A 144,179-nucleotide genomic window follows, 5' to 3' on the forward strand; every position below is an offset into this window, starting at 1 on the left:
ACACCATCATCATCTAAGGTTACTTTCTTGGCACCTCCACACTGCACCGTGTCTCTCAAGACACACAAATGGAGATCCTCAAACTACCGCTCGCGAATACGCTTTAATAGTGAGGAATGAGCAACCGTGCAAACTAACACTCTGCTAGGCTCAGAAATATCCAACCTCACAAGATAATTGGCCAAGGCCTGAACATCCAAAGCAAGCGATCTCTGGCTGACTGGAATATAAGGAAGACCCATGCTGGCGGACTTCCTGCTTAATGCATCGGCCACCACGTTGGCCTTCCCCAGGTGGTATAAGATAGTAACATCATAATCTTTTAGCAACTCTAACCACCTCCTCTGCCTCAAATTCAACTATTTCTGCTTGAACAGATACTGAAGACTCTTGTGATCAGTGTAAACCTCACACGTCACGCCATATAAGTAATGCCTCCAGATCTTCAGGGCATGAACAATGGCTGCCAACTCGAGATCATGAACCGGACAATTCTTCTCGTGGATCTTCAACTGCCTCGAAGCATAACCAATGACTTTGCCTTCCTGCATCAACACTGCACCAAGCCCAATACGAGACGCATCACAATAGACCGTATATGGCCCTGAACCTGCGGGCAAAACCAATACTGGTGTCGTAGTCAGAGCCGTCTTGAGCTTCTGAAAGCTCGCCTCACACTCGTCCGACCACCTGAACTGGACACCCTTCTAGGTCAATCTGGTCATAGGGGCGGCTATGGGTGAAAACCCCTCCACGAACCGACGGTAGTAACCTGCTAACCCCAGGAAACTCTGAATATCCGTAGCTGAAGCTGGTCGAGGACAGTTCTTGACTGCCTCTATATTCTTCGGGTCTACCTGAATACCTGCTGCTGATACGACATGACCCAGGAATGCAACCGAACTCAACCAAAACTCACACTTTGAGAACTTAGCATACAACTGACTATCCTTTAGGGTCTAAAGGACCACTTTGAGGTACTGCTCATGCTCCTCATGACTGCAGGAGTATATAAGAATATCGTCAATGAATACTATCACGAACAAGTCCAAATAAGGTCTGAACACTAGGTTCATCAACTCCATGAACGCTGCTGGGGCATTAGTCAATCCAAATGACATGACCAAAAACTCATAGTGCCCATACCGAGTGCGAAATGCTGTCTTAGGGACATCAAACGCCCTAATCCTCAACTGGTGGTAGCCCGATCTCAAACCTATCTTTGAAAATAACTTCGCACCCTAAAGCTGGTCGAATAAATCGTCGATCCTCGGTAGTGGATACTTATTCTTAATTGTAACCTTGTTCAATTGCCGGTAATCGATGCACATTCTCATCGAACCATCCTTTTTCTTAACAAACAACACCGGCGCACCCCAAGGCGAAACACTGGGTCTAATGAAACCTTTCTCAAGCAAATCATGCAGCTGTTCCTTTAACTCTTCAACTCCGGCGGGGCCATACGATATGGCAGGATAGAAATGGGTTGAGTGCCCGGAGCCAAATCAATACAAAAGTCGATATCCCTATCGGGCGACATACCCGGCAAATCTGAAGGGAAAACCTCAGGAAACTCCCGAACAACGGGCACAGAATCAATAGAAGGGGCATCCGCGCTAGAATCGCGAACATACGCCAAGTAGGCCAAACATCCCTTCTCGACCATACGACGAGCTTTCACATATGAGATAACACTGCAGGTACAATGACCAGAAGTCCCTCTCCACTCTAAGCGGGGTAAATCCGGTAAGGCTAAGGTTACGGTCTTGGCATGGTAATCCAAGATAGCATGCTATGGGGATAACCAATCCATCCCCAATATAACATCGAAGTCAACCATGTCCAAGAGCAACAAGTCAACACGGGTCTCAAGACCCCTGAATACCACAACACATGAATGATGAACCCGGTCCACCACTATAGAATTCCCCACTGGCGTAGACATATATACAGGAATACTCAAGGCCTCACTAGGCATAACCAAATAGGGTGCAAAATAGGACGACACATATGAATATGCAGATCCGGGATCAAATAGCACAGAAGCATCCCTATCACAGACTAGAATAGTACCTGTAATCACAACATCTGATGACTCAGCCTCTGGCCTGGCTGGTAAGGCATAACAACGGGGCTGGGACCCACCTCCCTGAATTATATCCCTGGGACGATCTGCTCCTGGCTGACCCCTACCTCTAGCGGTCTGAGCTGCACCTCTAAGACCTCTACCTCTACCTCTATGTCCTCTACCCCCGCCTCTAGCTGGATGGGCAGGTTGTGGGGCAACTAGTGCCTGGATCATTGGGCGAGGACCCTGCTGCTGCGAGCTGCTGGAAGCTCGAGGGCAATATCTGGCAATGTGACTCACATCGTCGCAAGTATAACAAGCCCTCGGTTGCTGAGAATAACGAAGTGGTGGTGCACTGATAGGTGCTGATGGTAAACTAAAGAGCTGCTGGTCAGAATACTGCGGCTGAGAACCACGACCACCTGGTGTACCATGAGAAGCCTGGAGAGCTGACTGAAAGGGCCTCGAAGGATGGCCTCTACCATAAGAATCCCTACCTCCAGACGAGGTACCACTGAATCTACCAGAATGATGGGGCCTCTTATCAGACCCATGACCACCTCCCTGAGCAAGTGCCATCTCTATCCGGCGGGCACCATCTGCCGCCTCCTGAAATGAAATCTCACTACCGGCACTCATGGCCATCTGAACACGGATCGGCTGGGCCAACCCATCAATAAACATCCGCACCCTCTCTCTCTCGGTGGGGAGTATCACAATGGCATGACGAGCAAGATCAATGAACCGGGTCTCATACTGGGTGACCGTCATAGGACCCTGCTAGAGACGCTCAAACTGCCTGCGAAGAGCATCTCGCTGAGTAACTGGAAGGAACTTCCCCAGAAATAACTCTGAAAACTGATCCCAGGTCAATGATGGTGACCTTGCTGTCCTGGCTAAACAGAAATCCCTCCACCAAGTCTTGGCGGATCCTACCAGGCGAAAAGTGGCGAAGTCGACCCCATTGGTCTCTACAATGCCCATAGTCCGTAGAACCTCATGACAGCTAAATATGAAATCCTGAGCATCCTCTGAGGGAGTGCCACTATATGTAGTAGTGAAGAGCTTGGTAAAACGATCAAGCCTCCACAAAGCATCTGCAGACATAGTCGCACCATAACTGGACTGAGCCGCAATACCTGGCTGGGCTGCCACGGTTGGCTGAACTACCACGGCTGGCTGAACTGCTGGAACCTGAGCCTGAGGAGCTACCGACTCTGGAGTACGAGTATCGGGAGTCTGAACTCCTCCTCCATCATGAGATGTGGCTGGAGCTACGGGAAGCAAACCTGCTCTAGAAATGCCCTCCATAAAGCCTACCAGTCAGACCAAAGCGTCATGTAGCACTGGAGTGGCTATGAAACCCTCTGGGACCTGAGCTGGGCCCACTAGAACAGCTGAGGCCGGAACCTCCTCCTCAAAATCGACCTGAGGCTTCGTCGCTGGAAATGTTGCTCGGGGCTGAGCTCTACCCCGGCCTCGCCCTATGCCCCTAATAGGGGTTGCTGCTAGGGGCTCAGGCTGTTGCACGGTGGAAGAGGAAGCACGTGTCCTCGCCATCTGCGAAAGAACAGAGTGGAAAGACAATCAATACTCGAGAAACAGAATCGCACGACAAGAATGAACAAGGTGAAGTTTTCCTAACTCAGTAGCCTCTACGAGATAAATACAGACGTCTCCGAATCGATCCCTTAGACTACTGAGCTTGTCCGTGAGTTGTGAGACCTAAGTAACCTAGTGCTCTGATACCAACTTGTCACGACCCGGATTTCCCACCATCGGGTGTCGTGATGGCGCCTACTATTGGAGCTAGGCAAGCCAAATATTTAAAACACCTTTCCTGCTTTCTTTCAAACAATATAATAAACGAGACAAAATCTAAGCGGAAGACTTTAAATCTAAAGCAACTGAAAACCAAAAGTGTGGAAGTTTGAACCATAATGCTACCCAGAGTCTGGTGTCACTAGCTCACGGACTACTACAAAATACTACAATCAATGTCTAAAGGGAAAATACATCATGTTTGTCTGATACAAGATAAACAAACAAAAAAAACATGGAAAGGGACTTCGGCCTGCGAACGCCAGCTAGGCTACCTCGAGAGTCCCTGGACTGAAGATAGCTCCCAGAAGTCCTACTGCTGCGGTCCGTAAGCTGCTCCCTGATCTGTGCACCAAAAATGCACAGAGTGTAGCATCAGCACAACCGACCCCATGTGCTGGTAAGTGCCTGGCCTAACCCCGGCGAAGTAGTGACGAGGCTAGACAGTACCTACCACAATTAACCTGTACAGATATATATACAACAAGTGCAAGAAAACAATAACAAGATAATACAAAGTAAAACTGAGAGGGGACATGTTATCGGGGAGTAACAGATAAAAATGAAATATCGGAAATAAACAGAAGAAATTCCGATTTCGATGATATATATATATATATATATACATAGTGGACGGCGTGCCACACAATCCCATAATATCATACATAAGTGGACGGCGTGCCACATGATCCCATAGTATAGGATATGTGTGGACGGCGTGCCACACGATCCCATAATATTATATATAAGTGGACGGTGTGCCACACGATCCCATAATATCATATATAAGTGGACGGCGTGCCACATGATCCCATAGTATAGTATATAAGTGGACGGCATGCCACACGATCCCATAGTATAGGATATGTGTTGACGGCGTGCCACACGATCCCATAATATTATATATAAGTGGACGGCGTGCCACACGATCCCATAATATCATATATAAGTGGACGGCGTGCCACATGATCCCATAATATCATATATAAGTGGACGGCGTGCCACACGATCCCATAATATCATATATAAGTGGACGACGTGCCACACGATCCCATAATATCATATATAAGTGGTCGGCATGCCACACGATCCCATACTATTATATATAAGTGGACGGCATGCCACACGATCCCATAATATCATATATAAGTGGACGACATGCCACACGATCCCATAATATCATATATAAGTGGACGGCGTGCCACACGATCCCATAGTATAGTATATAAAGGTACGACATGCCACACGATCCCAAAATATTATATATAAGTGGACGGCATTCCACACGATCCCATAATATCATATATAAGTGGACGGCGTGCCACATGATCCCATAGTATAGTATATATGTGGTCGGCGTGCCACACAATCCCATACTATTATATATAAGTGGACGGCGTGCCACACGATCCCATAATATCATATATAAGTGGACGGCGTGCCACACGATCCCATAATATCATATATAAGTGGACGGCGTGCCACACGATCCCATAATATCATATATAAGTGGACGGCGTGCCACATGATCCCATAATATCATATATAAGTGGACGGCGTGCCACACGATCCCATAATATCATATATAAGTGGTCGGCATGCCACACGATCCCATACTATTATATATAAGTGGACGACGTGCCACACGATCCCATAATATCATATATAAGTGGACGACATGCCACACGATCCCATAATATCATATATAAGTGGACGACGTGCCACACGATCCCATAGTATAGTATATAAGTGGACGACATGCCACACGATCCCATAATATCATATATAAGTGGACGGCATGCCACACGATCCCATAATATCATATATAAGTGGACGGCGTGCCACACGATCCCATAATATCATATATAAGTGGACGGCGTGCCACACGATCCCATAATATCATATATAAGTGGACGGCGTGCCACACGATCCCATAATATCATATATAAGTGGACGACGTGCCACACGATCCCATAATATCATATATAAGTGGACGACGTGCCACACGATCCCATAATATCATATATAAGTGGACGGCGTGCCACACGATCCCATAATATCATATATAAGTGGACGGCGTGCCACACGATCCCATAATATCATATATAAGTGGACGGCGTGCCACACGATCCCATAATATCATATATAAGTGGACGGCGTGCCACACGATCCCATAATATCATATATAAGTGGACGGCGTGCCACACGATCCCATAATATAGTATATAAGTGGACGGCGTGCCACACGATCCCATAATATCATATATAAGTGGACGGCATGCCACACGATCCCATAATATCATATATAAGTGGACGACGTGCCACACGATCCCATAATATCATATATAAGTGGACGGCGTGCCACACGATCCCATAATATCATATATAAGTGGACGGCATGCCACACGATCCCATAATATCATATATAAGTGGACGGCGTGCCACAGGATCCCATAATATCATATATAAGTGGACGGCGTGCCACACGATCCCATAATATCATATATAAGTGGACGGCGTGCCACACGATCCTATAATATCATATATAAGTGGACGACGTGCCACACGATCCCATAATATCATATATAAGTGGACGGCATGCCACACGATCCCATAATATCATATATAAGTGGACGACATGCCACACGATCCCATAATATCATATATAAGTGGACGGCGTGCCACACGATCCCATAGTATAGTATATAAAGGGACGGCGTGCCACACGATCCCATAATATCATATATAAGTGGACGGTGTGCCACACGATCCCATAATATCATATATAAGTGGACAGCGTGCCACACGATCCCATAATATCATATATAAGTGGACGGCGTGCCACACGATCCCATAATATCATATATAAGTGGACGGCATGCCACACGATCCCATAATATCATATATAAGTGGACGGCGTGCCACACGATCCCATAATATCATATATAAGTGGACGGCGTGCCACACGATCCCATAATATCATATATAAGTGGACGGCGTGCCACACGATCCCATAATATCATATATAAGTGGACGGCGTGCCACACGATCCCATAATATAGTTCATAATATCTGACTTCATATAGTAGACCCCTTCAGGGGAGAATAACAACTCAATACCACACGATCCCATAATATCATATATAAGTGGACGGCGTGCCACACGATCCCATAATATCATATATAAGTGGACGGCGTGCCACACGATCCCATAATATCATATATAAGTGGACGGCGTGCCACACGATCCCATAATATCATATATAAGTGGACGGCGTGCCACACGATCCCATAATATCATATATAAGTGGACGGCGTGCCACACGATCCCATAATATTATATATAAGTGGACGGCGTGCCACACGATCCCATAATATCATATATAAGTGGACGGCGTGCCACACGATCCCATAATATCATATATAAGTGGACGGCGTGCCACACGATCCCATAATATCATATATAAGTGGACGGCGTGCCACACGATCCCATAATATCATATATAAGTGGACGACGTGCCACACGATCCCATAATATCATATATAAGTGGACGGCGTGCCACACGATCCCATAATATCATATATAAGTGGACGGCGTGCCACACGATCCCATAATATCATATATAAGTGGACGGCGTGCCACACGATCCCATAATATCATATATAAGTGGACGGCGTGCCACACGATCCCATAATATCATATATAAGTGGACGGCGTGCCACACGATCCCATAATATCATATATAAGTGGACGGCGTGCCACACGATCCCATAATATCATATATAAGTGGACGGCGTGCCACACGATCCCATAATATCATATATAAGTGGACGGCGTACCCCGGCGAAGTAGTGACGAGGCTAGACAGTACCTACCACAATTAACCTGTACAGATATATATACAACAAGTGCAAGAAAACAATAACAAGATAATACAAAGTAAAACTGGGAGGGGACATGCTATCGGGGAGTAACAGATAAAAATGAAATATCGGAAATAAGCAGAAGAGACTCCGGTTCCCATGATATATATAAGTGGACGGCGTGCCACACGATCCCATAATATTATATTTAAGTGGACGGCGTGCCACACGATCCCCTAATATCATATATAAGTGGACGGCGTGCCACACGATCCCATGATATCATATATAAGTAGACGACGTGCCACACGATCCCATAATATTATATATAAGTGGACGGCGTGCCACACGATCCCATAATATCATATATAAGTGGACGGCGTGCCACACGATCCCATAATATCATATATAAGTGGACGGCGTGCCACACGATCCCATAATATCATATATAAGTGGACGGCGTGCCACACGATCCCATAATATCATATATAAGTGGACGACGTGCCACACGATCCCATAATATCATATATAAGTGGACGGCGTGCCACACGATCCCATAATATCATATATAAGTGGACGGCGTGCCACACGATCCCATAATATCATATATAAGTGGACGGCGTGCCACACGATCCCATAATATCATATATAAGTGGACGGCGTGCCACACGATCCCATAATATCATATATAAGTGGACGGCGTGCCACACGATCCCATAATATCATATATAAGTGGACGGCGTGCCACACGATCCCATAATATCATATATAAGTGGACGGCGTGCCACACGATCCCATAATATCATATATAAGTGGACGGCGTGCCACACGATCCCATAATATCATATATAAGTGGACGGCGTGCCACACGATCCCATAATATCATATATAAGTGGACGGCGTGCCACACGATCCCATAATATCATATATAAGTGGACGGCGTGCCACACGATCCCATAATAGGAATCAAGACTCACGGTTATGCTAGACTCCGGTGCATAGATAACCGTCACCATGCCTATACACCGTACTCCACATTAGCAAGTAGCAAATATCATCCTAATCTTATTCCCTCAAGCCAATGTTAGAACAAACACTTACCTCGAATGCTCCAAACTCAACTCACGCTTCTAGTATAGCTTTACCTCTTGATTCCACCACCAATACGCTCGAATCTAGTCACAAGTTACTTAATCACATTAATAATTACTAAATGAATCATCCCCAATGCATGATAATAGATTTTCAAGGTTTTTCCCAAAAAGGTAAAAAATACCCCCGGACCCACGTGGTCGAAACTCGAGGTTCGGACCAAAACCCGGTTACTCATTCCCCCATGAATTCAAATATATGATTTGTTTTTAAATCGGACCCCAAATTGAGGTCCAACTTCTCAATTTGTAGAAAACCTAGGTTCTACCCAAAACACCCAATTTTTCCCATGAAAATCTTTGATTTGAAGTTGAAATTATGTTAAAAGATGTTAAGGAATAAAGAAATTAAGTTAGAAATCACTTACCAATCGTTTTGGAGAAGAAAAGTTGTTTGGCAAATCGTCTCTTAGGTTTAGGGTTTTTGAAAATTGAAAAATGAATGAGATTTTCCGAACTTGTATACCTTTCTGAGGACCTAGCGCGGACCGCACAAAAATGTGTTGCGGCCGCGCCGAGTGGGAGTAAAATTGGGGCTTCTCTGAACCCTTCCAGCGCAGACCGCACTGTTTTGGTGCGCGACCGCGCTTGTTGGCCTGAAAACCTACCCCTCAGACTCAGCCACGCGAACTGCACAGAAAGGCATCGCGGCCGCGCGGCTCCAACGCGGACCGCGCGGAAATGACCGCGGCCGCGCTGGTGTCTGCAACACCTGAACCTGCATTTTCTTAAGTCCAAGACCTCCCGGGCCCCATTCAAAACTCACCCGAGCCCTCGGGGCTCCAAACCAAACATGCACACAACCTTAAAAGCATCTTACGGACTTACTCGTGCGATCAAATTGCCAAAATAACATCATATACATAGGATCAAGCCTCAAACACATGATTTTTCTTTCTTCAACTTTCATAACTCAAATTCTCCATTTTTAGTCCGAAACACGTCATATGATGTCCGTTTTTAGCCAAACTTTACATATAGTGTTTAACACATATTTAAGACTTGTACCGGGCGTCGGAACCAAAATACGAGCCCGATACCTATATTTTCTAACCCCTTCTTCATTTCAAATTTTCATATCAAATTTCTGAAAAACAATTTCTTTCAAGAATTCATTTCTCGGGCTTGGGACCTCAGAATTTGATTCCGGGCACACGCCCAAGTCCCATATTTTTCTACGGACCCTCCGGGACCGTCGAATCACAGGTCCATGTCCGTTTACCCAAAATGTTGACCGAAGTCAACATTATGTATATTAATACCAAAATTCATCAAATGTTTCACATAATTCACATATTCTAACATAAAAACTTTCCGGCTACGCACCCGAACTTCGCACGCCAATCGAGGCAACTAAAAGTGAGGTTTGCAAGGCCTCGAAAGCGCAGAACAAGGAAGAACTACGGTGATGACCCTTCGGGTCGTCACAGTGAAACACACAGGTTCGTAAAGACATGTTTCTGAAAGTGTGCGGGAATAGGACATGTAAAGAGAGTGAAGTACTTAAGTTCATATATGCATGATTTCTAAGCGAGTAGAAGTATCATATAGGCAGGTTCTCTAATAGTTGGTATTTGAACACATATTCATCATGTTTATTCATATAGGCATGTTGTCTAGGTGGGCAGTGTGATAAGAAGCACAAACAACCAATTAATTAATCAATTAAGGCCCTATAGACATGGTATCTCGTTCTGTATTAGTGGAAACATATCTTAATTACTTAACACGAACCTATAGGCATTTTATCTAATAATCACACTGCAATTGCACAAGTTGAGAAATAATGAAGGGTGTTTCATTCCTATAGGCTTTCTATCATATAGTACATAGGAGTAAGCATGGGAAGAAGTGAAACACAGAGGTTCGTATAGACACGTTTCTGATAGTGCGCGGGAATAGAACATGAAAAGCGAGTGAAGTGCTTAAGATCCTATATGGCATGATTTCTAAGCGAATAGCAATATCATATAAGAAGGAATTGGAACACATATTCATCATGTTTATTCCCATAGGTATGTTTTCCAAGCGATCAGTGTGATAAGAACAACAAACAACCAATTAGTTAATCAATTATGGCGCTATAGACATGGTATATAGATGTGTATTGGTGGAAGCGTATCTTAATTACATAACACGATCCTGTAGGCATGTTATCTAATAATTACAGTGTAATTGCATAAGTTGAGAAAATAATGAAGGGTGTTTTATTCCTATATTTATGCTATCTAATATTGCATAGATGTAAGCATGTGAAGAACTGAAACACAATGGTTCGTATAGACACGTTTCTGATAGTGTGCGGGAATCGGACATGTAAAGCGAGTGAAGTGCTTAAGTTCCTATATGCATAATATCTAAGTGAGTAGCAGTATCATACAGACAGGTTCTCTAATAGTTGGTATTGGAACACATATTCATCATGTTTAGTCCTATAGGCGTATTGTGTAGATGGGTTGTGTGATAAGAACAACAAATAGCCAATTAGTTGAGAAAATATTGAAGGGTGTTTCATTATAATAGGCATGCTATCTAATAGTGCATAGAAGTAATCATGTGAAGAAGTGAAACACACAGGTTCGTATAGACATGTTTTTGATATTGTGCGGGAATAGGACATATAAAGCGAGTGAAGTGCTTAATTTCCTATATGCATAATTTTTATTAGTGTATAGAAATAAAGAACGTCAAACATATAGCAAACAATCTATTAAACCCTTTGGACAGGTTCTCTATCCATTCATGTGATATTTAGAACACCCCAGCCCCCTTTTTCACTAATTTCCTCGTCATTCAGTTTTACAAGTTGTTACAGACCACATTGAATAATTACAAGCCCTATTACAAATATAGAATAACCCAGTAACACATTTGGGACTTCAAGTAAGCTTAGAACTTCACGCGGACAGTAGGCCCAAACTCCAGGTGCAGACAGAGTACTTCAAACCTCCAGTACCAAAAAGAGGCCCAACATACCAGGCCTAACGAACTGCCTTACTTACCCGTTTGAATACCAAACTAGCCTTAATAATACGGTGACAAACCATATGCTAGATCAATTAATCAACTTTGAAATCTAAGAACCTAACCTTTAAGGCTGTAAGGAATAGAGGCTTCTAAACTAGAGGCATACAAAAAATATTACCCAAAAGTCTCAACAAGCATATGTAGCATACACATGTTATACTTCCTAGAAAACAGATTAAGAGATAGTGCACCAATGTCAAGTAGAGTTTCCAAATAAAAAATGGTCCAGAATTAATTGAAAGGTACTTTACACCCAGGAGTCTTAGTCATGGCGGTCCAATAGAGTCATAGTCAGGAGAACAACGATAACAAAAAGATAGCATGCATGATCCACAACGACTTAACATGTTGAGTATACGTAAGAATTCCATAATCTAAAGAAGTCATGATAGCAAGATATTTGACTTAAACTAATGGAAAATGTAGAATCTAGGGCTTATGCCAGTTGACAATGCACAATAGAAGAGGCTAAGTATATTGGAGTTCAATTAGATGTTTTAGGCCGATCCTAATGAATGCATGATTGAACAAACTTCCTAGTAAAGTTCTCAATAACATGTTAAGACATTAAGATAGTAATTGGCGCATAATGTTCATATAAGCATATAGTGGGAAAAAATACTGGAGTGTACCAATACGTGATTAAAACAACAAATCAACTATCTAAAGATACACAAGATCATCCAAGCTAGATATAACAAGCATGTATTGAAGTTAGAATCTAGACTGATTGTGACACTAGTGAATTCAGGATTGCAAAATAACTTCAAAGAAAGTAGCATTACAAACGAAAATAACACACTATTAAGGTCATATTGGTTCACAAAGATTAAACAACCAAGAACATATAGAGCACTGAACACAAGCAGAGAAGAAATAAGATTGCAAGAATTGAGGTACCATAATTATTCAAAACAAAGCGAAGATACAAACTAAAGCTAATCATCGAGTATCAGTAGAGACAGAGCAGAATAAACAGGTTTAAGAGAACTAGAAGCCATTTAAGCTAAACACATATGATAAACGTATATCATAATTAGAAACTAGGTAAATTGAGATGTTAAAAGTATTGATTCACAAGAATACTTCAGAACAAATAATGCCACAAAACAAGTTGAAGTAGTAGAATATGGATTCGCATAAGTCTCAGTGGTACAAAACATGAGTACCAACGAAATAGAATGAATTTTTTAAGTCCAAGAGACTTAACAATTGCAAATTAACGAGCAAAATAAGAAGAACGATCTCAGCAGTATCACAAATAATAGTAGCAAAAGAGCAACAAAACCCCAAAATCCTAGTACGTCAAAGTTCTCAAGAGTTTCAAGTGAATCCCGAGCAGTACTCACACTAGGGAGGTTGATAAAGCAAATTCTGGTGGCCTTGGCTTTCAGCCGGCCAAGGTCTCAAGTTTAGAATAGTAGAATGAGTAATAGTGAGATAGAATAGCAATAGTTAAGGTCTGTTAGGGGAAACAGGAAAGGGGGGTTTATATAGTGACAGATTAGGATAATCAAATATGGAAAACAATCAATTAAGCACAAATAAGGAAATAAAATATTACTTGCAATCAGTAACCGAGTCGGTAAAGGGATAAAGGGAATTCCAAACCCTATTTAGGGTTCAATATTTGAAATTAGTCTGCTTGTGTAAGAAATCAACTCTTTTTCCATGTATATGGATGGGATATTGTCCAGATCTTAGAGATCAAAATTGAACGGTCCCGATTCTGAGAGACGGTACTTGCCAACTTTAGGAAAATACTAAGTAACACCATTATTGCACAAATAATGTTGCAATAACACAAATAAAGAAGGTGAATCATAAGGAGATTCCATTGTCTAGCCGGAATAGGAGAATGATTAGAGATGATGCAGCTAGGCTTTTTTAGGGGGAGGGGATAGGGAGTTTTTGAGGGCGGCAGATATGGGAATCTCTAGGGTTTAATAGGGAAGGATATAAGGAGACGGGTAGGGCTGTTGTGGGCCATTGATCATTTAAGATCAATGGCCAGGATCGAAGAGGAAGCAGGGATGGTTATTAATGGGCAAGGACTGGGTTAAGTTGAAGGGGCATTTGGGTTGGGCTGCTGAGAGGTAATATGAGATGGGCTAGGTATTTGGGCCTAATCGTTTGACTGAAATTGATTCAAAATTGGGCTAAAAATTAACTACAGGAAATTCATAAAAAATAAATTATAGAAGATGACTAATAAATAATAAAAATATTATTTATTAAGTGAAATGGTTGAAAATAATAGCTTAACATTATAAAAATATAAAATACTATTTTAGCGTAAATAATATAATAAATGCAATTATTATAGAATATAGGCTATTATTATAACTAATGTAGATAGAATAGAGAAAATGCAAATATAATTATGTGAAAATGAGATGACATATTAAAAAATAAATGTGGGTATAAAATGATAAATTTGTATGATTAAATCATCCAAAAATAATTTAAAGGGATAATTAATCAAATTAAATGCAAGAAAATAAATTTTAAAGATTTAAAAATATAGAAAATTATACAAAAAACTTATATGACCCTTGTAAAATTATAGAGAGTGCAAAATGATATTCTAAAAGTATATAGAATACTTTATAAAGCATGAGGGCAAAATTAAGTATCAATACCTGCAACTTGGTAAGAGATGGAAAAGTCAGGACTTAGCACATTTTATATCATTTTTCAATCCTAAACTCCGTAAAGGCTATTTTGTGAGAGCTTTTTCTTCCCAAATTTATTGGTAAGGATATTTAACTAATTTTCAATGAATTTCAAGAACTTTTTATGAATTTTCCATATCAAATCTATGAATTTCAAGATAGAAATTAGGGATTTTGGGTAGAATTTAGGCTTTTGTAAAATTCAGATTGAGACATCAAATTGAGGCTGAATTTCGAAATAAATCATAAAACCGAGCTCGGGGTAAATGGATAATCGGGATTTAGTCTGAATCTCAGGTTTCGACCAAGTAGGCCCTACGTTGACACTTTTTTAGACTTTTTCAAATATGATCAAAATTCAATATTTTTCATTTGTGGGTAGTTTCTAATGCTTATTTTGCATTGCCTGAACAATATTTGGCTAAATTCGATTGATATGGAGTCTTATTCTAATGAAAAAAGGCTTGTTTAATTATTGATTTCATTCTGTAAGGAGTTAAGTGTCACGACCCCAAATACCTGGTCGTGATCGCGCCTATCACATTACTAGGCAAGCCAACTCAAATATTTATCACAACCCTTTTTCTTTTATAAAGCCATTTTTCTAACACGGGTTTAAATACCAATTTTTATAAGAAGTGTTTAAAACGATTAAAATTGTGCGGAAATCAATAAAACATAAGACAACACAGCCCAAACATATGGTGTCACGAGTCTAGAGCCTCTAACATATACAAATCTGATTGTCTGATACAAAACAAGTCTAAAATGCGGAAAAAACAAGGATAGAGGAAGAAACCAACGATGCGGATGCCATGCAGCTACCTTGCAATCTCCGACAAACTCTCGATAAGCTGAGGACCCTCACTCTGCCGCTAGGGCACCTGGATCTGCACACAAGGTGCAGGGAGTAATGTGAGTACGCTAGCTCAGTAAGTAACTAAAGTAAATAAGGTTTGAAAGCAGTGACGAGCAGTTAAAAAATCGTATAAATGAATAAACAAGAGGATAACAGATCAAACTCCACAGTTTGAAACCAGTTTCGTCGTAAAATCATCAATTTCAGTTTAAATACTTGAAATCGTATACTTAGCAATTTTTCCAACAGAGACTTATTTAAAGGAAGAGTGAAATAAGTAAAAATATCATAACTTGGCCCCTCGGGCAAGGCATCACTCAGAATATGGACTCTCGGGCAGCTTCTAAGTCACTCGTGACTCAGCTCTCATCACTCAGTACACAATCTCAGCACTTAGGCTTATGAATATCTCATCATAATAAAAATAATCATAGTAACTGTTGTGACGTGCAGCCCGATCCATAATGTATAATCGACTACGCTCACTGGGGGTGTACAGACTCCGGAGTGGCTCCTATAGCCCAAGCATCATATCGCTGCGGCGCGCAGCCCTATCCAATATATATCTTGGTGTGGCGTGCAGCCCGATCCATATAAGTATTGCTGCGGCGTGCAGCCTGATCCATATTCCATATATATATAAATATCCTCACCATTAGGTTCTGAACCTCCCTCAGTCATTAACCTCACAGCCTCTCGGGAACAATAGTAAAAGTTAGGGAACTCAGTCTAAACAGTCCTCACATTTAGAAGTAGAGTGATAAAACCAGTTTTAAACCATAAACAGATAAAACATGACTGAGGATATGCTTTCAACAAGTAGAGTGAGGAAAAATAGTAAAAATGCCCCTAAGGGTCTCAACATGTCGGCACAAAGTCCCAAACATGGAATACAACCCATAATATAGTATAAATGACTAAAATACAGAATATGTCACGTCCCAAACCGATGGGCCACGACGGGTGCCTGAGTCCTACCAGTCAAACACCCCAAATGGGCGTCTAGGATATGAACCTGTATAATGTCTACTGCATTACAAAATTGACATACGTGAAGGAAACCTGCGATCAAGGCATATGTACGTATACATACAGAATACAGTGGCGAGCCGGCAAGGCTGCTATAGACAATTATACATCAAAAACTGAAAGCCGACAAGGCCGCATACAACCCAACTAGACATACTGTCTACAGACCTCTAGCAGAAACATAACTGTACAAAGACGGGACTAAGCCATATCATTCCCATATACATATATATGTACAAACGTATTGTACCATTATCAAAAGCAGCTACGCATCAAATGGAGCATGCCAACTCTTGCTGATAAGGGATCCTAAGAAGGGGGACCGTCAGCTTGCCTGCCTGCACCTGTGGGCATGAAACGCAGGGCCCGTGAAATAGGGCATCAGTACGAAAAATGTACTGAGTATGTAAGTCATGAAAATAAGTACATAAAAGACAGATGAAGATAGAATACAGAAATACCTTTAAATCTGAATAACTTTTTAAATTTTGAAACGTTCAAAATATCATGCACATGCATATAAATGTCATGCCATGCATAGGTATAGGTATACATAATATCGTCAATCCACTTAGGGCATCTCATCATATCGTCTCGGCCACTGTGGGCAACATCATCGACATATACCAGCTTATCAGGTGGTGGTGCGTATATAACGCCATAACCTCTTCCCATATCACATAAAAATATACATACATATATATATATGCCTATATAACGCAGTTTGAATAATATTTATATATACGCATATATAACATCATATTTCAGCCACTGTGGGCAACATCATCATCATATACCAGCTAATCAGGTGATGGTGCGTATATAACACCGTAACCTTTTCCCATATCCCATATACACATATGTGTATATATACGCGTATATAACTCCATCTGGTCATGGGTCTATTCACATACATAAATGAGTGAAATGCATGAAAAATACATAATAATCTCGATATTCCTTCCGGATAAACTTTTCCAATGGTGTATTATTCTGAGACCTATGAACAGAAAATAATAATAATTCTCATAGGGAATTAAGAATATAGACACCTCTATTATTTCTATGAATAGAGTAATTTATAGAAAACTATGAATTTGCTCATTTCATCAGTATAGTTTTGACCATGCCAAAAGAAGGGGGGGGGGGGACTTAACATACCTATTCCCGAAATTATTTGAGCGGAATGAAGCTTCTACTTCCGTGAAATGTGTTGAACAAAATTTGTGGTGGCTTCTTTTGAAATTTCAGTCGAAATTCTTGAATTGGCTAAGTAATTGAATTGTTTGGACAAAATATTTATTGTTTTCCAAATGTTTGATTTCAAGCCAAGCTAATTTTGGCAAGAATGGATGGAAAGTTTTCTGTTTCTATGCTATTTGTTTCAAACTGAAAGCAGATTATTGCTTTAGGTTCTTTTGACAATAAATGACATTAAGCCTTCATGGATAATGGTTAAGGCTTACAAGATTCAAGTCTTATTTAAGGCTTTAAGTTATGGACTTTTTAAACTTGAGACACATATACATATATTCATTAGTCATTCTTTCCAATTAGTGGCCTTGTGCCACGTTTTTTTTTTCTGTAATTGATTAAATTTTGTCTGCTTATTAGTTAACTGGGTAATGTTCAGTTACCTAGTAATTTATCAATTACCCGCATAATTTAAAAATTTCCCCAAATTACTTAAAATTTAGATTATTTTTAAAATACTTCATATATATTTTATATATTATACTACCATGGTCATATGGTACCTTGCATGGTACTAGTTCATAAATATCAGGTATTATCGCTCGACCCGTATTTTATTCCAAATTGACCACTTTCAACGAAACTCGTTTTCTTTAATCCGTGTACCCCCTTTATCCTTCATAACACTTATTTATCTCTTGTGATAAATAGCATAAGTACATTAACATCAAGATGATCTCATCCCCGAGTCTACGTCGGTTAAGTAAGAAACTAAATTTTAACGTACGAAAATGCGGGATGTAACATTCTTCCCCCCTTAGAAACATTCGTCCTCGAATGTTCAACTCCCCGTGATCTGTAACAACACCACTACCAACTCTCCCTGTAAAAGCTTAATAACTCAACAAAAGAATTTATACATGTACATTATGATTATGGCGTCTCAGTCGGATCCTTCTCTTGAGGAGGAAATAAGTAGTAATATTTAGACTTCATGTCTTCCTTGGCCTCCTAATTCACATCTTCCATATTATTGTTTCTTCAATGTACTTTCACCGAAGCTACATCTTTAGTTTTCGATCTCTGAATCTATCCGTCTAATATAGCAATGGGAGTTTCTTCATACGATGAATGCTCTGTGACCTGAATGTTGTCAACTAACACAATTCTAGAAGGATCTCCAATACCTTTACGGAGCATTGACACATGAAATACTGCACGTACAGACTCCAAGTTTGAAGACAAGTCTAACTTATATGTTACCTTGCTTACTTACGTATGATCCTCCATGGTCCAATGTATCGAGGGATAAGTTTTCCTTCTTTCTGAACCTCGTGACAGCTTTCATTTATGATACCTTTTTGGAATATCCAGTCATCCACCTGAAATTCTGAGTCTCGCGGTCGATTATTCGCATAAGCCTTCTGATGGATTTGAGCTGCCAATAGCCTTTCTTGCATAAGCTTAATTCTCTCGATTGCCTACTATACCAATTTTGGTCCTACTAGCACAGATTCCCCAACATCGAACCACCCTATAGGTGACATACACTTCCGTCCATAAAGAGCTTCGTATGTAGCCATTTAAATACTGGAATGGTAACTATTATTATATGCGAACTCAATGAGCCGCAGATGATCATCCTAGCTACCTTTGAAGTCTATTACACAAGCTTATAACATATCTTCCAGTGTTTGAATAGTGCGCTCAGCCTGTCCATCTGTCTGGGGATGAAATGTTGTACTAAGACTTACTTGAGTCCCCAATCCTTTTTAGAAAAACCTCCAGAAGTTTAACTGTAAATTGAACTCCTTAATGCAAGATAATAAATACAGGGACACCATGCAGTCGTATTATTTCCTTAATATAAAGTCTTGCATAATCCTCTGAGGAATATCTAGTCCTAACGGGTAGAAAATAGGCTGACTTTGTAAGCCTATCAACAATCACCCATATAGAATCAAACTTATGCTGGGTACGAGGTAAGCCTACGATGAAGTTCATATTAATTATTTCCCATTTCCAATTCGGAATCTCCATAGCCTGCAATAATCCACCCGCTTTTTGATGCTCAATCTTAACCTGCTGATAGTTAGGGCATTGAGCAACAAATTCTGCTATATCCTTTTTTTTATTCTGTCCCACCAATATATTTTCCTGATGCCATGATACATCTTTGTTGCTCCTAGATGAATAGAATAATAGGAATAGTGAGTTTCTCCCATAACCTGTCGACGCAGCTCTGCAACATTAGGCACACATAATCGTCCTCGATATCTGAAGACCCCATCTTCTATAATTTAAAACGGCGTCTTCTCCCTCTAAAGGGTGGTATCCCTATAATAAATTAACACAGGATCCTCGTACTGCCGTTCCTTTACTTCAGTTACTAAAGAGGATGTTGCCGTATCTTGAAGAGTAATTCCAACATCACCTGAGTCCAGTAACAGAACTCCACGACTAGCTAGCTAATTAACATTATGGGCTATTCCCCTCTTTTCTGGCTGTAAATAGGATAAGGTACCCATAGATCTACGACTGAGGGCGTCAGCTACAATGTTCGCCATTCCTCAGATGGTATAATATATCAATGTCATAGTCTTTAAGTAGCTCCAACCATCTCCTTTGACGTAGATTCAATTCCTTTTTCTTGAAGATGTACTGGAGGCTCTTATGATCCATATAGATGTCAACATGAATGCCATACAAGTAGTGCCTCCACATCTTTAGTGCATGAATCATCGCAACTACCTCTAAATCGTAAGTCGGGTAGTTCTTCTCGTGTTTTCTTAGTTGTCTAGAATCATAAGCCACAACCTTACCATGCTACATCAGCTCACAACCCAATCTAATGCCTGAAGCGTCACAATAGATAACGTAACCATCGATCCCTTCTGGAAGCATTAGAACTTGTGCCGAAGTTAATCTGTCCTTTAAGGCATGGAAAAATCTGTTCGCAAGCATCTATCCATTGAAATCTAGTTCCCTTCTGAGTTAACATGCATGGTTATCATAATCTTGTTCAATTCAGGAAATTCTCCTCTTCGAAGGCCTAAACTTCATCTTTTATCCCCCACAATTGCGCCATTATCCCACTATTAGGGCGAAATTTCATCTATTCTAAACGTTATTAGTCTTAGACTTCTTTGAGTTTATTAGGGCTATAGTGAGCCTTCTATAACTTTGAGAAACTATAAGTTCTCTCATGAACTTATTCCCAAGGACTTATCCATCTGTGTTACCTTTTTACTCATCTTTTCTTATCCTTTCTCCTATCTTTCTAGAACCTTGTTGCTCTACCATACATTAGTTTGCGACCTACAAATATCTATTTATACTGATTCACAACCTTTATTCAACCTGCTTGTACCATAGATTTCCTTATGTTATTCCGGAACATCAAGCAAGACACCACATACCACTTTGGTCAAAGGTGCTTAGATGAGAAGAAAATCCCGTTACAAGTTTCCTTTAACAACCTGCCAAACGGAGAAGCTACGAACCTTCATTGGTGTTGTGAGTCTAGGAAAAGTCTTCACTATCTCAGTCTCTTGTGTATCCACTAGGATGTCATCACGCAAAATGATATGTTCAAGGAAAGCTACAAAGTTCAACTAGAATTCACATTTAGAGAATTATGCATACAACTTCCCTTTTTGAAGAACATTGAGCACAGTACGCAAGTGATCTGCACACTTAGCCTCTAAACGAGAATATACCAATATATATCATTGGTAAATACGATTATGAACAAATCTTAAAAGGGGCTTGAACACACGGTTCATCGAATCCATTAATACTGCTGGGGAATTAGTCAAACCAAACGACATAACATGAAATTCAAAGTGCCCGTATTTAGTCCTAAATGTTGTCTTCGGAATATCTTTTTCCTTAACCCTTACTTGATGATATACGAACCTCATGTCTATCTTTGAAAAACACTTGGCACCTTGCAACTGATCAGATAAATCATCAATTTTCGGGAGCGGGTACTTATTCTTGATCGTCACCTTATTCAACCTCCTATAATTAATACACATTCGTAAGAAACCATACTCTTTTCTCACAAACAACATAGGTGCTCCCCACGGTGACGTACTAGATCTGATAAAACCTTTTTCCAAGAAAGCCCCTTAGTTTTCCTTTTAACTCGTTCAGCTCTGCAGGGGCCATTTTACAGGGGAATAGATATTGGATGAATATCTGGTAGTAGTAGGTCAATGACAAACTCAATTTCTTGCTCTGGCGGAAGACCCGGAAGCTCATCGGGAAACTCATTGACTACAGGAAAGAACTGGATGGTTAATAACTCTACTTCCAAATCCCAAACCCGAACTCAGTGATAAAACATCCAAGCACATTTAGGACCCTGACTTGGTAATATTCCAAGAAGAGGTGGAACTCACCAACCAAAAACTGACACTTGGAGGAAGTCTATAGTAGTGGGTCCTTGCCTCATCCTATATAAGAACTTCGATCGGACAAACTTCGAAGTGGAATCTTCATGTCCTTATTAGTTACCTTCCTCCTCTTGGCCCGACTACTATCTTCTTCCTCTGCGTATCCCATAACATATACCGATGAACCTTTATTGATGGACTCCCAAGACAGTGGACTATCCGAAACCTCAGAAGAGCTAGTATCTACAAATATCTTTACATAGTTTTGAGCCTGAGGGAATACCTGTTGTGCCAATCCATGCACTACTCTACTCATACCCTCATCAACGGGTTGTGAAACTAAAGGCCTTGGTAAGGTCGGAACTCCTCTCACCCTATCTACTGCCGGAGTGGTCAAAACAACTCTATCGAATGACCATGTGGATCCTCGTATGGATCCTCCTCAATAGAACCCATGATCTTCGATGGGTTTGAATCCATAGTATAATGTATCTCTATTTCTAACACCTTCATAGCTTTCTGACCCGTGGTAATGGCTTAATCTTCGGAGGCATCGCTGAAAAATGTAAAACATCGTAAGGAACATGAATACTTATATCACACGATCTACGATAAGAAAAGAGGATAACATCCTATATGTCCTGTAGCCTCCTGTCTATAAGTGTGGTGCACAACACACCCATAAACAAGACACTACTAGACACACTCTGTTAGAAACCCTAGGATAGAACTGCTCTAATATCACTTTTGTCACGTCCTAAACTGATGGGCCGCGACGGGTGCATGAGTCCTACCTGTCAAACACCCCTAACATGCATCTAGGATATGAACCTGTATAACGTCTGTTGCATTACGAAATTGACATACGTGAGGGAAACCTACCATCAAGGCATATGTACGTATACATGCAGAATGCAGTGGGCGAGCTGGCAAGGCTGCTATAGAAAACTGTATATCAAAAATTGAAAGCCGACAAGGCCACATACAACCCAACTAGACATACTGTCTACAGATCTATAACAGAAATATAACCGTACAAAGACGGGACTAAGCCACATCATACCCATATACATATATAAGTACAAACGTATCGTACCATTATCAAAAGCAGCTTGGGATCAAATGGAGCACGCCAACTCTTGCTGATCAGCGATCCTAAGAAGGGAGACCGTCAACTTGCCTACCTGCACCAGCGGGCATGAAACGCAGGCCCAATGAAATAGGGCGTCAGTACGAAAAATGTACTGAGTATTTAAGGAATGAAAATAAGTACGTAAAAGACAGATGAAACATAGAATACATAAATACCTTTAAATCTGAATAACTCTGTAAACTTTGAATCGTTCATAATATAGTGCACATGCGTATAAATGTCGTGCCATGCATAGGTATAGGTTGCCCCGCCAAAGAGAGAGACCCAAGTCATAGTAGCCCTGCCAAATGGTAATTCTGGTAGTGAAAGAAAGCCCAAACATAATATCATCAAGCCACTGAAGGCATCCCATCATATCGTCTCGGCCACTATGGGCAACATCATCAACATATACCAGCTGATCAGGTGGTGGTGCGTATATAACGCCATAACCTCATCCCATATCTCATATACATATACATACATATATATCCCATATACATATATATACATACATATATACGCGTATAAAATGGTGTTTGAATCATATTTCAGCCACTGTGGGCAATATCATCATCATATACCAGCTGATCAGGTGATGGTGCGTATATAACGCCGTAACCTTTTCCCATATCCCATATACATATATTTATATATATACACGTATATAACACCATCTGGTCATGGGTCAATGCACATGTATAAATGAGTGAAATGCATGAAAAAGACATAAAAATCTCGATATTTCTTCCGGATAAACTTTTCCAACAATGTATTATTCTGATGCCCATGAACAGAAGATAATAATAATTCTCATGGGGAATCAAGAATATAGACACCCTACTATTTCTATGAATAGAGTAATTTATATAAAACTGTGTATTTGCTCGTCTCGTCAGTATAATTTGAACCATGACAAAAGAAAGAAGGGGGGGCCTTAACATACCTGTTCCCAGAATTCTTTCAACGGAATGAAGATTCTACTTCCGTAAAATGCGTTGAACGAAATTTGTGGTGGCTTCTTTTGAATTTCAGTCGAAATTCTTGAATTGGCTAAGTAATTGAATTGTTTGGACGAAATATTTGTTGTTTCCCAAATGTTTGATTTCAAGCCAAGCTAATTTTAGAAAGAATGGATGGAAAGTTTTATGTTTCTATGTTATTTGTATCAAACTGAAAGCAGATTATTGCTTTAGGTTCTTTTGCCATGAAACAACATTAAGCCTTTATGAATAATGGTGAAGGCTTATTAAGTTTTGGACTCTTTAAACTTGAGACACATATACATATATTCATTTGTCATTCTTTCCAATTAGTGGCCTTGTGCCATGTTTCTTTTATAATTGATTAAATTTTTTCAGTTTATTAGTTAATTAGGTAATATTTTTTACCCGGTAATTAACCAATTACCCGCATAATTTAAAAATTGTCCAAAATTACTTAAAATTTATTTATTTTTAAAATACTTCATATATACTTTATATATTATACTATCGTGGTCATATGGTACCTTGCATGGTAATAGTTCATAATTATCGGGTATTATCGCTCGGCCCGTATTTTATTCCAAATTGACCACTTTTAACGAAACTCGTCTTTAGTCCGTGTACACTCTTTATCCTTCATAACACTTATTTATCGCTTGTTATGAATAGCGTAAGTACGTTAACGTCAAGATGATCTTATCCCCGATTCTACGTCGGTTAACTACGAAACAAAATTTTAACGTACGAAAACGTGAAATGTAACATAATATCATAAGGTTCCAAATCAAACACGTGGCTTAACAGTTACTATGGGACGGACCAAGTCACAATCCCTACCGCTTCACACACACACGCTCGTCACCTAGCATGTGCTTCACCGTATTTATCAAAGCAATTCAAATACCGGGGTATTGTACCCTCAGTTCAAGATTTACAATGGTTACTTACCTCAAATCAGTGAAAATACTACTCCGCGATGCCTTTGCCCCTCGAATCAGCCTCCATTCGTTCGAATCTATCAAAAATCAGAATCACGACGTCGAAGCCCAAGCAAAAATAATCAATTTACAACATAAATCCCGAAATTACCAAAACCCGACCCCTGGGCCCACATCTCGGAATTTGATAATTTTTATATCAATAGATTCCTTATCTCCCCACGATTTCATACATACCAAGAACACTGAAATCGGAGTCCCAATGAACCTTCAAATTCCCATTTTAAAGTCTCTTAATCTCAAGCCCTAATCCCCAATTTTTCTTCCTTAATCTCCACTAATACCATGATTAAATAGTTGAAAATGATCATAAACCCAAATAATAAAGCTTAGGGAACTTACCCAACTGATATCCCTTTATTTCTCTTGAAATCCACTTCCTTAGCCTCTTTCCCGTCTTCAAAAATGGAGAACTTAGCCAAATTTCGCGAAGAAAACAATATATACCTTCTGGCTCAGGGATTCCGCACCTGCGGCCCAGATAGCACTTATGCGGTACCGCATTTGCGGTCAATTAGTCGCTTCTGCGACTTTCACTTAATGGTCCAAAACCGCATCTGCGACCAAGCAGCCGCACCTGCGATGCCGCAGGTGCGGTCCTTTCCTCGCATCTGCGGCATCGCACCTGCGGTCCCCAATCCGCAGGTGCGGAAATACCAGAATAGAAAAATCTGTAGCTTGTCCAATTTTCCAAACTCTCCGTCAACCATCCGAAACCACCCCAAGGTTACCGGGACCTCAACCAAAAGCACCAATATATCCCAAAACATTATTCAAATGTTTACCTATCTTCAAAACACCTCAAACAATATTGAATCAACCAAAACGCGTTGGATTAAAGCCTATGTTTCCAAAATCTTCAAAATTACGCTTTTGATTAAAAAAAACCCAAGTAAACCACGTCCGAATGACCTGAAATTTTGCACACACCTCCCAAATGACACAATAGAACTACTGCAACTCTCGGAATTCCATTCCGACCCCTATATCAAAATCTCACCTATCAACCGAAAATCGCCAAAAATCCAATTTCGCCAATTCAAGCCTAAACCTACTCCGGACCTCCAAAACTTATTCCGATCATAGTCCTACGTCCCAAATACCCTTCCGAAGCTATCCGAACCATCAGAATTCACATCCGAGCCCTCAAATACATAATTCAATATCCGGTTGACTTTTCCAACTTAAGCTTCCTCAAAAGAGACTAAGTGTCTCAAACCTTACCAAATCCTTTCCTAACCCGAACCAATCAACCCGATCACATATAGATCCATTAAACAAAGCAATAAGAAGAAGAAATAGGGGAAACAGAGCGGTAACTCATGAGACGACTGGTTGGGTCATCACATCCTCCCCAACTTAAACAAACGTTCGTCCTCAAACGAGTAAAGAAATATACCTGAAGCCTCAAACAGGTGAGGATATCTCCTTCGCATCACCCGATCGGTCTCCCAGTTAGCCTCCTCCAAGGGCCGACCTATCCACTGCACTTTCACTGAAGCTTTATCCTTTCACCTTAACTTTCAAACCTGATGACCCAAACTAGCTACTGGCTCCACATCATAAGTCAAATCACCATCCAATTAAATCGTGCTGAAATCCAAAACATGAGACATATCCCCAATATACTTAAGGATAATAGAAACATGAAATACCGGATGCACACTCGGCAAACTTAGTGGCAAAGAAAGCTCATAAGCCACCTCCCCCATCCTCCGAAGCACCTCAAAAGGCCCAATGAACCGAGGACACAATTTACCTTTCTTCCCAAACCTCATAACACCCTTCATGAGAGAAACCTTCAACAGAACCTTCTCGTCGACCATGTAGGACACATCTTGAACCTTTGTGTCAGCATAACTCTTCAACCTCGACTGCATTGTACGAAGACACTCCTGAATTACCTTTACCTTCAAGTCTATCCCCAATTGCCTAGCCTCACCTGGCTCAAACTAACCAACCGGAGATCTACATCGCCACCCATACAAAAGCCTCATATGGAGCCATTTGAATACTCGACTGGTAGCTGTTGTTATAAGAAAACTCTGCAAGCAGTACAAATTGATCCCATGACCCTCCGAAATCAATGACAGAAGCACACAATATGTCCTCCAGTATCTGAATAGTGCACTCGGACTGCCCATCCATCTGAGGGTGAAAAGAAGTGCTCAACTCAATTTGAGTACCCAGCACTCGCTGCACAGACCTCCAAAACTGCGAAGCAAACTGATTGCCCCTATCTGAAATGATGGAAACTAGGACACAATGCAAATGAACAATCTCTCGAATATAGATCTCTGCCAACCGCTCTGAAGAATAGGTGGTACACACAGAAATAAAGTGCACGGACTTGGTCAGCCAATCCACAATCACCCAAATAGCATCGAATTTCCTCAAAGCTCGTGAAAGTCCAACTACAAAGTAGTGATCCTCTCTGTTTACCGTGAAAAAATAACAACAATTAAATTTATAAATGGGATTCTAAAAATACGTGATCTATTCTCGAGCTAGTTGTTAGAGTAGATGATGAAAAGAATGTGAAGTTTAACGATAAAATGCAAGCTAAAACAAGGCAGTAATCAAACTGAGGGGCCTATTGCTAGGATGTATTACTGGTCGATGGGGACCTCGGGGTCAATGTCTAGGTCGAGCTCGAGCTATCAGGGCAATCGAGAATTGGATAACAGTTAGGTTATGATCAAGAAAAGCTCTATATAGCCAGTACCAAGCAATAAACAAAGAATAAGTAAGAAAGCAATAAATGCTAAATGGCCTTGAGCCAATGAGGGTAAACGAGTTAGAGAGGAAAGAGAGAGAGGAGATATTATTGCACTTGAGTAGAATAGTTGGAGCTCTGCCTTTACAAGGTGTTAGCAACTCCTCTTTTATAGAAAGAGGGAGCCTAAACTTAGAACAAGATATGCTGCTTGATAAAAGGAATGAGATGGGACAACCGACTATCTTTACGAGGTATGCGCTGGCTGATGTTGAGCCGCTTGAATAGACCCGATTAACCCCGGGTGCATTCTTCGGGAGATTTATGCATTCGTCGAGGCTTCGGTCGACATTATCCTTGGTAGCATACCAAACGATCTTGAGGGAAGTGACTGGCTTGAGATCCCAAGCTTCTGAGATCACCCTTTGAGGCATTTTGTCGAGGAGAAATCGGTCTCCCAGATTTCACCGTGCATAGATAGTCTCCGCGTTTCTTAGAGGAAAGTGATAAGAAATGATTTTGACATCCTACTTCCAGGTCTCCCATAACGATGACGTGTTGACAGTGCAACCCCCTTTTTTCAGGTGTCGAGGCGCTTCGTCTTTCTGCTTCTCCAGGATCACCCAAAATGTCACGACTCTTCGTTCTTCAGAGTTATGACGTTGCTATTGGTTCAGCTTGTACAAACGCATTGATTGCGCCTATTGTTATGCTTTTCGAAGGCGGTAATGGTGCAGTCAGTTACTTTTCCCTCCATATAAATGGGGCTTTTTGTTGTTGGCTTTTTATTCAAACTTCCATTGAAACCCATCTTTTCTTCCTTTCCTGCTGTCTTGAGTTTCTGCCATCTCGTCATGTTTGAGGCCCGTAGCCTTAAGATATTACGCCATGTGCACCTTGGCCCAACTCTCAATCCCTTTTTTGGTTGGCTGAAGTTTTGCTACTATGATGTTGTTGTTGTTGTTGTTGTTATTGCAATTGTTGCTGTCGTTGGCTCGAGGTGATGAGGTAGAGGGTCGATTTCCTCCGCCCCCGAGGGTACTTTGGATTATGCACCGGTTGCTCATGAGGGGGCTCAGATAATACACCGCTGCTCACCCTCCTCCCTCGGCTCGGTGTGTTACACCCGTTTTGGATTCTAGGGGGTGTGTCGGTTGTTTCTGTCGGTTGTTGCCTTCCGGGCCGAGGCAATGTCTCAGGAAGTGGCTTCAAAACGACAGTACTGGCGGAGCTCGTACTAGCCAAAATTTTCACCCAGACACTTCGTGCGTTCTTCCGGCTTCTCCTTCGTCATTTTGCTCTTCTCCCCCGCCTTCCTTTTCTATACCCTGCCTTTTGAAGATGTTATTCCGGGAGGATTAGGATGAGGTCCCCAAGTGGAGCGGACTTGAAAGATATTGTCTTTGAGGTCATATGCCTAAGAGGATGATGACGGAGACGCAACATGAATAGGCTAGATCCTTAGGCTCTTGTTGTATCCATACCATTTGTACTTCTTTATTTTTACGTAAGGATCCCCTGTGGGATTTTGTAATCACATGTAATTAAATCATATGTAATGACCCCCCGAGGGTTGTTGTAAGAGAACACTCGTATAAATATAAAGATATTTTCTTGCTTTCTTCCTTCGACACTTGCTGTATCTCTTTATATTTTTAGCAGCTTCGAATGTATGATCTTGTTTTGTCTCCTGTGATACTGACCTTGGGCACGAGTATTCTTCCCGTCCTTTGGTTGATGAAATGGATTCGCGTGGCGTCCTTCGTGACTTCTCAAACTGGACCCGAATTAGCCCAATAACCTCGGGCCGCTGGGACCCTTTCTCTGCGTGAAAGCATGGATAATATCTCCTGGCCTCATAATAGCCTTCTAGAAGAGACTTGCCTGAGGACTCGAGGTCCCAAGATGCTGGTAACTTCTTGGAGGCGATCTTTGAATGGAGGCCTGGCCGTGCTTCGGGCCACCCTGGTCATTACCCGGAGCCTATTTCGCACGAGTGTTTGTTAGAGACGCCCATTTCTTCGTCAACTAGCCTTCTTTGGAGGAGGCCCTTTGAAGATGTACGCCAATCTTGTGTTTATGAAGGCATTGTTGGCCTACTGGAGTGCTGTTTTTCTATGATGGGGGTCTTTGGGGTTGAGCATTACCTCGAAACTACATGAGGTGCCGATAGTTGGTGCCTTTGGCTAGTGTTGAATCATTCCCGCCCTTCTCACATATAATCGTAAGGTTTCTTCCGATTCCCGGGGGTCTTCGGGGTTTGTTGATTTCATGGTGTCGGTGGGTCAAGACCTTAGTGGCTATTTATTCGGGGAACGACATAGACCGAGCAAGGCAATAAATGAGATGTGCGCTTCATAATCATGAAGTAGCTTTTATCGAGGCGTGATGGACCCGTGCTTCTGAGGAGAGTGCATCATTCGAGCTTGGCGTTCCTGCAGTCCTTGGTTCCGGAGTAGCAGTTCCTTTGGGCTACCAGGAGGGTGCTCGGTCGTCGAGTAGGTTTGCCTGCTTCACTTCGTGGTAAGTTTCATCATGATTCCTCCGTATGTCGGATCTTCCCTTTCTTATTAGGTTTTCCCTCCGTGAGACTCCAACAGACCCAGGATTTAAGCTGCACTGTCAAAGAGCCATACTTTGGGGGGCCCTGGATGAGGGTAGGCCCCCTAGGCTTCTTGGTGAAGGGAAGGAGGGGTCGAGTCAGTGTAGTAGCGGTTCGGGACATATCAGAGCTCATATTACATAAACCTTTTGATGAGGCAAGAGCCTTCTTATGGTAAGCATTTCGCCTTTTCAACCTTTGAGTTTAGACTTTGCTTGTATTTTAGGTGTAGAAGAAAGGCGAAGGCTTAGGAGTACCTTAGGGGCGGAGCCGAACGAGCTAGGAATGCCTGAAGTATCAGGCTCGAGCTTCGATCTAAGTGGACATGATTATGAAGTTGTAGCTTGATTCCTCAAATGATTGGATTGAGAATAACTGATGTCCGGACTGGGATAGTACTAAGCCGGACCGAGGATGAAGAAAGAGTGGTGACCTGTCACCGATGATCGAGCCAGGTTGGAGCGGGCCTTCGAGGGATACGTTCGTCGTAGATCTTTGGGACATGCACTGGAAGAGACCCTTGCCAGGGGTTCCATCCTTCTAGAAGGATTTGCTATGAGCGAAGGTGGTCGAGCATGATACTCGGTTGCTTATTGCCAATGCCACGGAGAGCGAGGCTGAGGCTGGTAGGCCATAACCTTTTGGGGTAGAGCGTAGATTTTGCCACTTTGTATTTTTATTTTTATGGAGCATGCTTGTAGATGAAGAGACTACCTTTCGCGCATATATAAAATGAGAGAAATCTTGAAGTTTTACCTTATTTGTATCTCTTCTCGTATTGCCTTTGACCAAGCGGGCTGGTTTCCATGTTTTGGCGGGATCCTCATAGATCCGGAAGTGATCAGGCAGGCTCGAAGGCTTTTAAGTGCGATCCTTGATGCGAGCAGGCATTGGGGCTTCTATGTTCTTGCTCAACCGTTTAGGCTCAGTCTCTAAGTCAGGACTTTATTTTGATCTCGCCTGTCCTTCAGTCTTCTGTGCCCGTATGGGCGGATGGTGATTGTTCTCATTTATTGCCCTTGGGTATTTCGATGTTTCAGCTATTTTGGGTCCAGTCTTTGAGTCTTTCCGATTCGAGCTTTAATTGACCCTTAAGTTCTTTCCTGCCTGTATGGGCAGACAATGGTGGCCTTTATTTCTCGCCCTCGGGCGTTAGTCGTTTCAACTATTTCGGGTCCAGTCTCTGAGTCGCATTGCGATTCAAGCTTTAATTGACCCTTAGGTTCTTTCCTGCCTGCATGGGCGGTCGACGATGGCCTTTTGTGTTTTGGGTCGAGGTGACCTTTTAGGTGCGTGGCCCGGAGGCTCACTCGACTGGCTACAGTGGCATTTATGCCATGCCCTTAGGCATATTGCAGTTTAACTATCTTGGGTCCAGCCTCCGAGTCGCATTGCGACTCGAGCTTTAATTGACCCTTAAGTACTTTCGATTTTTAAGACCGGCGATAGTGCCTCTTACGCTTGTTTGGTCATTGAGACCTTTTAATATATGGCCTAGAGGCTTGCATAGTTAACTATTTTGGATTTGGTCTCCGAATTGGGCTACGATTCGAGCTCATTTTAATCCTCAAGTTGTCAATTTTCAAGATGGAGACAATGCCTCTTATGCTGTTTGGTCATAGAGACCTTTTAGTATGTGGCCCAGAGGCTTGCATAATTAACTATTTTGGATCCAGTCACCAAATCGGGTTATGATTCTAGCTCATTTTAATCCTCAAGTTGTCAATTTTCAAGCTGGCGACAATGACTCTTACGCTATTTGGTCGTAGACACCTTTTAGTGTGCGGCTAGGAGGCTCGTTTGGCTGGCAAGAATGGCTCTTACGCTGTTTTGCCCGTGGGCTTTTTGCAGGCTTTGTTTTTCGCTCATTAAGGTTTTTTGAAATAGTTTTGCCTGACCCATTGTCGGTTCTGGAAGAACCTCGATTTCAAGTCGTTATCGGTGATATTTTGAGCACCTCAGAAAGTTCATAGCTCATAGGCTGAGTAGGTCGAAGCCTTGTGATTTGGAGCTGATATGGTCGAAGCTCGTTTTTTCCTGTTGAGGGAAGCCTATTTTAACCGGTTCTTTATGAAGTATATTCAAAGTAGTGGCCTACGATTTTTGTTTACCGACGATCGGGCATCCCCGAGTTGCGTTAGTTTGGCTGTATCAGCCGTTTTGACCGTAGTCATATGTGTTCGGCCGGAGCCATTTTTGATCCCGAGTGATAGTTTAGGCGTCTACACCGAGGGTATACCCTTTCGGGACTCTTACAAATGCGACGTATAGCCTAAACTTCGGGATTTTGAATTTCATGCCTGTTAAGGTCTTAAAGTTTGTCATGCCTATTGAGGTCTTACATTTTGTCATGCCTGTTGAGATCTTACAGTTTGTCATGACAATTGAGGTCTTACAGTTTGTGTTTATTTGTAGAATAGATCTAGTTACACCGAGTCTGCCCACTCGGGGTCTTACAGTTTCGGGTTTCCAGTGCTTGGCGATTGGCGATAGTCTCCAAGTTATTGAGTTTGCTTGGGCTCAAAGGCCGTTATTTGTGAGCTCGAAGTTACCTTACTGGGGCTTCATGAGCTCGAAGTTCCGACCTTGGGGTAGTGCGGGTGCCAAATTGTTGACATTAATTCTCCGGGCATTTCGGGATGCATCCGGTGAAGGGTTTCTGCCAGGAATATGCTACGATTTCCTTGTTTGGAGAATGAGATGCTGAAAGATATTATTTGATCCATTGTTGTAATATATATTGTTGTGCTGAGTCGACCTATATCGGGTCAAAGTCGATCGCTAGGAGATTAGCCTTGCCTGAAGTTTTTTCTGACTTCAGAGCTTCGATTCGGAGGCCGCACGAGCGTTTGAACTGCTGGCGTCCGTTCTCAAGTTTTCGGGACATTTCTGGTGAAAGAATTTGTCACGCTACTCTGAGAAGGAGTTCCCTCCCCTCTTTTGACAAAAAATTTATCTTTTGATTGCTCGATACAATAGTGCATGCTTTTGCCAACGGGGCTTGACTATATCGGCCGTTCGGTCCGATACATTGTTTTTCGATAAGAAACCTCATTTGGCATTTTCCAAAACTCCTATGAGGGGGCAGCCTTCCGGGGGGAATGCCCCTCGCTTATTCAAAAGTCAGCCGTAGGGAAAGTCTTGAATGTTTTTGTAGATTCCCCCTTAGGCGGTTCACAGACGTTGCCTCGTTAAAAACCTTGCCGGTAAAAACCCTTCTTCTGTGATAAAAACTCGGTCAAAGGAAAAGAGTGCAACAGGTGTGCCTTTGGAGTGTTGAGGTCTTGCGATAGCACTAGCATTCTGGCAGCTCCGATTGGGTGCCTGCACGAAGGTTAATTCCAAATTTGACAAAATAAAAAAGGGGGGACATTCGTACCTTGAAACGAGATGTGCTGGCGATGCCTTGGGATCAGTCCATTATAATTGCTCGGGGGCGGAGATGCGGCATGGATCTCTACTTTGTTTTGTCAAGCTTGACCGGGGGAGAGACCCGATTTGCCCGTTGGTTTATTCGGGGACGGAGGCATGAGGGTTGGCACCATGCCGTGTACAACGAAAATTTCCCTTGCCGCGTGTTGTTCCCTGTAGACGATTTTGATCCCATCCTTTGTCGGTATTTTTATCACCTGATGGAGGGTAGATGGTACCGCTCTCATGCAGTGTATCCATGGTATCCTAAATAAGGTTTTATACCTCATATCTCCCTTGATGACATGGAATTTGGTGTCTTGGGTTGTGCCGGCCACGGTAACCGAAAGAACGATTTCTCCTTTCATCGTTTTGCTCGCCATGTTGAATCCATTATAGACCCGAGTGGAGGGCACGATTTGTTCGAGCAGTTCTATCATCCTCGACTTGATAATATTGGCCGAGCTACCTGGATCCACCAGTACACATTTTATCTGAAAAGAATTCACAATAAAGGAGATTAACAGGGCATCGTTGTGGGGTTGAGACTGGGCGTCGATGTCCTCTTCACTGAACGTGAGGGCATCTTCAGGGATATATCCTCGAGTCCTTTTTTCTCTGGTGATAGATATTTTTGTTCTTTTCATTACGGGTTCATGTGGGGCATTGGCGCCCCCCATGATCATGTGGATGACCTGTTTCAGCTCGTTTGCCTCGTTTTTCTTGGTTGCCTCCCTTTCTCGGAACTGATTTTTGGCCCAATCACTAAGTAATTCCCGAATGTGTCCTTTGTTGAGTAGTCGAGCCACTTCTTCTCGTAATTGGTGGAAATCCTCGGTCCTGTGACCGTGCGTGTTGTGGAATTTGCACACAAAGTTGTAATTTCTCCGTGAATGGTCCGACTGTAATAACTTGGGCCAATTGGCATCTTTGATCTTGCTGATAGCGTACACGATGTCTGATGCATCGATGCTGAAGTTGTATTCTAATAAGTGGGGCGCGCTTGTTGGTGCTAAGTTTCGATCAAACCTGGTTCTATTGATGAGCCCTCGAGGGTCCTATCTTCGATCTATCTTCCGATTATTGCGAGGTAGGTTGCGTCTTGGGGCGTTCCTTCTGTGTTCGAGGTGCACTTGGTACCTTCCTTTGTTTGGTTTCGATTCTTTTGCCAGTAGTCTATTTGGGTACACTGAGCTCGAAGGGGCTCCCAGTTGGTCATCCTCGGCCCTGATCTTTGACTGGTATCGGTTGTGGACGTCTAACCAGAGTTCTACTTCAGCTATTTCGAGACCACCGAACTTCATTCGTTCAGGACTTGGGTGAAGGCTTGCACTGCCCAATCGTCGGAGACTGGCGGTAGCTCTATCCATTCCATCTGGAAGCGGGACACGAATTCTCACAACATCTCATTCTCTCTTTGCTTGATTTTGAAAATGTCAGACTTCCTCGTTGCTATCTTGATGGCTCCAACATGTGCTTTTACGAAGGAGTCTGCTAACATGGCGAATGAATCTATGGAGTTGGGAGCCAAGTTGTGATACCACATCATGGCCCCTTTCAAAAGCATTTCTCCGAATTTTTTAGCAGTACAAACTCGATCTCGTCATTCTTTTTATCATTTCCTTTTACTGTGCAGGTATAGGCAGTAATGTGTTCGTTGTGGTCAGTGGTACCGTTGTATTTAAGGAGTTCTGGCATCCTGAATTTTTTATGAATGGGCTTCAGGGCCGCTTCCTCAGGGAACGGCCTCTGTATGAACTTCTTCGAATCCAAACCTTTTAGGACGGGGGTGCTCCCGGGATCTGATCCACCCTAGAGTTGTAGGTCTCGACCTTTTTATCGTTGGCTGCAATTATTTTCTCACCCGATTTGATCCTTTTGGTGAGGTCCTCGAGCACCTTCACTATGGCAGGGTCGTCCACTGACCCGTTATTGCTTGACCTCTCGAGTACTTTCTCGGCGGGTGGAGCTATCTCTGGTGCCGCTGTGCTGGGAGTCTTCAGATAGCTTTGCAACTAGGCAATGGATAGTTGCTGTGCCTGCAACATTTCAAAAATAACATGAACACTAACTTTTTGTTCTTCGCGAGTTGGGGTTTTTTGAGCTTCCTATCGGCCATCGTACCGTATGCTCATGTGAGTGTGAGAAGTTTCATCGATTTGTTGTGCATCCTATGAATTTGCGTCCGCTAGAATCGGTCTAGGCACGTTATCGGGATTCTGTGGTGGTGCTCTAGCGTCCGAGATAACTACACCATTTTCCTCGTGGTTTTCGAGGTTGTCGTTCTCGACTCTGTTTACTGAGCCAGACATTTTGCACTGAAATCAAAGGGGTCTCGGACAAGAAAACGTGTGAAAGATAATGTGTTTTTGTGCAATAAAACCAGCAAGAAAATAATCACTATTAATTTTTAGCCCCACGGTGGGCGCCAACCATTTACTGTGAAAATAATAACGACAATTAAATTTTTAAATGGGATTCCAAAAATACGTGATCTATTCTTGAGCTAGTTGTTTGAGTAGATGATGCAAAGAACATGAAGTTTAACGATGAAAGGCAAGCTAAAATGAGGCAGTAATCAAACCGAGGGGGCCTGTTGCTCGGATGTAGGACTGGTCGATGGGGAGCTCGAGGTCAATGACTAAGTCGAGCTTGAGCTATCAGGGGCAATCAGGAATGGGATAACATTTTGGTTATGATCAATAAAAGCTCTATATAGCCAGTACCAAGTGATAAACAAAGAACATGTAAGAAGGCAATAAATGCTAAATCCTTAAGCCAGTGAGGGCAAGCGAGTTAGAGATGAGAAAGAGAGATGAGATATTATTGCACTTGAGTAGAATAGTTGGAGCTCTGCCTTTAGAGGGTGTTAGTGACTCCCCTTTTATAGAAGGGGGGGGGGAGTCCAAACTTAGTAAATGATATGTTGCGTGATAAAAGGAATGGGATGGGACAACTGGCTAGCTTTACCATGTCTGCGCGGGCTGATGTCGAGTCGCTTGAATAGACCTGACCGATCCTGGGTGCATTCTTCGGGAGATTTCTGCATTCGTCGGGGCTTTGTTCGACATTATCCTTGGCAAGGTACCAGCCAATCTTGAGGGAAGTGACTGGCTCGAGATCCCGGGCTTCCGGGATCACCCTTCGAGGCATTTTGTCGAGGAGAAATTGGCCTCCGAGATTTCACCGTGCACACTCTCCCACTTCCACTCTGGAATATCCATCTGTTGAAGCAAACCACCCGATCTCTGGTGGGGTCATATTTCACCTGCTGACAATTGAGATACCGAGCTACAAATCCCACAATGTCTTTCTTTATTATTTTCCACCAATAATGTTGTCTCAGATCCTGATACATCTTCGCGGCACCAGGATGGATGGAATACCGCAAGTTGTGGGCCTCCTCCAGAATCAACTCCCGAAGCACATCCACATTGGGCAACAAATCCGGCCCTGCATCCTCAACACACCATCATCACCAATGGTCACATCTCTAGCATCATCATGTTGAACTCTGTCCTTAAGGAAAAGCAAATGCCGATCATCATACTGGCGCTCTCTGATGCGATCATATAAGGAAGACCGAGAAATCACGCAAGCCAATTCCCGACTGGGCTCTGAAACATCTAACCTCAAGAACCGATTGGCCAAGGCCTGAACATCAACTGCAAGAGGTTTCTCCCCAACTAGAATATATGCCAAACTCCCCATACTCACCGCCTTTCGGCTCAAAGCATCGGCCACCACATTGGCCTTCCCCGGATGGTACAATATAGTGATATCATAATACTTAAGCAACTCCAACCACCTCCGCTGCCTAAAATTGAGATCCTTCTATTTGAACAAGTGATGGAGGCTACGATGATCAGTAGACACCTCACAAGACACACCATACAAGTAATGCCTCCAAATCTTCAACACGTGGACAATGATCGCTAACTCCAAATCATGAACAGGGTAGTTCTTCTCATGGGGCTTCAACTGGCGAGAAGCATAAACAATAAATCTACCCTCCTGCATCAATAAACAACAAATACCAACCCTCGAAGCATCACAATACACGGTATATGAACCTGAAGCTGATGGCAAAACTAACACTAGAGTTGTGGTTAAGGCTGTTTTGGGCTTCTGAAAGCTCTCATCACACTCGTCTGACCATACAAATGAAGCACCCTTCTAAGTCAACTTGGTCAAGGGCGATGCAATAGATGAGAATCCCTGAACAAACCGGCGATAATAGCCCGCCAAACCAAGAAAGCTGCGAATCTTTGTGTCTGAGGACGGTCTGGGCCAACTCTGAACCGCCTCTATCTTCTTTGGATAAATCTGAATACCCTCACTACACACCACGTGCCCCAAGAAAGCCACTAAGCTGAGACAAAACTCACACTTGGAGAATTTTGCATAAAGCTTCTCCTCCTTCAATCACTGCAACATAACTCTCAAATGCTACGCATGCTCCTCCTAACTAAACGAATACACCAGAATATCATCAATGAATACTATGACAAACGAGTCAAGATAAGGCCGGAACATGCTGCTCATCAAATGCATGAACGTTGCTGGGGCATTGTTCAGCCCAAAAGACATTACCAAGAACTCATAATGACCATATCGGGCCCTAAAAGCTGTCTTAAGAATATCCGAGTCCCTGATCTTCAACGGTGATAACCTGAACGTAGATCAATCTTGGAGAACACCCCTGCTCCCTGAAGTTGGTCGAATAAATCATCAATGGGAGGCAAATGATACTTGTTCTTAACTGTTACTTTGTTCAATTGTCTATAATCAATTCACATCCTCATAGTGCCATCCTTCTTCTTCACAAATAGAACTAGCGCACTCCAAGGTGACACACTAGGACAACTGAACCCCTTATCAAGGAGTTCTTGAAGTTGCTCACTACTAGAAATTAAGCCCATGGAAAACCTTTCAAAATTGCACCTATAGATACCAAAACTGCCCCTGTAGGGCTAATGGGTCGATTTATAATACGTTCCGAGATTCAGCGTTACAATAGGTCAACTGGAACGGTTATTTGTAATGGTTTGCAAACCATCTCTGTATACGACTATTGTAATGGTTATAGCTGCAAGCATTGACCAGTCGATGGGAACGGTTTTCTATTGTATTGGAATGGTTATAAATTGTTGTGTTATAATTATACTAATGACTTTTTAAGTATATTACGATGGTTTGCATGATATATTGTAACGGTTTTTTATATATTGGAACAATTATCTGTATCATATTGTAACAGATATTGCAACATATTGCACGATTATTACAGGGGTGCTATTGCTGTTTGCTAGGTCTATTGGAATGGTTATATTGTCTATCGTAACAATTCATTATTATAATATGTAATATTTCTAGAAGCAAAATGAGAACTATTTTCCTATGCAATGAAATTTTATACACTATAACTTATAGAAACCACGAAATAAGATTAAAATATCTAACTCGCTTTATCCATATACAAAAACAAAATATGAATACATTGTTTGATCATCAATTAAAAAGTCAAAAATAGATGAGTTTTAATTTGCATACAAAAAGTTCTAAACTAAAATATCCTTGAACATGATGATAGAAAGTCTAACAATGATAAATAAAACTCAAGTAAGGTCTTCATCACTACTTTCATCCGCAATCGATGCACCTACAATATTCAATTAGAAATAATTAAACAAAGAAACTTTTAAGATAATTGAATAACAAATTGTTGAATGACCAATTTGAAAACTCAAAAAATTTCTAACTCTCTAAATTTTTAAAATTTTCGGCAGAGTTTCCTTTGTAAATACGACTATCCCAAATATTTTAACCCGCTCAAAACAATATTATGTTATACAAAAGTATAATTTTCAACTCTCCCGTCTGTTACAATGATATTTAACAACATATAACAAACCAAAATTAGCAACAGAAAAACCATATCAAATAGCTCTCCAAACCATATCAAACAACTCTCCAATCTGTTATCTTTGGGGCAACAATCTGCCTTAACATCTTCGAACACTATTACATCACAAAACAACATCACAACTAAATTATTCAACCTGCTCAAGTAACAGCCACTCCAGTCGCAACCTCATCAAAATAATTAAGTGTAGCACATGAAGTACCAACCTAAGATAGTATATCTCACAAAAATTATTAAATTCAATGAGTTAATACCTGGAATGAGTTGGCCTTCTTTGTTGGTACCGGTAGATAGATGACAGATTGGTTGCAATGCTGTTTGCTGAGCAGATGAAGCTTCTCCCAATGAATTATCATCCAATGCCACTAGAATAATGTTAGCATCAATATCAACTCCTGAACTCTGAAGTCATTCAAGGACATCTGCAACAACTTCTTGACGGATAGTTGCCTTTTTTTCCTCATTTTTTTCCTCCATTCATTGTATCTTCTCCTCCAATTTTTGTATAGAATTTTAAGTATTTAAAGAGGGTTCAAAACATCCTACTTTCCCTCTCAATGAAGTTCTATAACCCCCCGTCAATATAATCTCAGACGTCCTGGATGTTTAGGTCCCATGAGAGATGCAAATGCCTCTACGGACTCATTGCCATTTTCATTTAGTTGTGCTTCAATTTCCTTCATTTCAGCCTACAAAGCAAATACAAAAAATATAGTTCAAGTAAATAAAAAGTAAACAAATAGAAACAAATAATTTATCTCGATATAACATTAGTTAAATATAATTCGCACAATTTTACTAGTTGTATCATCATCCGAGGACTTGTGTGATCGACTGAAGCTACAAAAACTTACTTTGCTGATAAAGGATCCGAAGTTTCCTTGTCGTTTTCATAGTTACATGAAAGTGAGTTAGCATTCCTACTGATCTGCCATGAACAAAATAAAAGCTAAAACTGAAATTCTTTTGCCATGATTTGATAGTTACACACCAACTTAGAGCGAACTAAAGCAAAACTTCTTTTTTCCATCAGTGTGAGGATTCTTCAACTTTTTCCTATTCTCAATGTTAGTTTTAGACATTTTCTGCAATCAGAAAGAAACATCAAACAATAACTTACAAGTAGGACTCGAGAATTATATATTAAACACAATATAAGGGAAATGAAAGAACATTGAAAGAAAGAAAAAATAGTAGGAACGAGGAGATGGATTGTCATTGCTTGCAAAGAAAAATAGTAGCAGCATCTCATCATGTTACTGACATGGTCGAGGAAGATGTTCAACATGTCGAAAAATTACAAGATGATGCTACTTGCCAGGGACTTTTTGAATGCAAAGAAGAAATGGTTATTCTGGTTACTCTTTATTCTGGTGTCAACTATCAAGCAATGGTTATTTCATGTCTATCTGAATAATTAGATTATGGGATTCATATACATACTTGTGATATACTGATGGTTGCACTTTCGGACAACAAGCTGGTTGGCCCGTATAATGACTGAAAAATGGAAAATCTGTAAGTGTTGACCGTGAGTATATCTCGTAATGTTTATTTTAACAACCAATTCTTCTGCCTTTGCATACTTGATATATCATTACCTTTTAGGAGAGAATGGTATACTCCATGTGCTCACTGCTTTACTCTCTCTAGCCTCTAGGTAGCTCGGTAGTTACACATGGGAAGGTTCATCCATTATTTTGTCTACAAAATCAATTTGTTTTCAGCTAATATGTATTGTTTCTTATTATACATCCTTAGTTTCTATATTATAATAAACAATCTCCTACTTATATAAAAATCAAATCTGATCTCGTTTGTAAATAAATACCTTCATAAAGGAGAAGAATAAGGAGGCAGTGAAGAAGAAGAAGCAAAAGAACGGAAAAAACCCATTACCAAGATGTTATCAATGCACTGTATCTTCCTTAAATTTGTAACTTAATACTTTATTTGGGTATGTCCACTATCTAGAGAAGTATTTAAGCAGAATTCTCTATTTATCTCACTATGTTATTTTACCTGATAAGAGTTTTTTGTAAGAATACTACAATGTATGCACATAATTCTTTATGCTAGAGAAGAAGTCAAGTCTTGTGTGGATTGTACATTTGCGGATTTTCCTTGATAAGATCAGTTGGAGATTGGTGGTACGAGGTTTAAAGGCTCTTGATTGTGTGTCAAAGGTTTAACTATCCTTTTTGAAATTCTCTTTAATCTATGAATATTACCTTTAAAGTACCAGCACAAAAATTAGTTCTAAGTACCAACAATAACAAAGAAAAACGAGGCAGTGATGATTTTGTTAAGAATATTAGTGCTCGAAGGCAAGCTATTATGAACAAATTGGCAGAGGGGTTAACAGGCCGTCAAGCACTTAGAGCCAGCACTTCTAAACTACATTTTTCCAGTCCACATGTGGAAAAAATCATCAAGGATACTCAGTCTGTCCCTCTCACATTATTTAGACAATGCATATTACATAGTTTTAATTTTACTAAAGTACTAATACTGTCAGACTACAGTAGCATCAAAGAAGTAGACAACTAGAAGCAACTGAAAACATTTATAGTAGCATTCCTAAAGCAGATAAAGAAGGGAAAGACACCAGCAATGGCAAAAAAGAAGGAGAAAAGAAGAAGAAGAAGAAGAACAAGAAGAAGAAGAAGAACAAGAACTTTAAGAAGATGTTCAAGAAGATGAAGAAGAACAAGTAAAAAGTTACATACCTGGAGTTTTTCAGAGTTCCAGTACATAAAGAGTTCCTTAAACTGAGAAACTAGAACATCTTCAGGGATATGTTGCATTCAAGCTTCATCATTTTTATAGGCGTCAAAGTGATCTTTTTTCAATCCACTCTTGTACTTTCTCCAGGCAGCTTGAACAGATTCCAAAATATATTTTTTTCCAGCTTCGAGAATATCATATTTATCATACAATTGGTGTCAAATCTGTTAGTGCAGAAAATATTAAAGATTTTTAACTAAAACTTAATAATTAAGAAGTCCTAACCTTGGTATATTCCCATATATCCTCTTTTGTGTCCATCTTCCTCCAATCCAAAATATCAAGATAACATAGAGTTGCATTCATTCCCAATGTGCCGAGGAAGCTTCCAAGTTCTATCACAACGTCTTCACTAGGACCGATGGATTGATTAAAGTTGTTAAGTAAAATCAATTTACGCTCATGTCGTCCATGTACACTTTTCATCTTTGTTTTACCTTTTTTTTGTGTGATTAGAAGGGCATTCAACTATTTGAACCAAAGAAAACCACCAAATCACTATTGTTAATACATTTTTTTATGACTGAAATAGGATGTAAATATTTTTAGATAAAGTCTATATGTTCTTACCTTGTTCTTCACATTGTTCATCTTCGATAGCAGTTGTAGAATCCAACTAAACTTGTTCCTCTAACTGTTCCTTTATTACTTGCATTGTAGGAGTGGTTGATCTTGTTTGTACATGGACTACTACTCCTGAATATTGTGGCACTAGCAGATTCTCTTCGATGATATTCGAATGCTCTTTGTTTGATTGTCTAGCAGAAACAACATATTTTGCAGAGGTGGTTGATCTAGTTTGTACATGGACTACTTCCCCTAGATATTGTGGCAGATTCTCTTCGATAATATTCGGCCGCTCCTTGTTTTATTGTCTAGTGAGAACAACATATATTCTGCTAAATGAAGTCCTTATTTGGCTTGCCAAAGATGCCATTGTTCCGGATTTTGTGTATGTCGCGCTTGTCTTTCGTTTGGGCTTTGAAGGTCTTTATTGACTTATGTCTATCAAATCTGATGAACAATACAAATAAAAATAGCTTTATTATGTATTATATAAATGACAATAGTAGAATGACAATAGTAGAAATTCCAAATAAAGTGCAGCTTCATATGATATGTTAAGGATATGCATATGATAGTTTCAGAGTAAACTATGGCAATGCGCTGCATATTATAGTTTTAGAGTAAACTATGGCCTCACATGGTAAGTTGGAAAAGATGCATATATGATGGTTTCTAAGTAATGATTTCAGATTGCAAGACAAGGAAAAGCCAAGGGAAAAGTGAAAACAAAGGTCAAGAACAAAATTTAAAACAAAAGCAACAATGACGACAGAGAAAAAGTAGTGAAAGAAGATAAAATAGCAACAATAGCAAGCAGAATATATGCATCAACAACAAAGTGAAAGAAGAATAAAAGAAGCACCGGGACTATCATCTTGTCTTAAGTCTAATTTCTTGTCTTAAGTCTTGTCTATTCAAAGACCAATTCTGCTTGCTTAAGCACCAGAAGAACAAAAGAAGCGCCAGAATATTAGCAATTTGGCACAACACTATAGAGTTATACCAAAATTAATATCCATGTCCGGTGGCATGCCCGACAGGTCTGCGAGAAATACATCAGGAAAATCCCTCACAACAAGGACAGAATCAATACTGGGAGTCTCTGCACCGATATCCCTCACAAAGGAAGATACGAAAGACATCCCTTCCCAACCATACGCTGGGCCTTCAAGAATAAGGTCACTCTACTGAGAACATAATCAGTCAAACCTCGCCACTAGATATGTAAAACACCCGGTATAGCCAATATGACTGTCTTGGCATGATAGCCTAGAATATCACGACATGGAGATAGCTAATCCATACCCAAAATGACATCAAAATCCACCATACACAATAATAAGAGATCCACTCAGGTCTCCAAACCCCTAATAGTCACCACACACGACCGATACACACGGTCTACAACAACAGTATCGCCCACCAGAGTAGATACATGAATAGGTGAAACAAGAGACTCATGGGGCACATCCAAATAACGGGAAAAGTATGATGACACATAAGAAAAGGTGAAACCGATATCAAATAATACAGAGGCATCTCTGTGGTAGACTGAAACACTACTTGAAATCACAACATCTCGGGTAGCAGCATATGGTCTACCTATGAGGGCATAGAAGCAAGCCTGACCACCACCTGATCGATCTCCCCCTCTAGGGCGACCCCTAGCTGACTGACCTCCACCCCTAGCTGGGTGGGTGTGTGGTGAAGTAACTGGAGCTAAAGTCGAAAGCTGACCCCTCTACTGAGACGAACCATCATGAAGATGAGGACATTGCCTCTTCATATGCCCAAACTCTCCACACTCATAACAACTCCCCTGTGCTGGAGATAGGTACTGAAGGGAACCCCTAGCACCAAAATGACCAGTAGAAGGACCTGGTATGGAAGAACCTTGAACTGATGGAGCATGGGACAAACTCTAGAAAGGGCACTCAGTGATGAACGACCCTAATGAGAACTATGAGAACCATGACCCGACGATGCCCCACGATAACATGGGTGAGCTGAATGAGCCTGCCTGAATAGATGACCTCTATACTGCTGGAACTAACCCCTCGAAGGAGCACTACTAAAGCGACCAGATCCCCTGAAGCCTCTTGGACTCCCTATCCTCTTGCTCTTGGTGGAAAACCGACTCAATCTCACAGACGATGTCAACAACCTCCTCGAAAGTAGCACCTGTCACCCTATCCCTAGTCAGGAGAATCTGAAGCTGATATATGAGGCCATCAACAAACCTCCTAGTCCACTCTCGATCTGTGGGAACCACCCAGACCATATGATGAGCTAACTCAGAGACCCGCATCTCATACAGCATCACAGTAATCTCTCCCTGATGCAATTGCTCGAACTGCCTACACAGCTCCTCTAGGTGAGACTGTGGTACATATTTTTCGAGAAAGAGAACAGAGAAGTGCTACCAGGTGAGGGGCGCTACACCAATAGGCCTACGCCTCTCATAAGCCTCCCGACAAGTGAAGGCAGCCCCATAAAATTGAAAGGTAGTGAATGCTACACAACTGGCTTCTAGAATACCCGTTGTACGAATCATCCTCTAGCACTTATCCAAGAAACCCTGGGCATCCTCGCCCTCTGCACCGCTGAAGTCGGAGGCTGAAGTTTGCCAAACCACTCTAATCGACGTTGCTCATCGTCCAACATAATTGGTACTACATACTCCTGAGCTGGTGCAACCGGTTGGGCTGGAGGTGCCCTTGGTGTCTAAAGTCCCTGCACAACCTTCTTAGGTGTGCGAGCAACGAGAGTGTAGGTGCCTCCCCCGACCTGAGAAGTGGCTGCGGTCGTAGTAACTGAGACCGCCTAACCCAAACCGGTACACACTGATAAAATCTGAGCTCAAGCCTCCTAAAGTCATTAAATCACTATAGGCACAACTGTTGCCTAAGCTGATGCTGCTGTAGCATCCACAATTTGGATATGATCTTGAACTAGGGTAGCTGGTGGAACTGCAGGTGCTGCCTTAGCTGCTCTAGTGGCCCCAGCTGGTGGTACTGGTGGTCGTCCATCCTGCCCGATAGCACGTGTTCTCACCATCTGTGAGGGAATTGAATAACAGAAGTTTAGTACTCGGATCAACAGATTCACTCGACAAGAATTTCAAGAATATGAAGTTTTTTCCTAAAGGTTCTGCATCCTCTCGAGGATAAATACTGATGTTTCCGTACCGATACATGAGACTCTACTAAACCGGCTCATGACTCGCGAGAACTTTTTCACCTAGGCTCTGATACCAACTTGTCACGACCCCAACTACCCGATCGTGATAGCGCCTATCACACTACTAGGCAAGCTAACCCAAACATTTATCACAACCCTTTTTCTTTTATAAAGCCATTTTTCTAACACGGGTTTAAATACCAATTTTTATAAGAATTGTTTAAAACGACTAAATATGTGCAGAAATCAATAAAACATAAGACAACACAGCCCAAAAATCTGGTGTCATGAGTCTAGAGCCTCTAACATATACAAATCTGACTATCTGATACAAAACAAGTCTAAAATGTAGAATGAAACAAGGATAGAGGAAGAAAGTAGGGTTGTGGATGTCATGCAGATACCTTGCAATCTCCGAAAAACTCTTGATAAGCTGAGGACCCTCACTCTGCCGCTCTGGCACCTGGATCTGCACACAAGGTGCAAGGAGTAATGTGATTACTCCAACTCAGTAAGTAACTAAAGTAAATAAGGTGTGAAAGTAGTGACGAGCAGTTAAAAATTGTATAAATCAATAAACAACAGGATAATAGATCAAACTCCATAGTTTAAAACCAGTTTCATCGTAAAATCATCAATTTCAGTTTAAATACTTGAAATCATATACTTAGCAATTTTTCCAACAGAGGCTTATTTAAAGGAAGAGTGAAATCAGTGAAAATATCATATCTGGGCCCCTCGGGCAAGGTATCACTCAGAATATGTCCTCTCGGGCAACCTCCCAGTTATTTGTGACTCAGCTCTCGTCACTCAGTACAAAATCTCAGCACTTAGGCTCATGAATATGTCATAATAATAATAATAATAATAATAATAATAATAATCATAGTAACCGCTGCAGCGTGCAACCCAATCCATAATTTATAGTCTACTATGCTCACTAGGTGTGTACAGACTACGGAGGGGCTCCTACAGCCCAAGCGTCATATCGTTGTGGCGCGCAACCTGATCCAATATATATATCACTACGGCATGCAGCCCAATCCATATAAGTATCACCGCGGCGTGCAATCGGATCCATATTCTATACATATATAAATATCCTCACCATTAGGTTCTCAAACTGTCTCAGTCATTAACCTCACAGATGGGCACAACAGTAGAAATTAGGGAACTCAGTCCAAACAATCCTCACATTTAGAAGTAGAGTGATAAAACTATTTTTAAACCATAAACAGGTAAAACATGACTAAGGATATTCTTTTAACAAATAGAGTGAGAAAAAAACAGTAAAAATACCCCTAAGGGTCTCAACAGATAGGCACAAGGCCCCAAACATGTCATACAACCCATAATATAGTATAAATGACTAAAGTACGGAATATCTTAAGGTTCCAAATCAAATACACGGCTTAATAGTCGCTACGGGATGGACCAAGTCACAATCCCTGCCGGTGCACGCCCACACACTTGTCACCTAGCATGTGCGTCACCGCATTTATCAAAAAAATTCAGATACCGGATTTTGTACCCTCAGTTTAAGATTTACAATGGTTACTTACCTTAAAATAGTGAAAATACTACTCCGCGATGCCTTTGCCCCTCGAATCGGCCTCCACTCGCATTGAATCTATCCAAAATCAGAATCACAGCGTCAAAATTTGCTAAAGGAACGAAGCCCAAGCGAAAATAATCAATTTACAACATAAATTCCGAAATTGACAAAACCTGACCCCCAGGACCATGTCTCGGAATTCAATAACTTTTACATCTATAGATTCCTTATGTCCCCACAAGTTCATACATACCAAGAACACTGAAATCGAAGTCCTAATAACCCCGCAAATTCCCATTTTAAAGTCTCTTAATCTCAAGCCCTAATCCTTAATTTTTCTTCCTTAATCTCCAGTAATACCATGATTAAACAATGGAAAAATGATCATAAACCCAAATAATGAAGCTTAGGGAACTTACCCAACTGATATCCCTTGATTTCTCTTCAAATCCACTGCCTTAGCCTCTTTCCCGTCTTCAAAAATGGAGAACTTAGCCAAATTTTGCGAAGAAAACAATATATACCTTCTGGACCAGGGATTCCGCACTTGCGGCCCAGATACCGCTTCTGTGGTACCGCATTTGCAGTCAATTAGCCGCTTCTGCGGCTTTACCTTAATGGTCCAAAACCGCATCTGCGACCAAGTAGCCGCACATGCGCCATTGCATGTGCGGTCAGCTAACCGCATCTGCGGCTCCTGCCCTTCTCCTCCATGACCACTTTTGCTGTCCTTTCCTTGCATTTGCGGCATCCACCTGCGATCCCCAATCTGCAGGTGCGGAAATACCAGAACAGAAAAATCTACAGCTTCTTAAATTTTCCAAACTCTCCGTCAACCATCTGAAACCACCCCGAGGCCACCGGGACCTCAACCAAAAGCACCAACATATCCAAAAACCTTATTCAAGCTTGTATCAATCTTCAAAACACCTCAAACAACACCGAATCAACCAAAATATCAAGCCTAAGTTTCCAAAATCTTCAAAATTACGATTTTGATCAAAAACCCAACTAAACCACGTCCGAATGACCTGAAATTTTGTACACACCTCCCAAATGACACAACGGAACTGCTAAAACTCTTGGAATTCCATTCTGACTCCTATATCAAAATCTCACCTATCAACTAGAAATCGCCAAAAATCCAATTTCGCCAATTCAAGCCTAAACCTACTCCGAACCTCCAAACCTCATTTTGATCACGCTCCTAAGTTCCAATCACCTCCCGAAGCTATCCAAACCATCATAACTCACATCCGAGCCCTCGAACACATAAGTCTACATCCGGTTGACTTTTCCAGCTTAATCTTCCCAAAAGAGACTAAGTGTCTCAAACCTTAACAAATCCTTTCCGAACCAGAACTAATCAACCCGATCACATATAGATCCATTAGACAAAGAAATAAGAAGCACAAATGGGAGAAACGGAACGGTAACTCATGAGAAGATTGGCCGGGTTGTCACATTAAGTGTCATGAATAACCTTGATTTGAGGGAAATATGAATTGATTGGTCTATTTGCTACATTATTTTTAAATGGGGACACCATGTATGCAAGGTGAGAGTGTAGAAATGTGGTCATGAGTTAAGTATGTGGGTTGGGATACATAGTTGTTTGTCTTCAATAACTTTATGACTTCATTTATTCCATGTTACTATGTGTTATATGTTTTAGTTATTACTTTCCTTTAATTGTTAATTTTTCGTCACATGCCTTAATTTGCTATATGTTTTCATGTATCCTTGTCTTCGTTCGTTAACTGCCTTTACTTGCCTTATATATTTGTATGTGGTTAGATAGTCACTTTTATCAAGCTTATGTCTTTATTTGTTTAATTTCCTTATTGAGTTTTATTATCAAATATGTCGTAGTTGGTTTTAGTATTATATTTGGGATTGGATTGTACGCAACAACGAATATTGATATTGTTTTTGGGATCGGGTTGCAAGACGCAACAAATATTAATATTGTGCTTGGGATCGGGTGGCATGCTGCAACAGTGTTGATGTTGTATATGGAATTATGTTTCATGCCGCAACAAATATAGATATGGTATTTGGGATTGGGTTGCACGTGGCAACGAGTATTAAAATGATGTTTGGAATCGGGATGCACGCCATAATGCTATTTGTATTTATGTATGTGTGTATCGAGTTGGGCACTGCAATAGAGAAGATATGTTCTGACTGTTGTTGACTGTTGGTTTTGTATCCATGTTGTATTGTGAATTAGAGCATAGATGATATTTTAGGGCCCTTTGTGGTGTATTTTCTATCTTGGTTTTCATGCTAATCCTTTCTTCTCTATCCTGCTATTGTTTTCACTTATACTCGTACATGTTTATAGTGAGTGTGTTGTTTTATAATAATGACTACTTTGTAGAGGTTAGGCTCGGCACTTACAGAGCATATGGGGTTGCTTGTACTTATAATACACTTCTGCACTTATGTAGATTTTTGTATTGGTACCAACATCGTTTAGCGGAGGCTTGCTCAGACTGTCATTATCTGGAGACTTGAGGTAGAGTTGTACGATGTTCGCAGACCCTAAATTCCCCTTCTTATCATTATATTGTTTATTTCATTCCAATGATTGTATTTTATTTTTCCTCCTATTTGTAGAACTTTTAGCAGTTCATGTACTTCTGACTTCAGATTATAGGTTTAGACTATTGTTATACCCCATGTTTTCGTACGTAAAAGTATGTCGCAAGTTAATTGATGTAACCTAATGATTGAGATCAACTTTGAAAGTACAAAAAACAAGCTAATCATGTCAACTTGGAGGTTACAAATATGTAATATCATGAATATCAAGTACCAAGAGGGTTGGAAATCATAGAACTTAAACGAATTGAAGAAAATTAGTTTCATCAAAAGTCAACAAGTTGGAAATATTGTAAAATGTACTTTTGGGGTAAGACTAGGGTGATCAACATGATAAGAAGGTTATAATATGAGTTATTTTATTCGTATCATAGTTGTGTGTTATGTTTTGAAGTCAAGCGAGTTGTGGAACAAAAGTTTGCGAAGGTCCTCAGAAGTTACATTCATAAATGTGCTGAAAATTAGGTCAAATGTAACTAAGCTTTTCTCCCATTATACTTGGAATTACTGGATGATCCATTTACTAAATTTACGATCTACGAGTTTAGTTTCTAACACATTAAACCATTGGTAAATACGACATCGGAGTAGAGAGATGTTCATGTTTTTGCGATGAGTAAATACGACATCGGAGTAAATACTTGGTTTGTGGCTGAGCTTCACCTATTTTTATCTCGTTTTTGGGATGAGTGTTTCCCATAAAAATGGTAATAACAATTAAAATTGTAAAAGGGACTGTAAAAATATGCGATCTTTCTTTATGCTAGTTTATTAGAGCAGTTGATGCTAGGCGTATGAGGTTTAATGATGAAATACAAACTAAAATGGGGCAGTAAACAAACCGAGAGGTTTGCTGCCCGAGCTTCGGATTGATCGATGAAAGGCCTCGAGGTTGATACTCGGCTCGAGCTTGAGCTATTGGGGGTTACCGGGAAGGGGATAACAGTTAAAATATAATTAAAGAATGCTCTTTATGTCCAATATCAAGCAATAAATGAAGAACAAGTATGAAAGCAATAAATGGAAAGAGTAACCTCGAGCGGGTAAGTTAGAGAGAAAAAGGAGAGATAGAGAGAGAGAGAGAGATTATTGATCTTGTATGGAATGGTTGGAGAAACAGCATCCCTTTACAAGGTGGTGAGAATCCCCTTTATATAGGAGGAGAATCCTGTTATAGTTTAGTGTTCATTAATTATAAAAGCATGGAGATGGGACGACAAGAAACGATGCCTCGACACAGGCTCTGAGTAGGCCAGCTCCGTAAGACTTAGCCGCGTGCCTTGGGAATACCCCTTTTTGCTCTAGCCTCGATCTTTCTCTTCATTGAGTCGGGCCTCGATGAGCCCCGAGGGATGGGACTCATTCGCAACTCCACGTCCTCGGGGTCTCGAGATATTCTTCCAAAGTGACTCGATAGCAAGAAATTAGGCCCTCTGATTTTGCCGCATACAATGAGCTTTGCTCAATTTTTTACCTCCTTCTATCATCACACTCTCCAAACCCTTCCAAATAGTTTCCTTATGTTTCCAAACTAATTTCAAAAAAATACACCATAATCCAACATCAAAGTTACCCAAAGGTGAAGAATAACCCCTCTATGGTGTTCTGATGTTAATAAGGATGATGGTGAGTTAATTTAAGCTTGGGGTTCGAATTTTATGTACTGCCTAAGGTATGTTTAAAATCTTTTTGATGGTTTTTAAGGTTAATTACATATTAGGTGTGGTGTTGGAGTGAAATATTACAAGATATCACTTGAAAGGGGAAGAGATGTTGTTAATATACATATATATGTATATAATGTTGTTCTTGCTGGAAAATTGGGAAAATAACTTGATTATTATATGGTTTCTGTTGTTATGCATATATATATATATATGTTTATCAAGTGAATTGGTGAAAGAAACATACAATACTATTGATTTGAAGTGAAGATTATCTTAAGTCACTTTTATGGTGTTGTATTGCCATTGAGGGCTGTTGTAAGCTAAATATAACTTGGATTTCAACTTGAAGATACTGTAGGAGGTGTGTGAATTGTGTTCTTTCATGTTGTTAAGTTTATCTTGATGTTTATTAAGTTAATTGGATGGACTAGCCATAAACTAGTGAATAAAAATGCTAACTGAGGATAGTTGGAGTTGTGGATTATTTCCATTGTTATAATTATATGGAATAAGGTTAGAATCATTGATTAATGACTTCATAATCATGTTAATGATATTGTTAAGTTAAAGTAAAATGTCTATAAGGGGTAATATGGGTTATGAGGATTTTGATCAGAGCTTGTCGCTCGTCATGAAGTAGTTGTGACTTGTTGTTGTTATATGATGTCTTGTTATTGATATTTATATAATGCTAGATTTCTCTGGTTGTTATTGGTATATGGTATTGGAGGAGGCCCTTGTTACAGGTGATATTCTGTTGAATTTATGTCAACGAGCTAATAGCTTAATTAACGGACATAGCCTTTACTTAGCATTGATTTTGAATCTCCTTATGCTATGGTAGATTGAGTTGAGTTGTTTGAAGAGTTACTAGGAAGATATTAAGGAATAAATAAGGTTAAGGTTTGTTAAGGCTATGCATTTCCTTCATTTTGGCATGATCCCGTAACTACATGCATTGGATATCGAGACATAATGAGAAGTTTCTATTTCTAAATTGATGTACATTATCCTAGACTCATAAGTTATCGTATTTCCCTTATCAGGACTTATATTCAATTATGTATAATCTTATTCCAGTAAATAAAGCAGAGGGTCTATACATATATATACAATATTACAGTATTTTCACCACCATCTAGCTATAATCGGTGGGCAGGCACTTACTAGGAAAGCTTAGATCAGATGATAAGTTATATACCAAGCCTACTGTGGTCGAGCGCCTATGAGTGAGCGTAGAATGGCAGAGATACAAAGCCTAGTATGGAGGAGCGCCTATTAGTGAGCCTACTACTGTAGAGCAATTACACGTACCGAGCCTTGTAGGGCCAGACAACTATTTTACTTACTATATCAAGAGACCTGAGTTAGTATTAGAAGGTAGGAATATCTTTAGATTATCTTTGACTCCTAGTTACTTTCAGTTATTATATTATCAATTCAGTTTCAGCTTTTAGTTACTTTATTGCCTTACATACTCGGTACTTTTTTCGTACTGATGTCCCTTTGGTCAGGGATGCTTCATTTCATGCCTACAGGTCCTGATAGACAGCTGGATAGACCTTCCTAGAAGACAGAGCCAAACATCAGCTTGGTTGGTAAACTCCATTTCTCTAGAGTTGTCAGGTATAGACCTTGGAGTCCATTTTATATATACAGGTTTGATGGGTAGGCCAAGGCCCTGTCCCGACCATGATATAGTTCACTTATCTCTAGAGGCTGGTAGACGAGTCCTGTATATTTTGTATATCAGTATTGTGGCTTTGCCAACCCTATGTACATGTTTCAATTTGGTATTGCTGGTTGGAGACATTCACGGCAGCCCCGTCGGCCTACACAATTATGTATATGAGCTTTTGGGTGTGTTTACCCCTCATATAAGAAAGATGTTATTTTTAGATTAATTAATAATATGGCCTCGTCGGCCTTGATTGGTATTGCCAGCTTGCAGGTAGGCCTCATTGGTCTATGTTTAGGGCTACCCTTCCAGAGTTCATAGTTACAAAGTGGTATGCTAGGGCTGAGTATTGCACCGAGTGTCGGCCATGGCTCTCCAAGTTTGAGGCATGACAAATTTGGTATTAAACAAGTTCTATCCTAGGGAGTCTACAAGTCGTGTCAAGTAGAGTCTTGTTTATTGAATTGTTGTTCACCACATTATATAAAGATGAAGCTATAAGGCATTTAAGAGTCTGTAACCTTTATTTCGAATCCAAATCATGCTATAGAGCTGAGTCATAAGAGTTCGAGCAAAGACTTATGTTCGCTAATGATATAGGGATATGTTCAATTAGAAAAATTATAGCTAGCCACAGGGCTAATACAACAGCAGGTAAGGGCATTAGTAGAGAAAGAATTCTTGGCGACATGGCCCTGTTTGAGGCCATATTAGACTTTGCATACAAATGTGCAAATTTCCAGCTTAAGACACTAAGGTGGGAATATCAAACACACCCCGGGAATAGCAGGCCATGAGAGTATCAAAAGGTAAAAGTATAAGTATTATAAATAGGTAAAAGAAGCAAGGTGAAGATGGGTATGAGGTACCCAGTTAGTGAGGATTATCTATACTTATATTGCAAGCAGAGAAATATAAGCATTCTAAGTTAACTTCAATAGTAATAGAGATATGTACAATTGACCACATCCATCTCATTTTTATACACTATGGGAGCTAACAGATATAGTTTAAGAGAAGGATAGGATATCAGGATCCAGCTGGGGATGGAGTAACCCAAAATGGTGGATGAATTGTTAGTGTTAGCTGACACATCCAAAGAATATTGCAAATGTGGTAATAGGTTTCCTTGTGAGACACCCGATGGTGCACTCTATAATAGTATAGTCAGATATGAATACTACAACGTTAAAAAATATCAGAAGATTGTTGGTGGAATCCTAGAAGGGATAAATATTTACCTTAGTATGACTCCCGCCCCTAGTAAAAAGAGAATATTAGGCGACTCGAAGAGCCAATGAGAGGAAGTAAGGGGAGATAAAAGTAAAAGAAAGTTTTGTTGAAGTATTCTGAATGAGGTAATAGATAGAGAGAGTAGCATGAGAATAACAACAGAGTAAATGAAGCATTACGAGTAAGATGTGATAAAAGGATGATAACGGTAAATTATAATATGATAAGTTGACAGAGTCTAAAGTCAAGTAAAGCAAAAGACAAGAGGTGAAGTCCTTGAGACTATAAAAGAGTATATGCCATAAAGTAATATCCTTGTTTCTAGAAATGAGTTGGTAACTCCAATATGATTACTAGAAGGCTAAGGTAGACCCCAAAGTAATAGAAATTAGTATGGGCTAGTAAACAAGAAAAAAAATCAAACATGTTTTAGGGACCGAAAGATTTGATAATAGCCGGCATCGTGAGAATTTCGGAGATCGCATTTTGGCAATGGTAGAATGGATAATGGAAGAATAACCTTTAAAGGTCATTCAAGAAGATGCTTCCCTAAAGAAAGCATTGTGTGCAGAGTTATACTTAAGGGACTAAGTGTGCCAGTTACACTAGGTGTCACCCTCACGCATAAGAAATTTAGTTATCCTCGGTAGAGAAGGGTTACCACAAGGCAAGAAAGAGTCAGTGAAGACGTGAAAAGACACCGAATATGAAGAGGTAAAATATTTATAGGTAAATCTTCATAGCATTAAATGTTAGTACTCCCCTAATGGGAGGAAGATAGTGTGATATGGTATTAAGCTGGAGTTAAGTGGTTCAGGTAACTATGGAATAGTAAAGGAAGAATGCGGTAAAAGGTCAAAAGGAATGAGATTGCATTTATTCAGATATAACATCGTAATATTTGTGAAATACTTAGATATGAGTTGGGGTATTTAAAGGAATCATATAAGAATTATGAAAATAAAAGAGAGTGACAGTGGGAGATTGTCAAAATTTTAAATTCTAAAGTAACCCTACGAGCATAAGGTCACGGAGGTAGGTAACTTAGGATTATAATAGGTGGGTAATAACATAAAAAATTCCTTCCAGTATATGATGTAATAAGCTCGTGGATTTACAGGAGTCGGAGGGTCTCCCCCAACTGCTACAACGAAAGACTTGCTGAAGAAATAAGGAAGAAGGCTCTAACATAAGCATAGTTAATGTATGCACTCCATAAGAAAGTGGCACCTAGCATGACTAAGGGACGGGAAGTAAAATCCAAAATAATATTCGAGAGCATATGAGTTACACGAAATTTCAGTATATGTAGGAACTAAAATAAGCCAAGTATTAATGCAACAAGTGGCAGAACAACTAGGAAAAGTAATTGCTTATGTGTAAAGACGGGTGAGAAGTCATAAAAGGAATTAATCGATCTATGACCCAGAGTTAGTTACGTTATGGCTGCACTTAAGATTTTAGAGTATTATCCATGCAACATATATATTGACATTCTTATACTTACAATAGAATTTAGTATAAGTTAAAAGAAAGAACTGAGTCCACCTCACATACAAAGGTTTGAATTTATAGAAGATTATAACATGGATATTCCATAGCTTCCACGAAAGGCTAAGGTAATAGCTAATAACATGATCCGCAATTTGAAGACAGCTTAAGCCTACACAAAGGCTGAGAGAGAAGAGGAAGCTTGAGAGTTACAATAGATAAGTAAATCAGAAGTCTAATTATTAGATCCAGATGATTATACAAATCGTGAATCAGAATTTTGCATAATCACCATTGATAGCAGAGGTACAAGAGATACATTACAACAACCATATTCTATAAAAACTTTATTATAAAGCCAGTTAGAAGAGTACAACCTTATTAGAAGTCAGTATAAAGGTCTCGCCGAATTGTGTATGCACCAGAGGTGCATGTATTATAGTAGAGCTTTAAGGTGTAGAAGTGACTTCTACCTATGTGGAAGGGAGGTTATGAAAGCAACAGAAGACAAAATCAAATATTTGAAGGTAAGAAAGGTAAAGGTAAAGAAGGCACAAAATACTAATTTGTAGAAGGTTGTGAATAGTTCAGACTTTAGATATAGGGTTAGAATAGTCGTGATTTAGTATCTAGAAATGATAATGGTGTCGTTAGTGGCATATCTTTCAGCCTAGGGTTTCCAGGTACCGAGAGGTCTAGTTAAGATAGTAAAAAAGAGTTAGAGACGATGTGATGTCTCATTTGAGATTACAGAAGAACATAAGGAAATCTATAGTTCAAGCAAATTAAAGGAAGTTTGTGAGTAGTATAAATAGATATGTGTAGGTTGCAAGCTAAATTATGGTAGAATGACAAGGTTTTAGGTAGATAGTAGTAGGGATAAGAAAAGGTGAGTGAGAAGGTGATGAGAATAGGTAAGTCCTCGGGATTAAACCCATCAAAACAGGAGAGTTGATGGTTTCTGTAAGTTATAAAAAGCTCAACATAGCTTCAATGAACTCAAAGGAGTTTAAGACTAGGGGCATTTACAAAAGATAGAATGCTGCCCCGGTAGTAGAATGGGAGTATAATTGTGATAACTGATAAGAGACTGGCGTTTAGGCCTTTGATTGAATAATGATTTAAAGAAAAATGATTTCATGAATTGCACAGGATTAGAATAACACCCCATATGATGAACCACGTTGGGATGCCATGAAATATGATTATTGAAGTATAGTACCGCCCCCAGGTGAATCAGGAAAATCACTTGAACTATTCCCCATTGAGATGTGAGTCCTAGTAAAAAGGTGTTCAGCGGTAGATTATAGATCAATATTAAGGTGAATCAATAATAGATGGATAAAATATCCAAAGTATGAGATGAGATTAGGCTGTCATTCTTAAGATGATCTGTAACACAAAATCATTAAAGGACATGGATTTATACATATAGATTATACCGCGAGAGAGTAACTTGGAGTTGCATAGTAGACCTCAGTAATAATAAGTCAAAGTAAGTGTTATGATATAGTATGATATACCTAAATGCTATAAAGCCATAAGATTAGATTTTTGAGGCTACAAAACAAGATATAGCAACAGCCGTAAGTTAAATAAAGTTCCGAGCAAAGAACTTCAGTACACCTATAGATACCAGTAGGGACAACTTGTTACAGTACTGTATATATTGAGAAACTGAGGCCTAGAGATTGGCTAAAAGCTGGAGGAAAAAGGATAGAAGATTCTCATCGGTGCGCATGCAAAGACAGATTCGTACAGGTAGCATGATAGAAGGTAGCGACATTTACGAGATTGGAAGAATTCTGACCACATGTCGTGGTGTGAGAAAGAGTCTTAAAGGAAGGAATGCCATAGCATTTAATTAATCATAGAATAGTTGCCTAGATGCCAAGGATAATACTAAAGTATTTGTTGGAGCTATAGGTTATGAGACTAAGAAGTCCATCAGTCAATATTTGAGGACGAATGTTCCAAAGAGGGGAATGATATTGCACCCCATGTTTTTGTACGTAAAAGTACGTCGCAAGTAAATTGATGTAAGCTAAGAAATGAGAATATCTTTAAATGTATATAAAGTAAGTTAATCATGTTAACTTGGAGGCTACAAATACTCAAGATCATGAATACCAAGTACTAAGAGGGTTGGAAGGCTTAGAAGCTAAACGAATTGAAGAAAATAAGTTTTGTTAAAAGTCGACAAGTTTGGAATGTTATAACATGTACTTTTGGAGTGAGACTGGGGTGATTAATATGATAAGGAGGTTATAATATGAGTTACTTTGTTCGTATCATAGTTTTGGGTTATGTTTTGAAGTCAAGCGAATTGTGGAACAAGAGGTTGTAAAGGTTATCAGAAGTTACACTCATAAATGTGCTAAAAATTAGGTCAAATGCATACAAACTTTTCTCACATTATACTTGGAACTACTGGATAATTCTTCTACCAAATTGAATATCTATGAGTATAGTTTCTAAAACATTAAACCATTGGTCAATGCAACATCGAGTAGAGAGATATTGACGCTTTTGCTAGACTGTGCAGGAAGCCCCTATGGGACCCACTTGGTCGGTGGCCGACCTTCACTTGTTTTTATCTCGTTTTTGGGATGCACTTTGCTCATTATTTGACCTCTTTCTATTCTCACACTCTTCAAACCCTCCAAAACATTTCCCCAAGGCTCCAAATAAATTTCAAAATATTACACCATAATCCAACATCAAAATTAGCCAAAGTTGAAGAATAACCCCTCTATGTTGTTATGATGTGAATAAGGATGATGGTGAGCTAAGTTAAGCCTAGAGATTGAATTTTATGTGCTGGCTAAGGTATTTTTAACATCCTTTTGATGTTGTTTAAGGTTAATTACATGTTGGTTGTAGTGTTGGAGTGAAATATTACAAGATAGCACTCGAAAGAGGAAGAAATGTTGTTATCTTTTGTTGGGTTATTTTAAGGCTATATATATATATATATATATACAGGTATGTATGTTTTTATGGCTGAAAAATGGGGGAAGTAACTATATTATGATATGGTTTTTGTTTTTATACATGTCTATATGTTTATCAAGTGAATTGGTGCAAGAAACATATGAAACTTTAGATTGGAAGTGAAGATTAGCTTAAGTCACTTTTATGGTGTTGTATTGCCATTGAATGCTGTTGTAAGCTAAATATAACTTTGATTTCGACTTGAAGCTATTGTAGGAAATATGTGTATTGTGTTCTTGCATGTTCTTAAGGTTATCTTGACATTGATTAAGTTAAATAGTTGTACTAGACATTAACTAGTGAATGAAGTTGCTAATAGTGGATATTTGGAGTTGTGGATTGTTTCCGTTGTTATAAATATATGCTATAAGGCTGGAATTAATGGTGAATGACTTCATTATCATGTTAATGATACTGTTAAGTTAAAGTAAGAAGTCTATAAGGTGTGATATGGGTTATAAGGATTCCAATCGGAGCTGGCCGCTCAACGTAAAGTAGTTATATGGTGTCTTATTATTGATATTTATATGTTGCTGGATTTATCTGGTTGTTGTTGTTGGTACACAATATTAGAAAAGGCCATTGCTATAGGCAAGATGCTGTCGAATTTATGTCAACTAGCTAATAGCTTAATTAATAGACTTAGCCTTTACTTAACACTTATTTTTAATTTCCTTATGATATGGTTGATTGAGTTGAGTTGTTTGAAGAGTTTCTTGGAAGGTATTAAGGACTCAACGAGATTAAGGTATGTTAAGGCTAAATGTTTACCGTAAAAATGGTAATAACAATTAAATTTGTTGATAAGACTATAAAAATATGTGATCTATTTTTATGCTAATTGTTGAGCAGTTGATGCTAGGTATGTGAAGTTTAAGGACGAAATGCAAACTAAAGTAGAGTTATAACCAATCCAAAGGGTTAGCTATTCGGGCCTCAGACTGATTGATAAGGGGCCTCGAGGTCGATGCCTGGGCTCGGGCTCAAGCTATCGAAATAATCGGAAAAGGGCTAACAGATAAGATATAATTAAGGGAGGCTCTTCATGGCCAATGACAAGCAATAAATGAAGAACAAGTATTAAAGTAATGAATATGAGCAATAATATCGAGAGAGTAAGTTAGAGAGAAAAGAGAGAGAGAGAGAGAGAGAGAGAGTTCTTATTTATCTCGTGTCGAATAGTTGGGGCAACAACAACCCCTTAACAAAATGGTAAGGATCCCCTTTATATAGGAGGGGAATCCTAACATACTACAAAAAGCATTAATTACAATGATATGCAGATGTCACGACCCGGATTTCCCACCATCGGGTGTCGTGATGGCGCCTACTGTCGGAGCTAGGCAAGCCGAATGTTTAAAACACCTTTCCTGCTTTCTTTCAACTATATAATAAGCGAGACAAAATCTAAGCGGAAGACTTTAAATTTAAAACAACTGAAAACCAAAAGTGCGGAAGTTTGAACCAAAATACTACCCAGAGTTTGGTGTCACTAGCTCACGGACTACTACAGAATGCTACAAACAATGTCTAAAAGGTAAATACATCATGTTTGTCTGATACAAGATAAACAAACGAAAAACATGGAAAGGGACTTCGGCCTGCGAATGCCAGCTAGGCTACCTCGAGAGTCCCTGGACTGAAGATAGCTCCCAAAAGTCCTTCTGCTGCGGTCCGAAAGCTGCTCCTTGATCTGTGCACAAAAATGCACAGAGTGTAGCATCAGCACAACCGACCCCATGTGCTGGTAAGTGCCTGGCCTAACCCCGGCGAAGTAGTGACGAGGCTAGACAGTACCTACCACAATTAACCTGTACAGATATATATACAACAAGTGCAAGAAAACAATAACAAGATAATACAAAGTAAAACTGGGAGGGGACATGCTATCGGGGAGTAACAGATAAAAATGAAATATCGGAAATAAATAGAAGAAACTCCGGTTTCCATGATATATATATATATATATAGTGGACGGCGTGCCACACGATCCCATAATGTCATATATAAGTGGACGGCGTGCCACACGATCCCATAATATCATATATAAGTGGACGGCGTGCCACACGATCCCATAATATCATATATAAGTGGACGGCGTGCCACACGATCCCATAATATCATATATAAGTGGACGGCGTGCCACACGATCCCATAATATCATATATAAGTGGACGGCGTGCCACACGATCCCATAATATCATATATAAGTGGACGGCGTGCCACACGATCCCATAATATCATATATAAGTGGACGGCGTGCCACACGATCCCATAATATAGTTCATAATATCTGACTTCATATAGTAGACCCCTTCAGGGGAGAATAACAACTCAATACCTTTAACCCGGCAAGGGTACAGCTAACAGCCCAAAATATCCCGACAAGCAAGAGTATATATCAGTCTACATATCCCGGCAAGGGAATAATCACAACACATTCTCTTTTTAAATCACTTCTTCCTCAACTAACACATTCATGTTTGAGCTAACGCTCCAAAACTACACCAATCACAATTCTACCTCAATCGTTCCCATTATATGAAACTCATCAAGTAAACAAGGGGATTGTGTCACATTATTCGAATTAAAAGCAATTAAGACTCACGGTCATGCTAGACTCCGGTGCATAGATAACCTTCACCATGCCTATACACCGTACTCCACATTAGCAAGTAGCAATAACATCCTAATCCTATTCCTTCAAGCAAAAGTTAGAACAAACACTTACCTCGAATGCTCCAAACTCAACTCACGCTTCTAGTATAGCTTTATCTCTTGATTCCACCACCAATTCGCTCGAATCTAGTCAGAAGTTACTCAATCACATTAATAATTACTAAATGGATCAATCCCAATGCATGAAAATAATTTTTACAAGGTTTTTTCCAAAAATGTCAAAAACACCCCCGGACCCACATGGTCGAAACTCGAGGTTCGTACCAAAACCCGGTTACCCATTCTCCCACGAATCCAAATATATGCTTTGTTTTGAAATCGGACCCCAAATTGAGGTCCAACTCCTCAATTTGTAGAAAACCTAGGTTCTACCCAAAACACCCAATTTCCCCCATGAAAATCTTTGTTTTGAAGTTGAAATCATGTTAAAAGATGTTAAGAAGTGAAGAAAATGAGTTAGAAATCACTTTCCAATTGTTTTGAAGAAGAAAAGTTGTTTGGAAAATCACCTCTTAGGTTTTGGGTTTTTGAAAAGTGGAAAAATGACTAAAAATCCCGAATTTATACATTTTGCTGGGGGCTGGCGCGGACCGCACAGAAATACACCGCGACCGCGTGGCTGCCAGCGCGGACCGCGTGGAAATGTATCGCGGCCGCGCCGATGGAGGGAAGAAGTGGGCTCTCTGAAACCCACCCAGCGCGGACCGCAATGATTTGGTGCGCGGCCGCGCTGGTTGACCTGAACTACCGACCCTCAGAACTCCACCATAAGGACCGCACAGAAAAGCACTGCGGCCGCGTGGCTGCCAGCGCGGACCGCACGGAAATGACCGCGGCTGCGCTGGGCCTGCAACACTTGAACCTGCATTTTTAATTCTAAGACCCTCCTGGGCCCCACACGAAACTCACTCGAGCCCTCGGGGCTCCAAACCAAACATGCACACCACCTTAAAACATCTTACGGACTTACTCGTGCGATCAAATCGCCAAGATAACATCATATACATAGGATCAAGCCTCAAAATACATGGTTTTCTTTCAACTTTCATAAAAACTCAAATTCCCCATTTTAAGTCCGAAACACGTCATATGACATCCGTTTTTAGCCAAACTTTACAGATAGTGCTTAAAACATATTTAAGACTTGTACCGGGCGTCAGAACCAAAATACGAGCCCGATACCACAGTTTTCCGATCAATTTTCTTCTTTATTTTCCTTAATAAATTTCAGAAAACAATTTCACACAAAAAATTATTTCTCGAGCTTGGGACCTAGGAATTTAATTCCGGGCACATGCCCAAGTCCCATATTTTTCTATGGACCCTCCGGGATCGTCGAATTACAGGTCCGGGTCCGTTTACCGAAAATGTTTAACGAAGTCAATATTATGCATATTAATATCAAAATTCATCAAATTTCTCACAAAATTCGCATATTTCAACATAAAAGCTTTCCGGCTTCATGCCCGGACCGCGCACACAATATCGAGGCAACTAAAAGCGAGGTTTTCATGGCCTCGGAAGCACGGAACAAGGAAGAATTTTGGTGATGACCCTTTGGGTCGTCACAGCAGATGGGACGGCTCGACGTGACACCTTGATACAGGTTGTAGGAAGACCAGATTTGTCAGACTTAGCCACGTGGCTTGGGAACTCCCCATTTTTACTCTAGACTCGATCGATATTCCCTTTATGTCGGGCCTCGACGAGCTTCGATAGGGGAATTCAATCACAGATTCGCGTCCTCAAGGCCTCGAGATGTTCTTCTGAAATGAACTAATTTCAAGAAATTGGCCCCTCTAATTTCGCCACATACAGATAGTCTGTGTGTTTCCTAGAACGCTGTGATAGGAAATGATTCCGATGCCCGAGTCTTTGGGCTTCCTGTGATGATGTCATGCCAATGACGCAACTTGTGACGTGAGTCTTCACATTAACCGGGATATCCTATGGATTTGTCTTTTCGATGCCATTTAATCCACTATCGATTCCTATTTTTTGAAGTGACTGTACCGCCATTGATTCAGTTCTTTGAGAGCGCATTAAATGCACCTGCCGATCAGTCTTTCAAACATATTGATGGTCGTGTCATTACCTTCTATAAATGTGGGTATTCTGGCGTTATCTCTCTATCGAAGTGCCTTCCTCCATTCATTCATCCCTTTCTTCTCGCCATCTTTCTTTATTGTTAATCACTATGTTTGGAGTTCACAGCTTTAAGGTTGCTTGGCAGCATTCTCATCGGCTGTGTGGTAGCCTTCTGCATATGCTTCCCCTTGTTGAGTGAGATCATACCATCTTGTAATTGCTGTTGTTGTTGTTATGCCTGCTACTTTTATCCTTATTGGCTAGAGATGATGATACAGAGGGGGGTTGGCTTCCTCCGATCTAGAAGGGCATTTGGACTCTACACCGCTGCTCGGGAGAGTGTTCGGACTATACACCGCTGCTCACTCTCCTACCCTGGCCTGGTGTGGCACTTCATCCCTTGGGTTTTTTCCCAAGGGATAAAATGACACAACCAGTCGCTGAGGCTAGGGCCTACCGAATCTTCAACCTTTAGCTTCGGCAGGTTATGTTTCTTTTTTCTGCCTCTTCTGCATCCTCCCCCTTTCTTCTTCTTCATTTTCTCCCTCGGCGATGTTATTCCGTGGGATCGAGCTGGGAACCTAGAGGAGGTAGTGATCAAAGGAATTGCCTTCGAGGATGCGAGCTCGAGGAGGTGGCACTCGGATATGCTACTACCGGAGATGAACCTTCGTGGGTAGACTAGGCAATAAGGACCCCTTGTGGGCTTTTGCCTTATATTTGTGGGGATTCGGAATGTATGCAATTGCTGAATATTGTTTCTGTGTAAGGAACCCTTGTGGGCTTTTTCAATCATATGTAAGGAACCAAATGTTTACGAATATGAATATAAAAATAGTTTCTCGACTTTCGTCTTTGATGTTTGCCATGTTCTTTTACATTTGTGGGGATTATGAATGTATGCCATTGTTGACTATTGTCAATATCTAACTCAGCTGCGAGTATTATTTCCGGTCTTTTATCGATAGACATGGATCCTCTCCAAGCCCACCATCGTTACTCGGACCAAGCCTGGATTGGTCCGATAGACTCGGGCCGTCGGGACCCTCGAGTCACATGGGAAAGTACCTCGATCCTTGATATTTTTAAGAGCGGTCTCTGAGTGAGGGTAAACTTTTATGCATCTGGAAACTTGCTTTGAACTTGGTATAGATAACCTTTTAAAGCATTGTAGATGGGTCCCTAAGGAGGGGTTGCCAATATTTAGGCGATGTCTTGAGGTCGAGCCCTTATGGACGGAACTCAAAGCGCTTATTTTTCTTCTTGAGAGGATCCTCCGAGATTGGATACCATGTTGAATTCTGTAATGGTGTTGAAAGCTTTCTGGAGCCTAACTTCTTGCTGATGGAGATCCTTGAGACCATGTACCACCTTGAGACTAGTAATGATACTATTGGTTTTTTGAAGCCTAACTTCATTTTGATAGAGGTCATCGAAGTCGGGTACCACCTCGGGATTAGAGATGATGTTGTTGGCTTTTTAGAGCCTGAATTCTTCTTGATGGAGGTCCTCGAGGTCGGGTACCACCTCGGGATTGGAGATGATGTTGTTGGCCTTTTGAAGCCTAACGTCTTTTCGTTGGAGGCCCTCGAGGTCGGGTACCATCTTGGGACTAGAGATGGTGTCGTTGGCTTCCTAGAGCCTGACTTCTTCTTGATGGAGGTCCTCGAGGTCGGGTACCACCTTGGGATTAAAGGTGGTGCCATAGGCTTCTTACATCCTGACTTTTTCTTCATGGAGGTACTTGAGGTTGGGTACCACTTCGGGACTCACATTGATGTTATTAGCCTCCCAGGGCATATCTTGGTCATGCGTACCATTGCTATTTCCCCATATATATATGTGGTCGCTTCCGCTTCTTGGGAGATCCCATTGTTTTAGATAGCTATCCTTCCATTTCAGCGTTGAGTCCTTCGTTACCTTAGCATTAGAGTGTTGTGTAGGTTCTCGCTTTAGCTCTCTAGTCTTGTCATAGCCATGACTACTACTTCAGGGTCTGCCCGGCATAGAGGGGAGAGTTCCACTCCCAGCGCTCAAGATCCACGGGAGTTTACCTTGAAGACTATGCCTTTGATAATAGAGGAGCACCTTGAGTTGGTGAAGAGAGACTATGGATGGGGCAAGGGGGTAGCGTTACAGGTGCTTCCCCCGGATGAGGGTATTACGGACCTTGTCGATGGATTCCTGAATGTGTACATGTACCCTTTTGCACTGGGCCCCCTTGATAGGGTCATGCTCGACTTCTATTTAGAGTATAAGGTTACTTTGGTGTAGATACATCCGTCGTTTTGGCGAATAGTGTTAATGATGAGGTTCTTTGCGGAGAAGGCAGGGCTTGAAGTCATGCTCAGTCATCTCGTCAGACTGTATCGGCCCTTTAATCATCAAGGTCTGCTAACCTTGCAATGTCGTTCGTCTACGGCCTTTGTTATTGACGATGAGGAAGATGGAGATCAGGAATGTATTAGTTGATTCGTCTGGGTCTGGACGATTGACGTTATTCCCGTGGAACTAATGCCATTCCCTGAGGAATAGAATTATACAAGTGAGTGGAGCGTCCCGTGCTTTCTCAAATTTTCTCATGGTGGAAGCTAGTTTCGTAATTGTTTTTCCTCCTTTCCTGCAGCAATTTCATGGGCGTCAGGCAAAGTTCCTGACCTACCTAGTTGGATCCGGAAGCTAGCAACCCACTCGACTTGTGATGAGCGTAGGTGGCGAGCTGTGTACTGGGGTAGATGGGAAGCAAAACATCATGGTATGTGTGTATGCTGCTTTTTACTTTCCCTTCATTCATTGGGAGAGACCTTTTTCCCCTTTCACATTTTAATCTTGCCATCATAGGTATCAGAGAGTCTCCAAGGGCGAGGCTGTGCTCCTCCGTGGAGGGGGAGGGGCTGCCAACTTTCGAGCTAAAGGACAAAAATAATAAATGTGACATGTACTTGTAGGGCGATGGCACTTAAAGCAAGGTGAAACAGGGCTGAGTCTTTGAGAAGGAAACATCGTCCGAGCCTGCTGCACCCGAAGTTTCTGGTTCTGGAGAGATGGTTCCTTCGAGCGACTGTGCTTCGACCGGGGTTGATCCTTCCAGGGCCGATGGGACTAGATTAACAGAGTTGTGCTTAGCCTTCAAGGAAGTACAACGACTTCACTTTGCGGTGTGCTTCGTCACAGGCCTTCTGAATCTTACGTCCTCCCTTCCTCATCAAGTTTTTCTTTTGCAGGCCTTCGATAGGCTTAGGTCTAAGCTGCTCCATCATGGAGCTAGGCTTTGGAAAGCTCTGGATGAGGGTAGGTCCCATATGCTTCTTGTGAGGAGAAGGAAGTTAAGTTGGCACAATGGTAATATAAGGCATACCGGAGCTTGAATTGCGAGAGCTATTTGATAGAGCAAGTAACTTTCTGTCCCGGGCGAGTACGCGTTTCAGTTTTTAACTCCTAAGGTTAACTCTTCGCCTATACTAGCTGCTGAAAAAGATGGAGGCCCTGAAACATCTTAGGGGTGAAGCCGATCGAATCAGGAACGATTGTGGCGAGCTAAGAGCTCGGGCGCAGGTTCAAGATTCAAAGGAAAAAGATGCCTTGGCTAAAGTTCCTGCCTTCGAGGTCCAGCTCCGCTTAGCTCGTGATAATGCTTCAGTTCAAGCGTATATGATCACGAAGCTTGAATTCGAACTTTTGAAGGTCAGGGCTGAGATCGTTGATGCTCGGACCGAAGCAGCACTGAGTCGGACTAAGGCTGATCAGGAGATGGCGATTTATCTGAAGGATTCTATCGATGCCCAAGCCGAGTTGAGAAGGGTCCTAGATCGTGAAGAGATGATCAAAGAATATGCTCGTTGCAAATCCCGAAGAAAGGTTCTCGAGGAGATTTGTGCCAGGGGTTTTTTTCTTTAAGAAGAGTTGGCACGAGCGAGGGTGGATGAGCGTGGTGCTCGGTTAATCCTGTCCGACGCTGAAGATGGCGAGAAAGGGGGTCCGCCGGGCCATGGTCAATGAGGGAGGCGTTTATTCACTGCCTTGTTCTTGTGTATATAGCTTTCACAGTGTGTTCTGAACGGAGCTTGTAATTTATCACATGTATGTATAAGGAAGAAACCCCGCAATTTGTATCTTCTATGTTTTTATTTTTTGAGATTTTAACCAGGTCGATTCGACCTTTAAGCTAGTAGAAATCTTTAGATTCATGATACGACCCTGAGGCTCGTTAGGCTGGCGACAACGGATCTTACACTTTGCCTTTGGGCACATGCATTTTAACTATTATGGGTTCAGTCTTCTAGTCGAGTTTTGACTCGAGCTTAATTGACCCTCAAGTTTTGTATTTGTGTGGGCTGCTGAAAATGGTTCTTACGCCTTGGGTTGAAGCGAACTTTTATGTGTGTGGCCCTAAGGCTCGTTAGGCTGGCAACAATGGCTCTTACGCGTTGCCCTTAGGTATATGTAGTTAACAGTTTTGGGTTATGTCTCTGAATCGGGTTATGACTCAAACTCAATTGACACTCAAGTTTTCAGATGAGTTGGCGATAATGGCTCTTAAGCTTTGGGCCGATACAACTTTTATGTAAGCTGGTGACATTGGCTCTTACGCTTTAGGTCGAAGCGACCTTTTAATGTAGGCTTTAGTTTTCTCTCGTTAAGGACTTTTACAATGATTTTGCTTGACTCATCATCATCTCGGGGGGAACCTAGATTTCAAGTCGTTTGCGGCGATGTTCGAGCACCTTGGAAGATTTGGCTCGTAGGCGGAGTAGCTCGAAGCCTTGTGATTTGGAGCTGACATAGTCGAAGCTCTTTTGCCTGTCGAGGTATCCTATTTAACCGGTTATTTTCGAAGTGATTCGAAGTAATGGCCTATGATTTTGTAGCGATGGTCGGGCGTCGCCGAGTCGCATTAATTCGGTTGGTACAACCGTATGACCGTAGTCATTTGTGTTTGGCCGGAGCTATTTTTGGTCCCGAGTGTAGTAGTTTAGGTGTCTATATGGAGGGTATGTCATTTTAGGGGTCTTACAAATTGGATATATAGCCCAAACTTCGGGATCGAGTTTATGCCTGTAGTAAGGTCTTACAAAATTTCATTGCCTTTTGAGGTCTTACAGTTTTGTTGATACTTGGTACAAGTATGATTCACGTCTTGCTTAAGGTCTTATAGTTTTGTTGATACTTGGTACAAGTATGATTCATGCCTTACTTGAGGTATTAGAGTTTTGTTGATACTTGGCACAAGTATGATTCATTTCTTGCTTGAGGTATTAGAATTTTGTTGATACTTGGTACAAGTATAATTCATGCCATGCTTGAGATCTTACAGTTTGTGTTGTTACCTTGTGTAAGTTTTACAAGACCGAGTCTGCCTACTCGGGGTCTTACGGCCTCCAGTTTTTTAATAAATGGCGATTGGCGATAGTCTCCGAGTCATCGAGTTTGTTTAGGCTTGGGAGCCATTACTCATATGCTCAGAATTGCCTCGTTGAGGGCTTGCGATTTTGGAGATTCCGACCATGAGATCATGACGCAAGTCTCCTAGTGTTCAGGACATTTTTCTTTCTTGGAGATGTTTCCTGATTTCTGTGCTGCCCTATTGAGGGATTATAAGTTTGGAGTTCCGACCGTGAGGTCATGCGGGTGCTGAGTTGTTGATGCCAGTCTCCGAGTATTTCGGGGCGTTCTCGGTAATCTTTGCTGTGAAAATGCTGAGTTTCCTTTGGAGTATGAGATGCTTTAGCAAAAGACATTCTTTGATTTCTTGGCACAAGTACCTGTCGTTTTGTTGTCGTGGGTCTTGCTTATACGGACATGGTTCATTTGACTGTTTGGACCAGTACATCATTTTCTATTTGAACCTTGTTTGGCATTCCTCGGTTTTTCTGAATGGATGACCTTTCGAGGGGATGCACTCTAGTGTTCGGGGTTTATTGCAAAAGAAGCCTTGAACACTTGTTGGATCCTTCATAGGTAGCATATAGGTGTTGCCTCGTTAAAAATCTTGCTGGTAAAACCCTCTTCGGGACAAAAACTTGGTCAAAAGAAAGGAGTGCAACAGATACTTTTAAGGCCTCGAGGTCTTCTGGTTGGGTTGGCACTTTCGACTGCTCTGATCGGGCGCCTGCATATGGGTTAGTGTAAAATAATGAAAAGGGAGGTGGTCGTACCTTATCGTGGGATGTGCCGGTGATGTTCCGAGGTCTGATGTGTTCCTATTGCTCGTAGCGAGGACTCGGTACGGTCCTCCGCTGTCTTTAATCGGGCTTAGCCAAAGATGTAGTTTGATTATCCTTTGGCTCTTTCGAGAGTGAAGATATTGGTGCTGACGCTACGTCATCTACCGCAAACATTTCCCTTGCCTCGTGATGTTCCCCGTAGACGGTTTTTATCCCATCCCTTGTCGGGAATTTCATCATTTGGTGTAGTGTGGATGGTACATCTCTCAAGCAGTGTATCCACAGTCGTCCGAATAAGGCGTTGTACCTCATGTCTCCTTCGATGACGTGAAATATGGCATTTTGGGTCGTGCCGGCTGTTTAACCAAAAATCTGAGTCTTTGGTCAAAGCTAAAAAGAAATTCGGGTTACTGATAATCAGGAGACAAAAATAAAATACTTTTGAGAATGATGGTAAAAAAGCAAATAGATGTGTATTTCAATAAATTCTCAATTGTATTCCGTGTCCTTACAAATGATGATACTTCTTCCTTTAATAGATAATTCTAGGTAAAGGAATGAAGCCTCAGTTTTAATGATATAATCATGAGTAATAAATGACATTAAATAAGCTGTTATACAATCATTCCTATTAAATACCAATTTTGTAATGTATCAAGTATTTAATAATGAATTTGGACTCCTTTCTGTCATCAGATCTTTGTCTTCAATGCCTTCTAACCCGTTGGCTGTAAATAATTTAAATTGGTACGAGACTCGTATCTATACGTCGTCTCGTGCCTATTTTAATTCTTCTTCCCGTGGCTGTCTCCATCCGTGCCTCTTAGTCAATTGCTGCGCTTTGACCATTTAACTAATCCACGTGTCATGCCACATCATCTTTAATATAAACTCACTTTTTTCCCAATACAGATAGTCCCCCCACTTTCCATTTTTTTATCAATTAAATAATTGGGAAGTGGATCTTCATGTAAAAGGAATTTTTTCCACAATTAATGCTCATGACATTATTAACACCTCAGTAGTCTTTTCCATTTAATGTTCTGCCCATGTGTCATTTTCTAATTGATTCCGCTATTCACACCTTTTTTCGAGACTTCTTCATTCTCACTATTTACGAAGTGATAGCTGCCTTTATTATAGGCTTTCCATCATTATACTTCTAAGGTTGACGGTTCCCATTTTACACATAACTTTTTCTTCCTTTATCTTCTTCACAAATCTTCAGCACACACTTCCTTCTTAACAATGTCTTCTTCAAACCCTAACCATAAAAAAGTTCCAATTATAGATCAATTCCCTAACGCCCCTGTTAGACACAGAAGAGGCGGAGGAGGTAGGCTTCGAACAGGGTTAGAATCTACTCGAGGCGGCTCCTCTGGTTCTTCTTCAAGGAGTTCTATCCCAAAGGCCCCTTCTTCTAAAAGTAAGAAAATTCTTGATTCTTCTCAAGAACCCTCAGTTGATGAAATAGTTCCCAGCGATTTGTCTTTTGAAAGTGACAAAACGTCTCTTCAAAAACAAATTACAAATTTAGAAAAAGCCGATACTTACCCCACAATAGTAACCGAGCTTACAATCCCCACCATAAGAAGAGATTGTAACTGGAAGGATAGTCTCCTAATGTCAATTCCTTCCCCAAATCAAAGAATTTCCTCTTTTAGAAGTGGGTATTCTTATGTTTATACTTACCCCTTCACTTTAGGTTTTAATCCTCCGATTGACCCAGTTATTCTCGATTTTTGTCGTTTCTTTACAATTTGTTTGGCCCAAATCGGTCCATTAGTGTGGAGAACAGTGGCTTGTTTGAGATATTTATCCTCCAAGGCCAATGTCAATTTCACCTTTTCTCACCTCATTCATCTGTACCATCCTAACTTAATATGCCATGGGGTTTTTACCTTAACTGCAAGGAGTAAAAAAGTTTTGGTAAATCCTGAAGATGACAAAGATCGTGGATGGTATATCCGTTACGTTGCTGTTCGTATGGTGGACTTGATTGGCGAAACTAATATTCCCATCCCTGAGAAGTGGAATTTTGAACGTAGGTTTCCTTTTATTTACCGTACCTACTTTTGAGAATTTCAAAAGGAAGTTTGTTTTTAACCTCGTATCTTCTTGGTTTTTTGTAGCAACCATGGGAGATGTGGAACCTATTCCCAACTTCCGTGGTTGGGTAGAATCACTTTTGAAGATTGCTTCTAGGGAGCAGAAAACTTGGAAATCAATTTCTTCCTTACATGGCTGGAAGGTCAAAACACATGGTATCCCCCTTTTTATATGTTTTTTTTACATTTTAAGCATTTTTTCCTCAACTTTGATCATGTATATCCATCCTTTAATCAGGATTTGGCATTAGAGGAATGACGGCTGAAGTAGCTATGGCCATTCGCATGTCTGAGAATGCTGCTCTTGATTTGGATAAGGCTCGAGCCTTGCTGCCAAAAAGGAAAGCTATAAAGGAAAGTTCTGAAGAAGAAGAGGAGGGTACCTCCCTAATTACCAGGCCAAGGGTCAGGAGACGAATAATCATTGATGATAAAATTGAAAACAAACCTGCTCGAACCTCCACCACCGATCCTATTTTGATTCATTCTGACGAAGACACCAAACCAAGAGATAATAATGAGTCAATTCAGCATCTTTTTGACAATGGTTTCGGGAGTGGCGAGCTCGGCCCTATTTTTAATGAAGCTCTTCTTTCCTCATTTGTTCCGATTTCCTCCATTCCTCTACCAACCGTAAGTATTTCTTTACCAGTTTTGACAACTTCCGTTCTTTTGCCAGTTTCTACCGCTCCTATGTCCGTTCCCTTGGCAGTTTCTACATCTTTTCCTTCCATTCCTGTTTCTACATCTTCTCCTTCCATTCCTTCCGTTACTCCTCTTCCCTCTATTCATCGTACAGAGACGGGTTCTAGCAGTGGAAGTATGACTATGAAAAGTGTTACTTTGGAGGTTCCTGCCAATCATAGCCTCTTGAGGAAGACCGGTAGAGCCGATGTTTGGCTCGAACCTCTAATTGGAGATATCGAGAAGAAGAAGATGGAGAGACATAGCTGCTTAACTCTGATGAATGACGTAGTTCATTCTACTTTGAAGGTATTTTTTCTTCTTACTAACAAGTTTTTTTTTTAATTATCTTCAATCTCTCATTTCTATGAGTTATCTCTGTAGGCTAACCTTGTTGGCACGAAATTAATGGGAAGAATTCCCTACTGGAAAGAAAAGCCCGTGAGTCTGAAAAGACTATCCACGAGGCCGAAGAAATAGCTAGGGGAGCCCATCTTGAAGCAACCAATTGGAAGGAGCAGTTTGAGAATGCTCAAGGGACCATAGAGGAGTTGCAAGAAAATAAAAATCTCCTGGAGCAGCAAAACCGTGGTTTAGCTTCTGAACTGGCAACTGCCAAAGCTTCTTCAAGCCAATTGAAAAAAGACAAAGAGCTTTTGGAATGCTCTTTGCCAGAACAATTATCCAAGGCTAGTGAAAAAATTAGGGAGCTGAAGGCACTTTTGGCTAAGAAGGAAGAGTATGGAGGAGAGTTAGTGCAAAGCTTGACTCAAGCTAAGGCTGACTTACAGACCTCTTCTGACGAGATTCACGCCTTGAAGAGTTCTCATGCCTCTCTTGAAGCTTCCCTTGATTCCCATTTAGCTGAGCACCAAATCTTAAAAAACGATCTTGCTATGTGGGAAAAGGAATATGGACTTCTGGAGGAAAACTTCAACATAGAGGTGAGTTGGGCTTTCCTGAAATCTCGCCGTAATGCTTTGACGGAAGCTGCTCAAGAAGGTTTTGACTTGCAATCTGAACTGGCCAAAGTCGTAGATACCATCGAGAAAAGCCAACAGTCTACTGATACTCCTTCTCCTGCACTTGAAGTTCCTAGAATGGAAGAACTTTTCAATGAAGAAGTGACTACTGCAGCAATTGGGATTACAATTCCTGCTTCAGCTGAAACCGTTCATGTTGCTGCTTCTTCAGAAGTTGCCACCGTGCCTGTGGCTGAAAGTGAAATTAATATTGCAACTTCTGATGTGCTAACCCCTTCAATTGGATGATGGTTTTATCCCTTAGTTTTTAAGGGATTTTTTGGTGAAAGTCCCCAGTTATCATAATGGGGCACTTGTATAAACCTTTATTGACTAAGTTTCTACTTAGTCTTTTTAATTATATTAAGAAGTTTTGTTAGTACTTCAATGTGTTCTATTCTTGCCTTTTCCTTACCTATTTAGGACTTATAGAGTAGTTTAGCATTTTTATCCTTTGAAAATGCTTTATGATTCTTCTCATGACTTATTAACATGAGGCTTATAAAAGAGGACCCTTTTATTTTATCGACACTTAATGAAGAAGACGTCTCAACTTCATAACGGTGTTATAATACGATGAAAGAAATAGGAAAACACACGTTTTGTATGAAACAACTTTGGCAAGTTTTTATTCATAAACTTTTAACAAGTGTTTGACTGTTACATGTATTACAATACATCTACAACTTTCTCGTAACTGTTTTTCTTGTAACAGATTTGTAAATAACATAAAATAAAAAAGGTTTTTCTTCATAACCTGTTTCAGTACATAGTCATGACCCTATCTTTACATATTAAGAAGGGTTTGAGAGGTGACTTTGTTTATGAGTTTGAGAGATGACTCTGTTGTACTCTGTTGTTCTCATGAATGTTGAAGACTTCATAATTTTTCTCAACACTTGACTTCTATCGTTCGATATTCGTATCTGCGTATCTGCATTTCTACACGTATCTGTGTACAATATTGTAGTCCCCCAAGTGTTTGAGCGGTGAAGTATGAAGCCTCGAGCACTTGTTTATTTCTTTTACTTTGGCCCTTTTTTCTGAAACAGAAAGATATGCGGGACCTGAAGGTGCGATTATAGATGAAGACCGCCTAACTCGTGTGTATTTCCATCAGATTAATTGTAACCCTGGGCTAGGAATTTAAGAATACTCCATTTTGCCTTGCAGGTTGTGACTCATCATTTGGCACGAGTTAGGATATTTTGCCTAGCATCTAAAATCGTTAGTAAAATATTAATAAACCAATAGAGAAATTTTAACATGATGAAACCTGACCGTAGGTACTTTCTCAAAAGTAATATCTTTTTAAGTGGACAACATTCCAATGTGAGGGTAAAACTTTACCATCCATTGTTTCCAACTGGTATGCTCCTTTTCCCGCAATGCCACGGACTTTGTACGGTCCTTCCCATGTTGGACTTAGCTTTCCTGAGTTAGCAGCTTTTGCAGATTGGAACACCTTTTTAAGCACGAAGTCCCCAATTTTGAAAAATCTGAGGCGTGCTTTCCTATTGTAATATCGTTCTATTACTTGCTTTTGTGCTGCCATCCTTATCAAAGCAGCTTCTCTTCTTCCTTCAAGTAAATCTAGGCTAACCCGCATCTCTTCATTATTAGATTCCTCCGTTGCCTGATCGTATCGTGTGCTTGGCTCACCTATTTCAACTGGAATTAAGGCTTCCGTACCATAAACCATTGAAAATGGTGTTTCTCCAGTGCTTGTTTTGGTCGTTGTACGATAAGCCCATAATACTCCAGGTAACACCTCAGGCCAATTACCTTTTGAATCTTGTAACCTCTTTTTCAAGTTATTGATAATAACTTTGTTAGTTGATTCTGCTTGTCCATTCCCTACTGGATGATATGGCGTAGACGTTATTCTTTTGATCTGCCAACTTCGAAGAAATTCTGTGATTTGAGCTCCAATGAATTGTGGTCCATTGTCACACACGATCTCCTTTGGTACTCCAAAGCGGCATATTATATTTCGCCATATGAAGTCTTTAACTTCTTTTTCTCGTACCTATTTAAATGCCCCTGCTTCTACCCATTTAGTGAAATAATCTGTAAGTACAAGTAGAAATTTTACCTGACCTTTTGCTTGTGGAAGTGGACCTACGATATCCATTCCCCATTATAAAGGGCCATGGGGCTAAAACAGGATGTAGTAACTCAGCTGGTCTGTGCATATTATTGCTGTACCTTTGACATTTATCACATTTGGACACGAAACTGGTTGCCTCTTCTTCCATCTTAGGCCAATAATATCCTGTGCGAATTAACGTTCTTACCAGTGACCGTCCTCCTGCGTGATTCCCACAATGTCCTTCATGTACTTCTCTCATGACATATTCAGTTTGAGAGGGTCCGAGACACCTTGCTAGTGGTCCGCCGAACATCTTTCGATAAAGATTTCCTTGATATAAACAATATCGTGCAGCTTTTTTGCGAAGCGCGTGAGCCTTTCCTTTGTCATTAGGCACGGTTCCGTGCTGTAAAAAGGCAACAATTTCGTTTCTCCAATCCCATGTTAGATGATTAAAATTTACCTCGTTTTTATCAGATTCAAGAACGGAATGAAATAGATGTATGACTGAAGCATCTGTATTGTTTGCCACGTCTGCTGCGGATGCAAGATTTGCTAAAGCATCTGCCTCTACATTCTCATCTCTTGGGATCTGCACTACTTTCCAAGTTTGGAATTGCTTTATTAACTCCCGTACCTTTGCGAGGTATTCTTGCATTTGTGACTCTCTGGCTGTATAAGTCCCCAGCATCTGATTAACCACAAGTTGAGAATCACTCTTGATTATAATCTGTGTTATGCCGAGTTCTCGTGCCAATTCTAAACCTGCAATTACAGCCTCATACTCTGCTTCATTGTTAGTTATAGAATGACATTTTATAGCCTGTCTAATGGTCTCACCCGCAGGTGGTACGAGGACTATTCCTAGGCCTGCCCCTTTTACATTAGATGAACCGTCAGTGAATAAAACCCAAGTCCCTGGGTTCGCACCATTAAAAACTAGTAATTCTTTTTCTGCTTCTAAATGCATCCCCTGGCTAAAATCACCCACGAAATCAGCTAGTACTTGAGACTTTATAGCGGTCATGGGTTGATAAATAACTTCATACTCACTTAATTCTATAGCCCATTTTGCTAATCTTCCTTAATGTTTGTGTTTATGCAAAATATTTCGAAGCGGAAAAGCAGTAACTACAATAATGGGATGACATTGAAAATAAGGTCATAACTTTCTAGATGCCATGATCAAAGCTAATGCTAAATTTTCTAGCTGTGTGTATCGTGTCTCAGCTTCCAATAAGGACTTACTTACATAATAAATAGGAGATTGTTTACCTTGGTTCTCGCGGACTAAAACAACACTTACTGCGACTTCAGATACGGCCAGATAAATGAGAAGTTTTCCCCCCACCTTTGGTTTTGCCAACAAAGGTGGTTTTGACAAATAAGCTTTCAAATTTCTAAGGGCTTGTTGATAATCTTCATTCCATTCAAAATGATCTTGCTTTTTAAGTGCAGAGAAAAACTTAAAACACCTTTCTGAGGATTTGGAAATAAATCTCCCCAAAGCTGCAATTATTCCCGTTAATATTTGTACTTCCTTTTTATTAGTAAGGATATCCGGGATTTCTTCTATTGCTTTGATCTGAGAAGGATTCACTTCAATACCACGATTAGAAACAAGAAAACCCAAAAACTTACCTGATGCAACTCCAAATGCACATTTTTCTGGGTTGAGTTTCATATTAAATTTTCGCAAAATTTCAAAAGTAACAGATAGATGAGAAATATGATCATGAGATTGCTGGGTTTTGACGAGCATATCGTCTATATATACCTCCATTGTTTTCCCTAAATGTTCTTGGAACATTTTGGTGACCAACCTTTGATAGGTTGCCCCAGCATTTTTGAGGCCAAATGGCATTACTTTATAACAGTAAGTCCCCCTGTCTGTGATGAAAGAAGTTTTTTCTTCATCACCAGGATCCATTTTAATTTGATTATATCCCGAGTATGCATCTAAAAAACTTAAAAGTTCATGACCTGCGGTTGCATCAATTAGTTGGTCTATATGCGGTAAGGGAAAGGAATCTTTTTGACAGGCTTTATTTAAATCGGTATAATCTACACAAACACGCCACTTACCATTTTTCTTGGGTACAACCACCGTGTTAGCTAACCAAGAAGGATATTTTACCTCACGGATTGATCCGATTTTTAATAATTTTTGGACTTCATCCTAAATCACCTGGTTCTTGAAAGCACCTTGTTTCCGTTTCTTTTGCTTTATTGGTGTGAAAGAAGGGTCCTCATCGAGTTTGTGAGTCATCACATTTGGTGGTATCCCTGTCATATCAGCGTGGGACCAAGCAAAACAGTCTAAGTTAGCTTTTAAAAATTCGATTATCATACCTCGCGTGTTCGTGCTTAAATTGGCCCCGACATAAACCATCCGTTCAGGCCATTGATCAAATAACATCACTGCCTCAAACTCTTCAATTGTCATTTTGATGCTTTCATTTTCTGCAGGTTCTTGAATTGTTTCAGGTCTTGAGTCCAAATCCGTCTTTTCCTGTTCAGTTGAAGTTTGATCTTTTTTACCTTCAACTGTTTCCTGTAATTGCTACTTTTCTTTATTTGCGACGCTCGTACTTGTTACAGCGTTGACACTTTTAGCCATCTGCCGATCCCCAAGAATTTGGCAAATTCCCCATGGTGATGGGAATTTAATAACCTGATGTAGAGTTGATGGGACAACATCCATATCGTGTATCCATGGTCTCCCCATGATCATATTGTAGGCCATTTCCATATCAACTACCTGAAATTTAGTTTCCTTCACAACACCCATAGCAAAAGTTGTTAGAAATACCTCACCTTTTGTTACTACACTTGAATTGTCAAAGCCTGACAAGGTGTGCGCCTTGGGTATCATTTTGTCTTCAACTTGCATTTCTCGTAGTACCCTTAGTAATATAATATTTACAGAACTCCCTGGATCAATCAAAACTCGTTTTACATTAGTATCATGTACAAGTAAAGATATTACCAGTGCGTCATTATGTGGAGTTGTCACTCCTTCGGTATCTGCGTCATCGAACGAAATACTTTCATTTTCAAGGACCTGCCGCACCCATTTCCCGTGTGTAATCGTTACCTTAGAAACCTTGTTGGAGGCTGTGTAGGTTACGACGTGAATATCTTCTCCCCCGCTTATGACATTCACTGTCCTCTTGGGTGAAGGAGGTTGTGGTGGCTCTTGTCTGTTTTTCATATAAGCTTGTTTTCCTTTCTCACTAAATAACTCAGTGAGGTACCCTTGCTTCAATAAATGATCCACTTCACTCTGCAGGAATGTACATTCTGAAGTTTTGTGCCCGTGATCGTTGTGAAATTCGCACCAATGATCCGGATTGCGTCTACTTGGATTTGACCGCATCTCTTTTGGCCACCGTACCTTATCTCACATGCTTCTTAAAACAACTACGAGCTCGGAGGTAGAGACATTAAAATTATATCCACCGAATCGTGCCTTTAAACTCCTGTCATCATCTCGCGATTCTTGTCTGTTCCGATCATTCCTGAACTTTGAAGAAGAGCCAGAATCCCGGTTCCTCGATTTTTGATCATATTGTTGGCTATCTTGTTTCGACCGTGGGTCTTTTTCTGCAGGTCCCATATATGGATCGTACCTGTTTTTACCTGATCTTTTTTCGGTTTCTGACCTTCGGGTACCGCCCCTTTCTTTATGATGAAGCTTAGGTACGGTATCTTTTTTGATTCGCAGCTTCGTTCTATACCTGTTGTAAACATCATTCCATGTGGTTGCAGGAAATTCTCGAAGGCTTTCTTTGAGTCATCTCGTGGCTTCAGAACTTTTGTCATTTAAATTACTTGCAAAGGATATAGCAGCCCAATTGTCAGGCACACGAGATAGAGTCATTCTTTCACGCTGGAATCTATCAACAAAGTTTCTAAGCAGCTCCGAATCCCCTTGTTTGATTTTGAAAATATCTTCCATTCTTTTCTCAACCTTTTGTGCTCCCGAATGTGCTTTAATAAAAGAATCTGCAAGCTCAACAAAAGAATTAATAGAATTTTCAGATAAAAGAGAATACCAGGTTAATGCACCCTTGGTGAGTGTTTCTCAAAATTTCTTGACCAATACTGATTCAATTTCTTGTTTGGTCAAGTCGTTGCCTTTTACGCCGGTTGTAAATGCAGTCACGTGGTCACGTGGGTCTGTAGTACCATCATATTTTGGGATGTCAGGCATTTTGAACTTTTTTGGAATTGGAAGGGGAGCAGCACTAGGCTTCCATCGTTGTTGTGAGTATTTGTCCATGTCTACTCCTTTTATTACAGGCGGAACTCCAGGGATTTGTTCAATACGCTCATTTTGTTCCTTAAGCTATTTCTGCAAGGTTAGTACTAAATTTTGCAAATATGAATTATTTAAATTACCTGGTCCCCCTTCTTGTGGTTCACTGGGGGTTGCTCCGTTTCCAGAATTATCAAGACCAGAACGGGGATTCTCCAATGTATTATTATTAGGAGTTGGTGTGGGTGGCGCAGCAGGCAATCGACTAACAAGTGCCTGAAGAGCTTTGCCGACCTGTGCATCAATTAGCTTTTGCAAAGCTTCAGTTGTAACTCCTTCAAAATGTTCAGATTGCTCTTGTTGATCAGCACAGGATTCAGTAATAGGAGTGCCTTCACGAGATTGACGTGGTGAATTTAGAGGAGAGGGAACCACGTCATCTTGATTTTGATGTATTTGATTCTCATGGTTTCCCAATGTGTTATTACTAATGTTATCGCCATTGTTGTTTGACATGGTGACGACAATAGATAAAATATAGCTTAAAAGGAAAGATTATCAAATTCCCGGTAACGGAACCAATTTGTTTAACCAAAAATCTGAGTCTTTGGTCAAAGCTAAAAAGAAATTCGGGTTACTGATAATCAGGAGACAAAAATAAAATACTTTTGAGAATGATGGTAAAAAAGCAAATAGATGTGTATTTCAATAAATTCTCAATAGTATTCCGTGTCCTTACAAATGATGATACTTCTTCCTTTTATAGATAATTCTAGGTAAAGGAATGAAGCCTCAGCTTTAATGATATAATCACGAGTAATAAATGACATTAAATAAGCCATTATACAATCATTCCAATTAAATACCAATTTTGTAACGTATCAAGTATTTAATAATGAATTTGGACTCCTTTCTGTCATCAGATCTTTGTCTTCAATGCCTTCTAACCCGTTGGCTGTAAATAATTTAAATTGGTACGAGACTCGTATCTATACGTCGTCTCGTGCCTATTTAAATTCTTCTTCCCGTGGCTATCTCCATCCGTACCTCTTAGTCAATTGTTGCGCTTTGACCATTTAAATAATCCACGTGTCATGCCACATCATCTTTAATATAAACTCAGTTTTTTCCTAATACACTGGCCACAGTGACTGGGAGGGTTATTTCCCCTTTCGTTGTTTCACTTGCCATGTTGAATTCGTTGAGGACTCGAGTGGCGGGCATGATTTGGCCGAGCAGTCTGAGCTTATCTATCACCCTCGACCTGATAATGTTGGCCGAGCTACCTGGATCCGCAAGTACACATTTTATTTGAAAAGCATTTACGAGGAAAGAGATTACCAATGCGTCGTTATGAGGTTGGGACAAGGTTTTAGATTCATCCTCGTTTAATGTGAGGGCATCTTCGGGTACGTATCCCTGGATTCATTGGGAGTGACGATGCCCCCTAATATCATGTGGATAACATGTTGTGGCTCATTTGCTTCGTTTTTCTTGGCTTCCTCTCTTTCTCGAAACTGATTTTTAGCCAAATCGCTCAAAAATTCTCGGAGGTGACCTTTATTGAGTAGCCTGGACACTTCCTCTCGGAGCTGGTGGCAATCTTCAGTCCTATAGCCATGCGTATTATGAAATTCACATACTAAGTTGCGATTCCTCTTAGAAGGATCCGACTGAATAGTCCTAGGCCATCTGGTGTCTCTGATTTTGCTTATGGCGAACACGATGTCCGACACATCCACATTAAAGTTGTATTCTGACAGGCGAGGTGCCCCTGTTGGCCCCATGTTCCCATCGAACCCGGCTCTGTTGATGAGTCCCCGAGGGTTCTGTCCTCGGTTCACCAATTGATCGTTGTAAGGCGGGTTGCGTCTCAGGGCATTCATCCTATCTTCAAGGTATGGCTGATAACTCTCTTTGATCGGTTTCGACTCCTTTGCCAGGAGCCTGCTTGGATATACTGAGCCCGAGGGGGCTCCCAGCTGGTCATTCTCGACCCTGATCTTTGACTGATACCGATTATAGACGCCCGACCAGGTTACAGCAGGATATTCGATTAGATTTTCTTTCAACTGCCTTGAGGCCACTCAACTTTGTTCATTTAGGCCTTGAGCGAATGCCTGCACCGCCCAGTCGTCGGAGACCAAGGGTAGTTCCATTCGTTCGTTTGGAAGCGAGATACGAATTCTCGTAGCATTTCCTTCTCCCTCTGCTTGATCTTGAATATGTTGGACTTCCCTTTTGCTACATTGATGGCACTGGCATGTGCCTTTATAAAGGAGTCTGCTAGCATGGCAAATAAGTGTATGGAGTTGAGAGCTAGGTTGTGATACCACATCATGGCCCCATTCGAGAGTGTTTCTCTGAACTTCTTTAGTAAGACAGATTCAATCTCATCGTCTTTTATGTCGTTGCCCTTTACTGCGCACGTATAGGCAGTGACGTGTTCATTGGTATTTGAGGTCCCACTATATTTTGGGAGTTCTGGCATTTTGAACTTCTTTGGAATGGGTTTCGGAGCCACTTCTTTCGAGAACGGCCGTTGCACGAACTTCTTTAAATCTATACCTTTCAGGATCGGGGGTGCGCCCGGGATTTGGTCGACCCTGAAGTTATAGGTTTTGACCTTCTTGTCGTTGGCTTCTATCATTTTCTCATTGTTATATTACGCAACGCCTTCCTGATGTTCTTTGGAAGGGCAACGTAAGGCTAAGCAACCGATGTAAGTGCGGTTGCTATCTGCCAATGAGGTCCCCTCCGCATGCTAGACTAGATTGTTAGTGCCGTGCAGGAAAACCAATGTCACGAGCAATTACGGAAGCTGAGAGAAAATTGGGTTTTGAATGATGATGATTTTATTGATGAATGAAATGCTGATTACAAAAGATGCGGTGTCGAGAGGGAGAGACAGCAGCACAAAAGATTGATTGCTAAAAATGTTTGATTACTTGATCCCCCCTAATAATACTTAAAAAAAAACCAAACTTACATGACTAGTCCTAATAAAGCTGTAGAAGCACACTGAATGAAAATGATGTAAACACGTCTGTAATTACAATGAAAAGGACTTAGTTTATTACAATGTAGAACCAAGTCCGATGGCAGCAACTTTGTCTTGCGGGTCAGGGTCTGCGCACGCGGTGCTGTGGGCACGCGCGACACTTGTTGTGTTGGCTTGAGGCTGGGCGCTGGTGCTTGGAATCAGGGTCTGTGCGCGAGGCGCTGTTGGAATGGGCCTGCAGCTGGGCGCTGGTGAGGCATCACGATCTGCACGCACGACATTGTCAGTGCGCAGGACGCTGTTGTCATTGGCCAGCCACTGGGCACTGGCGAGAGGCATCGGTGGGGCGACAGAGGCGCATGTTGTCACTTAGCGCAGCCAAGACCACGGGGCTGAACATGGCGCTAGGCATTGTGAGGCTTGCTAGGCTGCCATGGGGCGCGACCAAGGGGTTATGGGGTGTGTCTGGAAAGCATCCCATGACATTCTCCCTCACCTGAGTTGGCATCGTCCTTGGAGCCTTATGATGATGATGATGATGATGATTCTGGTGGTTGTTGGATGGGAGCTCTGTGCCCCTCTATTCTTTGAGCTTGCTGTTGTAGCGACGCAATGATTTCATGCGGCTGACATGGAAGACTGGATGGATCTTCCACCAGGATGGAGTTTTCACCTGGTATGTGGACTTCCCAATGCGTTTTTCAATGGGCAGGTTCCCGATGTATTTTTGTTGCAGGCGAGGGTCATGGGTCCTCTCTGCAAACAAGTATTGCTTTAGGATGCATAGTATTACTTTGTCCCCTGTTTGATGTTGGGCAAAGCAAAGATTTTGTTCGGTGAATCTTTTTGCCCGCTCTTGGGCTTTGACGAGATAGCTCTGCACAATCCCCATGTTGCTCTCCCATTCGCTCGAGAAGTTGGCAGCTCGAGGAGATTTTGGCATGGTTGATGAATTCACCATTTGCGAGAGAAGCGGTTGCTGTCCGGTAACAATTTCAAAAGGGCTTTTGTTTGCATGATGGCTCTTTTGAGAATTGAAACACAGTTGAGCAGCATCCAAGAGCTTCACCCAATGCTTCTGTGATCCGGTTGCAAAGTTGTGTAGATATTCCTCCAGCATGTCATCGAAGCAGTCTGTCTGGCCATCCGATGGTGGATGGATTTATGAATTGTGACTCAATGTTAACCCAAAGCACCTGAAGAGATGGGTCCAAAAGTTGCTAGTGAAGCGTGAGTCGCGCCTACTAACAATGTATTTGTGCAGGCCCCAATGTTTGACAATGTGCGTGAAGAAGTCGAGCTGTATCTTCTGCTAAGATGTTCTGTGGGGCTGCTATAAAGGTTGCATAGTTTGAAAACTGATATATGACAACCAAGATGGATGCAAGATTACCAACTTGGGGTAATCCCATGATGAATCTGAGGGAAACACTTTCTCATGGTCTCTGAGGGACATGTAATGGCTGCAAGGGTCCCGTCTGTGATGAGTGATCCGACTTGTCCTTGTGGCATGGCTGACAAGTCTTCACACACTGAGGAGCATCACCAGTCTTTTGAGGCCGATGATATGAGGGCTGATTGTTGCTGCGAAGGGTAGCCGGAACCAGGGATTCATGTTTGTTGACTACCTTCCCCATTTGCATGACTGAGATGTTTTCAGCGGCCATCTTTATAGGAAAGCATGGTATGGTGCAGGGCTTGGCCCCGTTTTCTCCCATCATCAGGAGCATGTTGGCATATGGTACCGGTATGGTGTTGGGTTGCCTCATGAACTCCAAACCCACTATGATGTCGAAGTCATCTATGATTGCGATGTGCAAGTCGATGTTTCCTTTGTATGGGCCAAGTTTCACTGGGACATTTGTAGCAGTTCCACCCAATGTCTGGGGTGGTGAGTTGATAGCCTTGACGCGACCTTTGCTCTTTTGCACAACAAGACCCAGACGCTCTACTTGAGTTGAAGCCAAGTAGTTATGGGTAGCACTCGTGTCTATCAATGCGTGAATGGGCTTTCCGTTCACTTTCAATTCGACGAACATTATGGTCCTCGCTTGTTTAGTAGGCCTCTAGTCCATCTTTTCCTTCCCTTTCTTGGTGATTGGGACTGAGATTTTTTAGGAGGACATGTACTGGTCCCCGCTAAGGCATGCAGGATAGAGCCAACAATTGCATTGAAGGTGCCTACCTGGTCTTCTTCTGATGTGTCTGATTCATTTGACTCATCCTCAACAGTTTGATGAGCATTTACCTTTGTGTTTGGGCATTCATTGTTCCAATGTTCCCCACCGCAATGACGACATTCTGAGGGAGGCTTTCTCCCCTGATTGTTGTTGATGGATGCAACACTATTGCTGCTGGAGGGAGGAGTCTTAGTTTTGGATGCACTCCGATCTCCCCCACTTTTGCTTGGGCCACCATTGCTGGGATGGTTCCCGTTGAAGCCCCCCCTGGACAGACGGCTGGGGCCTGTCGTTCTGAGTTTCCAAATGATAATCGCCAAGGGATTCTGCAGCTTAAATGTCCTTGGGCAGGGTGTCTACCCGTTGTCTTTGTAGTTCTATACAGGCATGAGGTTTCAAACCTTCTATGAATGCGAATAGTTTGTCTTTGTCCCCCATGTCGCGTATGTTTAGCATGAGTGCAGAGAATTCGCGCACGTACTACCGCATTGATCTGATGTGGCGGAGCTCCCGTAGCTATCTCCTTGTGTTGCACTCCACATTTTCAGGGAAGAACTGTAGGCGTAGTGCTGCCTTCAATTCATCCCATGTCTGGAGAGTATCTTCAGCGGCCTTGATGGCTTCGTATTTGATCCGCCACCATAGTTTGGCATCGCCCTGAAGATACATGGCAGCAGTTGCTACCTTTTTGGTTTCTTCCAAATGGCCCACGACATCGAAGTATTGTTCGATGTCGAAGATGAAGTTTTTCACGTTTTAGCATCCCGGGATCCGTCTTATGGCTTTGGCTCCGGTATCTTAAGCTTTTGTGGAATGGGGGTGAGGTTTGCTGCACCCCTGATATGGTTGTCGCCTCTTTGAAGAAGGCTCTGTAGAGTAGCATTGACAACATTGAGCTTGCCTATCAAGTCGTCTATGGTTTGCTGCATGGCAGTTAGTCTGTCTGCCTCCTGTTGCTGATGGGCTAAATCGTCGGCACGCTCCTGTTGGATGTCGTCAAATTTGCCATGAATATTGGCAATTTCAATGGCTGTCGTTTGTCGGTCATCCTCAGAGTCACGACTGATGTTTGCAATGTCATTTTTCGCCTGCCGCATTCGACGGTCCAAGTCGTCCAACATTTACACTAGGTTGTTGTTTTGATCAGGCACCGTATCTTCGATTGGTCGTAATCGGTCAACTGTCTCTTCTAGGGATGCTAGACGCTCCACATAATTCACCATGGTCAGAAATGGTGATGATGGAAAATGTGTTCCCTCGTCCGATGTTGAGCCTAGGGCTCTGATACCAACTGTTACACAATGCTTTCCTGATGTTCTTTGGAAGGGCAACGTATGGCTAAGCAACCGATGTCAGTGCGGTTGTTGTCTGCCAATGAGGTTCATCCGCACGCTAGACTAGATTGTTAGTGCCGTGCGGGAAAACCAATGTCACGAGCAATTGCGGAAGTTGAAAGAGAATTGGGTTTTGAATGATGATGATTTTATTGATGAATGAAATGCTGATTACAAAAGATGCAGTGTCGAGAGGGAGAGACACCAGTACAGAAAATTGATTGCTGAAAATGTTTGATTGCTTGATCCCCCCTAATAATACTTAAAAAAAATAAACCAAAGTTACATGACTAGTCCTAATAAAGCTGTAGAAGCACACTGAATGAAAATGATATAAACTAGCCTATAATTACAATAAAAAGGACTTAGTTTATTACAATGTAGAACCAAGTCCGATGGCAGCAACTTTGTTTTGCGGGTCAGGGTCTCCGAGCGTGGTGCTGTGGGCATGCGCGACACTTGCTGTGTTGGCCTGAGGCTGGGTGCTGGTGCTTGGCATCAGGGTCTGTGCGCGGGGATGTGTTGGAATGGGCCTACAGCTGGGCACTGGAGAGGCATCAGGATCTGCGCGCGCGGCATTGTCAGGGCGCGCGGTGCTGTTGTCATTGGCCAGCCACTAGGCACTGGCGAGAGGCATCGATGGGGCGACAGAGGCGCATGCGCGCTTGTCACTTGGCGCAGCCAAGACCACGGGGTCGATCATGGCACTAGGCATTGTGAGTCTTGCTAGGCCGCCATGGGGCGCGGCCAAGGGGTCAATGGGCGTGTCTGGAAAGCAGCCCATGACAATAAGCATGTCCAAGTGTTTTATTATTTTTTTCCATAATTTAAAAGCTTTAAATTGATTTATTTTCTCCCTTTTTACCCATAAAAAACCCCAATACGTATTTCCAAAATTATTATTTTGATACTTCATCTATTGGATTTTTATATTTATGTCATTGTATGGCTAAGGTAACTTTCACAATTTTATTTAGTATTTTAAAACTAAATTGCACATAATTGCAATATTAGCCATTTTAAGGTTTAATTATGTTCGATACGCATAAAATTGGATCCTGTATTTTTAAATTTTTAATTAGGTATTATAAATCATTTTAACCTTTTAAATTAGTTTTCAGAAACCATTACTATTTTTATAATTTAAATAGGGGAAAATGGCTATTTACATTATCGCCAAATTTGGCTTTTAATTATAGCCAAATCAAACCCCAATTTCCCAGCCCAATTTCGAATTAAACCCCGACCATAACCCAATTAAATCCTACCTGACCCAGACCCTTTCTCATCCTGGTCGTTGATCACAGAGATCAACGGCCACCGTTCACTCTTACCTTTTTAAACCCAAACGAAACCCCCCCAAACCCTCTCATTCTCACAATCCGCTGCCCTTGATTTTTCTTTTTTGGCAATCTGCTAGGCAAGCGCCTAGGGCTAATTTTATTAATAAAATAAAATGATAAACAAATTACATTGTCAGGTATACATTAAACCTATTACCAAGATTAAGCAAACAAACTCAACCTTAGTATCACCAAATGCATGCTATAATTAAAAAAGATGATGCCAAAAAGCCTTGTACTTGTAAAGTAGCTCCATTTTGATATCACATTAAAGTTATTAAACTTTGTAGAAAACCACTCTAGCCTACTCAAGTCGTTCCATGCCACTGAAGCCCAATGATGAACTAGTAATTGTCCAGTTAAATGCATGTCAAATTTATGTCTCTTCAGCCCAATTCCAATGCATCATATGTTTACGTACATAGCCTATTCCCAGCTTTGCATTTGTACCCCCTTCTCTTGCGATCCATGCATATGAAGTTCAATCCCATGGAGGTATCATGTGATCTCCACTTTGACCCAGAGAGCATTCTTCAATTAAACAAATGAGATGTTGTGAACGCTTCCAAATTGTGCAGTCGAAGACTCACGGTTACAATTTCAAATTGCCATGGAAGCATTCATGCACCATTTCCCAATGATCCAGCGTATTTAAAATAGTAGAATTCCTCCAAAGCGTGGTTGAGCATCTGGTGTTTCCTTTTTTCTGAAAAGTTGGAGAGGACAAAAAAACATGTGATCTCCACTTTGTCCAAGCGATCATGCTTCAATTAAACAAATGGAATGTTGTGAAAGCTTCCAATTTGAGCAGTCCAAAATGCACGGTTTTCTTTTAATAGTTTGTACCCATGCTGCTCCTCGTGGGCTGCAAACAGTGTGCTCCAACTTAGCGTTCCAATACGCAAAACAGAAACTGTAACAAGCAGTAGGCATACAAGATGTCCCCATGCTGCTCGGTGATAAGCATCAATGAAATACCTGCAAAAAAGCAAACATTGTTAGCCGAAAATTTGCTTACCAAATTCTCCTCAAAACTGAATCGAGTCTGATAGAGAAATGGATCCTCTTTTCCTCCTAATTCCTTGCAACCTTCACTCTTATGTAGGGACATTGCATCTTATCTTCATTAATAATCCTCCTTCCTTTTGAGTCTATATCCCAGAAACCATGACATTCAATATTTCCTTCATCTAGAGCATAATTAGCAATGTGGTCTACTAGTGTATTCCCTTCTCTAAATATGTGTGTGACCTTGAAGATAATTTTTTCCTTCAATCTTAAAATCTCCTCTACATGTTCCGTAATACACCAAGGAGGCTTCCATGATTCCTCTATAATGTTCTTTAATAGCAAGGAATCTGTCTGCAGCCATTCCCCTCTCCTCTCCAACTCTTTCTGAAACCTAAAGCTAACCCTAGCCGCCACCACCCAAACTAACCCTATTCCCCTTCGATCCTCGCTCAATCCATGGACTGTCATGGTTGTTTGAGATGTATACTCGTCTCCTACGTCTCCCGGTTTCCCCTTTTGTGATCTCAAAGAGATCTAGTCCAAAACTTGCTCAACTTCAATCCATGGTCTTTTATGCTACTTTCCGGCCATCCATGGCTGTTCCAGTCAGATCCATGGCCGTTCCGGCTAAAACTGATAACGATCTAATGTTTTCACATATTTTTTTGGGTTCTCTCATATTTTCCTCCTTATTACTACGATTTTTAGCATGTTTAAACATTAGCTAAGTCTTTCCTTTTGGCTCAATTCATTTTTTGTCATGAAACCCTAATACTTCTGGGTTCAATTCGAAGTTTGAATTTGTTTGCGGTGTATTTGCCTGACTATCATGAACATTCTGCGCTTTATGTGTGTTCTATATGCTCTTCTGCTTCCTGTTTTGATTTGTTCTTAAGGTTTCTTTGATCTTGTCCAAACCTGCGTCATTTATGGGTCCGACCATTTGTTTTACTAATTGTTCACATAATTTATGGTGATTTTGTGTTATCTCCTTAAACCTACAGCTTTGATTTTGTGTATTTTCCTAGTAGTTATGTACTGAATTTTCGAAATTGCTTCCTTACTTTTGTGATACTTTCCTTAGTTAATGCTGATTCCTTGTGATTTTGTGATTCTCTGAACTAATTTTCAGAATCAAATTGTACTCTACCCTGTTTATGTGCGCAATATGCTATTATTATTTTTTCCTTGCTTGAAAATATTCTGTCTTATTACATGCTACATACTTTTACTATTCCTATTATGGTAAAATCAGTCTTACGAGCAATTCTTTTCCATATTTGATATAACGTGTACTCGTTTGAACTATGACTCCCTAATTGAAGGGAGTCTGGGTCTCTAATTGATTCTAATTTGTATTATTTCTATAATTATGATAAGTCAATACTTGTTACCTTATTTTCCTACTTGTTTTCAAATACTATAAATACTCTACCCTCTCTTCTTTAAACACATGAACAATTAGTTCGGAACACACACATATGCACTCAAACTCTCCCTTCTTTCTCTGCTACTTGGCTACCGCTTTGTCTAGCTGGTTGGAAGCCAAGGCTAGACTGTGGAACTCTGATTGCTTTACTTTTTATGCACTTTGCTTCTTCAACTAGTATGTTCCTTGTTCAAATTCTGAAAGTCAACTCTATGTATTCCCTTGTTTGTCAATCCATATCTCATTCTACACTGATTTAATGGCTTATGTTGTTAAATTGCCCTTCTTGTTTACTATTTTACTCAGCATGCCTAAAATTCTGCCCTCCCTTGTTCAAATGTAATCAGAATGTTTACTTGTTCCTGTTTATGTCCTTCAACTAGTATGTCTCCTACTGTACTTGATTATTACTAATTCATGACTGATTATGTGTAATAGGCCCCCTGCATGACTACTCCCATACCCTGTCCCTATCTTTTATTACTGTTATAATTTCAAGAATGATTTCCGTAAAGTAGTTGTTTGTGTTTTGAAGACCAATTAGCCCTTACCCACCCCTTGTATTTTCTGGTCTATGTGCATCTTTTCTCAGCCATAATTATGTGTTTCTAATTTGGACCCTCTGTGTCCCCAACCCCTACTTCCTTGTTTGTAACTTCTGAAGTTGTAGTACTCTTTGAACTTGTTCTGTATGTGTTGTTGTTGCTCCTATCCCCTTCCATTTTCAAAACTATTTTCCAACTCAACTCCTCTAAATCTATGTCAATCACTCTCACATATACACTTAGACAGGGTGTCTAAGCGATAATAGCAGAACCAGATTTATTACATAACTCAAAAAAGAAGTCTGAATCAGGTTTGCCTACTGATTTTAACAGTCGATAATCAAACAAAGGCAATTCCAGTTTTATTTAAGTTATTACCTAAGGCTTGCCTAGGTGTAAAGCGATATGCAGTAGTTGTTACAAGTTATTAAGACAGTTTGGAGATTATTTACCTAAAACATGTTATTCTAGTCGAATGCATAGATTATTACCAACTTATTAAGAAAGCATCACAATGTGAAAATTATTACTAACTACCTTTTTGTGAATCGTTAGTTAACTAGGCATTTGAACGAAATGCAAACAGGATCCTAAAATATGATATTCTAATATGCAAATGGCAGGGTTGTTAAAAATAGAGTCCCTAAGGCAAGATTACTAAATGTACACAAGAGTTGCAGAATTGTTGAAATACGACTTCATGAGTAATAACTTCTATACCAATGTTATTATTTCCATAAGAGACGGATTTCTAAGAGGTAGACTTAAAACATGGATTAATGAATGAGATGCTGAAGCAAGAAACATGGATCCAGAGAATATGATTTCTAATGCACGTGTGAATCCTAAGCATGGTTTCTATTATACAATTAGGAATATAAACCTAATGACATATTTTCTACCCTTAACAAATTATAGCATGCATATTTACCCTACCCCTTTTCACTTTCCACCCCAATACTTGTTTACAAATTATTACAGGCCATGTGAGGGAATTACATAAGTAGAAATGAAAAAATAAGAAGCTACACTATAGGAAGCCTGATTAGGACTTCCTCTCTGAGTTATGTAATAAACCACCTCAAGTGCCAATATCATTCTATAGCATTTCTCATATTTGGGTGTGTCAGAGTTCCCTAAGGACCTCCAGGGATCCCAGGCAGTGCTCACACCCAGATTGCATAACCAAGAGTATGTGCAGCGTGGAAGGGCCATCTCTTATGTGTCCAGGTTCATAGGGAGCTCAAGGGTTGCTTTAGTATTTTGCCTTTAAACCTGAGGGTCTTCCTAGAACCTCCTTCTTATAGGATAGGAATCCTAAATTTCTCCAGGACTGATAGGAAGGGTCGGGTAACAATAAGCAATAGTGGTCGAGACCAACCTTCGCTCTAATTACTTTCACGGGGTGGGAAAGGGTAGATATGGATATGATGACCGGTGAGCTAATAACACGTGTAGCCCCTCTTTTGAGGAGTGTCATATCGGGTATTGCATTGATGTGATTTATATTATTATAAAGCCTACGGCCCCCTCCCCCTTTTAGGCTTATATTGTAATTTTTCTAAAAAATCTTTCTTTTCACTAATTGTTTTCAAACACCCGTATCCCCTTACTATTTGAGCCCTACTTGTCTACTTGCTAATTGCACAAATTCACAAAAACTGTCTTGTCAGGAACCACGCTAGTGGATCCTGAGGGGTGCCCAACACCTTCCCCTTAGGATATTTCAAGCCCTTACCCTATCTCTGGTTATCCAAATATAGTTAGAAGTGAACCCTGTAGGTGCCCTAACGCACCTTAAAATTGTTAGGTGGCAACTCTTCAAAATTACAAAACCCCTTTCCCAAAAGGAAAGAGTTATCCCATACCCAAAATGTCATGAACCCAATTTCCCCAGGAAGGGAAAAAGGAGGTGCGATAACATGGCGACTCTGCTGGGTATTTTTAGGCTCATTTTAGATTGTTCTTGTGAATTTGTACCCCCCCCTATGTGCAATTACTTGTTTAATTTCTTTAAGCATTTAATTTCTTCGTCAAAAGCAAAACTGACATATGTTTCTTGTTTCTTTCCTTCCTTATAACTGCTTTAAATTATGAAACTGTTGTATTTATCACTTTCTTAACATGAAAATACATGTCAACATGCTTTTAATTATTGCATAATCATTCTCAACATCATACTCTACTCGTGCCAAACAAATACTATAGCAACGCTTGATGAGTGGTTGCGCCCTTCCTATATCATTACCCCCTAAATTCAGAAAGGCTTATTTACTGTAAAACTAGTCGATCAGCGGCGCAGTCAACAGTTCTGTGCCTTCCCCCTTGAGTTGTCTACTTAAGGGTACCAGTCTAAAATGCTATATAAATTTTACTCTATTTGAATTGTGCATGCATCATGGTCAAACATAGACGGGTCAGTTATGTTGTCCGTTTAATGATCATTTAAGATAGCCTTGTCCAAAAGTCCACTGGGTTTCCCTAAACCCAAATGGACATCATCACGTTCTGTGCATTTATTTGTAGAACTAAATGCTTCATGCTAATTGTTGATGTTAAATAGTCGAGTCCGGTGGGGGTATGGTCCTAACCATGTTTGTCTTGCAGAAAATTAGGCACGAGGTCCCCAGATTCGGTATGATTAGCACGCCCCCACTCTTGCTAGACTGGTGGAGGAGTCTTCCATCAAATGACCAAATCAATGAGTGGAAAGAGAGGGCCACCAAAGCTAGGGAAAAGTTGGAATATCTTGAATACATTTTACTGGAATTGGAAGGAAAAGTGAAGAAGAGAGTCACCGACTGCCAGAACACTAAGGGAAAAAAGGAGAACACCTGGCAAAGGCATTTTTACTAGCAAACCTACGCGAACTGAAGGATTTGATCAACGAGAGAATTCAACCAGAGGAAGGTCCTTCTGGGACCAAATAGATAGGAATTTACTTTTTCGCTTTAGGAATGTAATAAGGACAATGGCCATTAGTGACTTTTATTGCTTGATTATTTAATGTCGTTTTGGGATTCGTTTATTTCTATCAATAAAGTGAGGCATTTAGCATTCTATGTTCTCCAAATCAATTTGTCGCTAGGCCTACCTTGGGCACAAAGGGATTCCCAAATTAGGACATGCTTTACATTCCCGCACTGTGTATTTAAATATTGCAATACTTTTTATAATCCCTACTGACTTGATTACCTTTTTGTTTTTATTTTGTTTTCTTTTATTATTCCCCTCCCCACTCCCCATATGTTAGTTTGTGCACTCTGGCATCGTCATCTTATTTCACAAGATCCAGGGGCCCTCCACCCACTCCTTCTCTTAGTACCATTAAAGGCAAGAACAAAGGGAAAATGGAAGATTTAAGCAACATCAGGAAGGATAACACAACTGAACGGGAAGAGGCTACTGAATGCTAGGGTATTTGGGTTCCTAACAAGAATGTGTCACAACTTGAACAGAAACTACTAAAATTCCAGGAAGAGCTCGATCAGGTTCGGAATCAGACAAACCTGTCATTTTCCTTCAGCACCCTTGATATCAACTTCCCCAACGTTGAAAACCCTACACCTCCTCAAAATATCCCAAAGCAACATAATCATCCCGCTCCTCACCATCACATTGCTCCACCAAAGAACCAATGTAACACCTGCCATACCCTAAACAACACTCTACTACTCATCCCAGAACCTCAAAACTCCACAAACGACCATTTCCACACCCATACACCAATCCACCATAACACTGATATCTACGTGGAGACCATGCCACCTTCCACCCAGCCTATCTCATGCACACCCGAGTCTAATGAGAAGGATATGCTTATTAGGAACTTGGCCGAGGATCTTGAGAAACTCACCAGCCGGTTTCAGGGCATTAAAGGAAGCAAAGGAATCGAAGGGTTGAACTATGAGGATCTCTGCATACAACCTGGTGTCGAACTGCCCAAGGGGTACAAACCTTCTAAGTTCGAGCTATTTGATGGTACGGGTGATCCAAGGGTTCATCTGAGGACATATTACGACAAGCTGGTTAGAGTAGGGAAGGATGAAAGAATCCACATGAAGTTGTTCATGATGAGTTTGAAAGGAGATGCATTATCTTGGTACATCAGCCAAGATCCCAAGAAGTTGTCAAGCGGGTAGGCATGGCATCTTACTTTATGGACAGATTCAGGTTTAATACAGAGAATGTACCAGACGAGTTTTCTATTCAGAATTTGAAGAATAAGCCAATGGAGACGTTTTGCGAGTATGCTACTCGCTAGAGGTCCAAAACTGCTAAGGTCAGACCCTCCTTAGAATAAGAACAAATGAACAAGTTCTTTGTCCGGGCTTAAGACCACAGTACCATGAACGATTGATAATGATTGAGAACCACAAGTTTTCCGACATTATCAAGTTGGGTGAAATAATTGAAGAAGGTATTAAAAATGGTATGGTTACAAACTTTAAGGCTTTGCAAGCTACAAATAAGGCTTTACAGTTCGGTGGTGTGTCCAAGAAAAGGGACGTAGGGGTTGTGATGGTTGCACAAAGGCCCAAATCTCCCCTCAAATACCAAACTTACCCAACACCTCCACTAACATACCAGCCAACCCCAAATTACCAAGAACCCTCACACTCATACCAAGCTCCGCCACCAACTTATCAGTCATCTCCACCTCCTGCATATATACATACTTCACCCAGATACTCCCAATCCGCTAAAGTCTACCAAACTTATAATGCTCAACCATCCCACTATCAATCACCCCCTGCACGCCAAAATTTCCCTAAACCCCGACCTAATTTTTATCGCAAACCTCCAAAACTGTAAACAGCCATCGCTGAACCCATCGGCCAACTGTATGAGAGATTCAAAGCTACTGGTTATGTTACCCCCATCCCTACTGCAACCCCTGAGAATCCTTCTTAGTGGGTTAACCCAAACAAGTCTTGTACATACCACTCTAGCATGAAAGGGCACACCATCGATGAATGTTGCTCCTTAAAAGACAAGATACAGTCCTTGATTGATAACAAGATTATTGTGGCAAAGGAACCCGCTCAAAATGTCCGCAACAACCCCATGCTAGACCATAAGGGTGGAGGTATCCACATGACTAAAATAGAAGATGACTATGATCCCGAATGATCAATCGGGTTGATCGCAGAAGGTGATGACCCAAAGAAACTAACAATCACTCTCAATCCAAACATAGTCCAGATCCAACCGTATAAGGACGTTGAGGTGAATATGTCGGTACCTCTTGAGTTTGAAGCAATGCCATCCATAAAGACACTAGTACCAATTGAAGTTGACTTCGGGTCTCCAGCAAATGTACCCGCACCATTTTATGTTGCAGTCTTGCCACCCAAGGCACATGCTCCATTCAAAGTGAGGATAGCTGTGCCAATCCCAGTGGCGATGTCAACCATACCCCCCTTCTATACAAATGTTGTACCCTAGGACTATACAGTCAAGGCAAGAAGGAATGGCAAGGTCAGTATTGAAGAAATTGTCGCAACACAGGGTTTGACTAGAGTCTATACCCCTGAACATCTAGCTAAATCAAGCAAGCAGACCTCCAATCGGCTACCCCTCATTAAGACATGTCCGAACGACCTTTGGAGGAAAATACAGGCCAAGGAATATTCGGTCATTGACCAGTTAAACAAGATGCCAACACAAGTATCCATTCTCTCTTTGCTGCAAAGTTTCGAGGCACACAAGAATGCTCTATTAAAGGTGTTAAATGAAGCATACGTACCAAGTAACATCACTAGCGGGGAGGTGGCTAAGATGGTAGGACAAGTTCTGGAAAGCCATAAGATCACCTTTCATGAGGACGAGCTGCCACCTGAAGGGCTAGGGCACAACAAGGCACTGCACATCACCGTACAATGCGAAGATTATTTCATCACTAGAATCCTGATCAATGGAGGTTCCACTCTTAACATTTGTCCGCTGGTAACCCTCAAGAAGTTGGGTAAAGGGATGCATGAGATTAAGTATGGAGCAATCAATGTGAAAGCCTTCGATGGTTCTCAAAGGTCCACCATTGGTGAGATTATTCTATTGCTTACGGATGGGATCAACCTGGTTCGAGGTCGATTTTCAGGTGATAGATGTACCAACGTCTTACAACATGCTGCTGGAACGACCATACATTCATGCCGCTGGGGCCGTAGCATCCATGCTGCAACATGTAGTAAAGTTTGAATGGAATCACCAGGAAGTAATCATTCATGGCGACAGTAGCAACCCTATATAAAGTCACCAAACCATTCCGGCAATCGAGGGAAGAACGATGTTAGGAGGAGAAACTTACCACCACATTGAACGAGTCAATGCTATCGACAAAGAAAAATGGTGGGATAGCAAAATCAAATGTATACTAAGTTGGAGTGGGTACGAACCCCGCAAGGGGCTCGGCAAGAACCTTCAAGGAATCTCTAAACCCATAAAACTCAAGAAACATGGCACTACCTTCGGTTTGGGATATGAATACACCTGGGAAGAATTCAACAACTAGTCGCCACCATGGCGCGGTCCTTACTACCCACTAGAGCAACATATAGCACATCTGGAACAGACCTTCCAACAGTCCGACATTATTTTTGGATCAGATAAATAAGAAGCACTTGAAGAAGTGAAGAACTTGTTTCTAGAGGACAATGATATGGATTGTTGTGTTATTCTCGAGGAGGAGGGGGAGGAAGCCCCTTCCATACAGGCTGTGAGCAGAGGGGCCCATCTAAAGGATTGGACCATCAGGACAAACAAAGCTCGACGTGCCTCGGGGTAGCAAGACTAAAACAAGCATTATTCATTATTTTTACTAAATGATTTTCTTTTCGCATTTTCAATTCCCGCAATAAGATCTTCAATGTTCAAACTAGTTATTCAATTTATCAAAAGCATTTTTGACTTTTCTTATGAATTAATATTTATTGCTATCATATTCTCTCCTGTTTTTACCTATACAACATTACTATTACTTATCTTGATAAACCAATGACTCTGACATGCATTGAGACAATGCAACAAACGGATATTGATTTAGAGGAAGATGACATACCTGACGAGATTGTCAAAGAAGTTGAAAATTTTAAGAACAGACCTAAGTCTAACCTGGACGAGACCGAAATTGTCAACCTGGGAGATGCAGAAAACATTAATGAAATGTGAATCAGCATTCACCTATCGCCATCAGAGAAGAAAGAATACACAGAATTTGTAAAGGAGTATAAGGACATATTTGCCTGGTTGTATGATGACATGACTGGTTTGAGTACGTCTATTGTGGCTCACAAACTACCAACCGATCCGATGTGCCCACCGGTAAAGAAAAAGCTCAGAAAGTTCAAGCCTGATATGAGTTTGAAAATCAAGAAAGAAGTCAACAAGCAGATCAAAGCTAAGGTTCTCAGTGTAGTAGAATACCCGATATAGTTAGACAACATTGTGTCAGTGCCAAATAAGGATGGGAAGGTCAGAGTCTGTGTCAACTACCGGGATCTCAATCGGGCCAGTCCAAAAGACGACTTGCCTTTGCCAAATATACACATACTGATCGACAATTGCGCCAAGAATGAGCTGCAGTCATTTGTAGATTGCTTCGCTGGTTATCATCAAATCAGGATGGATGAGGAAGATGCTGAGAAAACGGCTTTCATTACACCGTGGGGAGTGTACTGTTACAAGATGATGCCATTCGGCCTGAAAAATGCAGGGGCCACCTATATTAGGGCCATGACAACCATTTTCCATGATATGATACACAAGGAGATAGAGGTATATGTGGATGATGTTATTATCAAATCGAAGAAGGCAACTGACCACATGGAAGATATGAGGAAGTTCTTCAATAGACTATAAAGAATACAACCTGAAACTAAACCCCGCAAAGTGCGCATTTTGGGGTTCCTGCTGGGAAATTGCTTGGGTTTATTATGAGCCACCGAGGAATAGAACTGGATCCATCGAAAGTTGAAGCCATTCAAGAACTACCACCGCCAAAAAACAAGAAGGATGTGATGAGTTTCATGGGAAGGCTTAACTACATCAACCGATTCATAGCATAGTCTACAGTTATCTGTGAGCCAATCTTTAAGATGTTGAAGAAGGACACCTCTACTAAATGGATTGATAACTGCCAAAAGGCCTTCGACAGAATCAAGGAGTAACTGTCAACACCACAAATCTTAGTCTCGCCCGAGCTAGGTAGACCCTTACCACTCTACTTTGCAGTGTTAGATGGAGCTTTCGGCTGCGCTCTAGGGTAGCATGATGAAACGGGAAGGAAGGAACAAGCAATTTATTATCTTAGTAAGAAGTTCACCCCATACGATGCCCGATATTCTCTATTGGAATGCACCTATTATGCTTTGACTTGGGTGGCTCAAAAGCTGAGACATTACTTCTGTGCCTATACTATATATCTCATATCGAGAATGGATCCCTTGAAGTACAACTTTTAGAATCCCATGCCAATGGGCAAACTAGACAAGTGGCAAATCCTGTTGAGTGAGTTCGACATTGTTTACGTAACTCAGAAAGCGGTCAAAGGACAGGCACTAGCAGATCACCTTGCTGAAAACCCCATGGATGGAGGATACGAACCCCTGAAAATGTATTTTCTTGATGAAGAGGTATCATTCATAGGAGAAGACATTACAGAATCCTATGACAGTTGGAGAATGTTCTTCGACAGAGCAGCAAACTTCAAAGGAGTTGGCATAGGAGCAGTCCTAATATCAGAAACTGGTCAGCATTATCCGATGTCTGCCAAACTTAGGTTCCCCTTCACCAACAATATGGCCGATTATGAAGCCTGCATCTTAGGACTCAAAATGTCCATTGACATGAACGTTCAAGAGCTGCTAGTAATTGGAGATTCAGACTTACTTATACATCAGGTACGAGAAGAATGGGAAACTAAGAACTCCAAGCTACTCCCCTATCTACACCATGTACAGGAATTGAGAAAGAGGTTCACGAGGACGGAATTCCAGCATGTTCCCAGAATCCAAAATTAGTTCATTGATGCATTAGCTACCCTACCATCTATGATAAAGCATCTAGACAAGAATTTCATTGATCCCATTCCAGTGAAAATCCATAATCAGCCAGTTTACTATGCCCATGTCGAAGAGGAAGCAGACGGAAAGCCTTGGTTTATTGATATCAAGGAATATTTTGCAAAGGGAGAGTACCCGGAGCTTGCTAATCCAATTCAAAAATGCACACTTCGGAGATTGTCCAACAACTTCTTCCACAGTAGAGGAATATTGTATACGCGGACTCCTGATTTGTGACTATTAAGATGTGTCGACACAAATGAAGCATCCAAGCTACTAGGGAAAATTCATGATGGGACCTGCGATCCACATATGAATGGTTTTGTCTTTGCGAAGAAGATACTCCGGGCTGGTTACTATTGGATGACTATGGAAATAGACTGCATCAAGTATGTCCGGAAATGCCATCACTGTCAGGTTCATGCAGACATGATTAAGGTACCTCCAAGCGAGCATAACACAACAAGCTCACCGTGGCCGTTCGCTGCTTGGGGAATGGACATTATTGGACCAATCGAGCCTGCCACTTCAAACGAACACAGGTTTATCCTAGTAGCCATAGACTATTTCACGAAGTGGGCCGAAGAAGTATCTTACAAAGTAGTAACTAAGAAAGTCGTGGTAGACTTTGTCCGCGACTGCATTGTTTGTCGATTCGGGATTCTAGAGTCAATCATTACTGATAATGGCTCCAACTTCAACAACGACTTGATGAAAGCTATGTGCGAAACTTTCAAGATCAAACACAAGAATTAAATAGCCTACAGGCCTCATATGAATGGAGTTGTAGAAACCGCCAGCAATAATATCAAGAAGTTATTGAGGAAAATGATAGAGAAGCATAAATAGTGGCACGAGAAGTTATCATTTGCTCTTTTGGAGTATCGTACTACAGTCCGCACATCATCCGAGGCAACCCCTTATATGTTGGTTTACGGTACAAAGGCTGTCGCTCCCGCTGTGGTAGAAATTCCTTCCCTAAGGATCATACAAGAAGTTGATCTTGACAACGTAGAGTGGGTAAAAAGTAGTTATGAGCAACTAGCCCTTGTAGACGGAAAGAGAATGAATGCAGTATGCCATGGTGAACTCTACCAGAACAGAATGTCCAGAGCCATCAACAAAAGAGTCAAGCCAAGACAGTTCACACTGAGGTAGCTGGTGTTAAAGAAAATTTTTCTGCATCAAGATAAAGCCAAAGGGAAGTTCTCTCCCAACTGGTAGGGTCCATACATGGTTCACAGGGTTTTGACAGGAGGAGCCATCATACTTGAAGAAATGGACGGAGAAGTCTAGCCAAAGCGAATCAATTCGGATGCAGTCAAGTGTTACTATGTGTAATCATTATGCTTTCCCTATATGACGTAAATAGAACTAAGCCTGACCTGATTCCTGTTTAAGAGGGGATACGTAGGCATCCCTATGGGTTCGGTCACAATTCAATAAAAAAATTATTTCCCTCGCAATTGGAAACTAGGGTAGAATTTTGAGAAGTATCCTCAAAATTCTGAAGTAATTTCAGCCAATCGCCGCACGAGCAACAGTCAGAAACGTCAACCCATCAAAATGGGGCAGAATTTTGAGGAGGACCCTCAAATTTCCGTAGCAGGAGAGGTTGCAATGTCCTGAACTACGTCACATTCGTCGGTTCATCTAAAAGTTATTTTATGTCATACTTTTACAAAATCATGTATAAAATCATGCATGTTTATTATTGAAACTGCTTTGTTTAGCAACACAACACCAATGATACAGACGGTATCACCAGATCTGAGCCGAACGAATCAAGCAGAGCCAGCGGGGATATGAACTAATCTCCCCCTTACAAAACACACATGTTTTTGGATGCAGACACTAGGATTGTGAAATCATCAAACGTACTGTACGCCCATGAAACAAACATTAATCAAGGATATGACTCTCCGAACTGTTGCACTTGCCAAACATTTGCTATCCGCATACACCAATGATGTCCCGTATGACACAATGCTCCCAGTAATCACAACGCTGCAATCTGCTATCAGCTAAGAAAAATCTACTGTCATATTTTATCTTATTATTTGCATAAGGCTATCATTCTGCCTTCCGAGACTAAACGCTGTCTCCATTTGCATCTGCATTGCATAAGGCTACCATTCTGCCTTACGAGACTAAACGATGTCTCCATCTGCATTTTTGCATTAGGCTACCATTCTACCTTCCGATGTTAAGCTCTACCTCCATATGCATTCGCATTGTATAAGGCTACTATTTTGCCTTCCAATCTGCATAAGGCTACCATTCTGCCTTCCGAGACTAAACGATGTCTCCATCTGCATCTAAATTGCATAAGGCTATTATTCTGTCTTCCAATCTGCATAAGGCTACCATTCTACATTCCGAGGTTAAGCTCTACCTCCGTCTCATTGACATATTAGAATAAGGCTATCATTATGCCTTCAGAGGCTAAGCTCTACCTCCAATTTTCTTCGAAACTAAGCGCCATCTCAAGCACTATTTATCTCACTTTTCTTGCAGGGGTAAGCTTTGCCCTTCAAATCGCAAGACTAAGCTTTGTCCTGTCCATATCATACTACTGCATCTTTTATGGGCTGAAATATCGCCAACTCATCCAAAGACTTCATCGTTCGGAGGCACCATCTTCATATCCCAAGAACACCATGTCATGGCCTGAGGATCTCTCTCAATCTTTTGCACATCATTATTCAAAGGCGTCATGGTTCGGAGGCACCATCCTCATAGCCCGAGAACATCATTTCATGGCCTACGAATCCTTTATCATGTGCTTCATGACCCAGTACATCATGGTCTTAGGACACCATTCCTAATCGTCCAAAGACAACATTCATGCTCCAACGAGAATTTGCATCATGTTTAAATTTATGCACAATATATGCTTGTATTGCTTATTTGCAGGTAAGATGGCGAGCAACAACCATACCGGCAATAGCGATCTCGCTCCAGTTCCCACAGCCATATCAAACCTAACCATTCTCGTAAATTGCCCACTCATACGGCCCTAGATATTGTGTCCGTTCTTGAAACCGCTTCATCAGTATACTCCGCCGATGGATTCTGAACTACATATAGCCTGATTCCTATAAAACCAGGGATATGTAGGCAACTCAAAAGCCAGGTTGCAGCCTAATCCTCTTCAAACCGTTTCACTCGGTCAAAATTGGTCGTCATTTCGTTACCCGACAACTCTTTCAACCTTTTCCGGGTAAAGAGGGGCAGTTGTTGATACCCAATTTTTCCCTAAATATTTTCAATATGCAAAATACTTTCAAAATAGAATATATATGCATATATAAGCATGCATGTACAAGTATTTTATTATTTTCCCCATAATTTTAAAGCTTTAAATTGATTTATTTTCTCCCTTTTTACCCATAAGTATTTCCAAAATTATTATTTTCATAGTTCATCTATTGAATTTTTATATTTATGCCAAAGTATTGCTAAGGTAATTTTTAAATATTTTTATAATTTTATTTAGTATTTTTAAAACTAAATTGAACATAATTGCAATATTAGCCAGTTTAAGGTTTAATTATGTTTTATATGCATAAAATTGGATTGTTAGTTAGGTATTATAAATCATTTTATCCTTTTAAATTAGTTTTCAGAAACCATTTACTATTTTTATAATTTAAATAGGGAAAAATGGCTATTTAAATTATAGCAAAATTTGGCTTTTAATTATAGCCAAATCAAACCCCAATTTTCCAGCCCAATTTCTAATTAAAACCCGACCCAGACCCCTTCTCATCCTGGCCGTTGATCACAGAGATCAACGGTCACCGTTCACTCTTACCTTTTTTAACCCAAACGACCCCCCAAACCTACTTATTCTCACAATTCGCCGCCCTTGAATCCTCTCTACTCTCCAACTTTATCTGAAACCTAAAGCTAACCCTAGTCGCCACCACCTAAACTAGCCCTAATCCCCTTCGATCCTCGCTCAATCCATGGACTCCCATGGCTGTTTGAGACGTATACCCGTCTTCTACGCCTCCTAGTTGCCCTTTTTTGTGATCTCGTGGAAATATCTTGAAGATATCTAGTCCAGACCTTGCTCAACTTCTATCCATGGTCTTCTATGCTACTTTCCGGCCAACCATGGTTGTTCGAGTCAGATCCATGGCCTTTCTGGCTAAAACTAGTAACGATATAATATTTTATCATCTTTTTGGGTTCTCTAAAACCCTAACCCTTGAGATTCTCCATTTTCCTTTTGATTTGTCTTCGATCTAGGTGTATCCATCAGTTTTAACCGATCTTTTCTTCATCTCTTTTATTTTCTAAAAAAACCTAGCTAAAATCCTCCAATCTTTTTAGATCTGTGATGGATCTATCGGTTTCTTAATGTTTTCACTTGTTTTCCTCAAAATGTTTGTCCGATTTCAAATAGTTTCTTCATTTTCCAAACTAGGGTTTCAAAACCCTTTTTGCAAAAAAATGATTTCATTCGGATTGCTGTGATTTTTAGCATGTTTAAACATTACATGAGTCTTTTCTGTTGGCTCGATTCATTTTTTGTCAAGTAATCCTAATACTTCTGGGTTCGATTCGAAGTTTGAATTTGTTTGCGGTGTGTTTGCATGACTATCATGAACATTCTGCGCTTTATGTGTGTTCTATATGCTCTTGTGCTTCCTGTTTTGATTTGTTCTTAAGGTTTCTTTGATCTTGTCCAAACCCGTGTCATTTATGGGTCCGACCATTTGTTTTACTGATTGTTCACATAATTTATGGTGATTTTGTGCAATCTCCTTAAACCTACAATTTTGATTTTGTGTATTTTCCTTGTAGTTTTGTACTGATTTTTCGAAATTGCTTCCTTACTTTTGTAATACTTTCCTTAGTTAGTGTTGATTCCCTGTGATTTTTAACCTCATTTGTGATTCTCTAAACTAATTTTCAGAATCAAATTGTACTCTACCCTGTTTATGTGCACAATATGTTGTTATTATACTTTATTCTTACTTGAAAATATTCTGTACTTAGTCCTTATTACATGCTACATACTTTTACTATTCCTATTCTTGTAAAATCAGTCTTACGAGCAATTCTTTTCCTTATTTGATACAACTTGTACCCGTTTGAACTATGACTCCCTAATTGAAGAGAGTCTGGGTCTTGTACCCGTCTAAAATTATGATAAGTCAATACTTGTTACCTTATTTTCTTGCTTGTTTTCAAAAACTATAAATACTCTACCCTCTGTTCTTCAAACACATGAACAATTAGTTCAGAACATACACATATACACTCAAACTCTCCCTTCTTTCTCTACTACTTGTGCTACTACTTTGTCTAGCCGGCTGGAAGCCAAGGCTAGACTGTGGAACTCTGATTGCTTTACTTTTTCTGCACTTTGCTTCTTCAACTGGTATGTTCCTTGTTCAAATTCTATAACTCAACTCTATGTGTTCCCTTGTTTGTCAATCCCTGTCTCTTTCTGTATTGATTTAATGGCTCATGCTGTCAAATTGCACTTCTTGTTTACTGCTTTACTTAGCATGCCTAAAATTCTACTGTCCCTTGTTCAAATGTAATTAGCATATTTATTTGTTTATGTATATGTACCTCAACTAGTATGTCTCCTAATGTACTTGATTAATACTAATTCATGACTAATTATGTGTAATAGGCCCCCTGCATGACTACTCCCATACCCTGTCCTTATGTTTTATTACTGTTATAATTTCAAGCATGATTCCCCTAAAGTAGTTGTTTGCGTTTTGGAGACCAATTAGCCCCTACTCACCCCTTATATTTGCTAGTCTATGTGCATCTCTTCTCAGCCATGATTATGTGTTTCTAATTTGGACCCTCTGTGTCCCCAACCCCTGCTTCCTTGTTTGTAACTTCTGAAGCCGTACTGCTCTTTAACTTGTTCTGTATGTGTTGTTGTTGCTCCTATCCCCTTCCCTTTTCAAAACTGTTTTCCAACTCAACTCCTCTAAATCTATGTCAAGCACTCTCACATATACTCTTAGACCACTAGGTTTTTCCCCTTTTGTGGGAGCCTTGCTTTGGGATCCTTGAGCTCCCTCGGAACCTGGACACATAAGAGCTGGCCCTTCCACACTGCACTTACTTTTAGTTATGCAATATGGGTGTGAGCACTGCCCAGGATCCCTGGAGGTCCTTAGGGAACTATAACATACCCGGTATGACAAAGGCTATTGAATGATATTGGCACTTAAGGTAGTTTATTACATAACTCAGAGAGGAAGTCCTAATCAGGCTTCTTATAGTGTAGCTTCTTAGTATTTTATTTCTACTTATGTAATTCCCTCATATGGCCTGTAATAATTTGTAAACCAGTATTGGGGTGGATAGCGAAAAGGTGTAGGGTAAATATGCATGCTATAAATTGTAAAGGGTACAAAAACATGTCATTAGGTTTATATTCCTAATTGAGTAATAGAAACCATGCTTAGGATTCATACGTGTATTAGAAATCATATCTCTGGATCCATGTTTCTTGCTTCAGCATCTCATTCATTAATCCATGTTTTGTGTTTATCGCTTTGAAATCCTGCTCCAAGGGCAATAACAATATTGGTATAAAGCTATTACTCATGAAGTCGTATTTCAACAATTCTGCAACTCTTGTGTACATTTAGCAATCATGCCTTAGGGACTCTATTTTCAACAACCCTGCCATTTGCATATTAGAATATCATGTTTTTGGATCCTGCGTGCATTTCGTTCAGACTTCTAGTTAATTACTAATTCATGAAAAGGTAGTTAGTAATAATTTTCACATTGTGATGCTTTCTTAATAAGTTGGTAATAATCTCTGCATTCAACTAGAAGAGCATGTTTTAGGTAAATAATCTCCAAAATGTCTTAATAACTCGGAATAACTCAAATAAAACTGGAACTGCCTTTGTTTGATTATCAGCTGTTAAAATCAGTAGGCGAACCTGATTCAGACTTCTTTTCCGAGTCATGTAATAAATTTGGTTCTGCTATTATCGCTTAGACACCCTGCTTTAGGATTATGAATTCAGACTTTAGTTGTGCATGAGTCATGCTATATATGTGCATTATTTTTTGAGGTATACCAGAGCCTTCTACTTGCTTCTATGTTTTCCCCCTAAGTGTAGTCTTATATGTTTTGTATGTCACTTTAGTATTTTGCCTTTAAATCTGAGGGTCTTCCTAAAACCTCCTTCTTGTTGGATAGGAGTCCTAAATTCCTCCGAGACTGATAGGAAAGGACGGGTAGAAGCATGCAATAGGGGTCAAGACCAACCTTCGGTCTAATTACCTTCATGTGTGGGAAAGGGTAGATCTGGATATGATAAACGGTGCACTAATACCACGTGTAGCCCCTCTTTTGAGGAGTTTCATACTGGGTACTGCAATGATGTGATCCATATTATTATAAATACTAGGACCCCCTCCCCCTTTTAGGATTAGATTGTAATTTTTCACAAAAATCTTGTTTTCACTAATTGTTTTCAAACACTCGTATCGCCTTACTCTTTGAGCCCTACTTGTCTACTTGCTAATTGCACAAATTCACAAAAATTGTCTGGCCAGGAACTACACTAGTGGATCCTGAGGGATGCCTAACACCTTCCCCTTAGGATATCAAGCCCTTACCCTATCTCTGGTTATCCAAACATAGTCAGAAATGAACCTTATAGGTGCCCTAATGCACCTTAAAATTGTTAGGTGGTGACTCTTCAAAATTGCAAAACCCCTTTCCCAAAAGGAAAAAGTTATCCCATACCCAAAATGTCATGAACCCGATTTACGCAGGAAGGGAAAAAGGGGCGCGACACTCGCCCGACTCGATCCTTTTGGTGAGGTCCTCGAGCCTATTTATGATGGCAGGATTGGCTACCGATCTGTTGTTGCTCGATCTCTCCGATACCTATTCGGCCGGGTGAGTAGCTTCCGGTGCTACTGTACTGGGAGTCTTCGGGTGGCTTTGCAGTTTAGCGATATCTAGCTGTTATGCCTGCAACATTTCAAAAATAACATGAAGGCTAACTTCCCGTACTTCCCGAGCTGGGGTATTTTGGGCTTCCTATGGGTCGCCATGTTGTATTCTCCTGTCGGTGTGTGAGGTTTCATCGACCTGTTGTGCGTCATGCGAACCCGCATCAAACTGGAATCGGTCTAGGTGCGTTATCGAGGTTCTGTGGTGGTGCACCAACAATTGGAACAGCCATACCGTTTTCTCTGCAGTTTTCAAGTCATTCTCAACTCTGTTCATTGAGCTAGACATTTTGACCTGAAATCGGAGATCTTGGACAAGAAAAAGTGTGAAAGATAACTTGTGTTGTGCAACGAAACCAGCAAGAAAATAATTACTATTATTTTTAGCCCTACAATGGGCGCCAAACTATTTACCGTGAAAATGGTAATAACAATTAAATTTGTTGATGGGACTCTAAAAATACGTGATCTATTTTTATGCTAGTTGTTGAGCATTTGATCCTAGGAATATGAAGTTTAAGGACAAAATACGAACTAAAGTAGAGTTATAACCAAACCAGAGTTTTAGCTATTCGGGCCTCGGACTGACTGATGAGGTGCCTCGAGGTCGATTCCTGGGCTCGGGCTCGAGCTATCAGGGATAATTGGGAAAGGGCTAATAGTTAAGATATAATTAAGGGAGGCTCTTTATGGCCAATGACAAGCAATAAATGGAGAACAAGTATAAAAGTAATGAATAGGAGCAATAATATCGAGAGAGTAACTTAGAGAGAAAAGAGAGAGAGAGAGAGACACAGTTGTTATTTATCTCGTGTCAAATAGTTAGGGCAACAGTAACCCCTTTACAAAATAGTAAGGATCCCCTTTATATAGGAGAGAAATCCCAACATAGTACGAAAAGCATTAATTACAAAAATATGGAGATGAGACGGCTAGACGTGACACCTTGATACAGGTTTTTGGCAGGCCGGCTTTGTTAGACTTAGCTGAGTGCCTTGGGAACTCCCCGTTTTTACTCTAGCCTCGATCAATATTCCCTTTAGGTCAGGCCTCAACGAGCTTTGAGGGGGGTACTCGGTCACAGCTTCGCGTCCTCGAGGCCTCGAGATGTTCTTCTGAAATGAACTAATAGTAAGAAATTGGACCCTCTGATTTTGCCACACACGCTAAACTTTTCCTTTATTTTGGCGTGATCCTGTAACTATATGCATTGGATAGCGAGACATAATGAGAATTTTACATTCCCAAATTTATGTAAATTATCCTAGTCTCATAAGTTATCGTATTCTCCCTTATCGGACTTTATATTAAGTTAAGTAGTGTATTTTTTCCGTCAACGGCGCAGAGGGTCTATACATATATATAGTATTATAGTATTTTCACCACCATCAAATTATAATTAGTGGGCAGGGCCCTATTGGGAAGTATTATAATATTTTTCACAACCATTGAGCTATAATCGGTGGGCACGCCCCTATTGGGCAACCTCTGATCAAATGGAAAGTTTTATACCGAGCCTACTGTGGCCGGGAGCCTATGAGCGAATCCATAATGGTTGAGATACAGAGCCTTGTATGGTGGAGCGCCTATGAGCAAGCCTACTATGGCAGAGCAGTTACATATACCGAGCCTTATTGGGCCGAACATATATTTTACTTACTATATTGATTGAGTTGAGTCAGTATTAGGAAGTAAGAACTTTTTTAGATAATCTTTGACTCCTAGTTACTTTTAATTATTATATTATCAGTTCAAATTCAACTTTTTTGTTATTTTATTTCCTTAAATACTTGGTACATTATTTCGTATTGATATCCCTTTGGCCGGGTCATTTCATTTCATGCCTGTAGGTCTTGATAGACAACTGGATACACCTTTTCGGTAGATAGAGCCAAACATCAGCTTGGTTGGTAAACTCTATTTCCCCCGAGTTGTCAAGTCTAGACCTTGGAGTCCATTTTATATATACAAGTTTGATGTATAGGTCGAGGCCTTGTCCGAACCATGATACAGTTCAGTTATCTCTAGAGTCTCTTAGATGAGACCTGCATATTTTTTATATCAATATTGTGGTCTTGACATCCCTATGCACATGTTTAGTTTTGTATTTCTTGTTGTATACGTTCATGGAGGCCTCGTCAGCCAACACAATTATGTATATGAGCTTTTGGGTGTGTTTACCCCTCCATAGTTGACAGTTACAGAGTGGTACACTCAGGCCGAGTATGGCACCGAGTGCCTGTCACACCTTCTTTTTACCCTCACCCCGTGAAGGGTATAAATATAAGGGAGTTTTTCCAATTAAAGGACAATCGAAACGGGATCATTTATTTATTAAAAAATTTAGAGTCGCCACTTGGGAGGTTTATGGTGTCCCAAGTCACCGGGTAAAATCCCGAATCGAGGAAGTTGACTCTTTTTATGGTCCGCGATTACAGAAATCTGGGTAAGGAATTCTGTTAACCAAGGAGAAGGTGTTAGGCATTCCCGAGTTCTGTGGTTCCAGCACGGTCGCTTTGATCATACTTCGCTTATTAAAATTGTTTAATTACTGAGTTTAGATCCTATGTGCTTTTATCTATTAACCGCTTTTAAATCACTTGATTATCCGTAGTTAAAGAATTGAGTTACGCGTATGTATACTCTTTTCCTTTGGCGCGTCAAAAATCATGTCACGGGAACGTGCCCATAATTAATAACGCTTTGTTTATTTTTTAAGAAAGTTTAGCCGAAGTTACGTGAACGTATACTCCGATTTATTTTTTAAGAAATCGTAACCGTGTCACTCGAAGGTGTCCACAATCACGATGATATTTTAAACGGCCCTAAAGGTTTCTCTACGAACATTTATTATTTTACCTCTATATTATGAAATTAACACAAGAGCCATTTGTTACTAAATGTATAATTATGGCTTGCCTCAAATTTCCTTTTCAAGACCCTAATTATTTAAACACTAAAGTACTTGACGCCTACTTTAGGTGAATAATTCAAACAAATCCCTTCCAATCAACAAGGCTTCATTAAACCATTTTATTAGCGGAAGGGCCTGAATTAAACAGGCCCAACTTTCTGAGAAACACACATGTCTCAATGTGAGGAAACTCTTTTGACTTAAGAAACTCCAATAATATTCAGGCCCAAAGGCCCAAATAGTTTGGCAATGCTGGCTGCAGGCAAGGGCTTCAGGATCGAATCCCTGAAGCCAACATCTAACAGTGACCTTACTCATAACCTTTCTTACCATTGAGGAAGGGGGGGATCGAGTTGGGGCATGGATAAGAACCCTATACAGCAATCAATAATAATCCTTTTTAAACTGAGGCATAAACTGTACGGAAGCACCAATTGGCCACAGTTAAAATCAAGCAAAACTATACATACATAGCTTAACACATGAATTATAATAAGAACACAAAGGTATAAACAACAGAAGCTAATAGAATCTAACATCTAAACAAGATTTCTATTTGGATTCCAATTTGAACATCCAAATCTGCATACAAATTCAGTCTTTCTCCAACTTGTGGCACTTCATTTGCTAGCAAAGGGGATAAGGAAATACCTGAGAGCACAAATAAGAGAAAGGTAATAAAATCAGCAAAGAGCAGTAGCAAGAGCAAGGGTCAGCAGCAAAACCCAATCAACAGAACCAACCAGCTGCTCTAAAATTAAGTTTCAAACCCAGAATTTGAAGTAAACATCCAGAAACTAATTCAACCCAAACAATGGACCAGGCAGAACTTCAGCCAAGCTGATTTTAGTTCATTGCTAAGGTCAGCTAGTCAGAAATTGTTGCACCACCAGGAAAATTGCAAAAATTAACAGAAGACTCAATGAAACAGTAAAATTTCTTGCATTTTTTGTATTTTTCTGAGCTTTTCTTCTTTTCAGCTCTTGGGTCTTTGCCTTGAAAGATAAGAAATAATGCCTTTATAGGCAAGAAACAGGGCAGCCTAAAAGAATTCAAATTTGCACTTCTACCCTTTTGATATTTTCATTCTTGCTTAGATATCCCTAAGTTAAAAAATAGCTTTTCACATTAATCCCCACCCCAGCTTCCAGGAAGCTTCCTCAATCAGTTATTCAGAGATTCTCTACCTAGACTTCCTAATTTACCCTTCAATACCCCGGTTATTACCCCTAAAGCAAGATAGAATATAGGTCAAATTGACCCAACTCAATTTGGTGTGGGTCTGTATAACCCAAGTCGAATCCCCTCTTGGGCTCTCTGACTTCAAAACATAATTCGAGCCCCAATCAACAATCAAAATGTAATGGGAAAAACAGAATTTCCAACAAGAAAATCTAGCAATGCTTTTTAAAAACAAAAAATAGACCAAAACAAAAGAAAAAGGGACATAAACTGATTAACAAAACCATTAGGCTAAGCTCGTCAGTAAGCTAATTATGCAACCAAAACAAACGAAAGATGAACACATAAGAAAAGAAAAGAGAAAACAGATAAAAGATGAAAATGATCTTAAAAGAAAGAAGAAGAAACATGCAAGAAAAATGAAAAGAGACTGAGAAGTACCTAAAGAACTGGATGGGCCTAAACTTGAATTCAATCCTTGAACTTTCGATTTTGACCGAAATGGTTTTAATCATGTGTTCTCAAATGAAAACACATGAAGAAAACCGATTTCGACTTCAAATCCTCAAAAAGGCACACTGATTTAGGTTTTGGAATTTTAGGGTTCAGATCTTTGATTTGAGATTCGAAGAATTTGGGACAGATTTGAGGGAAAAGAAGTGGAGATTTAGAATGAGAAGATGAAGGGGAGTTTGGGGTGTTAATTTTGGGTGGTTTGGTGGTGGCGCCGCCGGGCAGGGGTTGGGGATTCTAGGGTGGCGGTTAGGGTTTGAGGTTTCAAATCGAGATTCGAATAGTTGGGGTTCGATTTGAGGGAAAAGGGGTGCAGATCTGAGATGTGGAGATGGAGGAGGGTATTTGGTGTAAGTTTGGGGTCGATCGGAGTACCGCCGCCATTTTGGACACTTAAATATCACATGACCCGAGCTTCAGGACCGTCCAATCAAGAAACCTCGACGATCCTGATCTGTTGCCCATGAAACGGCGTTGTTTGGTTTACTGGAGGGGATCAGACCGGGTCGAGATGTGGGTTTGGGCCCGGTTTCGGGTACTTTCCGTTTGGGCTGGGGAAATTTGGATTGGTTTCAGCCCAAATTCCCTTTCCTTTATTTTGATTTTTTCCAATTTCTTAATTTCTTCTAAACTAAAATTAAAATTAAAATAAACTTAAATTGATTTCTAATCAAATTATCCTACCAAATTAAATTAACATACTCTAAATAATAATTACCACAACTAATTAAATACTAAATTAAATAAAAACCACCAAAATTCGAAATTAAAATTTAAAAAGTGCAAAGTAAACTATTTTTGTGATTTTTCCATTTTTTATAAAACATTAAATTACTAATTAATTCAAGAATGCAAAATTAGATCCTAAATGCAAATACTGAAAGAAATTATTTTGTTTTTAATTTGTTGGAATAATTCATATAGGGCAAAAATCACGTGATCAAAGCTGCCCCTCTTTGCCCGGAAACACGAAGATTTTTCGTGCAAAGATAAGTGAGCGGATACGAGCGATTTTTGCCCGTTTGAATACTCCGTGGGAAGCATTTTTGAAATATTTGACCGCACCCTGCTTCCGAGGTTGCCTACATATCCTTGGATAAAAAGGAATCAGGTTAGTGTAGTTCAGGAATGTCTGGTAACTGGGACTACCATGGAGCTGTGATTTCACTGTTGTTGTTGCTGCTGCTGTCACTGAACCCCTTATTACACCGTGTCAAAAATAAAAGAAGCTAGACTAGACTATGATCTATGCTTTACAAAATCCTATCTTGATCTTCAAACTTGATTTTGTGTTTCGTGTTGCCTGGTTGTCTTGTATTTTCTTGGTAAAATTCCTTTGTTGCCGTCTTGAATTGTAAACTGAGATGCTTCCCTTTCTCTAGGCGGATGCCTGATTGCTGAACTTGATATGTATTCTCATGCTATCCAGGCGGGCTCCTAACTGCTAATCTGAAAGTGTTCCCTGCTTTCCAGGCGGGCTCCTGACTGGTAATTTGAAAGTATTCCCTGCTCTCCAGGCGTGCTCTTGACTTCAACAAAGAATTCGACAGCTAAAATTTGAATTGTACTCCCTTGTTCTCCAGGCGGGCTCATGACTGCTAATCTGAAATTGTTCCCTGCTTTCCAGGCGGGCTCTTGACTGCTAAACTCGAAAGTATTCCCTGCTTTCCAGTTGGCCTCCTGATTTCAACTTGAAAGTACTCCCTGCTCTCCAGGCGGGCTCCTGACTTCAAAATAAACAAAACAAAGAATTTAAAAGCTAAGATGTAAATGATACTCCCTTGTTCTCCAGGCGGGCTCCTGACTGCTACGCTTGAAAGTATTCCCTGCTTTCCAGGAAGGCTCCTGACTTCAACTTGAAATGTATTCCATGCTCTCCAGGCGGGCTCCTGACTTCAAAATAGATAAAACAAAGAAAATTTTTCTGCCCCGGTTTGGTGGCTGGGCACGGATGTGAGTGTAAAACTAAATCGTATTACCACGTGTTACTAAGAATTGAAAGCTAGGCCCCATTATCCAGGGGGGTCCTGAAATCCCTAGTTAAATGACAATTAATAATCTACGTTATACCTTCTAAAGTGTGACTTTTGCTAAATCTTGTTATCTAAGAGGGTCTTCAAACTACTCCCCATTATCCAGGAGGGTCTTGAAAATCAAAAGTCGAGTTTTATCTTAAGAGTGACAGCTTTTATGGCCGCATTATACTACCCTACAGCAAAATTTACGCTAAGTGTCGCTAGTTAATTGAAATTTTACAGCTAAGTCCCATTATTCAGGAGGGTCTTGGAAACTCCTAATTGAATCCTATCTCGGACACGCAAACTTCTAAGCTAACTTATATTCTTTTGGGATACATTTATGCTAGATTATGTTATTTCTGAGCTTTAAACTAGGTCCCATTTTCCAGGAGGGTCCTGAAAGTTTACGGTCAAACCTACTTTGATGCTTGCTCTTTCCCCTACGAAGAGTTTCTCCGGAGCAAACGAATTTTCTGCCCCTGTTTCAATCAAAGAAAAATTTGTCAGTTTAAAGTGGTGGTTAGCTGATGGCATTTTTGCTGAAGATCTTTCCACTGTATTGTCTTGTTCTGAATGGCTTTCTCGAACTGGCCCTGAACCGCTTTGACTTTCTGACTGACTTTCAAATCCCATGGCCTTTGACGAACCGAGTATTCTATACCCATGTTGTTGTTTCACACCTCTGACCCCTTGATCTGAACCTTTGCATCTCCCATGACATACCAAATCATTTTACCGGTGGAACTTCTGGTGATTCTTCGTATCCCACCTTACATCATGCTGTCTTTAGTATGCTCTGACCACGTTGTGTTTTGCAATTTTGGAAGTTGGTAGTGAGCTTTGAAACTCTTTTCCACTTACTTGGGACAAGAATGACATTAAAACCTCTTAAACAAATAAACCCAAAAGAAATGAAATGCAATGACTTTGCAGGTTAAGGATAAGAAGAATCCAAAACCAGATAACTGCTACAAAGGGCATAAGAAAGAGAAACTTATATGAGTGGAACAGCTGGTACCAGTGATCATGACATGCATTTCAGATTAATCGGCCTAATCTATCCAACCAATCAACTTTCAGCTGCCGTACTTTGTTGCCTCAGAATTTCCATGACCTGATTACTTTACCCAAACCTTGACCTTGTTCATCCTGCGGCGCCTTGAAACAGTTTTCCACCAACAGGCCTTTCTCACTTGTTGACTTTTCAGCTCACTTTCGCCTCATGGTGCCCGTGAGGGTTTTCACCAATAAGACTCTCTCATTTTAATTTCTCTCAACTCCCGTCGCCTCATGGTGCCCGTGAGGGTTTTCACCAATAAGACTCTCTCATTTTAATTTCTCTCAACTCCCGTCGCCTTACGGTGCCTGTGAAGGTTTTCACCAATAAGACTCTCTCATTTTTATTTTTCCTGCTTGAACTAGAGTGTTGCCCCTTACATGAAATTACCTTTACCTGCTCGACTTGACATTTCTCAAACACTGATCAGAAGGTCTTTCTTTGGACCATAATGTGGGCTTTTGGACAGGGTTAGAAAGAAAGGGCATAAAAGGCTTAAAACGATTCAAATGGGTTAAATTTACAACTTTTGGAATCAGATTTTTCAAAACAACCACAACTTCTGCTCCAGTTTCTTTCTTGGGGCTTTTGGATTTTTGTTTGATGAGACCGAACCATGAGGCTGCCTATATATCCTTAAAAGGAATCTGGTCGAACGTAGTTCATGTCATAGGAATTAATTTGTTTGTTGTGGTTTTTCTTTTTCTCTTTCTCTTTTCTCTCTTTTTCTTTTACTGTTTTTCTTCTTCTTTTCTCTTTTCTTCTTTTTTTCCCTTTTTCATCCTTTTCTTTTTCTTTCTTCTCTCCATTTCATTTTTCTTCTCCTTTTCTTACCTTTCACGTCAGTGTTTCTGATATTCACTACTGATTCCGAAAGAGGGGTATGGAAGAAAATAAATAAGGCTCAAAAGGACTGACGAGGGATAAGGTGTTTAGATAGCAATGCCTTCGTCATTTCAATCTTTAAGATGTGCCAAATACAAATAAATACAAAGACAATCAAACGAAGAAATCATACATAGTATCTCTTGACTGCATCGAAATTGATAGCCATTTCTACATATTTCCCTTCTACATCTGTCAAATATAATGCGCCATTGGACAACACTCTAGTTACGACAAATGGCCCCTGCCAATTTGGGGCGAACTTTCATTTTGCTTCAGCTTGATGAGGCAAGATACGTCTCAACACTAACTGACCCACTTCGAACTTCTGTGGACGTACCTTCTTATTATATGCTCTCGCCATTCTTTGCTGGTACAATTGGCCGTGACATACTGCTGCCAATCTCTTTTAATCAATCAGACTTAATTGCTCCAAGCGAGTTTTGACCCATTCCACGTCATCAATTTCTGCTTCAGCGACAATCCGAAGGGATGGGATTTCAATTTCTGTGGGTATTACTACCTCCGTGCCATACACCAACAAATAAGGAGTGGCCCCTACTGAAGTGCGAACAGTAGTGCGATAACCCAACAATGCAAAAGGTAACTTCTCATGCCACTGTCTAGAACCTTCCACCATTTTTTGAAGTATCTTCTTTATATTCTTGTTGGCTGCCTCGACTGCTCCATTCGCCTTAGGGCGGTATGAGGTGGAATTGCGATGTATAATATTAAACTGCTGACATGTCTCTGTCATCAGATGACTATTGAGATTAGCGCCATTGTCCGTGATGATTAACTTCGGAATCCCAAATCGACAGATGATATTTGAATGCACAAAATCGACCACTGCTTTCTTGGTCACAGATTTGAAAGTTTTCGCTTCAACCCACTTGGTAAAATAATCAATGGCTACCAAGATAAACCTATGTCAATTTGATGCTACTGGCTCGATTGGCCCAATGACATCCATGCCCCAAGCAACAAAGGGCCATGATGCCGACATGGTATGCAGTTCAGATGGTGGGGAATGAATCAAATCTTCGTGCACCTGGCACTGATGACTCTTGCGCACAAAACTGATGCAATCTCGCTCCATAGTGAGCCAGTAATAATCTACTCGGAGGATCTTCTTTGCCAGAACGTACCCACTCATATGCGGTCCACAAACTCCGGAGTGTACCTCAGTCACGATAATTGTGGACTGTCTAGAATCTATGCATCTTAGCAATCCAAGATCTGGAGTTCTTTTATAACACCCCTCTACTGAAGAAAAATCCGCTTGCCAATCGTCGAATTGTTTTTTTCTGATCACCTGTGGCCTGTACCGGTTATACCCCCATCTGGAGGTATTCTTTGATATCGTGGAACCATGGCTCCGCATCAAGTTCTTCATCTACCATATTACAGTAAGCATGCTGATCACGGACCTGAATCTGCAAAGGGTCCACATAAGCTTTATCTGGATGATGTAACATTGACGCTAGAGTAGCCAAAGCATCGGCGACTTCATTATGGATCCTTGGGATATGCCTGAACTCTATCGACTGAAACCGTTGACAAAGATCATGCAAACATTGTCTGTATGGTATGTGTCACGACCCTAGTTCACCAACCGTGAACATGTCATGACGGCACCTAGTCTCCGTGACTAGGTAAGCCTAACACTTGCGGAAACATAATAATTGCGGAAAAATAGAATACCATATTTAATTATCTAAAAAGGAAATTGTACTAAATGCCGCTCGACATATACGACTCAATATGTCAAGACTAAAACAATCGCAAAACCCGGAAACTCACGGGAAAACACAAGCTACAGAAATGTATAGTGAGGCTCCAAACTTCAAAATATCTAACAAACGGAAGGAAAGAGAACTAAGTACTAAAGATAGAATAAAGAGGGAAACTCGTCGGTCTGCGGAGGCAGCAGATCTACTTCGAAGTCTCTGTAGTCCTCCTACCTTACTGATAGTGCGCCTGAGTAGAGGTACCTGGATCTGCACATGAAAACATGCGCATAAGAGGCGTGAGTACACCACAGCGGTACTTAGTAAGTGCCAAGCCTAACCTCGGTTGGGTAGTGACGAGGAAGGTCAGGGCCCTACTGAGGTTATATAAAATATAAAGATGTCAGGATAAGATAAACAGTGCAATTGAGAACCTACAGTAAGAATCTATGCCGGATAATAAGAGTACAATAACGGAAACAATGATGAAAGCAAACCATAAGGAAATTACCGGGGATCTTTAAGTATCCCGAGGATCTCTTAGTATCCTCGACATGTACTAGGGATCTCTTGGTATCCCGAGGATCTCTCGGTATCCTCAATATAAGCCAGGGATCTCTTGGTATCCTCAATATGTACTAGGGATCTCTTGGTATCCCGAAGATCTCTCGGTATCCTCAATATAAGCCAGGGATCTCTTGGTATCCCGAGGATCTCTTGGTATCCCGAGGATCTCTTGGTATCCTCAATATGTACTAGGGATCTCTTGGTATCCCGAGGATCTCTCGGTATCTTCAATATATGTGCGGGGGATCTCCCAGGAATCTAACCCGTAGTCCCAAAGTAAATGTGCAGGGGGAATCTACCGGGAATCTAACCCGTAGTCCCAAAGTAAATGTGCAGGGGGAATCTCCCGGGAATCTAACCCATAGTCCCAATTTAAAACACAGAGCAACAACACAAGAATATTAAATTAAACGCTAATTTCGTACCAAGTAAACATTTACTTCTAGCCTAACATGCTTCACGTAATGCAATTCAGGCAATTTAAGCAAATAGGCAATTAAGTCAACTAAACATGCCTTTCTAGACTAGCAACATGCTAAATTCACAAGTAGAATAAAACAAGAAAAGAACTCAATTGAAATACTTAAGGAAAAACCGGATTTTCAACAATTAGCTCAAGTACGCGCTCGTCACCTCACGTACAGGGCATTTCAATTATCAAATATAGCACATCCTAAGGGGAAAGGTCCCCCACACAAGGTTAGACAAGCCACTTACCTCGAATTCTCCAAACTCAACTCACGCTTCTAGAATAGCTTTACCCCTCGAATTCACCACCCAACCGCTCGAATCTAGTCACAAATTACTTGAATGCATTAATAAATACTATTGGAACTAACCCCAATGCATAAAAATAGTTTTTTACAAGGTTTTTCCCCAAAAAAAAGGTTGAAAATGCCCCCGGGCCCACATAGTCGAAACTCGAGGTTCGGACCAAAACCCGGTTACCCATCCCCCCATGAATCCAAATATACGCTTAGTGTTGAAATCGGACCTCAATATGAGGTCCAACTCCCCAAATTTAAGAAAAACCTAAGTTATAACCAAAACCCCAAATTCCCATTTATGAAAATCCTTGATTCAAGTTGAAATCATGTTAAAAGATGTCAAGGAATAAAGAAATTAAGTTAGAAATCACTTACCAATCATTTTGGAGAAGAAAAGTTGTTTGGAAAATCGCCTATTACATTTTGGGTTTTTGAAAAGTGGAAAAATGACTGAAAATCCGGAGTTTATATACTTTGCTGGGGGCTGGCGCGGACCGCGCAGAAACGTACCATGGCCACGCCGAGGGAGGGAAGAAGTGGGCTTTCTCTGAACCCACCCAGCGCGGACCGCACTGATTTGGTGCGCGGCCGCACTGGTCGACCCTTTGAAATCCACCACGCGGACCGCACAGAAAAGCACCGCGGCCGCGTGGCTGCCAGCGCGGACCGCGCGGAAATTGCCGTGGCCGCACTGGGGCCTGCAATATCTGAACCTGCATTTTTAATGTCTAAGACCTCCCGGGGCCCACTCAAAACTCACCCGAGCCCTCAGGGCTCCAAACCAAACATTCATATGATCTTGAAAACACCTTACAGACATACTCGTGCGATCAAATCGCCAAAATGACAACATATACATAGGATCAAGCCTCGAAACACATGATTTTCTTTCAACTTTCATAAAACTCAAATTCCCCATTTTAAGTCTGAAACACGTCATATGACGTTCGTTTTTAGCCAAACTTTACAGATAGTGCTTAAAACATATTTAAGACTCGTACCGGGCGTCGGAACCAAAATACAAGCCCAATACCATAGTTTTCTGATCAAATTTCTTCTTCCTTTTCCGTAATTAATTTCATAAAACAATTTCACACAAAAATTCATTTCTCGGGCTTGGGACCTCGAAATTTGATTCCGGGCACACTCCCAAGTCCCATATTTTTCTATGGACTATCCGGGACCATCGAATCACTGGTCCGGGTCCGTTTACCCAAAATATTGACCGAAGTCAATATTATGCATATTAATATCAAAATTCATCAAAATTTTCACATATTTCGCATATTTCAAAATAAAAGCTTTCCGGCTACGCGCCCGAACTGTGCACGCAAATCGAGGCAACAAACAGCCAGGTTTTCAAGGCCTCGGAAGCACGAAAAGGAAGAATTATGGTGATGACCCTTTGGGTCGTCAAAGTATGAGTTTCAAATCCCGTGTTTCCCATTCTACCTGAATTTGGTGCACCAGGAGGTCCGAGTCGCCCAAGACCAAGACTTCCTGGACACCCATATCCACAGCTAACCGCAAACCCAGAATACATGCCTCATACTTAGCCATGTTATTGGTACCGTAAAAACGAAGCTGAGCCGTAACAGGTTAATGCTGCCCTGTTTCAGAAATAAGTACTGCTCCTATCCCTACGCCCTTCATGTTTGCGGCCCCGTCAAAGAAACGTTTCCACCCTGGTTTCTCGACTTGTTTCAACTCATCAATGTACATCACCTCTTCATCAGGGAAATAAGTTTTCAAAGGCTCATAATCTTCATCAACCGGGTTCTCGGCCAAATGGTCTACCAGGGCCTGTGCTTTCATTATAGTTCGAGTCACGTAGACAATGTCAAACTCTGTGAGCAGGATCTGCCACTTTGCAAGCCTCCCTGTGGGCATAGGTTTCTGAAAGATATACTTCGATGGATCCAAGAGAGATATGAGATAGGTAGTGTAAGATGACAAATAATGTTTCAGTTTCTGTGCCACCCAAGTTAGGGCGCAACATGTCCTCTCCAGTTGAGTGTACTTGACCTCGTACGGCGTGAATTTCTTGCTGAGATAGTATCTAGCCTGCTCCTTCCTGCCAGTGATGTCATGTGGACCCAATACACAGCTGAATGAATTGTTTAAAACCGTCAAATATAGAATCAACAGTCGCCTTGGTTCTGGCGGGACCAACACAGGTGGATTTGACAAATACCCCTTTATCTTATCAAACGCCTCCTGTCATTCATCTGTCCACTTGACCGCAACGTCTTTCTTTAACAGTTTGAAGATGGGCTCGCAAGTCGTCGTGAGCTGAGCGATGAACCTGCTGATATAATTCAATCTCCCCAACAAACTCATCACCATGTCTTGTTCCTTAGAGGTGGCAATTCCTGGATGGCCTTGACTTTCGATGGATCCAGCTCGATGCCCCGGCGGCTGACTACAAACCCCAACAACTTTCCAGACGACACCCCAAAAGCACACTTTGCAGGATTAACTTGAGATTGTACCTGCGAAGCCTTCGGTAGAACTTCTTCAGATCCCTAACATGGTCAGATTGCTTTCTAGACTTCACGATCACATCATCCACGTACACCTCGATTTCCTAGTGTATCATATCATGGAATATTGTTGTCATTGCCCTCATGTAGGTTGCCCCAGCATTCTTCAAGCCAAATGGCATGACCCGATAGCAGTACGTTCCCCACGGCATGATGAATGCCGTTTTTTCTGCATCTTCCTTGTCCATTAAGATCTGATGATAACCCACGTAACAATCGACAAAAGAACCAATCTCTTGTATGGCACAATTATCGATCAAGATTTGGACTCGCCTTTTTGATATACCGATAGTTAACACACACCCTGGTCTTGCCATCCTTCTTCGATACATGCACAATATTGGCTAACCAAGTGGGATACTGGGTGACCAGAATGACTTTGGCATCGAACTGCTTGGTGACCTCTTCCTTGATCTTTACACTTATATCCATTTTGAACTTTCTCAGCTTCTGCTTGACAGGAGGGAATGCGGTCAGTGGGCAACTTGTGAACAACTAAATCAATTCTTAGACCCGGCATGTCATCGTAGGACCATGCAAAAACATCTTTGTATTCGAACAATGCTTTAATTACCTTCTAGATGTACACTTATCTTAGTTTCACGGACATTTTCTTGGTACCCTTGATTAACTGCTTATGTGTCGTTCAAATTAGGTTTGGGCTTTTCCTCAAAATGACTTAGTTCCTTACTAATTTCTTCGTAGTCCTCATCATCATCAAAAGTCATCACACTCAATTTCTTGTATTATTATTTCAGAGTTAGACTAGCTTTTAAAACAGGGCCGAAGATTTCTCATGCATGTCATGTCATTGATATCAGCATAAAAAGAACTGTACAAAAAGAAGAAAACAAAAAATAAAATTAGAAGAAATAAAGGAAAAGGAACAATTGCATTTAATTGAATTTAAAGATAATACGGTTTTAACACATCCAACTGGACGGAACATTATATTTGAATTACAGACCCTGGAATAATCCAGACAACAAAAGAAAATCAAAACACACTACCAAGACTCCCTCCAGGTAGGAAGAGGAGTAACTTCCCAGTTGTTGACTTTTGCACGTGGTCCCACGAATTGAACATCTGCTCTGCTGGACCCTTCCCCAGCCTGAACCATGTTAACCTCGGCGAATAACCTTTCGAACCCCTTCTCCAAGTCTCTATCGGCACCAATCAGTGGTCCAGGAAACTTTGACAATAATTGCTTTCTGATACCCGACCTGATGAATGATCTAGACAGATGCGGGATTGGCTTTGGCAATGCCCATGCTTTGTGTTTCATTTTACTAGCTCTTCTCACGTCTGCAACGGTAGGCTTGAACCCCAGACCAAAACTGGCTGCACAATACCTTGTAGAGATGCACCCAAACCCTTGCCCTGTACGAAACCATTTTTTAATATTTCAACAACTACCATAACTGATGCCGCAACCATCTTTGGAGTTGGAACACACTTTCCTTTCGGAATTTTCTCTATTGATACTGTGTCGAAAACCTGATAAACCCATGGTCACTTATCATCGTCAACCTCTATGAACGGAACAATGGCACCGTTGGGCATACACAAATTATCCTCGCCGTGTACGACAATTTCCTGTTGATCCCATTCAAACTTGACCATTTGATGCAGAGTAGACGGGACTGCTTTGGCTGCATGGATCCAGGGTCTTCCCAACAACAGATTGTACGAAACAGCCACATCGAGCACCTGGAATTCCATAGTAAATTCAACTGGCCCTATTGTGAGCTCAAGCACTATGTCCCCGACTGAATCCTTCCCTCCACCGTCGAATCCCCGAACGCAAATACTGTTCTTGTGAATTCTTTCATCCTCCCGCGGGGTGTCATTCAGCCTTGCTGCAGGCCGACTCGCTAAATACCTTTGAAGGTGGTAGAGATCTTCCATTACCTGGCGAACAAAAACCATCACAGTAGCGAAGAACATAGATCTCATCATATCCTCACAGCTACTGCACTTCATTGCGATATAGTTGGCGACCCTTTTGACTCGTTCTCTTATGACGCCTTTATCTTGCAACAAACGCCCAATTTGTTCGGTTCTGGCTTCCAAAGTTCGTTCGGCTACCTGGTTCTACTCTTGGAGTTGTTGCGAGTCCCTTTCTAGCCGTGCCATTAAGGAATAACAATGTTCTCTTTCAGCCTTAAAATTTTTGGCTTGTTTAGCCATTTCACCCTCGAGGTTTCCAATTGCCTTTTCCCAACCTTTGACCCTTCTTTCATATCTTTCTTTCATTTGTTGAACGAAAGCTGCACGCCCTTCGGCTCTTTTAGCCAACCTTGCCCGTGTTTTTGCTAGTTCAAACTCAGCTTTCTGCAGGTCATCATCATAGTCATGTACCATTTAGGTTTGTGCATGATTTGGATGCCGACAGCTACTCCAATCCTGCTGAACTACAACCTCAGGCAATGCAGCTTCTGGATGTAACTCTATGACTTGGGTGCTTAGCTCTTCATCTTCAGGCACAATCTGATACCTTCATAATTGCCTCAAGACCCTCTGCGGCGCATATGGCTGAATACTCCTTACGCCCATTATCATCAGGTATCCTTGGGTAGCAGTCATATAGATGGCCTCTGTCCTCGGAAGCCATCATATAGTCCACTCGACCTGACCTGCGTCAAGAACTTTCAAATGAGAAACCCATGCTTCAAATCCTTCCGGCGTGTTGTAATCTTTTATTCTCTCCTCATAACTAATGATGAAGTTATTTGGGCTCGAAACGTAACTCATGAATCTGGGATGATGGAGAAGATGCTCGATCAACTATATTTGCAGAATCATGCTGCAACCCTCAAAAAATTGAGCCCCTGCTTTGCATAAAGTCAATGCGCGATAGATATCTTCTAGCACCAACGGGGCAAGTGTATGATCTTCCTTGGTAATGAGGATTTGTGCAATTCTAGCCATAAGAATATCCACCGTTCCTTTCTCATTTGGAAAAACCATGATCCCCAAGAATGCCACAATAAATGCGAACCGATGATGAATTTGCCAAAGGCCCTTGTTTTGTTTGTTGCTCACACCCTTTTCATGTGTTTCAAAACCAGCAGAATGCCCGAACCTGAAGTATAAGAAATGGAAAGCACAACAACCGTTGCTCACACGTTCCTTATTCGTCTGTTTACTAATATTCAAGAGGTCAATGAACTTGTGCACTGATGGAGTCCTTGGAAATATAAGTTGTTGCTTCCTCAAATCCCGTCCGAATTCAATGTACCTGGCTATCTCCTCCAAAGTAGGGGTGATCTCGAAATCTGAGAAACGAAAGACATTGTGGACAGGATCCTAGAAAGTTACCAAAGTTTTGATCAGATCTTCCCGGGGTTTGATTTCAAAGATGTCTATAAGAGCACCCAAGTGCTTTTTCACCCATTTCTGACCATCTTCGTCTAGATCATTCCACCACATATGCGAGTGTAGCCGAGCCTGTTCCCTGACCACTTCTAGTGGTTCCTGGATGGTATTCATTTGTTCCTGTGGAAGATTAAGGTTAGGGTTGACTCGAGTTGACCCTTTTGTAAACAGTTTTTTGAAGCAGAAAAGAAAAAAGAGAAAAAAGAAGAAGAAAAGAACCATAATCTCTTCCCCTATATGCCAACTTTAGCCAAATGGTTGTTTTTGCAAATGCGGCTCCTTTCCAATTTCACGCGAATTTTGAGGCCGGAGGGAATTATTTTATGACCCCTCACAAACTTGTCCATTCTTTTACGAAAATAGCCTTTCGACAACTGAAACATACTCTCAGGATACCTCGGCAAGAACGGTTTAACACATAGCCGGAGCTAGATCGGCTTATTTTGGCAAAAAATCAAGATTGCATTCACTCGACCACCGACTCTCTTTTCTTGTATTTCTTTTCTCTTTTTTTTCAAAAATAAGGCCGAACCTTATGTAGGTTGCCTACGAATCCCACATCCGGTGAGAATCAGACGTGCGTAGTTTGGTCAGTTTTGACCCATTTGAAAAAACACAGTGTTTGACTATTTTAAAATAACTCTTTTTGAAAAATTTTGGGCAGAGTTTCAGGACATTTTTCAAATACCGGGATGTTTAGAACCGGGTTTTATTTCCTTCCCTATATCACTCTTGGTTTTCCCTCTTTTTTTCGCTTTATTTTCCCTGGCCGGTCAGCAAGCAAGCCAAAATAAATGTTCAGATAGCACGTAGAATGCATCAGGATGGTCTGTTCTTTCGGGCATACTTGTCCTAGACGGACCCAACCCCTTGTGTTGAGTCCCCTAAGTCAAATGCACATGATGCAAACAAACGTTCCTACTAGGGATCCGGTATGGGGCTGTGTTTTTCTAGTTTTAAATCTTGAGGTTTTGGTCTATACTTGGGGTACCCGAGCGGACAACTGTGGCTGAGGAGGGGCGACGTACCGGGAGCACTGAAGTCTACCCGGCCTTGTCTCTTGCCCAGCCTCGTTCTATTTGGTATAATTTCTACCGAAAAAGCGGGTTACGCGAATGTATGCACCATTTCCAGAAGACTCAGATGGGTGGCGTACGAAGACTTTTATATACAATTCAGATAATATTAAAGCAGTAAACAGATAGCATTTAGCACAAAAGATTCACAGAATACAGTAATATTAACAATAAATGATGCCAAGTGAAAATCATTAATAAGCTCAAATTCTTGAACCTTGAACCATAGATTTTGGGTTCGATCTCCCCAGCAGAGTCGCTAGAGCTATCACACCTTCTTTTTACCCACACTCCGTGAAGGGTATAAATATAAGGGAGTTTTTCAATTAAAGGACAATCGAAACGGGGTCATTTATTTATTAAAAAAATCAGAGTCGCCACTTGGGAGGTTTATGGTATCCCAAGTCACCAGTTAAAATCCCGAATCGAGGAAGTTGACTCTTATTTATGGTCCGCGAACACAGAAATCCGGTTAAGGAATTCTGTTAACCCGGGAGAAGGTGTTAGGCATTCCCGAGTTCCGTGGTTCCAGCACGATCGCTTTGATCATACTTAGCTTATTAAAATTGTTTAATTACTAAGTTTAGATCCTATGTGCTTTTATCTATTAACCGCTTTTAAATCACTTGATTATTCATAGTTAAAGAATTGAGTTGCGCGTACGTATACTCTTTTCCTTTGGCACGTCAAAAATCATGCCACGCGAACGTATCCATAATTAATAAGGTTAGCTAACGTAGCCAAGCTGATTTTAGTTCATTTCTAAGGTCAGCTAGAAGTGTTAAGCTGTCTCATCTCTGTTCTCCTTCTATACTTCTCATCTCTATTGTTAACTTACAATTCGGATAGTCAAAGGATCCGTTCCAAGCTCAGTTGGTGCAACTTCGGGATTTGTTGTAAGTGTATCTTTATCAAAATTCAAATTACGTTCCGTGTATTATCACGAGCCCTAGTCTCTCTCTGTGGATTTGGGATTTTAGCTTTTCAGGGTAATTTACACGGATCACCCTTTAATCCTAATTCCTGGCTCACAGATAAGAACGGACATTAAAGTTTTGTCTACTGGATTTTTGCGCTTTTGATTTGTCATAAAAAACTCCTTTTCTACCAAATTTCTCGTCAGAAATTTTGGGTTTTTTCTTCCTTGCGAGTTTTGAAGCTCATTTTCTTGTTAAAAGGGTGGAAAGATCGATCTTGGGTTTGGGGAAGTAAGAATCTTGATTTTGTTTTGAGATTTATAAAGGCATTGCAAACGGAAAGCTCATTTCCTGCTTTCTGTCCAAATAGCAATCGTTGTGCTCTGCTTCTTTGCTTACCAGTGGTAGCGGAGATAGCTCCTTCTGGTTTTTGGGTCGTGGTATTTTCTATGTTTTCAGGAATTCTCGGAGTATTGGAGACAAGTTGGGCGCAAGGGCACTGGCAAAGGAGAGCAACCTGGGCGAGTGTCAGCAAGGGTGGTAGGAAGTGGGCGGGAGCGTACAAATACATCGAGCATAGCAAATCAGTCACAGGTTTTGTTATCGGGAGTTGGTACCTCCTGTTTTACTGTTTCCCTTTTGGTGTAAGCTAAATTACTGTTACTTTACTTCGCAATAGTTAAACCTTTAAACTAGGATACTAGTTACCACCTGTTTCCTTCTAGTTTGATTTGTGTACGTTGTGCACTAGCGAGTCTTCTCTAGATTGTTGTAGGTGTAGTGGCTACAGTCTGGGATGATAGAATAAGGGCATGTCCTCGGGTTGCAGGGGAGGTAGAGGGGGAAAGGGAGCCTATAGGTTGAGAATCGGGTCATGGAACATAGGTTCACTAACGAGTAAATCCATAGAGTTGGCAAAAATCCTGCAGAAGAGGAAGATTAATATAGCGTGTGTCCAGGAGACTAGGTGGATCGGATCGAGGGCGAAAAACGTGGATGGGTATAAGTTGTGGTACTCTGGTGTCCTAAGGGGTAAGAATGGAGTGGGTATCCTGGTAGATAGCCATCTTAGATAGTCCGTGGTAGAGGTCAGGCGGGTGAACGATAGGCTAATGACTATTAAGTTGGTGGTGGGTGAGGGTACTTTAAATGTCATTAGCGCGTACGCACCACAAGCAGGCTTGGATGAGGATATTAAAAGGAAATTTTGGGAGGGGTTGGATGAGATTGTTCGTAGTATACCGCCTTCTGAGAGGTTATTCATAGGAGGAGATTTCAATGGTCATATTGGGTTATCTGCAGGTGGGTACACTGAGGTGCATGGCGGATTTGGTTTCGGAGAGCGGAACGTAGGGGGCATTGCGCTGCTGGACTTTGCCAAGGCTTTCAATCTAGTCATTGAAAACTCGAATTTTACGAAGCGGGATGAACATTTGGTTACTTACCAAAGTTTGGTGGCGAAGACTCAGATTGACTATCTACTCCTCAGGAGAAGCGAGAGAAGGTTGTGCGAGGACTGCAAGGTTATCCCAGGTGAGACCCTCTCAACGCAGCATAGGCTTTTGGTGATGGACATTTGTATTAGGATAAAAAGTAAGAAGAGGTCAGTACAAGGACGCCCTAGGATTAGGTGGGGCGCCTTAACTAAGGATAAAGCTAAAGAGTTGGAAGGAAGGTTATCGGCAATGGGAGCTTGGAGAAGTAGTGGGGAATCGAGCACAATGTGGTCGACGACGGCGGACTGTATAAGAAAGGCGGCGAGAGAGGTGTTAGGGATATCTACGGGTCACTATGGGGGACACAAAGGAGATTGGTGGTGGAATGCAGTTGTCCAAGGAAAAGTGGAAGCAAAGAAGGCGGCTTACCTAAGGTTAGTAGGGAGCACTGACGAGGAGGAGAAGAGAGAGAACAGTCAAAGGTATAAGGTAGCTAGGAAGGAGGCAAAGATGGCAGTGACGGAGGCTAAGACGACAACTTTTACTCGTCTGTATGAGGAGCTAAGGAACAAAGGTGGGGAGAAGAAGTTATTCCGACTCGCTAAGGCGAGAGAGAGGACAACTCGGGATCTGGACCAAGTGAGGTGCATAAAAGATGATGACGGCAAAGTTTTGATGGGAGATGACCAGATTAAGAGGAGGTGGCAGACATACTTTCATAAACTTCTAAGTGAAGAAGGGGATCAGGATATTATACTTGGGGAATCGAGGAATGCCGACAGTCACCGTGAAGTAAGTAATTGTAGGGACATTGAGATCGATGAAGTCATGGAGGCAATGCGTAAGATGAGAAGGGGCAGAGCTACCGGGCCAGACGAAATTCCGGTTGAACTGTGGAGGTGTGTGGGTAGAGCAGGCTTGGAATGGCTTACTGCATTGTTTAGTGTTATATTCAAGACTAATAAAATGCCTGAAGAGTGGAGGTGGAGTACAATGGTCCCGTTGTATAAGAACAAAGGTGATGTCCAGAGCTGTAACAACTATAGGGGCATCAAATTACTAAGTCGTACCATGAAAGTTTGGGAGAGAGTGGTAGAAATGAGAGTGCGAAGGACGGTGTCTATTTCAGACAACCAGTTCGGGTTCATGCCGGGACGATCTACCACAGAAGCTATCCACCTTATTAGGAGGATGGTGGAACAGTACAGAGATAAGAAGAATGATCTCCACATGGTGTTTATTGATCTGGAGAAAGCGTATGATAAGGTTCCTAGGAAGGTCCTATGGAGCTGCTTAGAGGATAAAGGGGTACCGAGTAACTATATTAGGGTGATTAAAGACATGTATGATGGAGCTAAGACTCGGGTTAGGACAGTAGGTGGCGACTCTGAACAATTTCCAGTTATTACAGGGTTACACCAAGGGTCCGCGCTCAGCCCATTCCTATTTGCCCTGGTGATGGATGCACTAACTCATCATATTCAAGGGGAGGTTCCATGGTGCATGCTATTTGCTGATGACATTATTCTAATTGACGAGACAAGAGGCGGCGTCAACGAGAGGCTAGAGATTTGGAGACATGCTCTTGAGTCTAAAGGTTTCAAGTTGAGTAGGACGAAGACGGAATACCTCGAGTGCAAATTTGGAGTTGAGCCGACGGAAGCGGGAGTTGAAGTGAGGCTTGACTCTCAAGTCATTCCCAAGAAAGGTAGTTTCAAGTACCTTGGATCGGTTATTCAGGGGATCGGGGAGATTGACGAGGATGTCACACACCGTATAGGGGTGGGGTGGATGAAGTGGAGGTTAGCATCGGGAGTCTTGTGTGACAAGAAAGTGCCACCGTTACTAAAAGGAAAGTTTTATAGAGCAGTGGTTAGGCCTGCCATGTTGTATGAAACTGAATGTTGGCCAGTAAAGAACTCACACACCCAGAAGATGAAAGTAGTAGAGATGAGGATGTTGAGGTGGATGTGCGGGCATACAAGGATGGATAAGATTAGGAATGAAGATATTCGAGAGAAGGTGGGTGTGGCCCCCATGGAGGACAAGATGCGGGAAGTAAGACTCAGATGGTTTGGGCACATTCAGAGGAGGAGCACTGATGCACCGGTGAGGAGGTGTGAGCGACTGGCTGTAGTGGGCACGCGGAGAGGTAGAGGGAGACCTAAGAAGTATTGGGGAGAGGTGATCAGACATGACATGGCACGACTTAGGATTACTGAGGACATGGCCCTTGATAGGGATTTATGGAGGTCGAGCATTAGGGTTGTAGGTTAGGGGAGAGTGTGAATATTTCTACAACACAATAGAGGGAGACTATCCAGTTAGGAGTTAGACTAGGAATGTCATTGGTCGTCTATTGATGCAGGGCTTTACCTTCTAGTTGTACTATACCAGCCATCTATTTCGTATTTTCGTATTTTCGTATTTAGTATCCTATATTTTATATTTCATATCTCTTATATATTGTTGTTATTTTTATTATGCATTTTTATGGTACTAATATACCATCTCCTATTGTTTTTTGAGCCGAGGGTCTCCTGGAAACAGCCTCCCGACACTTCGAGGTAGGGGTAAGGTCTGCGTACATATTACCCTCCCCAGACCCCACTTGTGGGATTATACTGGGTCGTTGTTGTTGTTGTTGTTGTTCTAAGGTCAGCTAGTCAGAAAATGTTGCACCACCAGGAAAATTGCAAAAATTAACAAAAGACTCAATGAAACAGTAAAATTTCTGCCATTTTTTGTATTTTTTTGAGCTTTTCTTCTTTTCAGCTATTAGGTCTCTGCCTTGAAAGGCAAGAAATGATGTCTTAATAGGCAAGAAATAGGGCAGCCTAAAAGAATTCAGATTTGCACTTCTACCCTTTTTATATTTTCATTCTTACTTAGATATCCCTAAGTTAAAAAATAGATTTTCACATTAATCCCCACCCCAGCTTCCAGGAAGCTTCCTCAATCAGTTATTCAGAGTTTACCCTTTAATACCCTGATTATTACCCCTGAAGCAAGATAGAATATGGGTCAAATTGATCCAACTCAATTTGGTGTGGGTCTGTATAACCCAGGTCGAATCCCATCTTGGGCTCTCTGACTTCAAAACATAATTCGAGCCCCAATCAACAATCAAAATTTAATGGGCTAAACAGAATTTCCAACAAGAAAAACCAGCAATGCTTTTTTTAAAAAAATATAGACCAAAACAAAATAAAAAGGGACATAAACTGATTAACAAAACCATTAGTCTATGCTCGTCATTAAGCTAATTATGCAACCAAAACAAACGAAAGATGAACACATAAGAAAAGAAAAGAGAAAACAGGAAAAAAAAAGATGAAAATGATCTTAAAAGAAAGAAGAAGAAACATGCAAGAAAAATGAAAAGAGACTAAGAAGTTCCTAAAGAACTGGACGGGCCTAAACTCTAATTCAATCCTTGAAATTTTGATTTTGACCGAAATGGTTTTAATCATGTGTTCTCAAATAAAAACACATGAATAAAACCAATTTCGACTTCAAATCCACAAAAAGGCACACTGATATATGTTTTGGAATTTTAGCGTTCGGATCTTTGATTTGAGATTCAAAGAATTTGGGACAGATTCGAGGGATAAGAAGTGAAGATTTAGAATGAGGAGATGAAGCGGAGTTTGGGGTGTTAATTTGGGGTGGTTTGGTGGTGGCGCCGCCGAGCAGGGGTTGGGGATTCTAGGGCGGCGGTTAGGGTTTGAGGTTTCAAACCGAGATTCGAACAGTTGGGGTTCGATTTGAGGGAAAAGGGGTGCAGATCTGGGATGTGGAGATGGAGGAGGGTATTTGGTGTAAGTTTGGGGTCGATCAGAGCACCACCGCCGGCGGAGACGATTTCCGGCCGACGGTTCCGATGGGGATGATGAGAGGGGTGAAAGAGATGAGGGGGGGGGGTAGGGGCACGTTTGGACACTTAAATATCACATGACCCGAGCTTCAAGACCGTCCGATTAAGAAACCTCGATGGTCCTGATCTGTTGCCCATGAAACGGCGTCGTTTGGTTTACTGGGGGGGGGGGGATCAGACCGGGCCGAGAGGTGGGTTTGGGCCGGGTTTCGGGTACTTTTCGTTTGGGCTGGGGAAATTTGGATTGGTTTTAGCCCAAATTCTCTTTCCTTTATTTTGATTTTTTCCAATTTCCTAATTTCTTCTAAACTCAAATTAAAATTAAAATAAACCTAAATTGATTTCTAATCAAATTATCCTACCAAATTAAATTAACACACTCTAAATATTAATTACCACAACTAATTTAATTCCAAGATAAAGAAAAACCACCAAAATTCGAAATTAAAATTAAAAAGTGCAAAATAAACTATTTTTGTGATTTTCCCATTTTTTATAAAACATTAAATTACTAATTAATTCAAGAATGCAAAATTAGCTCCTAAATGCAAATACAGTATGTTTTTGTATTTTCATGAATTATATAAAACAAACATCAACAGACAAATGCAAACAATTGTCAGAAAATGCCACAAAATCCACAAAAATTGCAAATACTGAAAGAAATTATTTTGTTTTCAATTTATTGAAATAATTCATATATGGCAAAAATCGCGTGCTCACAGTGCCGGTCATGCCTCCCTCGCTTAGGGGCATGACAACTATACATCGTGTTTGAAATTTATTATGTATTTTGAAGTTCTTAAGCTTTATTTTATCATTAATCTATTATTAAAATTTTTATTGCAAATACACATGTAACTAATATTGACTTCCCTAGCAAGTGGACGTTAGGTGCCATCACGACCCCGTTGTTGGGATTTCGGGTTGTGACACCACCTGACTTAATTAAAACTTTATTTCTTTAATATTTTCCTATTCTTCACAAAAATCTCGAGGTATTTTTTCGTCCTTGGAGTTTTCCTTTCCTATTCAAAAGCTTGGATAAAATTTGATTTGTTCGTCCTTGAATTTTTTTTATTTACTTTCATTCTTTTATTCTACTGCTCAGATTAATATTTAGATTTACTAATAATAATATTAAGAATTTTTATTTGTTATCTTTATTTTATTTATTAATTTATGTCAAATTATATTCTCTCACACTATATTTACCCTGCCTTTTTATATTATTTTTCTTATTAAATTTTACATGTTTTATTAAGTGTTTAATGCAATAATAGACAAAAAACAGCACTCGTTCATAATTTCTTATACTTCACAAAACTTTCGAGGTATTTTTTTCATTCTTGGAGTTTTCCATTCCTATTCAAAAGCTTGGATAACGACCCAAAATTCCTACTCCTCGTGATGTCGCCTAACATACTTTCTAGGCAAGTCGGATATAACAATAGAAAAAAAAAACTAGCGGAATTTATAAAAATAGCATAAGTCTGAAATCTCAATATAATAAAATACCGTTAATACATAATAAATCCCCTAGAAACTGCTATATAAAGTGTCATGAGCTCTAATACGGGAATACAAGTCTAAAATGACCAAGTACAATACTGTATAAAATTAAAACAGTAGCACATAAGGAAAGAGACACCAAGACTGCGGTATCTTGATAACCATGGAAAGAATGGTGTGGATGTTCCAGGTGTTGGTGTACCACTACGGAACCTTGAGAACGCACCAGAACCAATTCATGTGGACGCGGTCTCATGCGACGCCCAACACGTTGATATAATCTCTTACACTAACAAGAGCGTGCATCAAAGAGACTAACAAGAAGCTCAGAAAACCCCAACTATGGAAGAACGGGTGGTTATCCTTCACATTATTTGTTAAAATGTTATAGGCACAACAACTGGCGATTGCTCAACTGCAAAGTCACCAGAAAACTCCCAGCACGGTAGCACCGGGGATGGCCTCCCCAGCCAAGCAGGTACCATAGAGATCAATCAACAATGGGTCGGAAGTCGACCCCGCCATCGTAAAGTGCTTGAGGACCTCACAAAGAGGATCGAGTTGGGCGAGAAGAAGATAGAAGCCAACGAAAAGAAGGTAGAGACCTACAATTCCAGGGTTGATAAAATTCTGGGCGCACCTCCGATTCTAAAAATGGTAGACTCGAAGAAGTTCGCGCAAAAGCTATTCCGGTAGGAAGCGGCCCCAAAATCCATTACTAAGAAGTTCATAATGCCCAAGATTCCGAAGTACAATGGAACCTCGGACCCCAACGATCACGTCACTGCCTACACTTGTAGTGAAGGGCAACGACCTAAAAGACGATGAGATCGAGTCTGTCTTGCTAAAGAAGATTGGGGAAACACTCTCGAAAGTGGCCATGATGTGGTATCACAACCTAGCTCCTAACCATATAGAGTCATTTGCCATGCTGGCAGATTCTTTCATAAAGGCACATGTCGGTGCCATCAAAGTAACAACAAGGAAATCCGATGTCTTCAAGATCAAGCAGAGGGAGAATGAGATTCTGCGAGAGTTCGCATCTCACTTTCAAATGGAACGAATAGAACTACCACCAGTCTCCGATGACTGGGCAGTGCAGGCCTTCACTCAAGATCTGAATGAACGAATCACGGTGGCTTCGAAGCAGCTGAAATAGAATCTAGTTGAATATCCCGTCGTGACCGGGTCAAACGTTCACAACCGATATCAATCGAAAGTCATGGTCGAGGACGACCAACTAGGAGCCCCCTAGGGCTCGCCCAAGTAGGCTTCTGGTGAAGGAGCAAAAGCCAAATAAAGAAAGGTACCAGCTATACACCGAAGACAGGAAAAATAGCCCGAGGCGCAACATACCCCGCAATGATCGAAGGATGGCGCGAGACCAGAAGCCTTAGGAACTTATTAATAGAGTTGGATTCGATAGGCACACAGGGCCAACAGAGGCACCTCTCTTGTCGGAATACAACTTCAACATCGACATATCGGACATCGTGTTCACCATCATCAAAATTAGAAATGCCATGTGGCCCAGGCTTGTGCAATTAGATCCTTTGCAAAGAAATCATAATTTAGTGTGTGAATTTCATAACACGCACGGCCACAGGACCAAGGATTGCCACCAGCTACAAGAAGAAGTAGTCCGATTACTCAGTAAAGGTCATCTCCAAGAATTCCTCAGCGACCGGGCCAAAAATCAATTCCGGGAAAGAGAGGCGACTAAGATGAACGAAACAAATGAGCCACAACATGTCATCCACATGATCTTGGGAAGCATAGATGCCCGACAGGAGCCCATGATGAGAATAAAAAAATATCCATCACCAGAGAAAAGCGAACTAGGGGTTACATACCCGAGGATGCTCTCACATTTAGCGACAAGGACATCGAAACCTTGTCACATCCTCACAACGACACACAGGTAATCTCTTTCCTTGTTAATACATTTCAAATTAAACGTGTACTTGTGGATCCAGGTAGCTCGGCCAACATTATCAGGTCGAGGGTGGTAGAGCAGCTCGGGCTGCTTGACCAAATCATGCCCACCTCTCGAGTCCTCAATGGATTGAACAGGGTGAGTGAAACAGCAAAAGGGGAAATCACCCTCCCAGTAAACGTGGCCGTCATAGCCCAAAATGCCAAATTCCATGTCATCGAAGGAGATATGAGGTACAACGCCTTGCTCGGAAGGCCATGGATAGACTACATGAGAGTAGTACCGTCCACCCTCTACCAAATGATGAAATTCCCGACAAAGGATGGGATTAAAATCGTCTACGGGGAACAACATGCGGCGAGAGAAATGTTCGTTGTGCCCGATGTGGCGTCGGCATCGATACCTCCACCCACGAAGGATCCAAAGGGAAATCAAATAATAAAATTGTGATAGCAAACTACGTCTTCGGTTAAGCCCGACTAAACAAAATAAAGTACCGTACAGAGTCCTCATAACAAGTGATTGAATCGCATCGAGATTCGAAGCACTGTCAGCACTAAGGTATGGCCATCCCCCTTTTAGATACATTTTATACCGACCTGAATGTAGGTACCCGATCAAAACGGTTGAAACGCTTCCCAACTCGAAGGCCTTAGGTTTCAAAAGCATGCGTTGTCCTCTTTTCCTTCGACCAGATGTTTATCACAATAATGGTTTTACCAGCAAGGTTTTTATCGAGGCAACATCTATATGCTACCTAATGAAGACCCAACAAGTATTTAAGGCTTCTTTTGCAATCAACCTCAAATACTGGGGGGATCCCCAGGGAAGATCACCTACTCGGAGAAGCCAAGATGCGCTAGGTGGGTCTTGATAGGAAAATAATGTACCGGTCCAAACAGTCGAACGAACCATGTTCGCATTGAACAACCGAGCCTATAATTGCAAAAACGTCTATACTTGTACCAACTTATCAAAGAAACTCGGTATTTTTGCAAAAACAACTCCTCTGTCAAAAATATCCTGAGCACTCGGGTACTGGCGTCAACAACTCAAAACAATGCGACTCCCGGGTCAGAGCTCCTAACTTGTAAGACCTCAATGAGGCAACATCAAGATCACAAAACAGCTCCAGAGCCAAAAACAGTCCAAACACTCCGGGACTAGCTTCAAAAACTCAGGGCCACATGACCTCCTAGTTGGAAACTCCAAAATCGCAAGCCCTCAATGAGGCAATACCAAGTTTACAAGTAATGGCTCCCGTGCCAAGAAATCCTCGATGACTAGGGGACTGCCGCCAATCACCACCCCCATTGACTTATCAAAACTCGAGGCCATTAGACCACATACGGGCAGCCTCAGTCTTGCAAGACCTATATAAGGCAATAAAAATATCTATAAGACCTCAAGCAAGGCATGAACCACACTTGTACCAAATGACAATATCTATAAGACCTCAAGCAAGGCATGAACCATACTTGTACCAAGTATCCAAAACTGTAAGACCTCAAAGGCATGTAAAACTTGTAAGACCTTACTAAAGGCATAAACCCGATCTCAAAGTTAAGGCTATGTATCGAACTTGTAAGACCCCTAAAAAGGCATACCCTTGATATAGATGCCAAAACTACTTCACTCGGGACTGAAAGGCTCCGACAAAACACAAATGACTACGGTCACAAGGCTGTACCAGCCAAACTAACAAGACTCGGGGATGCCCGACCATCGCTATAAAATCACATGGCTTCAATTACTTCGAATATACTCCGAAAATAACCGGTTAAATAGGCTACCCACGACATAGGAAAAAGAGCTTCGCCCATGTCAGCTCCTAAATACAGGTTTCGAGATACTCAGCCACTTAGTCAAACCTCACAAGGTGCTCGATCATCGCCATATAACGACTCACAATCGAGGTTTTTATCAAACCGTCAAAGAGTCAGGCTAACATTATTTGAAAAAATCCTTATCGAGGGAAAAATAAAGCCTATATTAGAGGTTGCATCGTCACCAAAGTGTAAGAGCCACTAATGCCAGCTCATATAAAAGGTCGTATTGACCAAAAGCGTAAGAGCCACTGTCGTTATCTCACAAAAAAGGTCGTACCGACCCAACGCGTAAGAGCCTAAGGGGCCAGCATGAAATTCAAAAACTTGAGGGTTGAATGAGCTCGAGTCGATACCCGACTCAGAGAGTGAACCCAAAACTATTGACCAAACATGCCTAAGAGAACAAGCATAAGAGCTCGAACGCCAACTTATACAAAAAGGTTGTATCGACCAAGCACGTAAGAGCCTACGGGCCAGCCTAATAAGCCCAGGGCCATACCACGAATCTAAGGATTCCATTTAACTCAAAGACCAGTTCATCTAGCTAAAATCAAGGAAAAAATAAATGCAGGAGAAATAAAACTGCGAGGTTCCCTTTTATACATATATGCGAGAAAATACAAGCTCCATTTACAATGTACTTTGAAAGTACTATATACGTAAACATAAAAATAAATCTACGTCCCCCTTGGGGACTATTGCCCGTCGGCCTCATCCTCGATATCCTCGGCATCGGACAGAAGTGACTTAGCGCCATGTTCGTCCGCCTTCGCCTGTTTCACCTCTTTTGAGAGGTCAAAACCCCTAGCATGGATCTCCTCGAGGGTTTGACTTCAAGATTTACACTGAGAGTACTCTTTGCTCCTTCCTCGCGGTCAAGAGTCCTTCTCAACTCAGCTTGAGCATCGGCAGCGTCCTTTATATAGACCGCCACTTTCTTGTCAGCCTTAGTTCGGATCATTACTGCTTTAGCCCAGGCATCTACAACCTCGGACTTTATCTTTAAAAGCTCAAATTTGAACTTTATAATCATATCTATTCGAACTAAGCAATTGTCACGAGCTAAGCAAAGTTGAACGTCAATGGCGGAGGCTTTATCCAGAGCACCCTACCCCGCTGAAGCCTAAACGTCTGCCTGAGCCTTAAACTCATCGTACTCGCGTTTGACTCGGCCAGCTTTATTCCGAAGGTGCTCCAGGTCATCCGTCTTTTTCTGCAACTAAAATAAACAAAACATTAGCCTCAGGATCAAGAAGAAGGAACACACACTCCCTTGGAACAAAACTACCTGCTCCTTCAGTTAGCTCTCATAATTCGAGCTTTGAATCACCTCATACCGTAAACATGCCAACTCATCTTCCCTTTCATCGCAAAGAAGCCTAAGGGATTTCTCCCCATCAACGACTTTTCGCAATCTGGCATCACGGCGAAGCAACTCAGATTTGAGCTTATTAAAAGCCTGTGGAAGAGAAACATGGCAAGAAAGGGAAAACTACAAAACTATAAAACCAGTACGAACGACCTGAACCTACCTCCGAGTAAAGCTGCTGAGCTTCCTCAAGAGTTGAGTGTACATCTACTTGTCTGGCTCCATCTACCCCGGTAGAACTGCCTTGGTTTGGGACATGGTTGCTCGATATACATGATCCTTAGTGTCGAACATCCCTCGAAGTGCCTTCGATAGGAGAAGAAGCGATCGGTAGAGAACCCTCGCTCCTTGAAGCACCTTCAACAATAAAGAAAGATGACAGTGGAGGAGGGACCATTTCTCGAGAGCCAAAGACCTCGGGTGCTATAGGTTCGGCTGATACGCCCTCTCTAAGCCTCCGGACCGGACTCGTCTTGCTATAATCATTGTCGTCCTACAAAGGCCTCTCCTGCTTATTGTTATTATTGTCGTCCCTCAGTCCTGAAGCCGACGGTCTTTCTCCCTCTTCTAAAGGGTACGACCTCGCTTTAAGGGACTCCTCAATGCCTACAATGACAGAGTTAGTACACAGAAACAAAAAATGCCCTTCCGAGAGAAAGAAGGGGGTGGAGCAAATCACATAGCACATACTGTGGTATTTTGCCTCCCACCTATCCTTAGATAAAACTCTCCACTTACAGTCATTGTAAGTCAAGTGGGTCACCAACATCAGAACCCAATCCGGCAAATCGGGAACCTCGCCCGACATCCACAAAATCGCTGTAGAATAGGAAAAGAAGGCGCATTTATGGAGCCAGTGTTCGCCATAAACAAAACTAATAAGGCACTATTGTTCTACTTAAGTGTAAAATTCCATTCCTCAGGAAATGGCAGAAACTCCACTAGAATAATATCGACAGTCCCTACCCGGACGAATCGGCTCATCCATCCCCGATCTCCATCTTCTTCGTCGTCATCAACAAAAGGCATGGTGGATCGGCATCGCAGGGTCAGTAGGCCTCAATGGTTTATGGGTCGATACAACCTAATGAGATGACTAAGAGTGAATTCAAGACATGCTTCTTCCGCAATGAAACTCATCATCAATACTATCCGCCAAAATGACAGGTGAATCTGCCCCAAGGTAACCAGGTACTTTTGATAGAAGTCGCGCACAACCACATCAATGGGTCCCATCATAAATGGGTATGTGTACACCTTCATAAATCCTTCTGCATGGTCCATGATGCTCTCCTCCAGGGAAGGTACCCGCAATGCTACCTTTTCTCCCCATCCACAGTCCTTCCTAACCAACTCAAGGTGCTTCTCTCCTATTAAAAAAATGAACTTTGAGGGATACTCCCAATAACCTTGAATGTTATTGGGAGATTCCCTCCCGAAATAATGTGCCCAGGGACGGAGCTCCCTTCTCCTTGCCGAGCGGACCCCGACGTAGCGGCCATGAGTATGGTAATATTAGGGAATTGGAGTAGGAATTTAAACAAGGGAGTCAAAATTGAAATGATGGAGGACATGGCGCAGGAAAGGAGAACTCTATAAGAGAGGATAACTACTTAGAATAGCGGAGTCTTCAAAAGAGAGAAGACAATCCTATATATGGAAAAAGTGGCGACTATCCACCTGCCTCAAAAGGCAATTAAAAATATTGGCTAAAGTTTTTATCGCTTTAGGAAGATATGCCGGCGGGATGACCTCGGTTAGTTCATAACCTTATCATACACTTAACACCGACATACGATGTTTCTGGGTCGGAGACCGCCGCATAGTCCAAGACTCGAGATGGTACCCGATCTCGAGGACCTTTATCAAAAATAAGATAGCCTCCAGGAAGCCATTGGCATCATTTCAAGTCTCGAGATGGTACCCGATCTCAAGGACCACCACCAAGAAGAAGATACGCTCTAAGGGGCCATCAATATCATTGAGAGACTCGAGATGGTACCCAATCTCGAAGGCTCTCTCAAGAAGAATAAAGAATATAAGTTCTAAAACTCTACTCATATGGGCTTAGCCTTAGGGTACCATCTAAACCCGGGTATGCCCTTATCCGAGATCTATCTGCAATGCCTTAAGGCTATCTACACTGAGTTCAAAACAAGTCTCCAGGTAGCTCGAGCTTGAGCGAAGCTCCACTTGGGGACTGCTCCCAAAAACCTAAAGTCTATCTTTATTCTTCGGTGTCCGAGCAAATCCCCCCATCAAAGACTATCACGGGATCTAAAAGGCTAAGTCTTGTACTGAAAGTTCGAAACCTCACTTTCATTCAACTCGAAGTCAGGGATCCTGATGACCCGAGTTTATCAAACCAATCCGGGATCAGTCCAAGGTATGGCAAAGGGTTGTACGGGGAATCGAGTTAATCAATCAAGAGCCAGAAGAAATGCTTGCACCCATGCTCGATATTCGCACCCATCGGTGGAGTCATGCATTCGAACTCTCCACAAATATAGATAAAAAGAGATATAGAGTAAATTGGAGACAAATTGAAGAAATATCTTTATATTCATATGCACGTGATTACAAAAACCCACGAAGGTTTCCTACATATGATTACCAAATCCCACGAGGGGTCCTGACACAGAAACAAAGAAGCAAAAAAGTATACATATAGTAAAAGCCAAAAGCCTAATCTATTCTCGGGGTGCATCTTCGGGGGCAGTATCTTTGAGCGCTATCTCCTCGGGGGTCTTATCTCGATCTTTCAAAATGATATTTCCAAGGGAGAAGATGAGGATAAGGAGAAGAAAAGGGTAGAAGGATATTGGAGGACATGTGAATGAAAAGTTCGTTCCAGGAGGCTCCCATTTATAGAGTGTGGCGGTGTAACCCACAATGCCATCAATATCTTTGAAAGACATATCGGCTGGCGCAATCAATGCATTTTTGGGAACTGAATCGGCAGAGATATTATCGCTTTAGAGAATGAGAATCAACAGTACATTGAATGGCGCTGAAAAGATGAGTCAACGGGATGCCTTAGTTATCACAAAAGCTTGCGTAATAAGTTAGACATCATAGCAGAAAGTTCGAAGAGATGGGTATCAAAGTCATTTATTATTGTTCCACTATAAGAAACGTGGGGACTATCTGTATACAATAAAATCGAAGGGTCCAATCTTTCATTGTTACGATGGCTCGTAAGCACATCTCAAAAGCTCGAGGTTATGGTCGAGGCTAACCACCGAAGGGCTATTGGCGCTCAACCTCAAGGCAATACAAGCTAGTAGTTATGATAGAAAAGTGGGAAGTTCCCAAAGCACGTAAATAGGGCCGACAAAGCCTAGTGGATTAGTCCAAAACGAATCAATATATTAAATGGTTGTACCAGCTCATATCTTTGTAATTAATGGATTTGTACTATGTTGGGATTCCACCTCATATATAAAGGGGATCCTTGGCATTTTGTAAATATCTATTGCTAAATACTAAACACACAAGAACATTGTCTCTACTCTCTAACATATTCTCTTGATCTCATTACTTTGCTTGTATTTATTGTGTTCTATTTATTGTTTATCATTTATTGCCTATCGTTGATCATAAAGAGCCATCGCCGTAGCTCTCATAACTGTTAGTCCCCCCTCGATTGCCCTAAGCTGACCTCCAGACTCGACAGGCCTCGTATACGGCAGCTCGAGGCCCCGACCTCAAGCCATTCAGTTTGATTATTACCCTGTTTTAAGCTGTAATCTTGCCTTCTCTAGTCTCTTACTTTAGCATCCACTGCTTAAACAACTAGCATAAAAATAGATCACGTATTTTTAGAACCTCATAATCAAATTTAATTGTTATTACCATTTTCACATTAAACACTAGTGTAATGAGCTTTGTTTCTCCATGATGAGCATGAACATGAAGCATTCCAATGATCCCAGAACTTACGACCTTCAATGTAATATTAATCATGCCACTTTGAGGTTTTATATGGTCATGTGCATAATGATATGTTATGAACCCTATGGACAATCTATGAAATGCATAGGAGTAAGGTATGAATGAACACTATGGATTGTCTATGAAACGC

This window comes from Nicotiana tabacum, chromosome 6, assembly GCF_000715075.1.
Source record: "Nicotiana tabacum cultivar K326 chromosome 6, ASM71507v2, whole genome shotgun sequence".
Taxonomy (NCBI): Eukaryota; Viridiplantae; Streptophyta; class Magnoliopsida; order Solanales; family Solanaceae; genus Nicotiana; species Nicotiana tabacum.